At 50.6% G+C, this 129,927-nt stretch overlaps 3 protein-coding genes across 17 annotated transcripts; 1 reads left to right on the plus strand and 2 right to left on the minus strand.

Annotated features, from left to right (window-relative positions):
* Window positions 1-9,189: 9,189 nt before the first annotated feature.
* RABL2B (RAB, member of RAS oncogene family like 2B) lies at window positions 9,190-23,348 on the plus strand. Of its 11 annotated transcripts, none has more exons than XM_072742909.1 (11): window positions 9,214-9,301; window positions 9,410-9,522; window positions 10,851-11,013; window positions 16,088-16,221; window positions 16,529-16,726; window positions 17,243-17,322; window positions 18,017-18,096; window positions 21,201-21,312; window positions 21,654-21,751; window positions 22,095-22,178; window positions 22,372-23,348. In XM_072742909.1, exons 7-11 carry the CDS (start codon window positions 18,055-18,057, stop codon window positions 22,450-22,452), a joined length of 417 nt encoding a protein of 138 aa, XP_072599010.1. In that variant the 5' UTR covers window positions 9,214-9,301; window positions 9,410-9,522; window positions 10,851-11,013; window positions 16,088-16,221; window positions 16,529-16,726; window positions 17,243-17,322; window positions 18,017-18,054; the 3' UTR covers window positions 22,453-23,348. The 11 variants fall into 11 exon arrangements, with proteins under 11 accessions (XP_072599009.1, XP_025875534.1, XP_025875532.1 ...); XM_072742913.1 differs by having other exon boundaries at window positions 9,216-9,272; XM_072742911.1 differs by having other exon boundaries at window positions 9,219-9,294.
* A 39,328-nt stretch (window positions 23,349-62,676) lies between these two features.
* On the minus strand, window positions 62,677-67,959 carry ACR (acrosin). The gene is made up of 5 exons (XM_026019829.2): window positions 67,883-67,959; window positions 66,877-67,083; window positions 66,436-66,719; window positions 63,787-63,932; window positions 62,677-63,265 (listed from the first exon to the last, which is right to left on the minus strand). The coding sequence occupies exons 1-5, from the start codon at window positions 67,957-67,959 to the stop codon at window positions 62,729-62,731; spliced, it is 1,251 nt and encodes a 416-aa protein (XP_025875614.2). The 3' UTR covers window positions 62,677-62,728.
* Window positions 67,960-73,963: 6,004 nt separating this feature from the next.
* SHANK3 (SH3 and multiple ankyrin repeat domains 3) lies at window positions 73,964-120,814 on the minus strand. 5 transcript variants are annotated; one of them, XM_072742905.1, is made up of 23 exons: window positions 120,460-120,811; window positions 120,051-120,254; window positions 119,448-119,519; window positions 117,335-117,443; window positions 117,105-117,256; window positions 116,850-117,017; window positions 116,614-116,730; window positions 116,184-116,261; window positions 115,199-115,265; window positions 109,470-109,743; window positions 106,170-106,363; window positions 105,062-105,175; window positions 99,814-99,889; window positions 99,440-99,522; window positions 98,822-98,946; window positions 98,588-98,720; window positions 97,550-97,630; window positions 93,281-93,304; window positions 89,655-89,785; window positions 89,043-89,127; window positions 82,828-85,087; window positions 75,710-75,737; window positions 74,375-74,694 (listed from the first exon to the last, which is right to left on the minus strand). In XM_072742905.1, exons 1-23 carry the CDS (start codon window positions 120,751-120,753, stop codon window positions 74,674-74,676), a joined length of 4,890 nt encoding a protein of 1,629 aa, XP_072599006.1. In that variant the 5' UTR covers window positions 120,754-120,811; the 3' UTR covers window positions 74,375-74,673. The 5 variants fall into 5 exon arrangements, with proteins under 5 accessions (XP_072599002.1, XP_072599003.1, XP_072599005.1 ...); XM_072742901.1 differs by lacking the exon at window positions 75,710-75,737 and having other exon boundaries at window positions 73,964-74,694; window positions 120,460-120,814; XM_072742904.1 differs by lacking the exon at window positions 75,710-75,737 and having other exon boundaries at window positions 74,139-74,468.
* Window positions 120,815-129,927: the final 9,113 nt, after the last annotated feature.

Raw genomic sequence — 129,927 nt, forward strand, 5'->3', positions numbered from 1 at the left:
ATGGCTGAGTAATATTTAATGTCTTTAATATTTAATGTCTTTAATGTCTTTTTGTAGTCTGATTGCTGAGGCAAGGACTTCCAGTACTATGTTGAATAGCAGTGGTGAGAGTGGACATCCCTGTGTTGTTCCTGATCGTAGGGGAAAGGCTCCCAGTGCTTCCCCATTGAGAATGATATTTGCTGTGGGCTTTTCGTAGATGGCTTTTTAGATGTCAAGGAATGTTCCTTCTATCCCTACACTCTGAAGAGGTTTGATCAGGAATGGATTCTGTATTTTGTCAAATGCTTTCTCTGCATCTAATGAGAGGATCATATGGTTCTTGGTTTCTCTCTTGCTGATATGATGAATCACATGGATTGTTTTACGAGTGTTGAACCAGCCTTGTGTCCCGGGGATAAATCTTACTTGGTCATGGTGAATAATTTTCTTAATGTGTTGTTGGATCCTATTGGCTAGTATCTTGTTGAGAATTTTTGCATCCATGTTCATCAGGGATATTGGTCTGTAATTCTCCTTTTTGGTGGGGTCTTTGTCTGGTTTTGGAATTAAGGTGATGCTGGCCTCATAGAATTAATTTGGAAGTACTCCATCTCCTTCTATCTTTCCAAACAGCTTTAGTAGAATAGGTATGGTTTCTTCTTTAAACGTTTGATAGAATTCCCCGGGGAAGCCATCTGTCCCTGGACTTTTGTGTCTTGGGAGGTTTATGATGACTGCTTCAATTTCCTCCATGGTTATTGGCCTGTTCAGGTTTTCTATTTCTTCCTGCTCCAGTTTTGGTAGTTTGTGGCTTTCCAGGAATGCGTCCATTTCTTCTAGATTGCCTAATTTATTGGCGTACAGCTGTTCATAATATGTTTTTAAAATCGTTTGTATTTCCTTGGTGTTGGTAGTGATCTCTCCTTTCTCATTCATGATTTTATTAATTTGAGTTTTCTCTCTTCTTTTTAACAAGGCTGGAAAATGGTTTATCTATCTTATTAATTCTTTCATTGAACCAACTCCTGGTTTTGTTTATCTGTCCCACACTTTTTTTAGTCTCGATTTTGTTGAGTTCTGCTCGAATCTTTATTAACTCTCTTCTTCTGCTGGGTGTAGGATCTATTTGCTGTTTTTTCTCTAGCTCCTTCAGGTGTAAGATTAGCTTTTGTATTTGAGTTCTTTCCAGTTTTTGAATGGATGCTTGTATTGCGATGTATTTCCCCCTCAGGACTGCTTTTGCTGCATCCCAAAATTTTGAACGGTTGTATCTTCATTCTCATTAGTTTCCATGAATCTTTTTTAATTCTTCCTTAATTTCCTGGTTGACACTTTCATCTTTTAGCAGGATGATCCTTAACCTCCACGTGTTTGAAGTCCTTCCAAACTTCTTTTTGTGATTTAGTTCTAATTTCAAAGCATTATGGTCTGAGAATATGCATGGGATGATCCCAATCTTTTGGTATCGGTTCAGACCCGATTTGTTACCCAGTATGTGGTCTATTCTGGAGAAAGTTCCTTGTGCACTTGAGAAGAATGTGTATTCAGTTGAGCTTGGATGTAAAGTACTGTAGATATCTGTGAAATCCATCTGGTCCAGTGTATCATTTAAAGCTCTCGTTTCTTTGGAGATGTTGTGTTTAGAAGACCTACCGAGTGTAGAAAGCGCTAGATTGAAGTCACCAAGTATAAGTGTATTATTATCTAAGTATGTCTTAACTTTGGTTATTAATTGATTGATATATTTGGCAGCTCCTATATTCGGGGCATATATATAGAGGATTGTTAAGTCCTCTTGTTGGATAGATCCTTTAAGCATGAGATAGTGTCCCTCTTCATCTCTCACTACAGTCTTCGGGGTAAATTTCAGTTTATCTGATATGAGGATGGCTACCCCTGCTTTCTTTTGAGGACCATTTGAATGGTAAATGGTTCTCCAACCTTTTTCTTTCAGGCTGTAGGTGTCCTTCTGTCTAAAATGAGTCTCTTGTAGACAGCAAATAGATGGGTCCTGCTTTTTTATCCAGTCTGAAACCCTGCGCCTTTTGATGGGGTCATTAAGCCCCATTTCGTTCAGAGTTACTATAGAAAGATATGAGTTTAGTGTCATCATGATATCTATTCAGTCCTTGTTTTTGTGGATTGTTCCACTGGACTTCTTTTAAAAGGGAATTTTAAGAGTCCCGCTTAAAATTTCTTGCAGAGCTGGTTTGGAGGTCACATATTCTTTCAGTTCCTGCCTGTCTTGAAAGCTCTTTATCTCTCCTTCCATTTTGAATGAGAGCCTTTCTGGATAAAGTATTCTTGGTTCCATGTTTTTCTCATTTAGGACCCTGAATATATCCTGCCAGCCCTTTCTGGCCTGCCAGGTCTCTGGAGATGTCTGCTGTTACCCTAATACTCCTCCCCATAAAAGTGAGGGATTTCTTGTCTCTTGCTGCTTTAAGGATCTTCTCTTTATCTTTGGAATTTGCAAGCTTAACTATTAAATGTCGAGGTTTTGAATGGTTTTTATTGATTTTAGGGGGGGATCTCTCTATCTCCTGGATCTGAATGCCTGTTTCCCTTCCCAGATTAGGAAAGTTTTCAGCTATGATTTGTTCAAATTCGTATTCTCAACCTCTGTCCCTTTCAGCGCCCTCGGGTAGGTTTTTCTTCCTCGGGCCGTCGTTTATTTCCCTTAATCTGTCTTCATGGTCTTTTATTTGTCTGTCTCTTTTTTCCTGTTTCCCTCTTTGCCATCAACTTGTCTTCTATGTCACTCACTCGTTCTTCCACCTCGTTAAGCCTCGTCGTTAGGACTTCTAGTTGGTTTGCATCTCATTCAATTGATTTTTAATTTCTGCCTGATTGGATCTAAATTCTGCAGTCATGAAGTCTCTTGAGTCTTTTATGCTTTTTTCTAGAGCCACCAGTAGCTTTATAATAGTGCTTCTCAATTGGCTTTCTGACAGAGAATTGTAATCCAGATTTTGTAACTCTGTGGGAAAGAGAACTGTTTCTGATTGTTTCTTTTGAGGTGAGGTTTTCCTTCTAGTCATTTTGCTCAGTGCAGAGTGGCGAAAAATAAGTTGTATTGGGAAAAGGAGAAAAAGAGAGGAGAGAAAGAAGGAAAGAAAAGGGAATATAAAAAAGGAAGAATAAAAAAGAGAAGAAAAAGAGAAAGAAAAAGAAAGAAAGGGAAAAAGGGTGGGGCAAACAGAAATCAAAAAGCAAAAAATAAAAGTAAAAACATGGGGGAGTATCTTCTGATTCTGTATACTTAAAGTCTCTTGACTTCCCCTGGAACTTGTCCGTCCAGCTGGTCTTCTGTTGGAGGGGCCTGTTGTGCTGATTTTCAGGTGTTAGCACTTGGGCGGCTGCTCAGCCCACTGACTGGTGCAGGGCTCAGTGAGGGTTGTTCACCCTGTGAGGGCCCAAGGTGGAACTACCACAGTGGCGGCGGCCAGCTCTGGAGCCCTGGATTCAGCTCTCGCAGTAACTATGAAGCGCTCCGTCCGCAGGGGTCTGGATGCTCCGGGGTCGGACCGCTAATCTGCTCAGCTCAGGGCAGGAGCGTCCTTGCTGTCCTGGGCCCTCCTGGCCTCTGCCTGTCCCGGGGGAGATCAGATCCTGGGCTGTGCCCCCCCCCCACGCCCTGGGCTCCAGGGCCTGCGCTGTTAGATTCGCGCTCCCGGCCGCGCAGCCTCCTCTGCAGAGCTGCCACCCGAGCTCCTCCTAGCTGCTCCCGGGTCCAGCTGTGTGCGTGCTACAGCCCATTAGGGAGCTCAGCCGCGGGGTGTGGTGCGCTATCCCCAGGTCACAGGTGTGTGTTAGTGTCCCAGGGAGCCTGAGGGCATCCCCACCCTCCTGGGGTCCTGCTCTAACTCCCTGCAAGCACCTTTCCACCCCGGAAGATTGGTGAAGCAACTGCTTCTCTGGGACAGAGCTTTCTTGTCCTGGGGGCACTCGCACCTGCCTTAGCCCGGCTCCTCGCGGGGCCTCTCCGCATTAGATGCCTTTTGTTTCCTTATTTCTTTTTTCCCCCATCTTCTACCTTGATAGAAGCGTGAACTTTTCTCACTGTAGCATTCCAGCTGTTCTCTCTTTAATCTCAGGCCAAATTCATAGATTTTCAGGATGATTTGAAGGTTATCTAGGTAATTTGGTGGGGACAGGTGATTTGGGGACCCTTCTCTTCCCCAATCTTGCCCCTCTTCTGCAGATGGAGTTTTGAACATACTCACTAGAGATGTTTGTCAGAAGCTCGTGCAACACAAGTGGAAAAATGCAGGCTTGGAATGTGTGTCTCCAGGTGCAGTAGAGCAGTATTCATGGAACCTCCTCACTTAGAATGCTGCTACATTCTCACACCAATAAGTATGCACCTAGTTGAAAGATGGCTTAACCCCTAACACTAACTCTAACCCTAATCCTAAACCCTAACCCTAATCCTAACCCCTCACCCTAACCCCTCACCCTAACCCTAATCCTAACTCCTAACCCTAACCGTACCCCTTACCCTAACCTTAACTCTCACCCTAACACCAACCCTAACCCTAAACCTAACCCTAACCCAAACCCTAACCCTAACCATAAATCCTAACCCTAACTCTAACCCTAACCCCTAACCATAACACCTAACCCTAACTCTAACCCCTAAACCTAACCCTAACCCCTAATGGTAACCTAACCCCTAACCCTAACCCTATCCCTAACCACTAACCCTAGCTGTAACCCCTAACCCTAACCCTAACCCCTAGCCCTAACACTAACCCTAACACCTAACCCTAACCCTAACCCAAACCCTAACCCACCATAACCCTAACACTAACACTAACACTAACCCAACACTAACCCTAACCCTAAACCTAACCCTATCCCTAACCCTCACCCTTAACTCTTACCCTCACCCTAACCCTAACCTTAACCCCTAACCATAACCTTAACACCTAACCCTAACCGAAACACTAACACCTAACCCTAACCCCAGCCTTAACCAGCTAAGCCTAACCCTAACCCTAACCCTATCCCTAACCCTAGCCAAAACACTAACCCCTAACACTAACTAACCCTATCCCCTAATGCTAACCCTAACCCTAACACTAAACTTCAAACACTAACACTAACCCTAAATGTAATCCCTAACCCTAACCCTAAACCAAACCCTAACCCCTAACACTAAACCTAAATCTAACCGCTAACCCTAACACTAATGCCAAAACCTAACCATAACCTCTAACCCTAACCTTAAACCCTACCCTAACCCCTAAACGTAATCCTAAACTCTAATGCTAACCATAACACCTAACTCTAACCATAACCCTAATCCTAAAAACCTAACCCTAATCCTAACCATAACCCTCTAACCCTAACACTAACCCTCTAACACTAACCCTAACCCTCACACTAAACCCTAACCATAAACCACAAACTCTAACCCTAAACCCTAACCCTAACGCTACCGCAAACACCTAACCCTAAGCCTAACCCCTAACCCTAACCATAACACCTAACCCTAACACCTAACCCTAACCCCTAACACTAAGCCTAACAAATAACCCTAACAACAAACCCTAACCCTAACCCTAACCCCTAAACCCTAACCATTACGCTAACCCTAAACCTAACCCTAACACTAACCCCTTAACCCTAACCCTATCCCCATAACCCTAACCCACTAACACTAACAACCCTAACCCTAACCCTAACAACCCTAACCCTAACCCTAAACCTAAGAACCCTAGGCCTAACCCTAACCCTAACCCTAAACACCCTAACCCTAACAACCCTAACCCTAACGCCTAACCCTAAAACTAACCCTAATGCTAACCCTAAACCCTAACCCTAACCTTAACGCTCACCCCTAACCCTTACGCTAACACTAAACCCTACACCTAACCCTAACCCCTAAACCTAACCACCTAACACTAACCCTACCCCTAACTCCTAACCCTAACAACCCTAACCTTAACCCTAAACACCCTAACCCTAACAACCCTAACCCTAACAACCCAAACACTAACCTTTACCCTAACCCAAACCCCTAACCCCGAACCCTAACACTAAACCTCAAACACTAACCCTAACCCTAAACCTAATCCCTAACCCTAACCCAACCCTAAATCCTAACACTAACCCTAAATCTAACCCCTAACCCTAACCCTAACACCCAAACTCTAACCCTAAACCCTAACCCTAACCCTAACCCAAACAACTAACCCTAACCTTAACCACTAATCCTAAACCTAACACCTAACACTAACCCTACCACCTAACACTAACACCAACCCTACCACTAACTCCTAACCCTAACCCTAACTCTAACCCAACACTAACCCTAAACCCTAAACATAAACCTAACCCTAACCCTTAACTCTCACCCTAGCCCTCACCCATATCCTAACCCCTAACCCTAAACCTAACACCTAACCCTAACCGAAACCCTAACCCTAACAACTAACCCTAAACCCTAACCCTAAACCTAACACCTAACCCTAACACCCTACCCTAACCCTAACCCAAACCCTAACCCCTAACACTAACCCTAAATCTAACCCCTAACCCTAACACTAACCCTAAACTAACGCCAAACCATATCCGTAACCCCTAACCCTAACCCCTAACCTTAACCCTAACCCCTAAATGGAACCCTAAACTCTAACCCCTAACCCTAACCGTCACACCTAACCCTAACCATAACCCTAACACTAACCCTAACAAACCTAACCCTAACCCTAACCGTTTAAACCTAACACTAACCCTCTAACACTAGTCCTAACCCTAACTCTAAACACTAACCCTAACCCACAAACTCTAACCCTAAACCCTAACCATAACATTAACCCAAACACCTAACACTAAACCTAACCCCTAACCCTAACACCTAACCCTAACGCTAATACCTAACCCTAACCCTAACAACTAACCCTAACCCCTAACACTGACCCTAACACCTAACCCTAACACCTACCCCTAACCTTAACCCTAACACCTAACACTAACCCTAACAACTAACCTAACCCCTAACCCTAAACCTAACACCTAACCCTAACACTCTACCCTAATCCTAACCCTAACCCAAACACTAACCCCTAACACTAACCCTAAATCTAACCCCTAACCCTAACACTAACCCTAAACTAACACCGAACCATATCCGTAACCCCTAACCCTAACCCCTAACCTTAACCCTAACCCTAACCCCTAAATGTACCCCTAAACCCTAACACCTAACACTAACCCTAACAACTAACCCTAACCCCAAACCCAAACCCTAACTCCTAACCCTAACCCTAACAAACCTAACCCTAACCCAAACACTAACCCCCTTACCCTAACCACCTTGACCCTAATCCTAACCCTAACCCCTAACCCTAACACTAACCCTAACCCGGGACCCTAACCCCGAACCCTAACTCAAACCAGGTAAGCCTAACCCTAACCCTAACCCCTAAACTAAACCCTAACCCTAACTCCTAATCCTAACCCCTAACCCTAACCCCTAAACATAACCCCTAACCCTAACCCCTAACCCTAACCCCTAACCCTAACGCTAATCCCTATCCCTAACCCTAACCCCTAACCCCATCCCTAACCATAACACTAACACTAACCCTAATGCAAATTAAAAAACCAAACCCTAACCCTAACAACCTTAACCCTAACTCCTAACCCTAAACCTAACCCTAAACCCTAACCTTAAAACCTAACCCAAACCCTAAAACCCTAACCCTAACCCCAAAGCCTAACCCTCACCCCTAACCCTAACCCTCTAACCCTAACCATAACCCCTAACCGTAACCCTATCACTAACGCTAACCCAAACCCTAAACCTAACCCTAACACCTAACCCCTAACCCTAAGCCAAACCCGAACCCTAAACCCTAACCCTAATGCTAACCCCTAACCCTAAAACCTAACCCTAATCCCTAACCCTGACCCTAACCGTAACAACCCAAACCTAACCCTATCCCTAACCCTAACAACCCTAAGCCCAACCCTAAAAAATCTAACCCTAACCCTTATCCTACAACTTAACCCTAACCCTAACCACAATACCCCTAACCCTAACAACCCTACCCATAACCCTAACCGTAACCCCTAGCCCTAACCCTTAACCCCTTCCTTACCCTAACCCTAAAACCTAACCCTAACCCTCTAACCCTAACCCCTAACTCTAACCCTATCACTAACGCTAACCTCTAACCCTAACCCCTAACCCTAATCCTAACCCTAACCCCTAACCTTAACCCTAACCCTAACCCCTAACCCTAACTCCTAACCTTAACTCTCGAACCTAACCGTAACGCTACCCAACTAACCGCTTACCCTCACTGTAGAGCCGTAACCCTAGCCTTAACCCCAACCCTAACTCTAATCTAACCCCTAACCCTAAACCCTAACTCTAAACCCTAATCATAACCCCTAACCTCTATCCCAACCCTTGCCTTAACCCTAATCCCTACAATCCAACACTGAACACTAACCCATGTTTTAATCGTAACCCCTTAACCCTATAACCCTAACCCTAAACACTAGCCTAACGCCTCGTTACCCTCTATCCCTAAACCGAACCGCTAACCTTTAGTAGTATGTCTAATTTTTTTCCTTAACAATAACCCCTAACCGCTAACCCTAATCCTACCTCTAAACCTAACCTCTAACCCTTAACCCTCACTCTAACTCTAATCCCTACCCCCATTCCTTTCCTCCTATCTTAAACGTACCCCTAATATCTAATCCCTTCTCTAACCCCTAGTTCCTAAACCCTAACCCTAATTTTATTGCATAACCCTAGCCCCTAACCGCAGCTCCTAACCCTAGTTTATCATCCTAACTCTAACCCTATCCTTAACCTTTATTCCTAACCCCTACCCTAACACCTAACGTCTAATCCCACCCTGAGCCTCACCTTGCCCGACCCCCCGACCATGTCCGAACCTGCCCTCCGGGACACCGCGCACCTCTCGTTCTCTCCCGCACCCCGTGGCCCCCGCGTCCACCGCCCCTCCCCTTTGCTCCGGACTCCCCCGCCCTCGCGACCTCCCGCCCTCCGCGGACTCCCGCCCTCCGCTGACGCCCCGCGCTCCGCGGACTCCCCGCAGACCCACCCGCCCTCTGGCCGACACCGCCGACCCAACCCGGGTGGAGAGCAGGGTCACCTGCGGAGTTGCCCCCGGCACCGCGCTAGCCACCCGCGCCCCGAGGGGTCCTTCAGGCTTTGGTCGGGCAGCCTTCCTCCGGGTCCTTGCGCCGTTGCGTAGCAGCTGCGAGGACGCTGACCGAGCCGGAAGCGGCGGCCTGGCCGAGTGAGCCGCGGCTGCCTGCGGGGTCCGAGGTGGACGGGGACGGGGCGGGGGGGGGGGCGGGGACCTGGACGGGGATGGGCGGGGGAATGGCCACCCGGGCCAACCTGCGGCGTCCGGGTCTTCCCTTGTTTCCCCAGGCGGCCGACCCAGCGTTGGGATCCGCCGGCCCTGGGCCCGGGGCGGGAGAAGGACGGGCCGTGGAGTCCACGCTGCCGTGTGAGGGCGACGGCGGCCCAGCCTGACCGGCAAGGTTGGTTCCCTGATGTGCGGAGTGCCCCGGGAATGCTGGTTGAACGGCAGAGAGCTTGCGCAGCGGATGGCGCGGACGGCGGCCACCGTGGCAGGTCCCCGAGCTTGCAGTGATGGCTCTGGACCAGGCCTTGGGACAGATAAGCCCGCTCCGGGGAGGAGGCGGAAGGGGCAGCCCCTCACCGTGCTCCGCAAGCATCTGCCCCTCCCCGGGGCTCCTCCTGAGGCCGAGGGTAGCGGAGGCACAGCAGTGCTGCAGCCAGCGAGCAGTGGCTTGTGCTGGCAGTTTCCACGCCGGGCGGGCAACGGCCCATCACCGCTCTTTCCGCAGTAGCCTCTGCGCGCCTCGTGTCTCCTTTCCTCCGAAGCCAGCACAAGGTCTGCTCATGGCGAAAGCTCAGCAGCAGCCTGAAGGCGGCATTTCTCTGTGCCTGATTAGCTCAGAGTCTGGGCTATTGCACATTCTTACTATAGATTGAAAAGTTATACTTGGCAGTGAAGAGAGAGATCAGACCTAGAGATCTCAGCAGGTGTGGGCACCAGATGGCTGGTGGTGTCTTGTACAGACGAAGAATGTAAAGACTGATGTTTACGGTGGGCAGGAATTAAGTATTTTTTCATGTTATTTGCCTCTTGTAGCAGAATCAATTAGTCCAAATCTGGTAGGAATTGCCTAACTGAGCCTGCTGCCAAGGGAAGCAGTGTCAGTAAAGGTACAGATTTGGCATCATCGCTATTTAGGAGATACTGGAAACTAGTAGAGATTAAAATAACCCTAGAGAATACCCACATGGAGAGAGAAAGAGGCAGCCAGTGATGGCAGCAGGGAGGAAAGTCAAGGGGAGGTGGAGGTGTGAGGTAGGTGATCAGGAATGCATATAAGATGTCTTTGGCTGTGGAGTCTGTTCAGTGAGGGAAGCTCAGGCCTACAGAGTGCTGTATCTGTCTCACATTGATTGTGTGACATGGGGACTACTTCTTGTCTTAGAACTTCTTGTCCTGTTCTACCGGTGAGAAAGCTTGCCCATGTGCAGCTTGTAAAGTACTGTCTTTCCACGTGGTAATGGGAGGTGTGGCCCTGAACATAGCTGCTTTAAGGAGATGACACAGGGTAAACCACCCGAAGAGGATTTGAGTGGGGACAAGATTACAGCCCCACAGTCCAGCAAGTGGCTACCAGGCTGGTGGTGAATAGAGAAGGATGTAAGTGTGTCCTCAGGCCTTTCTTTCATCGGCTCCTTCTTTCTCCTGTCCAGGAAGAGGAAAAAATAGATTTGGTTGAGGAGATTTCTCAACTCTTTAACAACAGCCTCTTCTTGATTTTCCCAGACGGGGACAATACCCGACACGCACACAACTACCCCAGGCTCAGCAGGCAGGAGCCAATGGCCAGCGACAGAGCCAAACCCTGTGAGCTCGACCAAGAGAAATACGATGCTGATGACAACGTGAAGATCATCTGCCTAGGGGACAGCGCTGTGGGCAAGTCCAAGTATGTTGGGAGCTGAGGGAAGAAAGACTAGGCCCAGAGCAGGTTGGGGTGGCACAGAGGAGCATGGCTTCTATAGGGGGTGATAAGGGAGCCTTCTTGGCTGGAGCTCAGGTATATGGGGGGGAGGGGGAACCAAGGGGATCACAGCAGCAGCCATGTGTGTTGGGGGAGGGGGCAGCCAGTCACAAGGACTGAGTACATAGAGCTTTTCCCTGAGTCCTGGAAGCAGATATTGGCCCAGTTACCCTGGAGACTACTGAAGCAGTCCAGGATGAGGTGGTGAGAGCTGGGGGGTCTTGCATGTTCCATGTGGGCCGAGAGTCTGTGAGTGGGAATGGAGACTGGTGACTGATTGATTAGAGGTGGTGCAGATGCCCTCTCGGAGGAGCTCTCCAAGATGAAGCAGAGTGGAAGGAAATGAGGACTGACTGGTCAGCTGGGGCATAGTCTGACTCTTAACCAACTCCAGTGCCCATGTGCCCAGTCAGGGACTCCCCAGCTGAGGAGCTGAAGGCGGGCTCTGAGTGCTGGCGGATCCCACATGTCCCCTCTGACTTCTCAGCAGGAGGGTAGACCAGACATCCGCTCAAGTCCTGTGTCCTAGCTGCTCCAGATCCACCTTGTCTTCCAGCTTCTTTGTTCAATAATTACCCTTGGATTCCAGGGGCTTTGCTGGATTCTAAGCCATCCTCGGGAATTCACATTCTCTCCACCCCACTCCATACGCAAATGCTGCAGGTCTAGTTCAGCGTGTTAAAATTGCTTTGACCATCCTCTGCAACATGTCTGTACAATGAAATGAGGGTGAGTGTTGTCGTTTGAGGAGATTGCACAGTAAATAACACTGCCTGTTTCCCAGCAAACAGGGAGCAGGAACGGCAGGCAGGTGGAGAGCAAGCTGGCAGCTTCCTTAGCAGAGGGGAGCTTTGGAGAGCCTGGCTTGTGGTGAGGCTCACGGTGGCCTGCCTGCTCAGCAGCACTGCCCAACCCCAAGTTCTGGTGCTAGTTTCTTACCAGCCTCACTTAGGACAACAACGAAAAATGGCCTTTCCTGACCTGCTCCTTAAGAGAGGTTAGCTCCAGATATGGTTTGCACCCTGACTCAGCCACTTAAGCTCCTGGCCCCCTGTTGTGTGGGTGGGGTGGAAGGGTAGCAAGGGTTACTTCACAGTGTTTTCTAAGTGACACCAAGGTGTGTCTTCATTGGGTCCTAGTTTTATCTTCCTGTCAGCCACTAGTTTGACCTGATAAAGAAAATTAATAAATACAAATCTTTGTTCAAAAACAGAATGGTTAACTTTAGATGCATTGCCTTTTTTGGGTGATGGCTTTTAGGATGTCATTTTCCCCTTGATCACTGTCCTCTGTTGTGCAAAAGAGGGCAAAGATGCACACCGTGCTAGGGCCGTGTATGGCATAAGCACAAACTGGAGTTGAGTAGGAGAGATTAATAAGCGGGGGATACACAGCCTGCCTGGTCCCATGCCTCCTTATCCCCAAGGGCCAGGAGAAGATGTGCTGGATGCCTGGTGAAAGGGGCTCCCAGAGGGGGCTCTGGCACCTGTGACACTTCACATGCTTCTGAGACAAGAGGGTAGAGAGACCATCACTCTTTCACTGCCCACTCTGATGAGATGAGTCTCTTGGACTCTGCTTTCCTCCTCCACTTCATAAGCACATGACCTCCCAAGGCAGGGTCTAAGCATAGCTCTGTTTCAGGGCCTCTGAATCTCTGGCAGCAGTACTTTCATTGGGTGATGTTCCTACTTCCATCTGTTATTTCTTATTTTGTTTTAAGATTTTATTTATTTATTATTTATTCATGAGAGACAGAGAGGCAGAGACATAGGCAGAGAGAGAAGCAGGCTCCATGCAGGGAGTCCGATGTGGGACTTGATCCCGGGACTCCAGGATCACGCCCTGGGCCGAAGGCAGATGCTCAACCGCTGAGCCACCCAGGCGTCCCCCATCTGTTATTTCTTTATAATATGGATGCTGTTTCTTGTTCATTGTAAATAGAATCTATCACCCTTGTACGAGGGAAGCTACAGTTTAAACCAGAGAAGTATAAAATCATGGCTAGAATGTATTCAATTTATAGAGGGATAAGGAGTGGCCCTTAACAGTTGTAGTCTAAAGAGAATGTTTAGAGCAGCCCTGTTTGTGACAGTGACAGTTGAGCAAAAATTTGAAGAAGGCAAGGGAAGAAGCCATGCATGAGGAGGAGCATTTCAGCTAGAGGAACTGGCTAGTGGCTAGAACAGAGAGGGAGCAGCAGGAAGACAATGTGAGAGGAGAGAGCAAAAGGGAGGGTCGGGCTGGGGATCTGAGGAGGCTTTGAACTGAAAAAATGGGAAAACATGAGATGGTTCGAGCAGAGGAGTGACCAAGTCTGAATAATTTTTTAACTGGATGACTGACCAAGTTCAGAATAGGTGTTTCTCTCAATCATCAATAGATCAAGCAGGGAAAGAAAGTAGTAAGCAAACATTATGACAGCACATTTATCAAGGTTGACTATTCAGAGAGAGATAGATTATATTTAAGACTTTCTATAAAGATGACTAATTTTGTAGAGTACCTTTCCACTTACTGGCACTTGTTGGTGCTTATTGGCTATTGGAACTCCTCTTTTGTGAGATGGGTCTTTAAATCAGTTGCCTATTTTTACTGAATTATCTTTTTATGATTGACTTGTAGGAATATCTTCAGACGTTCTGAACCTTCTTCCAGTCTGTGGCTTTTCACTCCATTACTGGTGTATTTTGATGAACGGAAACATTTAATTTTAATAAATTAAATTGTTAAAAAATTAAAAATGTTGAGCTTTATTGAGATGTAATTGATATTTGAGATTGTTAAGGTGTATGCCATGATTTAACATACCTACATACATGCAAAATGATTGCCACAGTAAGATTTGTTAACACATCCATCACTTCACGTTGTTATCTTTTTTGTGTGTGGGTGTGTGACAAACACTGAAGATTTAATCTCTTAGCAGCTTTCAAGGACATGATGCAGTGTTGTTAACTGTAGTCAGTGTGCTGTGCATTAGGTCCTCAGAACTTATCCATCTTATAAGTTTGTAGCCTTTGACCAACACCTCCCATGTCTCTGTGCCATGGAATATTATTCAGCCTTTTAAAAAGAAGGAAATCTTGCCATTTGTGACAAGATGGATCTTGAGGGTATTATTTTAAGTGAAATGAGTCAGAAAAAGAGAAATACTGTATGATCTTACATATACATGGAATCTTTTAAAAAAAGAAGAAGAAGAAGAGAAAGGAGGAGGAGGAGGAAAGATGTAAGCTCATAGATACAACAGGTGGGTGGCTGCCAGAGGTGCCGGCAGGGTTGGGAGTAAAGGGGGTCAAAAGGAACAAACTTCCAGTTTAAATAAGTAAGTTGTAGGAATGTAATGTGTGACCTGGTGACTATAGTTAATAGCAATATTAACTGTCCTGTATATCTGAAAGTTGCTAAGAGAGTAATCTGGAAGTTCTCATCACAAGAAAAAAAAAATTCTATAGCTATGTTTGGTGATGGCTGTTAACTACGCTTATTTTGGTGATCATTTTTGGTGAATGATGTAAGATAGAGATCCAGTTTCATTCTTTTGTACATGGATTTCTATTTTTCTTAACACCATTTATTGAAGATATCATCCTTTCTCCATTGTGTATTCTCGGTTTATTTCTGGTCAAATATTTGACCATATTTGCTTGGGTTTATTTGTGGGCTCACTGTTCTGTTCCATTGGTCTAAGTATCTGATCTTATGGGATTATCATGAAGATTTGATCTTATATTCTAAAAGTTTTATAGTTTCAGCTCTTAAGTTTAGGTCTTTGATTCATTTTGAGTTAACTTTTGTATATGGTGTGAGGGAAGGGATCCACCTTCATTCTTTGGCGTGGGAATGTCCACTTTTCATAACATCATTTAAGAGACTCTTCCTTTCCCATTGAATGGTCTTTGGCACCCTTGTCAGAAATCATTTGACCATATGTGAGGGTTTCATTCTGAGCTCTCTATTCAATTCGTCTGTATGTCCATATTTATGCCAGTACCACACTGTTGAGTATTGTAGCTTTGTATGAAGTCTTGACCTCAGGGAAATGTGATTTCCTCAATTTTGTTACTCTCTCACAAGATTGTTCTGGCTACTTAGGATCCCTTGAAATTCCATATGAATTGAGATGCCTGGGTAGCTTAGCGATTGGGCCCCTGCCTTCCACCCAGGGCGTGATCCTGGAGTCCCTGGATTGAATCTCACGTTGGGCTCCCTGCATGGAGCCCGCTTCTCTGTCTGCCTGTGTCTCTGCCTCTCATAAATAAATAAACTCTTTTTTAAAAATCCCATATGAATTTTGAGATGTGTTATTTCTGCAAAAATGTCTTTGGGACTTGAATAAGGATTAGGTTGAGTCTGTGGACAGCTGTCTGGCTTGTGGAGGCTTTTCCCCCTGGATGATCATGGTGCTGCCTAAGGCTGGGTTTCCTCCCTGGCCTCCAGGAGCCCAATCCATAAAGGGGCTGGGGACTTTGCTTTGGGCAAGGTTATCTATCTAACAACAGTAAGCCTTCTAATCCATAAGGACTGATGTTTTTCCATTTATTTAGGTCTTGTTTGATTTCTTTCCACAGGGTTTTATAGTTCTAGTGTACAAGTATTATGTCTCATTGGTTAAATTTCCTTTCTATATTGCTCATTGCCAGTGTATAGAAATACAACTTATTTTTGTGTGTGGATTTTATATCTTCCAACTTTGCTGAATTTATTAGCTCTATTACTTTCTTTGTGGACTCTAGAGTTTTCTATAAAATTATCTATGAAGAAAAATAATTTTACTTCCATCTTTCGGATGCCTTTTATTTAATTTTCTTGCATATGTGCTGGTGTTAGGAAGAGGGTTGGAGGGCAGTTCCCAAAGGGAAATTCTGGCTGTGGAGTGACATAGGGGGTGGGTGCAGTTGGCCCTAGGTCGTTAGCCTGGACAGGTTGATGCTGTGGGGCAAGGAGGAGGGAGGTTGGAAGATGTACCTGACCACCTTACGCACTGTCCTTACAGACTTATGGAAAGGTTTCTCATGGATGGATTGTATCCTTCACGGGTTGTTCCTCGTTCCTGTGCCCTTTCTCCGTCGTGCCAGCTCAGCCTCACTGTTTACCCCTTTGCTCCAGTGGTCCAGGGAGGAGGGATAGGTGAGTGAATGCACAGTTTTCATGCATACTTGCTCCTTACCAGCTGGCAGCACGCATAACTGATGCTGTGTATTCGGAGCTTACTCATATTTGCATTTGCTTTATATCAGGAAGACAGTAGGTCGGCTACCAGCACTTGATCACATGCCTGGATTCAAACTCCTTCTTGGTAGCTCTGGCCTTGGGCAAGTCATTTAACCTCTCTGACCTCAAAACTTGGGCTAATATCTTAAAATTCTCTGGTATGAATGAACTTTGTAAATCAGGAGCTGCTCCCTCCCTCCCATGGATTGTCCACATTGTCTAGGTTTGGAGTGAGACACTCCCTGGCAACCAGGATGGATTTAAAAGGCTTCCCAGGTGAATCTACTGGGAACCATGGCAGAAGAGAGCCCTGGAGGGGCCCCACTCCCTGCTCTGGGCCCTGGCCCCCAGCCCCCCAAGGTGGAATCTGAGTGTATCTTGCTTCACCTCATACCAAGTGTTCTTTTGCCCTCGCCTGTCTGTATCCTCCCAGCTTGCTGATGAAACCACCCTGTGCTCTGCAGCTTCAGGAAGTCTCGTTCCCCAGGCTCTTTGTCAGGGTTTCACACAGGCAGTTCATAAACAGCCTGTCAGCTGTCTGGCTTGTGGAGGCTTTTCCCCCCAGATGATCATGGTGCTGCCTAAGGCTGGGTTTCCTCTCTGGCCTCCAGGAGCCCAATCCATAAAGGGGCTGGGGCACCCATGGTTGCATTTTCCAACAGCATGCTGTTTATGACGGCTTCTCTGTAAAGTTCCATTCCATGTTGTACCTGTTACTTAGAGGGCCAGGACACACCCCCAGCTTTTCCTGCCCCTTGCCTTTCCACAGAGTTTGTGCCAGTGATACTTAAAGCTGATCCTCTGCCTGCAACATTCATTCAATTTATAAAGAACTCCAGAAAGAAGAGGGCCAGTTTCATGACACCAGTGCCCTCCCCCACCAAGTACCTTCCATGCCTTCCTTTTTGTTCATCTCTATTCCTTAACGTGAATGCAGTCGGCCACAGCAGCTGTCCACATACGCCCTGACCCTGTACAAGCACACAGCCACGGTGGACGGCAAGACCATCCTTGTAGGTGAGCAGCACATGGCTGGGCCATGGACTTTCAAGGGGGAGGGGTGGGGAGGGTAGAGAAGTCTGTGGGAGAGAGTCAGGGAGGAAATGAAACCCCCGGCGGAGAGGAGGGTTGATAGGGAGGACCCTGAGAGCCCAGAGGCCAGGGAGGAGCGAGGAGGCACACAGGCCTCAGTTCCAGCTCTCTGACCTGGTATTCTAATATAGCCAGTGTAAAGAAATAACAACTATAGTCTGAGTATTATCTTCCACAAAAGGTTTTTACTTTGTATGACAGTACCACCTCCTGCTTGGCTAGGCCACGCATCCTACCTGGCTATGCCTATTTATCATCTGTGGTCCACACACGTGGGAAGTCAGCCTAGTTTCGACCTTGGAGGGCCTTGCATCTTGTGGGCAGGGGCGGGGAAACCTACCTTCTCCCTTTGGGACTTCCTGTCCGCACTCTTCCCTCCTCCTGGCCTGGCCATATGTTTCCCTCTTACCCACCCCCAGGCACACAGGCATACACAGACCTCCCATGACCCAGGTGCATTGTGTCCTGAAGACACATATATGTGAGCTGTATGGTCTTGTTCCTCCGTGTCTTCCCCCACATGTTGTGTTTCTGCACAGAGGTCAGCATAGAGAAAATCAGGGTGTCTGGGTCTCTCTGCCCTCCAGCCCCATCAGACAGAGTTGTGTTTATGTTGCAGACTTTTGGGACACAGCAGGCCAAGAGCGGTTCCAGAGCATGCACGCCTCCTACTACTACAAGGCCCATGCCTGCATCATGGTATGAAACCAGCTGGGCAATGATCAAAGGCTCTGGGCAAGCTTGATGGGTCACCCAGCAGTGCTGAGCCCTCACCGAGGCTGGGTACTGGGAGAGAGGGCATCAGGGCAGCCTGGGGTGGTTTCTCAGTGAGAACATGCCCAAGTGAGCTTCTCTTCAAGTGGAGCTGGATGAGGAACCCCCATCCAGGGGGTAAAGCACATCCAGGGCCTCAGCATCAGGCATGGCATCTAAGAGGTAAATATAGTCCTTCCCTGATGGAGCCACCTACCCAGATAGGCTCCCAAGGCCTCCTCGACTGTCACCTGATGCTGCTCCCAAACCAGCCCTTCTCCTCTGTGCCGTCTAGAACACAGTCTTTAGGGGTTCCCCATAGCTACAGGGTCAGAAGTGTCATAACAATACCCGAGGGAGAAGCAGAGAAGCACAGGAGAGCTGTGCAAGCCTATGTCCTGAGGGCCTCCTGCCCAGAGCCCTGGCTCCATTCACAGACTCCACTAATCCTTAACATAAAATCTCTTGAAATTTTCCAAATTGTAATATTGGTACCTATAAGAGGACAGAACGAGAAGCTGACTGGGTAGGGCACATGGCGGCAGTGCAGGGCAGTGCCTCATCTGGAGGCTCACTTAGGCAATGTCTCTGACCCTGGAGAACCAGGGAGAGCTGGCCATGTCTGTCTCAGTTCTGCACTGGCATTTGGAGCAATGAGCTTACCTCCATTCTCCCTCCAAGGCAGGAGGGAGTAACTTCTCCATTGGCTCCATTGGGACACTCTTCTGAGGGTCCAAATGACACCTGGGGGTGTCTGTCCTGCCAGCATTCCTACATGCCTGTATGTGCAGCTGTCTGCTGCATGGGACCTGGCAGGTAGAAAGTGCTCACCTTGTGGTGACCTTAGGGGATCTGATAGTCCCAGAGGGAGTTGGGACTGTCGTCACACTGTCCACTTTGAAACCCTACTGGGGATGCTCCTCATCCCAGCCAGCACTTCCTCAGCTCCCAAAACAAACAGAAGTAGCTCAGGAAATCAGACCTGCATGAAAGACCAGGTGACTGATGATGATCATAGGAGGCAGCCTGATGTGAAGCAGATTCCAGAAGATTCATTACAAGTGTGCTTTATAGGGAATTCAAGACAACATGGTCATTTGTTGAAATGGGGCCTGGGTGTACTGTGGAGGAGCCTCCTAGGTGGACCTCTTGCTGCCTCAGCCGTGACAGCTGCTAACCCAAACCCAGGGCAAGCCCCTGGTGCTGGGTGAGGTCCATTTGCTCCCATGAAGGACTGGGTGATTCAGAAGGAAGAGCAGCCACTCTAACAGGTTACAGGGCTGTCCACCATGATCCACTGTTGTGCTGGGCAGTTTGGGCCTGTGATGTGAGCCCATCCCAGAGGATGGCTTAGAAGCAGGAGGCTGGCTTTTAAGGAGCTCCCACCAGGGGTTTGAAGGACCCCATCCTTGCAGCAGTAATTCCAGGCATCTCAGGACTTCTGGCCTCCCCTGCCCTTAGAGCGAGTCTGTAGTGCTCATGCTTATGGCTAATATTTCAAAGCAGATAAAAACTATAAATCATAAAATGTTAATCAAGTTACAAGCTACAAGATAATAAAAGATAGTCTTTCCAACTCCGGCCACTGTAGTAGGAGGAGCTGCTACCATGTCCACCCTCCTGCAGTGGATGGTCGTGCAGAACTGCTCCAGCTTCCTGATCAAGAGGATGAAGCAGACGTCCAGCACTGAGCCTTAGTATCCTAAGGCTCGCAGCTGCTTCCCTTCAAGGGTCCAGTTCGCCTCAAGACAGCGGCGTGGAGCTGGCACCCGAAGACAAGGTGTAATGGTGCTTGGGAGGCGGAGATCCAGCCGGTGACAACTCGCCATCTCCTGCGTGCAGACCACTTTCTGTAGCACCGGGCAGATGTGCAAGAACAAGCATTGCCTAGATGTGTGCACCTTGGCCACTCGCAGGGCCAGCGCCATCCTGCGTAGCTAGGATCCCCTGCTGGGGAAGAGGAAGCCACCCGCCCAACTCCAAAGCAATAAAGATGTCAACCACCTCAAAATAAGAATAATAGATTAAAATTACTTTTAAAAGGTTTAAAATACAAAATGAACAACAGGTTAAACAAAAGTTTAAAATTAAAAGCACATTGATGGTGGATGCCTGGGTGGCTCAGTCAGTTGATTGCAGCTCAGGTCATGCTCTCAGTTGGTCAGATGGATCCCCACATCAGGCTGTTCTCAGTGTGGAGTCTGCAGGAGTTTCTCCCTCTCCCTGTCCCTTTGCTTGCAGTGTCTCTCAGATGAATAAGTAAAATCTTTAAAAAATAAAAAAAGGTACACCAATAGTAACTACATAGAAACTTTAGAGGCACTTGAAATTATAACAGCAATTTTTTAAAGATTGATTGGTTGATTGATTTTAGAGCATGTGCATGCGAGATAGGGGAAGGGCAGAGGGAGAGGAGGGAGACTCTCAGGCAGACTCTACACTGTGCATGGGGCCCGGTGCAAGGCTTGTCCTCACAACCTACAGATCGTGACCTGAGCCAAAACCAAGAGTTGGTTGCTCAACCAACTGACTAAGCCACCTCAGGGACCCACAAAGGAATTTTAAGACACAGTTTAAGCAATAATAGGCTAAGAAAAAAATTACAATTTGTAACAGACTATATTGATTAGTACTATGATACATCTTGATTAAAATAGGTACACAGGGGCACGTGGGTAGCTCAGTCTGTGAAGTGTCTGCCTTCAGCTCAGGTCATGATCCCAGGGCCCGGGATCGAGTCTCACATCAGATTCCCTGCTCTGTGAGGAGTCTGCTCCTCCCTCTGTCCCCTCCCCCCAATCATGCTCTCTCTTGCTCGCTCTCAAATAAATAAATTCCTTTAAAAAAAAAAAAAATAGGTACACAGGATTAGGTGGCAAGATAATAAAACAAGTAAACATTAAAAACCACTTTTGGGTCTGGAGGTTCTGGGGGCTTCCCTGAGAAAGGCAGCCCCCCAAAGCTGCCCAGCTGCTTGTGTGTGTGTCAGGTGTGGATGGTATGCAGACCCTGACACACCTAAGCTGTTTTCCTTCCTCTGTTCGTTGCAGGTGTTTGATGTGCAGAGGAAGGTAACCTACAAGAACCTGAGCACCTGGTATACGGAGCTTCGGGAGTTCAGGCCAGAGATCCCATGCATCCTGGTGGCCAATAAAATTGATGGTGGGGTCATCCCTGCATCTAGGTGTCCACAATCCATGGGGGACCCACCACCACATGTTTATTCCTCTATTCCTGGGACAGTAAACCTTCAGTGATCTGTCCTTCCCCCCAAATTACAGCCCTTATTTGCTTGCCATCAGTCTCTTTCCAGTAAAGATGCCAACTGAGCCAATCTTCCCTCTTCCCAAGACACAGTTCCCTGTTCCATGAACTCTTCCTAGGACATGTCCCCTGATTGTCCCTGTCTGTCCAACTTTCTGGAATTGTCTCTAGTGACCCACTCTGCAAAACCCTCTCCCTTTCCCTTGATGACAGGCCAGTGTCCTCCCTTCTCTCTACAGCAGATATAAAGATGACCCAAAAGAGCTTCAGTTTTGCCAGGAAGTTCTCCCTCCCCCTGTACTTTGTCTCAGCTGCTGATGGTACCAATGTTGTGAAGGTAATGGTGGACTGCAGAGCTTAGGGAAGGCCAAGTGGTCAAGGGATCAGGGAAGCTACTAAGAGGAGGGCTGGCTGCAGGGACAGTGGGGAGGACAGACGTTGCTGCACGGGCCGTGAGTGGGCAAGCCAGAGCCAGGGGTGATAGGAAAGGATCATTGTTCTGACAGTAGGGGAGGTGATGGGCCTGGGCTTGGTGAGAGAAAGTACATTGATTGGGAGAAGGTGAATTGAGGGGTGACCTTGCTGACTTTAGGGGTGGAGTGTTGTGTGGACACAGGACCAGAACAGGGCACAGGGACCCACAGCCGTGTCTTCTCCCCGCCACCTCACCCTATCCCCAGCTCTTCAATGACGCGATTCGATTAGCTGTGTCTTACAAACACAACTCCCGGGACTTCATGGACGAGGTTTTGCAGGAGCTTGAGGTAGGTCAGGCCGAAATGTTGGGTGGGCTAAAGAAGACAGCCTCTCTGCAGAGGGATGTGGAACGTAAGCCAGTAGAGCGGCTCCTGCTGGGCCTGGCAGGCGGCACATGCTCGTTGTGTCTGCGCCCCTGGAAGTGCCAGAGCCACACTGGGCAGATTCAGGGCCAGGCCTTACCCACAGCCTTGTCCACAGAACTTTGATTTGGAGCCGAAGGAGGAGGATGCACCAGACCAAGAGCAGCGTGGCAGCACGGAGAGCCCCTCCCCTTCCTGAGTCAGAGAAGGAAGCCTGTTTGCATGGACTTTGGGGAGGGGGGTATCCTTCAGAATACCCTCCACTCAGCCGCCCTCTAGCTATGAACGGAAGCATTGTTGCAGGCCATCCCCCTCACCGTCTCCCTCCCCCACTGCCCTGGCCGGTGATTCCTGTCCTTTCCACAGCTGTCCCTCCCCTGCGCCCAGGGATGGGGGGGGGGGGAGTCTGCAGCAGCAAGCACCCTCGACAGGTGTGAGAGATCCTGAGAGCAGCAAACCCTGAAGCAAAATTAGGGATCAGTAGCCTAAGCCTCCCCAGGCTGCACAGAGGCAGGGAAGAGCTTTGTGTGTCTCAAATAAAAGGAAATGGAGGTGTGTTTTCTCTCCCAGAACTGACCTCAGGGCTTATTCATTGCCTTTCCACCAAGGGAATGATTTCTAATCCCTGATGGCCCCTATTCCCACCCCTACAGATTTGTGGGGCATCCATTCTTTTTCCTCTTTAGTCTCCCAACCAACTTTTTTTAGAAATGGTTTTGATCCCCCAGCCTTTTCAGGAGCTCTTCTGGGCACCCGTGTCTCACTGGCCTACTGAGGCCCAGATCATAGGACAGGTTTGCTGGTACAGCCCAGGGAAACAGGTGACAAGTCCTGCCACCCTTGCCAGTACCACGGAGCTCACCCATCTAGATTGTAAGAAGAGCTTCCCTTTAAAGCTCCGACATCAGCAGATGATACTTTCCTGCCTTTTTTTTTTAGGACTGTGATGGGTACTGCCTCATGGGGCAGGGGTAAGGGCTGCCCTACTGCCTTTCCCACTTCCCTCCAACACGTGTTCACTAGTGTGTATGATCATCTTGTGCATCATCATTTCTGTTGTTTTCATTTTTATAGTAAAGTTTGAATTAACATAAACATTGCATGTTTGTGCATGTTTATGGTTCTGGATCTCACTGAGCAAAAAGCCACAAAAAAACTTGTAACCATCAGTTAGATGAATGAGGGAGGCAAGGGCAACTGGGTCAGCTCTGCTGTAATAGAAACCATTGCAATGGAATTTTGCTTTTTTTTTTTTTTTAAGATTTTATTTATTAGAAAGATAGCATAAGCAGGGGGAAAGGCAAAGGGAGAAATAGACTCTCCACTGAGCAGGGAGTCTGACATGGGGCTCAATCTCAGGACCCCAAGATCATGACCTGAGCTGAAGGCAGACGCTTAACACACTGAGCCACCTAGGTGCCCTGGAATTTAGCGTTTTAAAAAGAATGAGTAAAAAAAAAAAAAAAGAGTAAAAATAAATAAATAAATAAATAAAAATAAAAAGAATGAGTATTTGGAAAGAAAAAGAAACAAAAACAAACCTTATTTGCCTTTAAATTACTAATACTTAATAATTTCAATGAAAAAGATATAACTTGACCTGAGATTTTGAGGAATGTGTTACCCTGAGCTTTTAAAAACTATTGGGGGCGAGGGGGGGCAGGGGGGGCTGGCATCTGGGTGGCTCAGTTGGGGAAGTGTCTGCCTGCCTTCAGTTCAGGTCATGATCCCACGGTCCTGAGATGGGGTCCCTGCTCAGCAGGCAGCCTGCTTCTCCCTCTCCCTCTGCCCCTTCCCCCTGTTTGTGCTCTCTGACCTCTCTGTCAAATAAACAAAATCTTAAAAAAAAAAAAAAATCCAAAAAAAAAAGCCCTTTGGTGTTGTAGATGACTAATAAGTATTTTTTAACACAATGGCTTTATTGAGATATTCAAATACCATAAAATTCATAAAATTATGTTACCATCTTGCATCAAGTTCCCTAGAGTGGAGAGGGGAGCAGGAGAGGACAGGAGGCCAGCTTCTGTGTCCTCTGCCCCAGGGAAGCTGTAGAGGACAAACTGCCCCGCAGAGTTGTTCCCACTTGAAGGGGGGGGGGGGGGCTTTTTGTGGCAGTTAGCAAGTGTGGGAGGCGGAGGGCGAGGAGGGGATGGTGCCCAGCCTCCAAGGCAAAGTGGCTGCTGAGGTGGCAAGGCAATGCTCCGGGGGAAGGGCAGGTTTACCCATCAACTCCCAAAGCAGCCAGGAGTGCTCAGGCAGGGTGCCAGCGCCATCCACGGCCACCCACCCTCGCATGCTTAGAACCACCTGCTCCTTAAAGTTCATTCCATCCTGACTAAGACAGGGAACACCACCCCTGGATCTTTTTTTAAATATTTTATCGAGGTGAAACTTATATAACATAAAACTCACCCTCTTAAAGTAAACGACACAGCCCCATTTAGTACAATCACAATGCTGTGCAACTATCACTGCCGTCTAGTTCTAGAATATTTCCATCACTCAAAAGTAAAACCCCTTGCTCATCAAACAGTGTTCCCCTGTACCCTCTCCCTTCTGCCCCTGGCAAATTCTAATCTGCATTCTGTCTATGGATTTACGTATCCTGGATATTTCACATAAATGGAATCATATACTGTGACCTTTTATGTCTGGCTTCTCTTACTTAGCATAATGTTTTCAAGATTTATTCCAGTAAGAAATACTTCATTTCCTTTTAGGACTGAATAATGTTCCATTGTATGTATATCCCACAGTTTGTTTATCCATTCGTTCATTGATAGATGTTTGGACGGTTTCCACCTTTTAGCTACATGACTAGTGCTGCTGTAAACATGCTTATACGTGGACTTACAGGAGCACCAGAGTTCTGTTCTCTTGGATGCCTTGGTCCGCTCAGGCTGCTATCACAAATTACTACTGACTGGGTGCCTTACAACACATTTATTTCTCATGGTTCTGGAGCCCCGAAATTCTAAGATCAGGGTGCCAGCAAGATTGGTTTCATTCTGAAGCCTCTTTTCTTGCCTTGTCGACAGCTGCCATCTCACTGTGTGCACACGTGACCTCTTCTTGTTGTTCAGAGAGGGATCTCTTTCTCTTACCCTTAAAAGACCACACATCCTTTGTCCTCCAAATTGGGCCCCACCCCTATGTCCTCATTTAGTATTAATTACCTACCTAAATACCAACTCCAAATACATATTGAGGGTTAGGGCTTCCATATATGAATTCTGGGGGATCATAATTCAGACCATGGTATAGTATGTATCTAGGAGTGGAATTACAGGATCATATGGTAATTACATATTTAAACTTCTGAGGAACTTCTGATCTTTTCCAAAGTGGAACCATTTACAGTCCTACAAGCAATGCACAAAGGTTCCGATTTTGCCACACCCTTGCTAGCCCCTGTTACTTTCTATTTTTAAAGACAAATTTAATCCATTCTCGTAGTTGTGAAGTGGTACCTCATTATGGTTTCGATTTGCATTTCCCTAATGACATGGTGTTGAGCCCCTCTTCATATATTTCTTAATCATTTGTAAATTTTCTTTGGAGAAATATCTTCCAAGTACTCTGACTATTCTTGTTTGGTTTTCTTTTTTGTTGTTGAGCTCTAAGAGTTCTTTATATGTGTCCTGGATCTAAAGCCTCATCTAATTTATGATTTGCAACTACTTTCTCCCATCCTATAGATTATCCTTACACTTTGTGGATAATGTCTTTGGTGCACAAAAGCCTTTAATTTCTAAGAAATCTAGTTTATCTTTTATTGTTGTTACTCATGTTCTTGGTGTCATATCTAAGAATCCCTTGCCAAATCCAAGGTCATGAAGACTTAACCTTTATGTTCTCTTCTAAGAGTTTTATTGTTCCAGCTCTTATATTTAGATCATTGATCCATTTTGAATTAATTTTTGTATATGGAGACACCTGGGTGGCTCAGCAGTTGAGCACCTGCCTTTGGCTCAGAGCGTGATGCCACGGTCCTGGGATCGAGTCCCACATCTAGCTGCCTGCATGGAGCCTGCTTCTCCCTCTGCCTGTGTCTCTGCCTCTCTCTGTCTCTCATGAATAAATACATAATATCTAAAAATACTTTTTTTGTATATGGCATGACATAGGGATCCAGCTTCACACCTGTGCATGTGAATGTCCAGTTGTCCTGGCACCATTTGTTGCAAAGAATGTCCTTCTCTCCTTTAATGGTTTTGCCACCTTTGTCAAAAATCAGTTGGTCATAATTGTATGAGTTTATTTCCGGACTCTCAGTTCTATTCTGTTGGTCTAGATGTGAATCCTTATGCCAGGACCACACTGTTATAATTACTGTAGCTTCCTAGTACAGTTTTGAACTCAAGAAGTGAGAGTCCTTCAACTTCGTTCTTTTTAAAGATTATTTCCGGACCTCTGGGTGGCTTGGTAGTTGAGCCTCTGCCTTCGGCTGAGGGCGTGATCCCGAAGTTCCAGGATGAGTCCCACAAAGGTCTCCCTGCGGAGAGCCTGCTTCTCCCTCTGCCTATGTCTCTGCCTTCTGTGTCTCTCATGAATAAATAAAATCTTTTAAATAAATAAATATTGTTATGACATCTTTACAGTATTAAGTTTTCCAATCCATGAACATGAGAAGTCTCTCCATTTATTTGAGTCTTCAATTTGTTTCAGCAGTGTTTGTAGTTTTCATGTAATAATCTTTCACTTCTTGGTTAAATTAATTTCCAGGTATTCTGCAGATGTTATTTCCTTTTTTGATTGTTTATTGCTGGTTACAGAAACACAGCTCACTAATGTGTGTTGATGCTGTGCCCTGAAACTGTGTTGAATTATTAACTCTAGTAGTTTTCTGTGGATACTTATGCATTTTCTATAAATAGAATCATATGTGCATATTGGAAATGTTTTTACTTATTCCTTTCTGATTTGGTTGCTTTTTATTTCCTTTAATTGCCTAATTGCTCTAACTAGAACTTCCAGTACTATGTTGAATTAAAGTGGTGAAACCAGGCATCTTTGCCTCATTCCTGATCTTAGGGGGAAAGTTCAGTTTTTTACTGTGGAGTATGACATTGGCTGTGGGTTTTCCCCTATGGCCTTTATCAAGTTGTAGAAGTTCCCTTCTGTTCCTTATTTTCTGGGTTTCTTATGAAAGGTTGTTGGAATCTGGCAAATGCATTTCCTGCACCAACTGAGATGACCGTGTGGTTTGTCCACTTCATTCTATCAATGTGGTATGTTACACTGATTGAATTTTGTATATTGTACGACTCTTGTATTCCTGTGATAAACCCCGGGTGTTCATGGCATATAATCCTTTTAATACAAGGTTGAATATGCTAGTATTTCATTAAAGGTTTTTGGACCTATATTCATGAGGGATTTTAGGGATATTTGATGATACTTTACTTGTAAAGTAGCATTGATATCAAAATAATGCGTTATGAAATAACGAGTTATGAGTTCCCTCTTATAATGAGTTATGAAATGGTTGCTCTTCTCTTTTTTAGAATAGTTTGGGAAAGATGAGTGTTAATTCTTCTTTAAATGCTTGGTAGAATTCACCAGTGAAGACATCTAGTTCCAAATTTTTCTTTCATGATATGTTAGTTTGTTTTCCAAGCAGATGCAACCTTTGCTTTTTGTAAATCTCTTCAAATTTTCCATTTCTTCTTTCTATTTCTAATTGAACCAGTTTGGTAATTTGTGTTTTCTAAGAATTTTTTCATTTCATCTAGGTTATGTAGTTTGGGAAGCACATGTTGGTTTATTTTCTTACATTTCTTTTCAGTTCTGTATAATAGTAATGTTACTACTAATTTTTTATTTTTACTATTTTCACCTTTTTTTATAATAAATTCATTTTTATTGGTGTTCAATTTACCAACATACAGAATAACACCCAGGGCTCATCCCGTCAAGTGTCCCCCTCAGTGCCCGTCACCCATTCACCCCCCCCCCCCGCCCTCCTCCCCTTCCACCACCCCTAGTTCATTTCCCAGAGTTAGGAGTCTTTATGTTCTGTCTCCCTTTCTGATATTTCCCACACATTTCTTCTCCCTTCCCTTATATTCCCTTTCGCTATTATTTATATTCCCCAAATGAATGAGAACATACACTGTCCTTCTCCAATTGACTTATTTCACTCAGCATAATACCCTCCAGTTCCATCCACGTTGAAGCAAATGGTGGGTATTTGTCATTTCAATGGCTGAGTAATATTCCATTATATAGATAAACCACATCTTCTTTATCCATTCATCTTTCGATGGACACCGAGGCTTCTTCCACAGTTTGGCTATTGTGGACATTGCTGCTAGAAACATCGGGGTGCAGGTGTCCCGGTGTTTCATTGCATCTGAATCTTTGGGGTGAATCCCCAACAGTGCAATAGCTGGGTCGTAGGGCAGATCTATTTTTAACTCTTTGAGGAACCTCCACACAGTTTTCCAGAGTGGCTGCACCAGTTCACATTCCCACCAACAGTGCAAGAGGGCTCCCTTTTTTCCACATCCTCTCCAACATTTGTGGTTTCCTGCCTTGTTAATTTTCCCCATTCTCACTGGTGTGAGGTGGTATCTCATTGTGGTTTGGATTTGTATTTCCCTGATGACAAGCAATACAGAGCATTTTCTCATGTGCATGTTGGCCATGTCCATGTCTTCCTCTGTGAGATTTCTGTTCATGTCTTTTGCCCGTTTCATGATTGGATTGTTTGTTTCTTTGGTGTTGAGTTTAATTAATAAGTTCTTTATAGATCTTGGAAACTAGCCGTTTATCTGATACGTCATTTGCAAATATCTTCTCCCATTCTGTAGGTTGTCTTTTAGTTTTGTTGACTGTATCCTTCGCTGTGCAAAAGCTTATCTTGATGAAGTCCCAATAGTTCATTTTTGCTTTTGTTTCTTTTGCCTTCGTGGATGTATCTTGCAAGAAGTTACTGTGGCCAAGTTCAAAAAGGGTGTTGCCTGTGTTCTTTTCTAGGATTTTGATGGAATCTTGTCTCACATTTATATCTTTCATCCATTTTGAGTTTATCTTTGTGTATGGTGCAGGAGAGTGGTCCAGTTTCATTATTCTGCATGTTGATGTCCAATTTTCCCAGCACCATTTATTGAAGAGACTGTCCTTCTTCCATTGGATAGTCTTTCCTCCTTTATGGAATATTAGTTGACCATAAAGTTCAGGGTCCACTTCTGGATTCTCTATTCTGTTCCATTGATCTATGTGTCTGTTTTTGTGCCAGTACCCCACTGTCTTGATGACCACAGCTTTGTAGTACAACCTGAAATCTGGCATTGTGATGCCCCCAGCTATGGTTTTCTTTTGTAAAATTCCCCTGGCTATTCGGGGTCTTTTCTGATTCCACACAAATCTTAAAATAATTTGTTCTAACTCTCTGAAGAAAGTCCATGGTATTTTGATAGGGATTGCATTAAATGTGTAAATTGCCCTGGGTAACATTGACATTTTCACAATATTAATTCTTCCAATCCATGAGCATGGAATATTTTTCCATCTCTTTGTGTCTTCCTCAATTTCTTTCAGAAGTGTTCTCTAGTTTTTAGGGTATAGATCCTTTACCTCTTTGGTTAGGCTTATTCCTAGGTATCTTATGCTTTTGGGTGCAGTTGTAAATGGGATTGACTCCTTAATTTCTCTTTCTTCAGTCTCATTGTTAGTGTATAGAAATGCCACTGATTTCTGGGCATTGATTTTGTATCCTCCCATGCTACCAAATTGCTGTATGAGTTCTAGCAATCTTGGGGATATTTTCACCTTTGTTTTCTCTTTATCATTATAGCTAAAAGTTTGTCATTTTTGTTGATCTATTCAAAGAACCAACTTTTGGTTTAATTACTCTATTGTTTTTCTTTTTTCTGTTTCATTTATCTCTAATATTTATTTCCTGTCTTCTACTAGCTTTTGTTCAGTTTGCTCTTCTTTTTCCACTTGCTTGCAGTGTAAACTTAGGTTACTAATTTGAGATCTTTCTTCTTTTTAAACATACACATTTATTGCTATAAATTTCCCTCTGAGCACCGCTTTTGTTGCACACCATAAATCTTTTTATATTGTTTTCACTTTCACTTGTCTCTATTTTCTGTACTCCCTTGTGATTACTTCTGTGTGATCCATTAAGCTTGTTTAAGAGCATTTCTTTATTTTCCACATATTTGTGAATTTTCCAGTTTTATTTTGTTACTGATTCTACTTCACCCTTTGTGATCAGAGAAGATATTATATATGATTTCAGTCTTTTAAAATGTATTGAAAGTTGTTTGTGCCCTAAAACATGGTCTGTCCTAAGAAATGTTTCATATGTATTTGAGAAGAATCTGTATTCTGCTGCTGTTGGGTAGAGTGTGCTATGCCTGCCTGTTGCAGGTAGGTCATTGATTAACAGTGTTGTTGAAGTTCTGTATGTCCTTGTGGACCTTCTGTCTAGACGTTCCCCATCCACTACTGATAGTGGAGTGCTGATGCCTCCAAATAGTACTGTGGCACCATTTGTGTTTCCCTTCAATATGTTAATGTTTGCCTAAAAGATTTGGGGGTCTGTTGTTTGGTGCATATGTGCATATATGCTTTTTAGAGTATCTCTGTTTGTATTTTATCCTTTATGATTATAATTATCTTCTTGATGAATTGACTCTTTTTTCAATATCTAATGCCCTTCTTTGCCTCTTCCAACAGTTTGGACCTATGGTCCATTCTGTCCGGTGTGGGTATGGCCACACCACGTTTCTACTGGTTACCATCTGTATGGACGGTCTTTTCCACCTTCTCACCTTAAACCTATTTGGGTCTTTGGGCTAAAGTGAAGCTTCTGGAGGCAGCATAGGGCTGGATCTTGGCTTTTTAAACATCCTGCCAAGCTCTGCCTCTAACTGGAGAGATCCAATCATTTATATTAGAAATAGTTTCTAAGGTAAATGAGAAGGAAGAACTCACTTCAGTCATTTCCTAAGTGTTTTCTATTTGTCTCAAACTTCTTTTCACTGAATCAAGATTGATTTCCAACCTTGAAAACATTTGGACTAATCAAAATGGTGCTGCTATAATTTCCTATCATTCTTTAGTACGTCACATAGAGATGCTTAGATGTGGACACTGGACCCTACGGCCCTTTGTAAGAGTTCCGGAGCCCTCAGCTACCCTAACAAAGCAGAAATTGACAACACAAGCAGCACCGACATGCAGGTGTCTGATGAGGACTTCAGCAGCAGGCTGTGCACACAAACCAAATGCAAATTTGTGTTTATACTTTCTGTGTTTACTTTCCGTCTTTGCTTCATAAAGCCGCTGATATAATTGAGGCATCTTTCGAGTATGAGATTTCTAAATATTGTAATAAAAAACAAATGGAAAAGCCACAAACTACTTTGTCGCAAATTCCTACACCAAAAATGGAAACACAAGCCAGGTGCTTTTATCCGAGTCCCCACACCTCAATATCAGTTTTAGATATTTTCCAATACACTTTGTAGATATCTTTTTGCAATCAGCTCATTAATTTATGCAAATTAGGGAAACTGATTTCTAATGCCATCACCTTTAAAGGTATCTTCTATATTTCTGCCCCTCCGCCAAGACACCCACCAGATCTGTATGATCTGGTGATCATACAGAACAATGAATGATGCAACCAACTGTTTAGGAGCCCAAAGCAGTCTGTAATCTTACCTTCCTAAATATGCAATGATCTCAAATTTCTGCCTGGATAAACAAAAAGACTCAAGTGATCAGGGATTCCTGGGTGGCACAGTGGTTTGGCGCCTGCCTTTGGCCCAGGGCGCGATCCTGGAGACCCAGGATGGAATCCCACCTTGGGCTCCCGGTGCATGGAGCCTGCTTCTCCCTCTGCCTATGTCTCTGCCTCTCTCTCTCTCTCTCTCTCTCTCTCTCTGTGACTATCATAAATAAATTTTAAAAATTAAAAAAATAAAAAGACTCAAGTGATCAAAAATCACATAGTTGAGGAAAAACGTATCAGTATGAAGATTATTTAACTATGACTTTATTATGTCTTTCTTTCAAGCTACAAGCTCTCTTTAAGTTATCATAAAATTACAGTGCAAACACATCTATAACAGCTTAGACTTGCTTGGGAACACGACATTACATTAAAATAACCGAAATATGTCATAATTTAATTGGCTCTTAAATAGTTTTCCCAGGGGGGAAACAAGCATTCTGTGTTCTTTGAGAAACTAGATATATGAGTGAACTGCTATGTATTCATTTAAGGCTTGAAGGAACCTGAAGACAACAATTTTTTTCTAATAATGCAATACTGACATGTATGATTGTCATTGTTAATACAGTGAAAGGATGAAATGGTATAAACAGATTCAATCTCTCATAAGTATAGTTGCAAAATATTCTAAATGGAAAAAAGACTGACACTGATAGTCATTTAAAGGAAAGAAGAACCTTAAAAAAGAACAAAAGAAACGCTGAAGGACAAGAATATGTACCAAGGAGTGAGAAATGTTTTTTTTTTAAGATTTATTTATTTATTTATTCATGATAGAGATAGAGAAGCACAGACACAGGAGGAGGGAGAAGCAGGCTCCATGCTGGGAGCCCGATGCGGGACTTGATCCTGGATCTTCAGGATCGTGCCCTGGGCCAAAGGCAGGCGCCAAACTGCTGAGCCACCCACGGATCCCAAGGAGTGAGAAATGTTAACACAAAAACGAGACACAAAGAACAAAAACAGTCTTTTTACTTTTTCTTAAATAACGGACAAAACATAGAAGAAGGAGGAAACCTAGATTATTTAGAATTGAGGTAGATGTATACCAACATGGAACGTGGTCCAGTGATTTGATCTCATGAAGGAAATGAATCAAATTACATGTTACATGTCTTTATGCCAATAATAAAACATTAATTCAAGATATACAATGTATAGAGTCTGGATTTTTCCCCTTAGGTTTATAATAAATTTGAAACCTCTATTCAGTGAGTTTGATTTTCTAAGCCTTCTCTGTTTAGCAGCACATACTATTCGAGTGCATCCATTCTGGATTTTGCCATGAGAACTACAGTTCTCAACTCAAAATCTTGCCTTTTTACCTAGATTTATGTACGTTTTATTTCCATCATATGACAGTTTTAAGACCTTTTTACTGATATATTTCAGAAATCTTTGAAAGTGTTTTTAATTAACATATAACATTTAAAATATCGTTTTTTCAGGATGACTCCTTTTAGTACTAATACATGATGGGTTTAACTTAATTAAAGCATAATATGGTAACTACATTATACCATTTAAACCAAACCACAGTTTTAGGAATATAACCAAAATGATGTTGCATAGTTATGAGCAGTAAATGAATACATCAGATAGATGACTTCTCACCAGTGGCCAGTCATTACTTTGCTTTGAGTTTCAAAGGTTCTAGTAAATCTACTTGTGTCTTAGCTTACTCAAGATCACCTTGAATTGCTGAAATAAGTCAGTCTAAGAATCAAAGTTCTTTTCTGATCTGAAGCAAAGGGGGATGCGTTGAAAACATCCCCAGGGAAGTCTTCTTTGATTTTTAGGGGCTTTTCCTATTCTTACAGTCTGGGCACCATGCTCTGCACACCACCAACTATGGGCCTTTCCACTTCCAACACTGGCCCAATGGATGCATAAACTGCAGGATTACTACCTGTTTAGGAAAGTTAACTGTGCAGATGCCTAGCAACTTGGAGCAACTTGCCTGACCCTCATCCAGAACAGCCTGGCTCCACTAGTAGAATGTGGCAGGGGGCAGCACCTATGACAAACCTGTCATATTTTTCTGTCCCTCTTTTTCTCCATTCCTGCATTCTTTTGTATTTGATTTCTTGTAGTATTTTTTTCAGTTTTTAAATTAAAATATAAGTAGCAGAGTTTACCATTTAAACCATTTATAAGTGTACAATTAATTCAGTGGCATTAAGAACATTCACAGTGTTTTATAACTACCACCACTATCAATTCAAGAACTTTCTTATAACCCCAAACAGAAACTCCAACTATTTAAGCAATAGCTCCCCATTCTGCCCTCCCCTGAGCCTTTTCTTTATGAATTTCTTTTTCTAGACACCTCATATAAGTGGAATCATACAATATTTGTCCTTTTAAAGATTTTATTTATTCATGAGAGACAGAGAGAGAGAGAGAGGCAAAGACGCAGGCAGAGGGAGTAACAGGCTCCACGCAGGGAACCCGACACGCTACTCGATCCCGGGACTCCAGGATCACACCCTGGACTGAAGGCGTCGCTAAACCACTGAGCCACCCAGGCTGCCCAATATTTGTCCTTTCGTATCTGGTCTATTTCACTTAAAATGTTTTCAAAGATAATTCATATGGTACCATATCAGAATTCCATTCCGTTTCATGGCTGAATAGTATTCCATTGTATGTATATGCAACATATTCCTTATTGATTCATCTGTTGATGGACACCTGGGTTGATTCCACTTTTTGGCTACTGTGAATAGTGCCGCTATGAACACTAGTGTCCAACTATCTGTTTGGGTCCCTGTTTTCAAGTCTTCTGGGCATATAAGAGTGATATTTCTAGGTAATATAATTTTTAGAAAGATTTTATTTATTCATGAGAGACACACAGAAAAAGGGAGAGACATAGGCAGAGGGTGAAGCAGACTCCCCATTGAGGAGCCTGATGAGGGACTCGATCCTAGGACCTCGGGATCACGACCTGAGCTGAAGGCAGATGCTCAACCACTGAGCCAGACAGGTGTCCCTAATATGATAATTCTGTTTTATTTTTTTAAGGAACTGACAAACTGTTTCCAGAGGGAATGCACTATTTTACATTCCTACCAACTAAAGGATGTAGGATTTCTTTTTAGGGGAAAAAGAATATTTTAAAATTGACTGTGGTGATGGTTGCAGAACTCTATGAATATACTGAAAGCCATTGAATTATATAGGTAAACTGTATGGTATGTGAATTATTTTATCAGTATCACTGTTAAAATGTATATGAAGGAACACCTGATAGATCTACAAGATGTAGACAAATTTACAATAATATTCAGAGATTTCAATAACCCTTTCCAATGATTTATAGAACAAATGTACAGAAAATCAGTAAGAATACACAAAATGTGAACAAAATGTGACTATCAACTATCCTGAACTAATTGACATTTATAGAATATTCCACCAAAAACAGAAGAACATACATCTTTTTCAGGTACACCCAGAACACTTATGAAGATAGACTATATCTTTGGCCATAAAACAAGTCTCAGAAAGTTTAAAATGAATCAAGCTATTCAAAATATGTACTCTGACCATCATATGGAATTAAATATAAATCAATAACAGAAATATTCCTATTTGGTAATTAAATGACGTGCTTCTAAATAATCATGCATCAAATATGAAATCAAAGGGGAAATTAGAAAGTATTTTGAACTAACTAAAATATCAAACATATCAAACAACATATCAAAATATGGGATGTCACTAAAGCAATACTTAGGGAGAAATTTATACTGTTGAATACCCATATTAGAAGACAAGGAAGATTTCCAATCAGTGACCTCCACTTCTGCTTTAAGAAACTAGAAAAAGAATGAACTAAACACAAAGTAGAAGAAAAGAAATAACATAGATCAGAGAAAGAAAAAACAATGAAGTAGAAAACAGGAAGACAAAGTAATGAAAGCAAAGGCTGGTTCTTTAAAATCAGTACAGCTGACTTAAGTCAGACTAACCAAGAGGGAAAAAGGAGAGAGGATTAAAATTACCAATATCAGGAATTAGAAAGATGACATCAGTACAAATTCAGCAGAAAGGTAGTCATTAGAAGGATAATAAAGGAATAACTGTGAATAATCTTTTGCCTATAAATTTGAATAGCTAGATGAAAGGGATGAATTCTTTGAAAGATAAAACCTACCAAAGCTCATTCAAGAAGACAAATGGCCTGAATTGCCTACTAAATACCTATTAAAGAAATTGAATTCCCAATTCCATGCCTTTCCACAAAGTGAACTCCAGGTCCAGATAGCTTCACTGGCAAATTCTACCATGCAAGGAAGAAATAATATGAATTTTACACAAACTCTTCCAAAAAGCTGAAGAATGGAACACACGTCCCACCTTATTTTATGTAGCTAGCATTGCTCTAATAGTGAGATTAACACAAAGATATTGCATGAAAAGGAAACTATATACCAGTATTCTTCATGAACATAAATGCACAGGGTTTTTTTCCTTGATTATAGCAAATAAAATCCAACAGTATATAAAAAGGATAATACACTATAACCATAGTGGAGTTTATTCCCAGAGTGCAATGTCCATTAAACATTCAAAAAATTATTCAGTATAAGCAAGAAGTGAAGGATACAATGAACCCGGTGGTACGGGACTTGAGTTGGAAACAACAGTATGAACTGTTTAATATATGTGCAAATGGATAAATCCAGAAACAATCGCAGGTATGCATGTATAGTTGGGTTAAGGTACATGCCTACATTACATAGTTGTCTTACCTAGCTTAGTGGGCCTAAAAGCAATGACATCTCAGTAGCAAGAAGCATACCTTGTGTCTAAATCTTGGTTTCCAAATAACATTCTCCAATTAAAGGAACTAGGTCATATTAGAGAAATGACTGATACCATGATTGAATCCAGGAAAATACAAGATAAGCCTGGAGCATCTTGTAACACCAGAAATTAAGGATATATTCAAAAAATAAAATGATGGAGTCACATGAAATGGACACAGTAGCCATGTGAAAGGACTCCCAATGGCCAAAGCTAGAACAGTGTGACCAGCAAAATAAATAATACAGTATTGGATTATAATCCAAAGTATAAAATACATATAAGTGAGTCTATACAATGAAAATAAATAGGGGGAAAGACACAAATATTCTCTGTAGAAGAACTCTTTTAAGATTTATGTATTTATTTTAGAGACAGTGAGAGAGTACGAGTGGGAGGAGAGAGGGAAAAGGAGAGAATCTCAAGCAAACTGCACCAAGCACAGAGCCTGATGCAGAGAGCTCTGTCCCATGACCTTAAGATCACAACCTGAGCCAAACCAAGAGTCGGATGCCCAAACAACTGCACCACCCAGGCATGGGTGGCACCACCCATGAATTATTTAGAATTCATCCCAGAAGAATTTTAAATAATATATGTAGATACTACACGTTGCAGGAGCCAACACTGTATCAACACCACCCCTAATGGTGGGCTAAACAGAGCAACTCAATTTCAAAGAATAAAGCGTGCAAGGGGAACGGTAAAGAAACCTGGAAAACACTACCCTGCCCAATGGACCAAGGTTAAAGTCACCACTGATGTCATCACGGACTCCTCCCATAAAAGTGATGAGAAGGGTACTTCATCTCTATGGGATTCATTCAAAAACTCATAATCCCAATAATCACGAGAAAACCATAAGACAATTCAAATTGAGGGGTATTCTAGAAAATATCTAACCAGTATTCCTCAATAGTGTTAAGGCCATATAAAAGCAAAGCAACACTGAGTAACTGCCACGGATCACAGGAGACGAATGAGACCCGATCCATAGAAGCAATATGTATGTGCCCTAATTTGGACCTTGGAATAGGAAAATACCAGTAATGGAAAAACTGGAAAACTCTGAATAAAGTCTGGAGTTTGGCTAATAGTCTTTTTTTTTTTCTTTTTATGATAGAGAGAGAGAGAGAGGCAGAGACACAGGCAGAGGGAGAAGCAGGCTCCATGCACCGGGAGCCCGACGTGGGATTCGATCCTGGGTCTCCAAGATCGCGCCCTGGGCCAAAGGCAGGCGCCAAACCGCTGCACCACCCAGGGATCCCTGGCTAATAGTCTTGTACAAGTGTTCATTTCTTAATTTTGACATACATACCATGGTAATGTAAGATGCTAACAGCAGAACCTGAAACTGGGTGAAGGGCGTACTGCTTCGCAAATTTTCTGTAAATCTAAAATAATTCTGAAATGAAAGGTTATTTTAAAAAAAAGGGGGGGAGTAGGGGGGCTGGGGAGGAGAGGCCAAGATGGCAGAGGAGTAAGAGATCTTAGTTTCGTCTAGTCCTAGGAATTCAGCTAGATAGATATCAAATCATTCTGAACACCTGTGAACTCACCTGGAGATTTAAAAGAATTGCTACAACTCTACAAATAGAAAAGCAACGGGTTTCTGCAAGGTGGGGGGTGCGGAGAAGAGAATCCCAGACGATTAGGGGAAATGGAACTGGGGGGGGGGGGGAGCCTCCGACCGCGGCACCAGAAGGCCCAGAGCAGTGGAGCACAAAATCTGAACTTTTCCAAGTCTGCTCCAGGGAGGGATGTCCCTGCCTGAAAGGTGCTCAGTCGGCCAAGGGGGTGAAACCCTGGGCGGGAGACAGCGTGGTGTCGGGACCACCACAGCCACAGGAGGCCGGGGCGCGAGGGCAGCCGAGTCCGGGCAGTGGACCAGGAAGCTGGCTGCGATCCGCGCGCCTGGGCGGGCTCCGGGCTGGGGGCGGCCAGGAAGCACCAAGCACGGGTGGCACCACAGGCGACTCTCTCCGAGCAGGGGCCCAGGGGGCAGCAGGACAACGGCAAGACCCGTCACCTCCCTCCGAGGAGTGGCCTGGGTTCACACCACAACAGTCTGAGGGGTTTGGAGACTCAAAACGGGGCCGCGTGCCCGACACCGAGATGCTCGGGCCCAGGCTGGGTGAGCAGAGCGCGGACAGGGACCACCAGGGAGACCGATGTTCCCCGACGGCGCGGTCAGGAGCGGAGCCTTGGCCTGCCGGCTCTGGGGCTGGAGGTTGGAGGCCATCCCCTTTCACTCTCATCCTCTAGAGCTGCGTGGAAAGCCTTCAGGAAACAGAAGCCCGGTAGAGCAACCCCGAGCTGACTTAGCCTGGCCCCCTGGCAAGGGTGGTGCCATCCTGCCCCCCCTCCCGACACTTCAGAATACACGCCACAGCCCGTCCCCCAGAACACCAGCAAGAACACCCAGCCAAGCCCAAGGTTACAGGTCACGAAGAGCTGCAAACCTCCAGAGCTAGGGGAATAGTGTACACAATTCACGGGTTTTACCCCACTGTTCTTTAATCTTACAATTTTAATGTTTTTGTCTTTCCTTTTGTATCCAATTTCTTATTTTATCAACTCTTTTAAAAATATTTTTTTATTTTCATTTTTACAGTTACATACACTGTATTTAATTTTATTTTTGTGTATATATGTTGTTCCTTCTTTACAATTTTCGGATGCAGTTTCTTATAACAAGTAGACCAAAATACACCCAGAATCTAGTGCATATGGTATTTTGTTGCTCTTCTTCTTTTCTTGGGAGGGGGGGTGTTAAAATCTTTTTAAATTTTCATCTTTACAGTTACATACATTGTATTTAGTTTTATTTTTGTGTATATATGGTTTTTTTTCTTTACAAATTTGGGATGTAGTTTCTCATAACAAACCAACCAAAATACAATCAGGATATAGTGTATAGTCACCTGCCTGCTTATATTCGTTCTTTCTTTTGTCTTTTTTTTTAAGATTTTATTTATTTATTCATGAGAGACACAGAAGGAGAGAGAGGCAGAGACACAGGCAGAGGGAGAAGCAGGCTCCGTGCAGGGAGCTGAGCCTGAGGTGGGACCCGATCCCTGGTCTCCAGGATCACACCCCGGGCTGACCGTGGCGCTAAACCGCTGAGCTACCAGGGCTCCCCCTCTTTTGTCTTTTAATTTTCAATCTTACAGTTACATTCTATCCTTTCATTATGTTTAATTTTTTGGTACATATGTAAGTTTTTCTTTCGTTACAATTTTGGAAACTAGTTTTCTAACAAATGGACCAAAATGCACACAGGATCCGGTGTATTGCTCTATTCTATTCACTTGTCTGATTATATTCTCTTTTCCTTTTTTATTTTTACAGCTTCAGGTCTTTTTAAATTTGTTTTGTGTGTATTTCTCTGGGGTTTTATTGCCATTTTAGTATTCCGTTTTATTGTTCATCTATTCTTCTCTAGACAGAATGACAAGATGGTAAAAATTCACCTTAAAAAGAGGACAAGGAAGGGAGAGGAAATGTGTGGGAAATATCAGAAAGGGAGACAGAACATAAAGACTCCTAACTCTGGGAAATGAACTAGGGGTGGTGGAGGGGGAGGAGGGGGAGGGGTGGGGGTGAATGGGTGACGGGCACTGAGGGGGACACTTAACGGGATGAGCACTGGGTGTTATTCTGTATGTTGGTAAATTGAACACCAATAAAAAAGTAATTTATTTAAAAAAATAAAAATAAAATAAATAAAAATAAAAATAAAAATAAAATAAAGAGAACAAAAGGCAGTACTGTTTCCAGGGATTCAATCCATGTGGATATAAGTAAGACGTCAGAATTAGAGTTCAGAATAATGATTATAAAGATACTAGCTAGGCTTGAAAAAAAGCACAGAAGACATTAGAGAATCCCTGTCTGGAGAAATAAAAGAACTAATATCTAATCAAGTTGAAATTTAAAAAGACTATTAATGAGATGCAATAAAAAGTGGAGGATCCAACTGCTAGGATAAATGAGGCAGAAGAGAGAATCAGTGATATGGAAGAAAAAATAATGGAGAATAAGGAAGCTTGAGAAAAGACAGATAACTACTGGATCACAAGGGGAGAATTCAAGAGATGTGATATCATAAAGCAAAACAATATTAGAATAATTAGGATCCCAGAAGAAGAGGAAAGGGGGTGGGGAGAAAGTATTCTAGAGCAAATTATAGCTGAGGACTTCCCTAATCTGGGGAAGGAAATAGGCATCCAAGTCCAGGAGGCACAGAAAACCCGCCTCAAAATCTATAAAAATAGGTCAAGTCCCCAACTACAATAGTGCCACTTGCAAATCTCAGAGACAAAGAGAAAATCCTAAAAGCAGCTCAAGACAAGAGGTCCAGAATCTACAAGGGTAGAAACATTAGATTGGCAGCAGACCTCTCCACAGAGACCTGGCAGGCCAGAAAGGACTGGCATGATATATTCACAGTGCTAAATGAGAAAAATATGCAGCCAAGAATACTTTATTCAGCTAGGACATCAGTCAAAACAAGAGAGATAAGAAGATTCCAAGACAAACAGAAACTAAAAGAAGTTGTGATCACCAAACCAGCTCTACAAGAAATATTACAAGGGATCCTTTGAGTGAAGAGAGCCCAAAAGTAACATAGACCAGAAAGGAACAGAGACGATCTACAGACACAGTGACTTAATAGGTAATAAAATGGCACTAAATTTGTATCTTTCAGTAACTACTCTGAATGTAAATTGGCTAAATGTTCCAATCAAAAGACACAGCGTATCAGATTGGATAAAAAACAAGACCCATGGATATGCTGTCTGCAAGAGATTCATTTTAGACTCCAAGACACCTCCAGATTGAAAATCAGGGGGTGAAAACCATTTCTCATGTTAATGGACATCAAAAGAGAGCTGGGGTGGTAACCCTATATTAGACAAATTAGATTTCAAACTAAATACTGTAGGAAGTGATGAGGAAGGACGTTACATCATAATTAAACAGTCTATCCAACAAGAAGATCTAACAATTGTAAATAGTTATGCTCCTAACGTGAGAGCAGCCAATTTTATCAGCCAATTAATAACAAAATTAAAGAAACACATTGATAATAATACAATAACACTAGGGGACTTTAATACCCCACTCACTGCAATGGACAGATCATCTAAGCAGAAGATCAGTGAGGAAACAAAGGCTTTGAATGACATACTGGACCAGTTGGACCTCACAGTTATATTCAGAACATTCCATCCTAAAGCAGCAGAATAGGCATTCTTCTCAAGTGCACATGGAATATTCTCCAGAATAGATCACACACCGGGTCACAAATCAGGTTTCAATCAATACCAAAAGACTGTGATCATTCCCTGCCCCTTTTTTGACAACAATGCTTTGAAACTGGAACTCAATCACAAGAGGAAATTTGGAAAGAACTCAAATACATGGAGGCTAAAAAGCATCCTAGTAAAGAATGAATGGGTCAACCAGGAAATTAAAGAACAATTTTAAAAATTCATAGAAACAAATGAAAATGAAAACACAACTTTTCAAAACCTTTGGGATGCAGTAAAGAGGATCCTAAGAGGGAAGTAGATAGCAACAGAAGCCTTTCTCAAGAAACATCTCAAATACACAACCTAACCTTACACCTAAAGGAGCTGGAGAAAGAACAGTAAATAAAGCCTAAACCCAGCAGGAAAAGAGAAATAATAAAGATTAGAGCAGAAATCAATGAAAGAGAAACCAAAAGAACAATAGAAGAGATCAACAAAACTAAGAGCCGGTTATTTGAAAGAATTAATAAGTTCGATAAACCCCTGGCCAGACATCAAAAAAGATAAAGGGCCCAAATAAATAAAATCATGAATGAAAGAGGAGAAATCGCAACCAGCACCAAAGAAATACAAACAATTTTAAGAACATATTATGAGCAACTATATGCCAACAAACCAGGCAATCTGGAACAAATGGATGCGTTCCTAGAGATGTATAAACTACCAAGACTGAAACAGGAAGGCATAGAAAACCTGAACAGACCCATAACCAGCAAGGAAACTGAAGCTGTAATCAAAAATCTCCCAACAAAGAGTCCAAGGCCAGATGGCTTCCCAGGGGAATTCTACTGAACATTTAAAGAAGAACTAATACCTATTCTTCTGAAGCTGTTTCAAGAAATAGAAATGGAAGGAAAACTTCCAAACTCTTTCTATGAGGCCAGTATTACCTTGATCCTCAAACCAAACAAAAGAATTATAGACCAATATCCCTGATAAACAGGGATGCCAAAATTCTCATCCAAACACTAGCCAATAGGATCCAACAGTACATTAAAGGGATTATTCACCACCATCAAGTGGGAGTTATTGCTGGGCTGCAAGGAGTGGTTCAATATCCACAAATCAATCCATGTGATACACTACACTAATAAAAGAAAGGACAAGAACCATATGATATGATCCTTTCAATAAATGCAGAAAAAGCATTTGACAAAGTACAGCATCCTTTCTTGATTAAAACTCTTCACAGTGTAGGGATAGAGGAAACATACCTCAACATCATAAAAACCATATATGAGAAGCCCACAGTAAATTTCATTCTCAATGGAGAAAACCTGAGAGCTTTTCTCCTATCGTTCGGAATATGACAGGGATGTCCAGTCTCACTGTTGTTCAACACAGTACTAGAAATCCTAGTCTCAGCAATCAGACAACAAAAAGAAATAAAAGGCATCCGAATCAACAAAGAAGAACTCAAACCTCCACTCTTCCCAGATGACATGATATCCTATATGGAAAACCCAAACACCCCACCACAAAATTGCTAGAATTCATACAGGAACTCAGCAAAGTGGCAGGATATAAAATCAATGCACAGAAATCAGCTGCACTTCTATACACTAACAATGAGACAGAAGAAAGAGAAATTAAGGAGTCAGTCCCATTTACAACTGCACCCAAAACCATAAGCTACCTAGGAATAAACCTAAACAAAGAGGCAAAGGATCTACACCCAGAAAACTATAGGACAATAATTTTTAAAAATTGAGGAAGACACAAAGAAATAGAAAACATTCCATGCTGATGGATTGGAAGACCAAATATTGTTAAAATGCTTTTGCTACCTAGAGAAATCTATACGTTCAATGCAATCCCTATCAAAACACCATCAACTTTTTTAACAGAGTTGGAACAAATTTGTATGGAAGCAGAAAAGACCCCAGATAAACAAAGGAATGTTGAAAAAGAAAACCAAAACTGATGGCATCACAATTCTGAGCTTTTTTTGTTTGTTTTGTTTTGTTTTTAATTCTGAGATTTAAGCTCTATTACAAAGCTGTAATCATCAAGACAACACAGTACTGGCACAAAAACAGACACGCAGATCCATGAAACAGAATAGAGAACCCAGAAATGGACCCTCAACTCCATGGTCAACTAATCTTTGACAAATCAGGAAAGAATATCCAATGGAAAAAAGACAATCTCTTCAACAAACAGTGTGGAGAAAATTGGACACCCACATGCAGAAAAATGAAACTGGACCATTTCCTCACACCATACACAAAAATAGACACAACATGGATGAAAGACCTAAATGTGAGACAGGAATCCATCTAAATCCTGGAGAGGAACACAGGCAGAAACCTCCGTGACCTCAGCCACTGCAACTTCTTGCTTAACACGTCCCCAAAAGCAAGGGAAACAATGGCAAAAATGAACTACTGGGACTTCTTCAAGATAAAAAGCTTTTGCACAGCAAAGAGTCAACAAGACCAAAAGGTAACCTACAGAATGGTAGGAGATATTTGTTTGTTTGGTTTTTTGTTTTGTTTTGTTTTGGTAGAAGATATTTGCAAATGACATATCAGATAGAGTTAGTATCCAAAATCTATAAAGAACCTTTCAAACAAAAGAAATAAAGAAACAAAAGGCATCCAGGGGGGAGGGGCCCCAACGAGGAGCCGGGCTAAGGCCGGGGCGAGTGTCCCCAGGACAGGAGAGCTCCATCCCGGAGAAGCAGGAGCTTCACCAACCTTCCCGGGCAGAAAGGAGCCCGCAGGGAGTTAGAGCAGGACCCCAGGAGGGCGGGGATGCCCTCAGGCTCCCTGGGACACTAACAGACACCTGTGCACCCAGGAGAGTGCGCCCAGCTCCCTAAAAGACTGCAGTGCGCACGGCTGGACCCGGAGCAGCTCGGAGGGGCTCGGGGGGCGGCTCCGCGGAGGGGGCTGCGGGGCGGGAGCACAAATCCAACAGCGCAGGCCCCGGAGCACAGGGCGCCGGGACACAGCCCAGGATCCGGCCTCCCCCGGGACAGGCAGAGGCCAGGAGGGCCCAGGACAGCAAGGACACTCCTGCCCCGAGCTGAGCAGATCAGCGGCCCCGCCCAGGAGCCTCCAGACCCCTGCTGACGGAGAGCTCTGTAGCTCCTGTGGGAGCTGAATCCAGGGCTCCAGAGCTGGCCACCGCCACTGGGGTTGTTCCTCCTGAGGCCACACGGGGTAAACAACCCCCACTGAGCCCTGCACCAGGCAGGGGGCAGAGCAGCTCCCCCAAGTGCTAACACCTGAAAATCAGCACAACAGGCCCCTCCCCCAGAAGACCAGAAGGACAGACAAGTTCCAGGGGAAGTCAAGGGACTTAAAGTATACAGAATCAGAAGATATACTCCCCCGTGATTTTTTTTTTCTTTTTGAATTCCGTTTGCTTCCCCCACCCTTTTTTTTCCCTTTCTTTCTTTTTCTTTCCCTTTTTCTTCTCTTTTTCTCTTTTTTTCTTCCTTTTGTCTTTTTTCTTTTTCTCTTTTCTTTCCTTCTTACTCTCTCTTTTTCTCCTTTTCCCAGTACAACTTGTTTTTGGCCACTCTGCAGCGAGAAAAATGACTAGAAGGAAAACTTCACCTCAAAAGAAAGAATCAGAAACAGTCCTCTCACCCACAGAGTTACAAAATATGGATTACAATTCAATGTCAGAAAGCCAATTCAGAAGCACTATTATACAGCTACTGCTGGCTCTAGAAAAAAGTATAAAGAACTCAGGAGACTTCATGACTGCAGAATTTAGATCCAATCAGGCAGAAATTAAAAATCAATTGAATGAGATGTAATCCAAAGGAGAAGTCCTAACGACGAGGGTTAACGAGGTTGAAAAATGAGTGACATAGAAGACAAGTTGATGGAAAAGAGGGAAACTGAGGAAAAAAGAGACAGACAATTAAAAGACCATGAGGATAGATGAAGGGAAATAAACGACAACCTGAGGAAGAAAAACCTACGTTTAATTGGGGTTCCCGAGGGCGTTGAAAGGGACAGAGGGCCAGAATATGTATTTGAACAAATCATAGCTGAAAACTTTCCTAATCTGGGACAGGAAACAGGCATTCAGATCCAGGATATAGAGAAATCCCCCCTAAAATCAATAAAAACCGTTCAACACATCGACATCTAATAGTTAAGCTTGCAAATTCCAAAATAAAGAGAAGACCCTTAAAGCAGCAAGAGACAAGAAATCCCTGACATTTATGGGGAGGAGTATTAGGGTAACAGCAGACCTCTCCACAGAGACCTGGCAGGCCAGAAAGGGCTGGCAGGATATATTCAGGGTCCTAAATAAGAAGAACATGCAACCAAGAATACTTTATCCAGCAAGGCTCTCATTCAAAATGGAAGGAGAGATAAAGAGCTTTCAAGACAGGCAGAAACTGAAAGAATATGTGACCTCCAAACCAGCTCTGCAAGAAATTTTAAGGGGGACTCTTAAAATTCCCCTTTAAGAAGAACTTCAGTGGAACAATCCACAAAAACAAGGACTGAATAGATATAATGATGACACTAAACTCATATCTTTCAATAGTAACTCTGAATGTGAACAGGCTTAATGACCCCATCAAAAGGCGCAGGGTTTCAGACTGGATAAAAAAGCAGGACCCATCTATTTGCTGTCTACAAGAGACTCATTTTAGACAGAAGGACACCTACAGCCTGAAAATAAAAGATGGTAGAACCATTTACCATTCAAATAGTCCTCAAAAGAAAGCAGGGGTAGCCATCCTCATATCAGATAAATTAAAATTTACCCCAAAGACTGTAGTGAGAGATGAAGAGGGACACTATCTCATACTTAAAGGATCTATCCAACAAGAGGACTTAACAATCCTCAATATATATGCGCCAAATGTGGGACCTGCCAAATATTTAAACCAATTAATAACCAAAGTGAAGAAATACTTAGATAATAATACACTTATACTTGGTGACTTCAATGTAGCTCTTTCTATACTCGATAGATCTTCTAAGCACAACATCTCCAAAGAAACGCGAGCTTTAAATGATACACTGGACCAGATGGATTTCACAGATATCTACAGAACTTTACATCCAAACTCAACTGAATACACATTCTTCTCAAGTGCACATGGAACTTTATCCAGAATAGACCACATACTGGGTCACAAATCGGGTCTGAACCGATACCAAAAGATTGGGATCGTCCCCTGCATATTCTCAGACCATAATGCCTTGAAATTAGAACTAAATCACAACAAGAAGTTTGGAAGGACCTCAAACACGTGGAGGTTAAGGGCCATCCTGCTAAAAGATGAAAGTGTCAACCAGGAAATTAAGGAAGAATTAAAAAGATTCATGGAAACTAATGACAATGAAGATACAACCGTTCAAAATCTTTGGGATGCAGCAAAAGTCCTGAAGGGAAAATACATCGCAATACAAGCATCCATTCAAAAACTGGAAAGAACTCAAATACAAAAGCTAACCTTACACATAAAGGAGCTAGAGAAAAAACAGCAGATAGATCCTACACCCAGCAGAAGAGGAGAGTTAATTAAGATTCGAGCAGAACTCAACGAAATTGAGACCAGAAGAACTGTGGAACAGATCAACAGACCAGGAGTTGGTTCTTTGAAAGAATTAATAAGATAGATAAACCATTAGCCAGCCTTATTAAAAAGAAGAGAGAGAAGACTCAAATTAATAAAATCATGAATGAGAAAGGAGAAGAAGAAAGTTTAAAGAAGAAACCATACCTATTCTACTAAAGCTGTTTGGAAAGATAGAAAGAGATGGAGTACTTCCAAATTTGTTCGATGAGGCCAGCATCACCTTAATTCCAAAACCAGACAAAGACCCCACCAAAAAGGAGAATTACAGACCAATATCCCTGATGAACATGGATGCAAAAATTCTCAACAAGGCATCCCTGGGTGGCGCAGCAGTTTGGCGCCTGCATTTGGCCCAGGGCGCGATCCTGGAGACCCGGGATCGAATCCCACATCGGGCTCCCAGTGCATGGGGCCTGCTTCTCCCTCTGCCTGTGTCTCTGCCTCTCTCTCTCTCTCTCTGTGACTATCATAAATAAATTAAAAAATTAAAAAAATATATGTTAAAAAAAATTCTCAACAAGATATTAGCCAATCGGATCCAAGAGTACATTAAGAAAATTATTCACCCATGACCAAAGAGGATTTATCCCCAGGACACAAGGCTAGTTCAACACTCGTAAAACAATCAATGTGATTCATCATATCAGCAAGAGAAAAACAAAGAACCATAGGATCCTCTCATTAGATGCAGAGAAAGCATTTGACAAAATACAGCATCCATTCCTGATAAAAACTCTTCAGAGTGTAGGGATAGAGGAAACATTCCTCGACATCTTAAAAGCCATCTATGAAAAGCCCACAGCAAATACCATTCTCAATGTGGAAGCACTGGGAGCCTTTCCCCTAGATCAGGAACAAGACAGCGATGTCCACTCTCACCACTGCTATTCAACATAGTGCTGGAAGTCCTAGCCTTACAATCAGACAACAAAAAGACATTAAAGGCATTCCAATTGGCAAAGAAGAAGTCAAACTCTCCCTCTTCGCCGATGACATGATACTCTACATAGAAAACCCAAAAGCCTCCACCCCAAGATTGCTAGAATTCATACAGCAATTTGGCAGTGTGGCAGGATACAAAATCAATGCCCAGAAGTCATTGGCATTTCTATACACTAACAATGAGAATGAAGAAAGAGAAATTAGGGAGTCAATCCCATTTACAACTGCACCCAAAAGCATAAGATACCTAGGAATAAGCCTAACCAAAGAGGTAAAGGATCTATACCCTAAAAACTAGAGAACACTTCTGAAAGAAATTGAGGAAGACACAAAGAGATGGAAAAATATTCCATGCTCATGGATTGGAAGAATTAATATTGTGAAAATGTCAATGTTACCCAGGGCAATTTACACGGTTAATGCAATCCCTATCAAAATACCATGGACTTTCTTCAGAGAGTTAGAACAAATTATTTTAAGATTTGTGTGGAATCAAAAAAGACCCCAAATAGCCAAGGGAATTTTCAAAAAGAAAACCATATCTGGGGACATCACAGTGCCAGTATTCAGGTTGTACTACAAAGCTATGGTCATCAAGACAGTGTGGTACTGGCACAAAAACAGACATATAGATCAATGGAACAGAATAGAGAACCCAGAAGTAGACCCTGAACTTTATGGTCAACTAATATTCGATGAAAGAGGAAAGACTATCCACTGGAAGAAAGACAGTCTCTTCAATAAATGGTGCTGGGAAAATTGGACATCCACATGCAGAAGGATGAAACTATACTACTCTCTTTCCCCATACACAAAGATAAACTCAAAATGGATGAGAGATCTAAATGTGAGACAAGATTCCATCAAAATCCTAGAGGAGAACACAGGCAACACCCTTTTTGAACTTGGCCACAGTAACTTCTTGCAAGATACATCCATGAAGGCAAAAGAAACAAAAGCAAAAATGAACTATTGGGACTTCATCAAGATAAGAAGCTTTTGCACAGCGAAGGATACAGTCAACAAAACTAAAAGACAACCTACAGAATGGGAGAAGATATTTGCAAATGACGTATCAGATAAACGGCTAGTTTCCAAGATCTATAAAGAACTTATTAAACTCAACACCAAAGAAACAAACAATCCAATCATGAAACGGGCAAAAGACATGAACAGAAATCTCACAGAGGAAGACATAGACATGGCCAACATGCACATGAGAAAATGCTCCGCATCACTTGCCATCAGGGAAATACAAATCAAAACCACAATGAGATACCACCTCACACCAGTGAGAATGGGGAAAATTAACAAGGCAGGAAGCCACAAATGTTGGAGAGGATGTGGAGAAAAGGGAGCCCTCTTGCACTGTTGGTGGGAATGTGAAATGGTGCAGCCACTCTGGAAAAATGTGTGGAGGTTCCTCAAAGAGTTAAAAATAGATCTGCCCTATTACCCAGCAATTGCACTCTGGGGATTTACCCCAAAGATTCAGATGCAATGAAATGCCAGGACACCTGCACCCCGATGTTTCCAGCAGCAATGTCCACAATAGCCAAACTGTGGAAGGAGCCTCGGTGTCCATCGAAAGATGAATGGATAAAGAAGATGTGGTTTATGTATAGAATGGAATATTCCTCAGCCATTAGAAACGACAAATACCCACCATTTGCTTCAATGTGGATGGAACTGGAGTGTATTATGCTGAGTGCAGTAAGTCAATCGGAGAAGGACAAACAGTGTATGTTCTCATTCATTTGGGGAATATAAATAATAGTGAAAAGGAATATAAGGGAAGGGAGAAGAAATGTGTGGGAAATATCAGAAAGGGAGACAGTAAAGGCTCCTAACTCTGGGAAATGAACTAGGGGTGGTGGAAGGGGAGAAGGGTGGGGGGTGGGGGCGAATGGGTGATGGGCACTGAGGGGGACACTTGACGGGATGAGCCCTGGGTGTTATTCTGTATGTTGCTAAATTGAACACCAGTAAAAAATCAATTTATTAAAAAAACAATCCTAGAGGAGAACACAGGCAACACCCTTTTTGAACTCAGCCACAGTAACTTCTTGCAAGATACATCGAGTAAGGCAAAAGAAACAAAAGCAAAAATGAACTATTGGGACTTCATCAAGATAAGAAGCTTTTGCACAGCAAAGGATACAGTCAACAAAACTAAAAGACAACCTACAGAATGGGAGAAGATATTTGCAAATGACATATCAGATAAAGGGCTAGTTTCCAAAATCTATAAAGAACTTATTAAACTCAACACCAAAGAAACAAATAATCCAATCATGTACTGGGCAAAAGACATGAAGAGCAATCTCACAGAGGAAGACATAGACATGGCCAACATGCACATGAGAAAGTGCTCTGCATCACTTGCCATCAGGGAAATACAAATCAAAACCACAATGAGATACCACCTCACACCAGTGAGAATGGGGAACATTAACAAGGCTGGAAACAACAAATGTTGGAGAGGATGCGGAGAAAAGGGGTGTTATTCTTTATGTTGGTAAATTGAACACCTATAAAAAATAAATTTATTATTTAAAGAAAAGAACCTTTCAAACTCAACACTCAAAGAACAAATAATCCAACCAAGAAATGGACAGAAGACATGAATAGACATTTCTCCAAAGAAGATAAACATTTGTCCAACAGGCACATGAAAAAATGGTCCACATCACTCAGCACAAGGGAAATACAAATCAAAACCACAATGAGATACCACCTCACACCTGTCAGAATGGCTAAAATTAACAAGTCAGGAAACAGCAGATGTTGGCGAGGATGCAGAGAAAGGGGAACCCTCTTATACTGTTGGTAGGAATGAAAGCTGGTGCAGCCACTCTGGAAAACAGTATGGAGGTTGCTCAAAAAGTTGAATAGAGACCTACCCTATGACCCAGCAATTGCTCTACTGGGTATTTACACCACAGATGCAAATGTAGTGATCATAAGGGACATCTGCACCCCAATGTTTATAGCAGCAATGTCCACAATAGCCAGACTATGGAAAGAACCAAGATGTCCATCAACAGATAAATGGATCCAGAAGATGTGGTCTATATATACAAAGGAATACTATTCAGCCATCAAAAAAATGAAACCTTGCCATTTGTAATGAGGTGGATGGAGCTAAAGGATATTATGCTGAGCTCAATAAGTCAGAGAAAGACTGTTATTACATGATCTCACTCATATGTGGAATTTAGGAAACAAAACAGAGCATCATAGGGGAAGAGAGGAAAAAATAAAACAAGACAAAATCAGAGAGGGAGACAAATCAAAAGAGACTCTTAATCATAGGAAATGAACAGGGCCACTGGAGAGGAGGCAGGTAGGGGAACAGGGCAACCGGGTGATGGACATTAAGGAGGGCACATGATATAATGAGCACTGGGTGTTTATAAGACTTATGCATCACTGACCTCTACCTCTCAAACCAATAATACATTATATGTTAATCAATTTGAATAAATAAAAATTAATTAATTAATTTAAAAGGAATTCAGTATAGTTCGCCAGATTAACAAAGTAAAACAGGAAAACTATATGACCATCTCAATAGATGCAGAAAAGATTTCTGACAAAATCCAACATTCATTCTTGACATTGAAAAGCTAAATAAAAATTCTTAACAAAGTAGGTGTAGAAGGGAACAGCCTCAACCTAATGAAGGATATCTGTGAAGGGTATCATACTTAACAGTTAACTCCTCTATTGACATCATACTTAATGATAAAAGACTTAATTATATGCCCTTCAGATCAGAAACAAGACAAGGATTCCACTCCCAACTCTTGTAGTCAACATTGTTCTGAAGGTTCTGGCTGGTGCAATAAGGCAGGAGGGAAGGGAGGAAGGGAAGGAGGGAGGAAGAAGGGAGGCAGGCATCCATATTGAACAAAATATATAAAATATATATATAAAAGCAGATGACTTGCTTTTCTATGTAGAAACCCAAGGGAATCTACAAAAAGGTTGCTAGAGATGATAAACAGACGCATGAAAAGATGCTCAACATCACTAATGACCAGGAAAATGCAAATAAAAACCATAATGAGATAGCACCTCACACCTGTCCAAATGGCTACAATCAGAAAGACAATAAAGGGCAAGTTTTGGCGAGAATGTGGAGAAAAGGAAACACTTGTGCGCTGTTGGTGAGAATGTAAATTGGTATATTGCGGAAAGCAGTACAAACTTTCTTCCCAAAAAATTAGAAATAACATCCAATAATCCAATAATTCAATAATTCCACTGCTGGATATTTACCTGAACAAAACAAAAAGATATATGCACCCCTATGTTTATTGCAGCGTTATTTACAATAGCCAAGATATGGAAGCGCCACAAGTATCCACTAACCAATGAATGGATAAGAAAGATGTGGAGTAGGGACATGGAATGTTATTCTACATAAACAGTGATGAGATATTGCCATTTGCGATGACATAGATGGACCTAGAGGGTGTTATGCTAAGTGAAATAAGTCAGAGAAAGACAAATGCCGTATGATGTCACTGGCAGGTGGAATCTACAAAATAAAACAAAAGGCAGAAACAGACCCATAAATACAGAGAACAAACTGATGGCTGCCCGAGGGGTGGGGGTGGGAGGGGATGTGCAAAATGAAGGAAGAGGAGTGGAAGATCCAGGCTTCCAGTAATGGGATAAATCATGGGGATGAGAGGTCGAATGCAGGGAATATAGTCAGTGGTATTGTAATAGCACCGGATGGTGACACTTGTGATGAGCACAGCATAACATGTAGACTCGTCGAATCACTATGTCGTACACTTAAACCTAATGTGACATTGTGTGTGTCAACTATACTTCAATAAATAGGGTCTGCTAAAGGGGCGCCTGGGTGGCTCAGTCAGTGCAGTGTCCAACTGTTGATCTCAGCTTAGATCTTCATCTCAGGGTCATGAGTCCAAGCTCACATGCCAGCATGGAGCCTACTTTAAAAAAAGGGGGGGGGGGATTTTTTTAAATTTTTAAAAAGTAAAAAATAAAAAAATAAAAAAAGCGGTGGGCAGCCCCGGTGGCTCAGCAGTTTACCGCCGTCTTCAGCCCGGGTTGTGATCCTGGAGACCCGGGATTGAGTCCCGCATTGGGCTCCCTGCGTGGAGCCTGCTTCTCTCTCTGCCTGTGTCTCTGCCTCTCTCTCTCTCTCTCTCTCTCTGTCTCTTATGAATAAATAAATAAAATCTTAAAAAAAAGACTACTAGATTTAATAAGTCCGTTCACCAAGGCTTCAGGATGCATAATTAATACACAGAAAATAATTATATTTCTAAATACTAGCAATGAACAATTGAAAGTTGAAATTAAATATCATTTACACAAAAAAACATATCATTTACAATCCTATCAAAATATGAAATACTTAGTAATTTTGACAAAAGTCTTGCACACTCAGACTAAAACATTGCCAAGAGAAATTAAAGAACTCTTAAATATAAACATTATTGGAAAGATACACCATGTTAATGCTTCAAAGGACTCAATATTGTTGAGATGTCATGTCTCCTCAAATAAATCCATAGATGCAGGGCTCCTGGCATAGAGCACGTGACTCTTGATCTCAGGGTAGTAAGTAAGCATGTTGATTACTTAAGACTTTTTTAAAATTTATCTATATTGAGGTACCCGGGTGTTCAGTGGTTGAGCATCTGCCTTTGGCTCAGGTCTGATCCTGGGGTCCTGGGATCAAGACAGGAAGCCTGCTTCTCCTCCTGCCTATGTCTCCGCCTCTCTCTCTGTGTGTCTCTCATGAATAAATAAATAAAAATCCTTTTTTAAAAATCTAAATTTTATCTATAGATTTGACATAATCACAATAAAAACTCCAGCAGGATTTGTTTTATAAATCAATAAAGTGATTCTAAAATTCACATGGAAATGCTACCAGACAGCTTTGAAAAGAATTTGGAAGACGTAGACCACCTACTTTCAAGATTTCTTGTAAACCATAGGTAGTAAGATGCTGTGGTAGCACCGTCAGGGTAAACCTGTTCAAGGGAACAAAAGAGAGCTCAAAAGTAGAACCATACATATGTGAGCAACCTATTTTCGTCAGAGATATGAAGGCAATTCAGTAGAGGAAGAAAACTCTTTGCAACATACGACCCTGGAGCTACTGGATATTCACATACAGAAAATGAACTTCACTCCATAGTTTAAATACCCTTAACAAAAATTAACTGAGAATGGACCATAGACCTAAATGTAAAACCTAAAACTAAAACTTCTAGAAAGTATAAAATCTTTGAGGTCTTGGTTTAAGCAAAAATTTCTTAGATACACCAAAAGAACAATCAATGAAAAAACACATTAACTGTACTTATTCAAAATTTAAAACTTCCATTCTTAAAAAGACACTACTTAGAGATTTTTTTTTTTAAAGCCTTGGAGACTGGGAGAAAATATTTACTAGAATGTATGATACAGGACTTACGTTCAGCATATAAAAAGAACACTCAAAACTCTAAGGACCACAGTAAAAATTTTTTAAAAAGCAAAGATTTGAACAAACCACCAGAGAAGATATGTCAATGGCAGTGGGCACATGAAAACAGTGATGCTCCACGGCACTGGCCATGGGGGCGATGCGCTGACACCACCCGATTTCCAGGAATTGGGGGCGAGCGCACAGCAGCTTCCCCCACGCACTTGGCCCTGTTCATATCTTCCATTCTCTCTTCCTGGATTGTATCCTTTTAACTAAACCACCAAACAATCCCCAAACAAAATAGCAAATTGTCTATGGTTAAATGCCCAAATCCTGAAGAAGGAGCTTCAGTGCTGGAACTTTCTGTGAGACTGGCAGAGATGGTAATGCCCAGATACCGCCTGCTGCAGATCCCGGGGCAGTGGCAGGACTTCAGGAAAGTTCTCCATCAGCAGCTCTGATTAGGGGATGGGTGTTCGATCGCAGAAAGAAAAAGAAACCGAGAAATGCTGATGGGAAGAATGTATACATGTCAGCCACCTCAGCCCCTTCACAAACTGTGGAGCCAACTGCATTTAGAGTCGGGATTTAGGGACGCCCGGGGACTCCGCTGGTTGAGCTTCTGCCTAGAGCTCAGGTCCTGATCCCAGGGCCCCAATGGAGCATCGTCTGGGGAACCCGCTTCTCCCCCAGCTTCTGCCTCCCCCACCCCCCAGCTGCTCTCTGGCTCGCTCTCACTCTCTCTCTCACTCTCCCTGCGAAATACATAAAATCTTTAAAGTTTTTTCATTTTCAAGAAACATTAGAATTTAAAGGGGTTGGGTGTAGGATAAAAGGCGTCCTGTTGCAACAGTGATGACGGCGACCCGATACAGGGAGAGCGACTAGGAGAGAGTGAGCCCTAAGAGTTCTTACCCCAAGAAAAACATGTTTCTCCTTTCTTTTATTTTATTTTTATTGTATCCATATGAGAAGATGGATGTTAGCTGAACCTACTGTGGCAATCATTTCATAACGGATGTAAATCAAACCATCCTGCCACATGCCTTAAGCTTAACAGCAAAGTATGTCAGTTATTTCTTAGTAATACTTGATAAACAGGGGAACCTGGGTGGCTCAGCCCATTAAGCGTCTGACTTTGGCTCAGGTTCTGTCTCCCATCCTGGGTTCAAGCCCAGGTTGAGATCTGCCTCAGAGGGGAGCCTGCTTGTCCCTCTCCCTCTGTTTCTGCCTCCCCCCAACCCTGTCATGCTCTTTCTGTCTCTTTCTCAAATAAATAAAATCTTTAAGAAAAAAAAAAAAAAAAACTAGGGGATGCCTGGGTAGCTCAGCTTTGGCTCAGGCCGTGATCCCGGAGTCCCAGGATCGCATCCCACATCGGGCTTCCTGCATGGAGCCTGCTTCTCCCTCTATGTCTCTACCCCCTCTCTCTCTGTCTCCCATGAATAAATAAAATCTGTAAAAAAGAAATTTTTCCAACTACATAGGTGCTTTCTCTCTACATCAAATGGGTTTGCTGATTTAAGAAAAAAATCTGAGAAAGAAGCTCTGAACAGATTCAAAAGTCTAACTTCCATTTTATTTTTTTAAAGATTTTATTTATTTATTCATGAGAGACAAAGAGAGAGGCAGAGACATAGGCAGAGGGAGAAGCAGACTCCTCGTAGGGAGCCCGATGTGGGACTTGATCCCGGGACCCAGGAATCACAACCTGCGCTGAAGGCAGATGCTCAACCTCTGAGTCACCCAGGCGTTTAAAAGTCTACCTTTTAAATTAGAGAATAAAAAAAAAAAACTAAAAAAAATAATAATAATAAATAAATAAATAAATAAATAAATAAATTAGAGAATAAGTAGATTTATTCCTTTAGCAGATGAAGTAATGCTAACTTTACTAAGAAACAAAATCAGATTGCAGGTATTAATGACTCACTAACCCTAAGGACCAATTTATTCTAACATTTTGCTGGCCTCTCTAGAATTTGTGATCACATGAGATCTATTTATCATCTTTAGTGTGGAAAACGTTTTGGAAGGTCACTTCTGGTGGATTCTGTGGTCTTCTGAACAAGACTTAACAGAGAAGTGCTGCTTAATCTTCTCAAAGGGCATCCTGTCCTGTTTAGCTCACAGAGTACCAAGGCATTTGTGGCATAGTTAGGAGGTAACGATCACAGGCCTTGGATATGATCACACTAAACAAATTACCTAGAGGAGATAGCACTGGTATTAGAGAATTTATTTCCTTAAAAAAGAACAGCATAAGGTTTGAACTGATTGGAATGCCCATTAAGTCTTGGTTTAGGGGCCCTGGGTGGCTCAGTGGTTGAGCATCTGCCTTCATTTGCCTCAGGGTGTGACCCCGGGGTCCTGGGATCTAGTCCCACATCGGGCTCCCCGCAGGGAGCCTGCTTCTCCCTCTGCCTGTGTCTCTGCCTCTCTCTGTGTGTCTCTCATGAATAAATAAAATCTTTTTTAAAAAATCTTGATTTGTTCCAGCTGTCAGGTAACATTTGGTTGAATTCGTAGACTCCAAATATAATTTTCAAATTAATGTATTTCCACTATTATTAATTTGTTCCTTACTTAGAGATGGATCTTGCACAATTTTGTACTATTACTCCCTTAGAGTAATAGCTAAACGCCGAGCACCACTTTTCTGAATAAGTTTGTTTTCAAAGGCTTGGCACTAAAGAAGAAACGTGTAGAATTTTTTGTTTTATTCGATGTTAGAAATGCGGATTGTAATTTTGGAAGTGGCCTATATTCTACGAACAGGTCTGAACAATGTGGTGTATATGAAAAATATGTACATTTGGCATGAGTAGATAGTGTTTGAGTGACTGAAGAACAAAGTGGAGTAAAATGATAGGACAGCCCGTTCATCATCACTAAAGCCACGTCACAATGACCATCCGATATTAGTAATGCCATTCTATATGGAGAGGACAGTTTGGCTGCTTTAAAATAATGCGACACTTAAGTCATTTTAATCAAGGTGGAAAGTTACTGAAGTTTGGATTCTTATCTCAGAAACTTAAAACCCCAAAATTTACAAATTTCATAAATATTCCTGACATATATAGCTTGAAGAATCATTTGACCCTAGCCATACTCCCAAATCTATCTCAGCATGATATTTAGCATGATTTTGGCATGGTGACGCACATTTGCCCCCCAAGGGCAATGTGATTCAGTGAATAGAATTCAGTGATTGCTCAAGCCAACCAGGAGAGATACCAGTGCTGGCCGGTAGGTCCCACCCCTGGGCTCTGCATTGTTTCTCTTCTTCTTTATGAAACTATCACAGAAATGAATGAATTCTCATTGATCATGCAGAACAAAACTAAGATTTTCTAGAGCTTTGAGAAGGAAGGATTCGTGGGGCAGGATCAAAGCATACATTGGAAATACACGAATCATATAAAGGTCAATATGGTGGCACAGGATCCTTCCTGTGAAGGGCAAACCTTTCATCACCCTAAAAGTGAGAGATAAACTGAATGTAGGCAAATTGTTGACTTGTGTTCATGGTGGGGGAGAGGGCGGTAGTATCTTTTTTAAAAGTAATCTCTACAACACAACATGGGGCTTGAACTCAGGACACCGAGATCAAGAGTCACACACTCTACTGAGCCAGCCATACACCATGAGGATGTTGTTTTAAATATAAAAGTGTTGCTATTTAGGAGTACTAACTTCAGCAGAGATGCTCTGGGAGTTTGGGTACTTTGGAATATCTTTATATGGGATAGACCTAGCTTAATGGAGAAATTGTCCTAAGACTGTTGCTATCGGTATGTCTTTCAGATGTTTCCCACTGATGTTTGCAATGCTTGAAAAAATCCAAAATGTTTGGATGAATTTTATGCTTTTTTCTCTCTACCTCCTCCTTTCCCTAGGTGCCCTCCCACATTTTGCTGTTACTGCCCTATTATCTCACTGATAAATCTCAACTATATTCATTTAGAATTCTTTGAATTTATTTATAAACTACATTTGTAGGGGAAAAAACTCACATTCCTACACACCTATAAGAATGGCTAAAATTTGGGGCACCTGGGTGGCTCAGTGTGTTGAGCCTCTGCCTTCAGCTCAGGTCATGATCCCAGGGTCCTCAGATGGAGCCCCGCATTGGGCTCTCTGCTCAGCGAGGAGTCTGCTTCTCCCTCTCCCTCTGCCCCTGCTTATGCTCTCTCTCTCTCTCTCTCTCTCTCTCTCTAATAAATAAATAAGTAAAATCTTTTAAAAATTAAAAAGACTGAGCACACCAAGTGTTGGCAAGGAGCTAGAAGAACTGGAGCTCTCAGAAAATGCTGATGTAGAGTGTTGAAACCACATTTTGACAGTTTTAAAAAGTGCTCACCATGCACCCACCATATGACCCTGCATATAGGTGCTCAGCCAGGAGATATGAAAGCATATGCTCCTACAAAGACTTGTGTTCAGATGCTCGTAGCTGCTTTACTTGTAATGGCCTCAAACTGTAAACAACTGGAAGTCCATCACCTGCTGGAGAGAAACAGCTTGTGGTGCAGACAAGACTGTGGAATGCTCAGCGGTGACAAGGCATAGACCACCAGAACTCGTGGGCACATGGGTAAATCTCAAAATGATAATGCTGAATGAAAGAAGCTGTATGATTGCATTTATTACAAGTTTTTTTTTAATGCCAATGAATACAGTGAGAGACACAGATCAGAGGTTGCTGGGGCCGGGGAGGGAAGGAGGCTGGAGGGATTACAGAGTGCCACAAGGAGGCCTTCGGAGTGATGTGCGGGTGCACAATAGTGCTTGTGGTGCTGGTTTCCTGGGTGCATTCATTTGTCAGAACTCACAGCTGCCAAATAACCCAGCCATTCCACTACCTGAGTAATCACCCAGGAGAAGTGCCCAGAACCAACTATAGTCACCAAAAGCAGGTCACTGATGATTCTTTACCAAGAATATAGTTCCTGCAGAAAACCCCCATTGGACTCATTTCCCTTTCTGGATCACTGTTTTACACATTAAGGATGAGCTACCTCCATTTTTCCACTTCCATTTAAAATGTACTAAAATTATATTCATTAGGATCAGTTTTTTCCTTGCAAATATAAGACTTCATATACTGATCAAATTCACAATTAGAACTTGTGCCTACACACATGCTCAGGAATCAGGTTTTACCATGTGTACAGGTTTAGCCACTGTCAAATCACTTTGTTACTGTTCCTAACAGTAAAATTCATTATGAATTCTATTTTTTAAAAGAATATTTATCATTTGCCTAAACCAGCCCACAAGGAAATAGTGAGCAGATCCCTCAGTTTCCTAGATGCCCTTTGGTGCTGGCTCACTGCACAGCCTGTCTACCTCCCCCTGCCCTTCCTGTCTTGTGTGTTCCAGAAGCTGTAAGCCATTTTCAGGGTTAGAATATCCACAGGGACATAAAGGCAGATCAGAGAGACTCACTTCACTTGTCAATGACTTCATTCGTAATTTTAAAAGTGAAAATTAGAACATCTACTAGTTTTGCAAAGAGCAGTGAATTTGGCTTATACATGGGAATAGGCATCCTGAGAGAGGGCTAAAGCAGGTGGCTAGAGGGTCCCACCCAGGAGGGAAATGTGACACTATATCTCATAAGTACCCCTGCTGTACAACATGACTTAGAGAAGGTGAGTCCCTATGTGCCAACATTAAAATATCTCTAATTTGCTAAGTAAAAAAGGAAGTCAGAGTAGTATGAACAGTGAGTAACTAAGAAAGGGATTAGATTATATATAAATACATTTGTGAGCATGGAAAGTTTCCAGAAAATACACAGGAAACCATCACTTGGATTCTGCAGGCTCCATCCATGGCCTCCCATCAGTGTTCCCTGAGCACAAGCCCTGTCTCTCCAACAAGGAGGCCCACGTGCCAGAAACAGATGAGAGGCCCAACAAGGAGAGAAGGGAAAAACTAAGGACAAGGATTGGAGCATGTGAAAGGAGAGAGAGTTGCCAGGAGAATCTGTTCCAGATCCTGGGATGCTCTGAAGAGGAGGGATGACCCGCAGGTGGAAAGAAACCACTGGTCCTAAAGCTCCACCCACCCTTACTCTGTGGCCTGAGCACACCTTGTACCACCATTCCCACCTGTGAAGCTCAGGGCTCAAGACTTCCCCGGAAGTGTGAGGGCAGATCCTGAGTTTCTGCTCTTTGGACCATGTGGCCTACAGCTTGGTTTCTATCTCGCTCTGTGACTGACACGGAGTTTTGTTCAGTGTTTAGAGGATAACTAGTGTCTGACACCAGGGTACAAAGCTTATATACCCAGTAGGGAGATGAAGAAACTGGCTTTAGAAGAGAAAGACCAAAGCCAAAAAAAGAATAATGGACCTGCCAACTCTAATCTTAGCAATGCCAGCTCTTAGCCAAGGCAGATAAAATTTGTTTTGTTTTGTTTTTTTAATTGAATCCAGTGTTGCTACACTACAGAGCTATGGGCCACCCAGATCAGTTTGCAAGCCCTCCTAGGTGGCCTAAGCATTTCAGGGGTCAGAAGTGCACAGATGGTGTACACCAGGGCACCCCTGTATAAGTATAAGGTTACCCAGCATCTCATCACCAATTGGATCTAAATTACAGCCCACATCTATAAGCGTTTACAGCAAGTCATGCTCTGCTCTGAATCCTGCACATCTGTCCTAATTTCATTGTCACACAACCCTCTGGCCATATTCCCAAGGCCGAATAGCTGATGAGGGGCAAAGCAGAGGGTTTGTTTGAACCCTGACAGACTGATGAATCCCAAAAACGGAGACTCGTGGCTGCTTCACCAGCCACAGCAGGAAAAGGACAGGCTCCTTGGTCTTTCTCACCCAGAGTTCTTCCTCATGCTCCTGCACCTTCTGCCACCTGTCTTTGCAACCAGAACAAAGGACCACCTTGCACTTGAAACACATGGAAACAGTGAGCAGGTAACTGCTCAGCCAGGAGTGGGGGCAGGGGGCGGGGGTCTTCTTTCTGGAGCCTGCCATCTTTAATCCTCAAGTGGCTAAGATTTGATCCATGCCCTGAGCCCATCGAGACCTCTTTCCCAGGAAGTTACAAATGGACATGAGCAATTCTGGTTGGGGGCAGATTCCTGCCTGGGGTCAGCCATGTGGACTGATCATCGGATGGCCATGCTACAAAACTTCACACTGGGGTCATTCTTTGAGTGGACTCAGATCCACACCCTCCCCTTCTGCGTCAGCTCACCTCACAGGTGCTTCCAGGGCCCACCCCCACTGATTTAATATGCAGAGACTCCGAGTGTACAGACCATACCCAGCCTGCTGCCCCAGATGACCTTGTTCCAACTTTAAAAATCAAAATTTAGGAAACCACAATTGCCATTGACATACAAGCAATTCCACCTCATTGGAGGGTGACAGAGGAAGGACACATTTGCTGGGGGAGGGTTTGGATTCAATTGGGCAGGGCAGGTAGGAAGAAGTCCAGAAAACATCTCTTCATGGATATATATATATACATATATATTTATATTTATATTTATATTTGTATTTATATTTATATTTATTTATTCCATCTTTGTTTTCTTGGGAGTGAGGGGCTCACTGGGTCTGTTGGGAGTGAGGTTGGATCAGGAGGCAGCGGTCAGTTCTGGGAGATCTGTGGTCTCCATTTCATAATACCCCTTTGCGCTAGAAAAGGTCTTCCCCTTCAAGATCTCTATGAGTTGCTGTAGTCGCTTGGCAAAAGAAAGTACTTGGAGAGGTTTAGGGATAGATGGGGGTGCAGGTGGGGGTGGGGGTGGGGGTGGGGGTGGAGGTGGAGGTGCAGCTGGGGGTTTGGGTCGAGGTCGAGGTTGAGATGGCAGACTGGCAGGAGGCGGTCGAGGAGGGCGTTGGAAGTACCAAGGAGGGTGAGCAGGAGACTGGGCAGAGGGGGGTCTAGCCGGGGGTGCTTGAGTACTAGGATGGGGAGGGGTGGCCAGTTGAGCCATGTGCAAGGCATTAGAACCAATCTTGGAAGCAATCCAGTTCAGATAGGGCCAGGTGGCCGTGTAGACTCCGGGGCGCTTAGCTCGGGCACAGCCTACCCCCCAGCTTGTGATTCCCACGACCACATAGGTGTTTGCCACGTTGTCTCTGCACATGAGAGGCCCGCCGCTGTCCCCCTGCCCAGAAGGACACAGAAGTCACTCTCTGTCCGAGCCACTTTTCCCCTGTCCAGAAGGGCCATAGGGTCTGGAAGGACAGTTTCTGTAGTCACATGGCTTCCTGCTGCCATGAACACAAGTAGTAGTGGTAAACTTTGAGTTGGTATCAACAGCTTCAGTTGGGATGTGAGAAGGGAATGGACTGTCATGGGTCTCCTCGCAGTGAGGGGGGACGACAAGTCGACCCATGGGCCCAGGTGCGTGGCTCATGCATCCACAGGCATGTACGTACAAGTGGATGTGAAATTTTTGTATTCTGGTGAGGAGAGGTGAGCATCTCTTCAAGGGTGGTGTTTGGGTGCTATGGTCTCTGTGTTATGACGGGATAAAGGCTCTCACCATGGTGATTAGTCCTTTGTAGGGGCAGCAGATGTCACCTCCCATCCTCATTCTACAAGATGGGACCAGGGAAAGGGTCACTGAGGCAGGGCCCTGGAGGCAGTGGTGTTCAGGGAGGAGGGCGCCCAAAGGGAAATTACCTGGCAGGTGTCGATCTTGCCTTCAGGGTAGCCTGCACACACATTGGTTGAACGAATGCGCCCGTTGTACCACTGGGTGGAGTTACATAAGTCAAGGTCGATGAGGTTCACGCGTGCCTCCTGCAGTGTAGGTGCGATCCTGTAGGCTACAGCCAGGCAGCTCAGTGGTCAGCGGTCACAGAAGGCACGTTCTGGGAAAGCCCTGCCTCCTCCCTCCACGGAACCCCTGTCATCCTGAAACACTCTAATTAAACCTAAAATCCATGGAAGTCAATGCCCCTGGCCTCTCCTCATATGCTTCTGAAGGATGTGGGGCGGGGGTGGAGGAACGTGCTGGGGCAGTGCACGGAGGACGCACAGATGCAGCCATGTGTCAATGTGAAGGGATGTGTGTCGATGCCAGATGACTATTCACAGTTACGGCCAGGATGTGTCACCGGTTTACACCCCACAGTGACCTCCTGTGTTGAGCCCCATGACTCTCTTTTCCCACAATCAGGAGCTTGGAGCACCACTCATCCAAACATCCTGGTAGGGATGTAGTGTGGCTTGGATTCTGGATTCGGACCAAGGGTCTCCTGTCTACACTCAAATCGAGGATACACGTTTCATTCCCCCATAGTACGGCTGTAAGTCACCCTCCCTGCTTTTTATCCCCTCTCAGGACCCCTCTGCTCAGCAGCGGACAGGATCCTCTGGAGCGGGGTGAGTGAGTCCCTCCCTGTGTGCCTCCCATCTGCTCTGGGATCCTAGAAAGGGAGGAAGTACAGGATTGCCTCCACACAGACCTGTCAGGGGCTTGGGTGGCTGGAATGACCTGAAGCCAAGTCAGACCTTCCTTTACAGCCCCGGACGTTCCATCACGACCTATGGGTTAAGAAAGGGCCAGCGCAGGCTCTGCCTCCATCAGCCAACCCTTCACCTGGCTCGGACAGAGCCCCGGAAAGGGCACGGCTCTCCCCTCTTCATCTAGCGGCTCCCTCAGACAGAGGGGCCCCAGCACAGCAGCACCCACAGCCCAGCCGCAGCCTGGCGGGCGGCCCCTGACATCCCTGCATCTGCATGGGGAGGTGGCAGACCAGACTTGCAACGTAGAGATGTGGGGCAAGCAGGAAACCAGGACCCATCTGGGCGGCCTTGACTGTGTCTCCAGTCCCTTCAGCTCAGCTTTCCGTACCCCTCAAAGCAGTTAGTTTTGTACTTGCACTGCCCGAGACAGGGGTGACATTGAAATTGCTGCCAAAACAAGCCTGGTCACTCGAGGTGACCTTTTAGATCTATGTTAAGAGCCAGAGGACCTGAAGGAGAACAGGGTTTTCTCAATCCCAACCCATTGGCTCTAAATGACGGATGCTATAACATCTACAAGAACTGGAAATTCTGTAGGAAAGGAGGAGGACCACCCCAGAAGCGCTCTCCGAGCCCCGAAGCACATGGGCTCGAGGAGGAGGTAGAGTGAGGAAATGGATAAGGAATGTCACAGAAGATCTGAGACTTGGCCTTAGCGGTGGAGGATGTGTTCACTAAAACCTGGCAGACATCCCATTAAGTTGAGGAGGATTCTAGAACAAAAAAGGACTTGCTTGGTGTCCAGGATGTCACTGGGAGCCTACAATCCTTTTGAGTGACAGGATAGCAAAGGTGATGGTAGCGGTGGAAGTGTAGATGGGAGCCCTGAGATCAGCCCCCGAGGGACTGCAAGAACCCCGAAACACTGTGCACATGTTTGGGTGGGTGGGCAGAGCAGGGTGGGCTGGGGTGGGACAAGAAGAATGCTCTAGAGGCCACAGCAGAGCCATGGACACTGACAGCCAGCCAGAGGGTACACCCCGGGCCAGGGAGGGAAGGGCCAGCAGAGGCCAGTGAAAACAAGGGTGCCCGGGGGGAGGGGGGAGCCCTTCCCTGAGGGACGGGCAGAGAGGAGGAAGAGTCACAGGACACATCCTAACTCTACCAGGGTTTTGTCACCAGAAAAGACTAAGTTTTGACCCCAAATGACTTGAATCAGGAGCCCCCAGTTTTCCATTAGCAAAGGACAGAAGCACTTCCAGGGTCTCCTCACACCCCCAAGCTGACGGGAGAAGAAGCCCACGTGGCCACCTGCGGAAGGCTGAGAGGCCTACCCCACCTGCCCTGTTGCTGCCCACTGCTGACCTGCCAGAAACGCCACCCCCAACGCCCACTATGGAGGAAAGTAGGAGGGCAGATTCTGTAGGTGTGAGCTCCGAGGGTGCCCAGGCCGGGCGGGCTGGGCTCCTGGCTCTCACGGCCTCCCACTCGGCCTCGCACTCGGCCTCCCATGTGGCGGGATGGCCCGGGAGGAGCTGGCCAAGCACCGTTTCAGGCTACGATCCCCCGTTTAGGCAGCGTAGCAGCGGGGCTCCCGGCCCCAGGTACAGACACAGCCCAGACCCCATTCCCGAAGCGCCAGGTCCTCCTGTGCCTGAGCTCGGCCCTCCCTCCAGCGACCCACAGGTCCGCGGTCGCGAGGCCCTGGTTAGGGGACGCAGCTGCCAGTGTGTCCCCTACAACAGGGCCCAGTGTTGGGACCCTACTGCCCGCACTCCGCTGGGCCTCACATCTCGACCCCACTGCGGAGACCACGGAGGGGTGCCCCGCAGCGCCCCGTGAGCGCCCCCCAGCACTCACCTTTCTCCTTTAAGAACCCCCAGCCAGCCACCCAGCAGCCCTGGGGCACCCTAGGTGGGCCCGCCCTGAACTGGGGCAGGCAGCCGGGGCCGATGAACTGCCCGCACGGAACAGGCGGCGTGATCTTCATGAGCGCGATGTCGTTGTACTCCAGACTGGGGACGTAGCTCTCGTGGATGATGATTTTCTCCACATATCTTTCCTGCTGGGGCGGCTTCGCGGGCTTATCATTCCCATACACGATCTCCCTTGCGCCAAAAACCAGTCTCCAGTCGTACACTTTCCTACGGGAGGAGGCCGGGCAGGCGGCGCTCAGCCAGGGGCGCCGAGGCCAGCGGCCGGGACCCCAGCCCCGCCAAGGCCCACCCCAAGGCCCCACGCGGCACCCTGCACGCCCACCCTCCAGGGCCCCCGGACCCCTGCACGCCCTCGCACACCTACTTTTTGGAGACGAAGCAGTGAGCGGCAGTGAGCAGCCAGTGGGAGTTCAGCAAGGTGCCTCCGCACGCGTGGTACCTCCGGTTGTTGTGGGAGGTGAAGACCTGGAGGCTGACCATCCAGGGCCAGGCCCCGATCAGCGTGTCCTGCCCTCCGATGATGCGGCTGGCCCCCTGCGCACTGTGCCTGAACCGCAGCCCACAGGGGCCACTGAGGAGAGACGGCCCGGTCAGAGCGCACGGGGGGCATGGGGGGGGGGGGGGGCAGGGGGGGAGCCAGGCCAGAGGCTGCGGCTCCGGGAACGGCCCAGGAGCTTGGGGTCATGGGGCTGGTGGATGTGGCCCCAGGTGGGGAAAGAGGGACCGTGAGAAGCAGGGGGCACGGGGGGGGCGGGCACGGGGGGCACAGGGGGGCTAGACAGGTGTGATGGCGGGGGACTCAGGGAACAGCCCCAGGGCTCCCCCGCTGTGCACGGTGAGCTTGGAGGGTGGCAGGAGGGGACCTGCCAAGGTAGGTCCAGTAGCCCCAGTTGTGGGGAGCACTGGGGGCCCAGGGGTGGAAGCTCCAGGAGCTGGGGGGAGGCCACGATAGTTTCGGGGGTATCTTGGGGGCTGCTGGAGCCTAAGGTGGAGAGGGGATCCTTCAGGAATGCCATGACAACACCCTGGAGCCTTGGGGGTCAGCCGTAGGTAGGGGCACCTCGGGGTCTGTGGGAACAAAGAGGCTCCTAAAAATTAGGACTTGATGCTTGAGGCAGTGGGGTCAGTCTCTGGGTGAGGAGAGGGCCCCAGTGTCTGTGCTGCGGGAGGCATCGGAGCCCGGGGTCAGGCCTGGGGGAAACTGGGAGCAGGGTGCCCTGAGGTGGGTTACGGGTCATACCCGGGGAAAGCCAGGTGAGTCCCAAGGGCCAAGCTTGGCTTCCTCCCACGCCCTGGACAGAGGGAGTCTGGGTGGGCCTTGCTGCTCAGAACACACTCTCCCCACCCCCTGAGGAGCCCCGGACACTTACTCACACGTGGCGTTATCTTTGGCAACCACAGACACCACCAAGACCAGCAGAACGGCAGTTGGCAGCATCTCCACCATACTCCTGCCCCAGCCTGGCCTGGAAGCCGAGTGACCTCATAAAGCTCTGCGGCCTCCTGACCAATCAGCAGGGCCACCTCCCACCTCCTCCCCCCACCCCCAGTCTCAGGCCAGGCAGGACTTTTTAGCTAACCGGTTCACACTCAAACAAGTTTCCAGCTTTTGGTACAGGCTTCCCCTACCCCTGGGGTGATGGGGGCTCATGTCCAGCCCCTTCCCTCCATCCCAAGGCCAGGATCTTCATTCCCCTGGACCCTTCTAAGGTCCCATATCGTCTGAGGTTCTAATCCAGGGCAGGTTCAGGGTCTGTCCCTTAGGCACGCTGTACCCACAGTTCCTGCTCCACAGCCTGGATTGAGGGGCAGCTATGTCCTGTGTCAAGATGGTGCAGCATGTGGCAGCTACAGGGCATCAGGCTCGTCAGGTTAATCGATCCTTATCCATGTATGGAGCAAATTGTCTTTCCCTCTCACAAGTACATGTTGTCAGCACACTTCTCGAAGAGGCACTTTGAATGTCTCTAATTTAGGACCACGAGGCCAACCTTTCTACTCACTGCTGAGTATCACAAGATCTGGTGTTTCCTGAGTGCCTCCAGGTCTCCTCTCCGGGACAGACGTGCAGCAACGTGTGTTTCTTATACTTGAGTGTTAGGAACTCCCATCACAGTTGCCTAAGTACCCTGAGGTTTCACTTCTATCAGGAGGCAGCACCCCACCTACAGGAGGATGACAAACGCTCACCTCACACACCTGCATGTTATGAAGTTGCAACTCCTGCAAGAGTGAGGACATCACGTCTCCACCACATGGAGGGCGATCTCCCCTCCTCTCCCTGAGTGTAAGCACTGCACCAAGCCATAGGAGTGTGAATAGCTTGTCCTCTCCCCCACCTGCGTGTCAGGACCCCTCATAGCTTCTTTCTGAGTGTTAAGATGTCAGATTGTCAGATGACCTTTATTCTTCTACCTCTCTTCTGACTGAATGTCTTTTTTCTTTTTTAAGATTTTATTCATTTATTCATGAGAGACACAGAGAGAGAGAGAGAGAGAGAGGCAGAGACACAGACAGAGGGAGAAGCAGGCTCCATGCAGGGAGCCCGACACAGGACTCCATCCTGGGTCTCCAGGGTCAGGCCCTGGGCCGAAGGTGGCACTAAACCGCTGAGCCACCCGGGGATCCCATCTGACTGTCTTAGTGCTCATCTCACGTAACTTTCGGGAGGTCACATCCCCCCCAGATGAATATCCAATAGGTCTTGCATATCTGCACCTGAGTCTCAGGAGCTATCGACTCCTATTCCTGCACATGAGGATGTGTTTGCTCCCATCTCCAGGCCGAAGGCCTCATCTCTACCACCTGAGTGTCACTTTGGGGTGTCTTCTCTACCCAAGAACCCAGAGTCTTCTGCCCCCTACCTGAAGGCCAGGAGGTGCATCTCACCTAGTGCGCTGCGATTTCATCAGCCATACTGAGAAGCCAGGAAGCCTCCCTCCCCACCTAAAAGTATGAGCTTTTCGCATCTCTACCTGAATATCACACGGTCTCCTTTACTGGCTAAGTGTCTGACTGTGGTTTCCGTCTCACTGCTGGGGGTCTTGGGGTCGCATCTCCCCTACCCGATGGTAATGAAATCTCCTATCTCCCATTCAAGTATAACCGGGTCTTCTGTGCTCTCCCTGAGTGTCAGGAGATCTGGTCTCTCATGTCTTCTGCTAGATCTGGAGCCTTCATCTCTTCTCTCTTCATGACCGAGGGGTCTCCTCTCCCCTATTTGAGTGTGACAAGGTCTTATGGTCCCTACCTGCAGATCAGGTGTTTCCATCTCTTCCACTTAATTGTCGGACCTCTCATCTCCTCTACACGACTATCCCCAAATCTACTGTCCTTGCGGGTCAGAAGACCTGGCCTCTCTTATTACAGGGTGTGGGAGTGCTGACTGGCTGCCTGCTAAGGTAACCAAAAAGGCTTTGGAATCACACTTCAAGAAACGACAACAGGAATTCAAGATGGAACCATTAGAGTTTTGATTGTGTAAGAAAACACCTATTCAGGAGTTTTTACAGGATTCTGATGGGCACAAAATTGATATGGTATTTAGGTCCATGAGAATCATTTAGCAGAATGATGTAAACATTTATTTTGATGCCAATATGTACAATTTTCCAGAAATCACAACCTTGGCAAGTATTTAAACATGATGAAGATGTTAGTCATAAACTTCAAGATGAAAAGTAGTACCCTGGTTTTTCAAAACACTTAGAGTCACTCATAACAAAGTTGAAGACCCAAGGTCTAGATTCTAGAAGACAACTACTGTGTGACTTCACAGAGTAACACTCACTTCTGATTCTAGAAGAGGCCGCCAGTCACAGCACCTGCCCCATGGCCACAGGAATGGCTGGAGGGATAGGCGCGTGGCCCACCCAGGTTAATTTTGTCATTAACCCTAATGGAGGAAGCAAAAATCTGAAATGAGTGACGTCATTTGGCTTCTACACTGTTCCAAAGCACAGGGGAGAGAGGAGGGTACCAGACAGGACCCTGGGGCCAGAGGACGCGGTCCCAACGGCTACCGGGGGCTTGACTCTTGCCAAGCTAGGGCTCCCAGCTCCCCAGATGATGGGTTCCCCAGCCCCAGCCCCTTCCACCTCCCTCCCTCCCTGCCCTCCTGCATTCCCACTCTCATATCCTCGGGCTTACCCCAGCCTGCTTCCTGCTCCTTGCCTCCGAGCCCCTACCCTGCCCCCACAACGTGATCCCGCATCCCGATCCCTAGCCCCCTCAGACTCCCCAGGGACGCCCTCTGCAGAGCGGACACCAAGGTGTCCACAGGTCCTCGGGCAGGGGTGCCTGGGCTGAGGGAGGCGAGTGCGCTGCAGCCAGGAAGAGTGCCGGTGAGTTGCCTAGGGGCCCCCAAAGGACATCCTGAGGCCATGAGGAGACCTTGGCCCCACAGCGTCTGGGGCTGCAGCTCCCCCAGCACTGAACCTGTGGGGTCCTCTGCTGTGTCTTCTCACAGGTGGTGAAGATTCTGACTCGCCTCCCCCAAACCTCTTGGGGTGGCAGTGCCATTTCCACGGAAGGTTTGCTGCCTCTTCTTTCCTTCTATGGAAAACTGACCCAGGCCCAGAGAGACCCAGAGCTCCGTGTGCAGCTCCGAGGACCCCAGCCCCTCCCCCACAGAGGCGCAGGCCCAGGGCGAGTCAGGGTCCCACCCCCATCCCTACACTTTGACACCCCCCCTGGCACGTTCTCTCTGACTTCCTTCACGGCCTCTTCTATACGATGACTACAGCTTCTAACTTAAAAGTGAAAATTAAAAATTTGAAAAAGTGGAAAATTTGAAATTGTGGGGCTTTCTAGATACACTGCCAGCCCCTCAAGATCCAAGCTCTGCAGGGCCTTCTCCAGTCCCTACCAGCCCATCCAGACCCACACATGCTGCCTCAAAGCACCTCCACCGGCCCGCACCTGCAGTCGGAGTCGGCTTCCCTTGCCACCTGCTTCGCTCCCTCTGGGATCTTCACGCCTCCCTGGTGGCATCTCCTGCTGGCCCCGCCATGACCCGGTGATAACCCCGGTCCAAGTCCACATTTATCACCGTCGTGTCTGCGCCCCACCTTGACCCGGTGGGGCTTGGCTCTGCAGGCACTGCCCTCCCAAGGCCTCGCCATGGGCCTGCTCTGTGGGACAACATCCAGCACTCGCCGCACTGTGAACCCTTCTCCCACTCACCAAGGGGACCCTGCCCTTCCTGTGGACAGACCACCCCCACCGGGTGCCACAGCAGGCTGGCCATCTCCTTGGCTGCTCGCGTGACTGGGAGCTCAGAGCACGAGGCGAAGTCTGACCAAGGGCTGCAGCCACGGGGGCAGGACAGCTGGGGCAGACGGGAGGGGCTCCAGGGGCAGGAGCTACAGAATTCCGAAACAAAGGGCCTGGGGGAGGGGGGGCAGGCGTCACAACTGGACTTCTAGCTCAGGAGGGCTATGCAGCCAGCTGATGAACAGAGAAGCTTGCAGCTCAGGAAGCACAGGTTGAGGTCCAGAGCACTCGGGCAGAGCTGCAAGCCTGGCACGTGGACGTGGATGTCAAGGAGACGGGTTGAGGGCCAGGGCCCCGAGTCAGCAGGTACTCATGTCAAGGCTGAGGAGGTCTGTGTCACCCTGTGCAAGGATCAGCAGTCTGTGTTCCGAGTATCTCCTCAAACAGGCAACTGAGAAGGTTTCATTTCTTATAAATTTATTACATAATAATATTATAATAATTATTATCAATAATAATAATATAAGAAACATAGATCTCTGTGGGGTATATCACAACGTCAGGGTCAGGAGGCCTCAGGACTGGAGCAGGGGTGAAATCCCCTGGATGGAACTCCATACAAAAGGAGGGGCGGAGCACAACTGACCCTGTAAAGTTAAAAACCCAAATTGAACGGAACCAAAAACCCACAGGTGAGTGTGAGACCGAGTGTGTATGTGGCAGTCTGTTACAGTGACTGCTGCTGTGTGTGTGACCTGGTCTGTCGGTGAAGGGGTTACTGGGTGTGACTCTGCCCAGGGAGTGGGGCCGGCGGGCCAGGGCGGGGCAGGCGGGCACAGACCGGCGTGCCAGGCCCCTGGGCTGGGAAAACTTCAGTTTTCTGGTTTTTTTTTTTTTTTATTAAAAAAAGCTAGAAATATAAACAGAAACTTGTGAGTGACGTGGATGGAGCTTAGTCCAGACTCCAAACCCTAGGTTTAAAAACGTCCCAGGGCCCCCCACCCCACAGGTCATTGCTGAGTGTGAGGAGTCACAGTAAGGGGGGCTGGGGTGTCCTCTGGGGTCTTTGCCTCTCCCCAGGGCTTGTGGTGGCCTGACTCTAGGGGTCCTCTATGAGCCCCCCAGAAGGCCAAAGCAGGGGGGGCACTGCCTCCAAGGGCCCTTGGGAGCCTGTCCCAGCAGCAGAGCTTCACCAAGGAGGCCCGCTTAGGCTAGAGGAGGCTCTGCAAGGACAGGCTGGGCAAACAGCAGGTCCTAGGGTGCCTCTTTCTTTGGAAGTGGAGATGGGGTGCTTTCACGGGCACACACCCATGCACGCACCCTGTGCACACCGCTGAAGCCCCCACACAGAGTGGCCTCTGGGGACCACACTCCACTCAGGCACACACAGGGCCCCGATGCACTCAGCTGCACCCAGAGTTTCACACACTCGCACATGTGCGCACACACACAGGGCAGGAACGGGAGACTTTGGGGTCTGAGGCAGGGAGGCTTCTCTGCTGTGGTTGCCCGACAGTACGGGGAGGAGGCCAGGCCCCTCCCGGGAAGGGGCCCCCGTGAGGGACTCGGCTGGGGGTGGCCGCGGGGGCTCTGGCCTCCCCAGGGCAACGGTCTCCCAGGCCACCTGACCTAGCTAGTGCCCAGCAGGACTTGCGGCCTGCCGCCCCTCCTCTGCGCAGCACCTGAAGGGTCGGTGGGGCACACTAGAGCTCAGCGAGGGGAGAGGGCCCAGCCGGGCCTGGCGGGCTACTAGGACCCTGGCCAACCCCAGACCAGCTGGAGCGTCCCCCGCCCCATGTGGGGTGGCAGTGGCAGTGAGGGGCCAGAGATGGAAGACTGGGCAGCAGCAGCGCAACCGGTGGGGGGCTGTCGGGGAGGGGAAGGGAAGCTATTAAGGACAGAGATATTTGTTCCTTTTCTCGTTCCAAATATAGAGTGGATTAAAATATGCAAAACAGGGGGGCTCCTAGGCCCCCAACCGAGAACCCCAAGTCTCCCCCCTCCCCCCGAGTCACCAAGGTGTGTCCTGACCTCGCATGCTGGACTGGGTCCCCCCCCCCCCGTGGGAGAGCAGCCGCCAGGCGCTGTGCGGAGGTGGTCAGGCCGGAGCACCCACCCCGGCCCTCTCCCGCCCCAGCCGCCGGCCCCTCGCCCTTCCTGACCGTGTGCTGGGTGGGACTCGCCGGCCGGGGAGGGCACTAAGCAATGTACAGGGCAAGTCTCCGAGCAACAGCAAACAGGACGATTCATGCAACATTCCTGGCCCGGGCGCCGTGGGGGGGGCGGGCCGAGCCCGCGGCCCGGGGGCGGGGGCGGGGGCGGGAGGGGGCCCTGCCCGCAGGGCGCGGCCGGGGCGCGGGGCGGGGTGGGGGGGCGTCAGCTGCCGTCCAGCTGCCTGAGCGCGCGCTCGATGTTCATGCGGTGGCCCACGCGCGTGACGCCCAGCTCCACGAAGTCGTCCTTGGTGAGCGCCGGCAGGTGCGCGCCCTCGATTTCGTGGTCCTCGAAGCGGTCGCGGTGCTCGCCCAGGTGGATGCTCTCCAGCCAGTCGCCCACGTCGAACTTGCTCCAGAGCTGCAGCGGCTTCTGCTGGAAGGGCCGGCGCGGGCCGGGCGCCCCGGGGCCGGGGCCGGGCGCGGGCGAGGGCAGCGGCGACGGCGAGGGCGAGCGGCTGCGCGCGCTCACGCTGCGCACCACGAAGCGCACCTCCTTGGGCTCGTGCGGGATGGAGAGGCTGGACGACTTGAGGATGGTGGGGGGCGTGAGGCCGAAGGGCCGCCCCGCGCCCCCCGCGCCCGCCCCCAGCCCCTCCACCCGCTCCAGCGACGCGGGCTTCACCGGGCTCGGGGCGCGCCTTGCCACGGGGTAGCGGCCGCCGGGCCGCACCGGGAACGAGGCCCCGCCGCCCGGGCCCCCGGGGCTGCGCTGCGCTGAGATGGTGCTCAGCTCACCGAGGCTGCTGAAGAGCCTGCGGAGGGAGAGGGGGTCAAGGCCAGGTGAGGGGGCAGGTGGGGCGGAGGGGGCGCAGCCTTGGGGCCACAGGAAGGCAGTGGGCTCCCAGGGCTCCGGCGAGGGTCGAGGGATGGGCGAGGGGCGCCGCTGCGTTGGGCCCCCAGGGTCAGGCCAGGGCCCTGCACGGGGAGAGGGGGCCCCGGGCTCAACGGAGGGTGCTGTGAAGACTAAACCCAGTGGCGTGGCCCCCTTCAGGCCAGGGGGCCCCCAAAAGCTGCCCACCGGAGGAAATGTGGCCTCTGCCGCCAAAGGGCTGCTGCCCCAACCCTGACCCTCGGCCCTGGCTCTAGGCGCTGCGGTGCACCCAGGCCCTGGGCGGGGAGCCTCTGACAGCACCCCCCCCACCACTCCTACGCACAGCTCTGCTCTCCTGAGGAAACCCAGAGAAGCCTGGGCGGGCTTCAGGGATGGCTGAGTCATGACAAAAGCTGGTGGCTGCACAGACTGACCAAGTCCATGAGTCAGAGACAGACAGCAGGCAGCATTCGTGCCCACGCAGAGCAGCGGCACGTGCAGGCCAGGTACGAGGCAGCGCCACACCCGTGGCACGGCCTCCCCGCACAGGGCAGCAGGCTCAGCAGCAGCACCCACACGCGGCACAGACATGCAGCAGCGGGGCAGGAATGGCGGTGGCCTGCTCGCTACAGACGCAGCAGCAAAGATGTGCGCGCACAGACACACACACACACACAAATGGTACCTCGCTGCCCAACATCACCTGACAGGACCCCAGACCTGCAGCCCTCTCTCTCCAGCACGGCCATGCTGGGAGGCCCACCTGGGAGGACCTCCGGAGAAAGCCCACCCCCTTATCCCACCCCCTCCTCTCCGTTCCTAGCCCCGGTGATGCCCAGGGGAAGCTTCAGGGGGCTGTTGGTGGGAAGTCCCACGAAGCCAAGCAGAGCAGCAACCAGGGTGGCCGGGCGCAGCGCATGGACAGCGAGAGGCATGGGATGAGCATGCTCACTTACACAGCCGGCGCTCAGGACCACCGCGCAGCTAGACAGAGCAGCCACATGCAGATGGGCGGGAGAGAGCAATGAGAAAGAGTGTTAGCAGCCCAGGCCCAACAGCAGGCACGTGGCCCCACTGGAGCTACGGTGTGGCAGCCAAGGACACATCTCCCTGGCCAGACACCTGTGGGGGGAGGAACTCGCTGCAGTGGGAGGGAGCACACCTGGGGCTGCAGCCCCAACCCCGGCCCATTTGGGTGGGCTCCTGGTCTGCCTGTGGGGCTTTTCTGGTTTGAGAAGCCAGGCAAGAGTAGTGCCCATCCACCGGCTTTTCTTGGGACGCTGTGTGGCAGGTGCTCAGCAGCCCCTTGGCACTTGGGGACACTCTCTGAGGTCTGAGCAGCCTCTCTCCAGTGGCCAGCCCACCTCCCCTCCGCCGCCCCTGCCTAAGTTGGGCTAAGCACACTCCTCTGGGTACCCCCGCCCACCTCTGTGCGACCCTGGCCGGGGCAATCCCACAGCGCACGGGGCACCCTCGGCATCCTCTTGATGTGGCTTCATCTTTCCATGTCCCACCTGTGCAAGTGCAACCTCTCCCACTCAACCTGCGCTCTGGTTCCCAGCTTCCCCCACCTTCCACTGGTTCCTCTCCTCAGCCTCTGCCCCTGCTGCCTCTCCCAATGGCTCAGGCCCACAGCGGAGCCTCTTGAGGAGACTAGATCAAGCCTCCCCCTCACCTGCCCCCAGGGGACACCTGAGGTGGGCTCAGGAATGGGCACCAACCAGAAGACCCCTCTCTGTTCCCACCACACCTGGCCTCCCTGGCACCACCTGGGCTTTGGGGCAAGGCAGGGCAGCAGTGAAGGGAGAGGAGGAGGCCACCCAAGGGGATGTTGCAGGGAGGTGGTGGGTGCCCAGGGGGTTGACTGTGGGGGAGGGGGAGGCAGCGCTGCATAAGATGCTGAGAGGACGGTGGCCAGGAGAGGCCCCCTACGGCCCCCACACAGCGACCCCAGCCTGAGGACCTGCATCTCAAGAGGGAACCCTCCCCAGCCTACCCCAGAGGTTACATTTCAGTGGACCCATGTGGGCGTGCCTAGAGGCTCAGGTGTGACCGAAGCATACTGACAAGTTGGCAGGACCACAGCCAAGCTGCGAAGGCAGAGAGAACAGGATGGGTGCTCTGAGCCCAGAGCAGGGTCTGGCCTCCAGAATCTTTCTGGCCGATGCTGGAGCCTCCTCGTCTGGCAGAGAGGTAAGCTGGCTCTAGTAGCACCGAGGAAGAGCCCCCTGAGGAGATGGGTGCTGGGTGCAAGGAGATGGGCCCCTGCCCGAGGATACGGCTGGTGCCAGGGGTGCCATGAGGGCCTGAAGTGCCATGTTCCACTTGGCTGGGAGTGGAGAGAGAGAGCCTGTCTTAAGGATGCCCAGGGATGCTGGACAGGCCAGGAGGCCTAGAAGAGCCTAAGGAAGTCTGTGCTCCCGAGGCCACAGGACACAGCAGGGAGTGGCTGAGGGTTCCCCACGGCCCAGGTGCCTGCTCCTCCTCTTCTTCCTCTTGCGGGGACAGGGAACTATCACATCGCTCCCTGAGCAGGAATCCCAGCAGTATCCACGGCCAAGTTTCCGCGTTCCTCTGCACACCCATCACTGTCCATCGCCTCTCTCGGCTGTCTGACCACCTCCCGGCCAGGACCCAACCATGGTGTGATCACGTCCCAGCACCTGCTGGCCTCCCAGAGGGGGCTTCTGGGCTATCCACCCTCTAACCAACGGTACCTCACCCCTGAATGCCGGCAGCATCTCCTCCGGATGGCTCAGCGAGGCTTCATGCCCCGGACGTCTCCTCCACCAACATCTGACTGTGGTACTGCCTCACTACCTCGTTAACTATTCAGCCACTGAGGCCTGGCCTGGTCCCCACCCCCCACACACCCATGCAGTTACCAAGGCAGTAGCAGAACCCCTTGCTGACCCCTTCCCCTACCCCTTCCTTCCCAGCTGGGTTTCATGGGTTCTCCTTTCAGTTCCCACTTTCTCCTGGGCCGTATGGTCCACTCCCATCCCTTGGCTATCGTGAGGTGTGCAAAAATGCTACGTGTAAAGCCCAGTTAAGCTCCCCTGAGCTCCAGACCTCTACAGAGGCTGCCAGACATCCTCCCCACACCGGGGACCTGGGAGCCACCATCAGCTCCTTCTTTTCACCTGGAGGGCTCCTAGCATTAACCCAGATCCTCATCCTCATTCCCCCAGCCACCTCAAGGTCCAGACATTTCATGCTCACTCAGGCCCTCTCTCCTCATTAGCTAACTGTCCTCTTTGACTCCTAGGACCTAGCACAAAGCCAGGAGCACAAGTTACATTGGGAAAAAATGTCATCACACAAAAATAACTTGATGTGTCTCTCCCAGGCTTGGCTGCCTATTGGCCCATTGGTACCAACAGAAAAGACAAAGCCCAAGCTCTGGTCCTTGCCTCTGCCTCAGGCCTTCCGCCACAGCACTCCTGCAGGGCAGGTCTAGGCCCGGGAGCTTCTGCAGTCTGGGAGCCCCAGTCGGGGAAAGAACCCTCAACAGCAGCACAGAACTAGATACAGACCCGTAAGCTTCAAAGCACACTCTGTGGCCGCGGCGTCTCCAGCCTCTTGCCTTCCCACTGCCCACATCCGCTCACAGCTCCAACCTCAGCACATCGCCTCATCTGTGAGCCCTTCCTGCTCTCCCAGCAGAGTTCGGGGCTCCCAAAGCACGCGACCCAGTTTCATGCAACATTGCACTGGCCATCACACAACAGGTGTCAGCCCAGGTCCCGGAGGAAGCCCAGCTGCCCTTGAAACACCTGCAGTCACACAGGGTTGCATCCAAATCCCTGCCAAACATGTCAGCAGAGCAGGGTCCCTACCCCATCAGAGGGGCGTGTGTCTCCTGCAAGACACTAAGCGGTGACCTACTACGGACGGGTGTGAGGCCATGGCACAGAGCACCTCAGAGGGGTGGGGTGTGTAGGACAGACACCCCCTTCACTTTGTATTTCCAAAGCCATTTCTCCATGAACGTCTTCTGTAAAACCCGATGTGAGGGTCAGACAGCTGTAAAACTGAGAGCCACAGCAAAACTCTGTCCCTGCGGGGCTCAGACCACACGCAGGATTCCAATCCAACTGTGGAGCATGGAAGACAAATGGAGCTGAGTGCAGACGTGGCCCTCAAAGACCTCGGTGGGGCTCTGAGAAGACGGCTGTTCTGTCTACACCAGAGCTAGACCCGAAGCTGGAAGTGCAGAGTGGGTGCATAGTCTGCAACCAATGGTCCAGAAAGCCAGAGATCCTAGCCCTTCCACCCAGAAAGATGGCCCCAGGACAGATAAGCTGATCACTTCAAGTTACTTCAGATCTGTGGCATACAGGGCAGCTTAGGTTGCCCGAGAAGGTCTTAGGCTACGGGGCATCTTGTGGCTACGGGGCATCAGGGCAGTCAGCGGGGAGGTAGGTGAGCAGGAAGGGGCACTGCCCCTCCCCCGTGACGTCCGTTGGGTGAGGAAAGGGACAGGTCCGGGAGGTGAAACCCAGGGAACCCAGGCACCAGGGGACGAGGCTCGGAGGTGTGGCCCTCCAGGGGCCTCTGCCAGGACCGATCCTGGGAAGGAAGCAGCCCCACCCAGACGTCGGGACTTCCCACACCAGGAGCATTTCTCCACGACATGGTATCATGGGCAGCCCGTCGCTGAGAGAGATGTGCAGCCCACAGCCAGCGGCGGGGCAGGAGCCGCCCCGCAGCCACACGAAGGCCGACTCAGTGTGTCGCTGCGTCCCCTGCTCTGCCCCTGCCTGCAGCCAGAAGTGGAGGGGGGGCACTCCAGAGGGCCGTGGTTTCACCCAGGTCTGAGGGCAAGAGGGGGAACACCGCAGAGACAGGACACGTGACTGGGAGCAGGAGGGCATGTGGAGGGCAGGGGGATGAGGAGGCTACACTGACGAGGTCGAACTGCGTGGATGAGTGATTGCAGAATATCAAGGACACGCCGTGTGTCCTTCACACAACTGACACATACAGGTGGCAGTGTAACGAATGAACAGGTGCGCATGTCTGCGGGATGGGTTACTGCACAGAAACCAGTGTCTGTCACCAGAAGGGGCTTAACGACAGAGGCTGTGGGGGTCAGCTGGACGCCACCACTTACTGGCTCCAGGAGACCTCTTTAGAACCTTAGTGTCATTGTCTGGAAAATGGAAATTATACTACAGCCCATCTAACAGAAGGGTTATAGAGGTGAAATAATAGAATCTGATGTTTTCTAGTGCAGTATCTGGCACTCTTTTTTAAACAATTTTATTTCTTTATTTTAGAGAGAGAGAGAGTGGGGGAAGGGCAGAGGGAGAGGGAGAAGCAAACACCCCACTGAGCACGGAGCCCGACGTGGGGCTCGATCTCAGGACCCTGAGATCATGACGTGAGGCAAGTCAAGAGTTGGACACCCAACCTACTGCGCCATGCCAGCGCCCCCAGAACCACAAAGGGCCTGGCCGAGTGTGCACCAAGTGAGAAACCACCATGCGGGAGCCCTGAGCTCAGAGCTTCAAAGTGATGCTGTATCACCCTCATGTCACAGGGGAGAGACTGCCGTTCACAGGAGTCAAGGGGCTTGTCCAAGACTACAGAGCTCAGATGCAACAGCTGAAAGTTGAAATCCAGCACCCTCTGACCCTAAGCTGATGCCAGGGAATGAAGCTGCTGGAGATGGCAAGGGCCACGTCACAGGGGACCTCTGTTGTTTCAGGTTACCTGGCTTCTGGGACCCTGCTACCAGGACCTGATTGTCCTCTTGAGAACCACACTCCCTCACTCTCAGCACCGCATGCCCTGGCTTCTAGGAGAGAGACAATTCGGGCCTGGCCAGCGGCAGCCTTACGTCCCGCTGACCCCAGTGATTCATTCAGAGGAAAGCAGGGGACCCACATGAAGCCAGAGCTGCAGTCTGGCAAGAACCGGGGAAGGAGGCTCACTTTCCAAAGGACCTATGGAATAGATGGGACGGAAGGTTTGCAACTGCCCTTCCCCATCCCGTGTCCAAAAAAGAAAACAAACAGCGTCCTGGTGCAACCCAGAGCCATGGAACAAGAGATCGTTTCCCTGACAGAGGAGAGATGCTGAGGCTGCCCAGCCGCCCCATGGGAGCCAACAGGCAAATGACCAGACCCGGGCTCACCTGAGCCTGATCACCTGATCATGGGGTTTGACAACCAGTAAATCGGAGTCCTGCATCTGCCCTTCGGTGGTATGTGTCCTAAGCCACCTCCCTAGATTTCAAATCACAAAAGACAGCTTGTGTTTAGCTCAGTTCTTTCATGTATTCAGCAAATGTTTATTGAGGGCCTGCATGGCACCAGGCACTGTGCTGCCCACTTTAAATGGCTTTAATTTTCATTGGGACCAAGGGACACAGGGGAATGGACAGGCTGGCAAGGGAGGAGAGGCAGAGATGAAGACGGGGACTGGTCGAGGGTGGATCGGGGACCCCCTCACCCTCAGGGGTCAGGTCCTGCAGAGGCCCAGGATCCAGGCTACTCGTCCCATATGGACACCCTTGGCCACTGTCAGGACACTTTCAGGGCACTTTCAACATCACCCTGCTGGAAAGAGGGCTTTCTATTTAGCTGGGAGTTGGAAGAGCGGAAAGGGGGAGAGGGCCCCAGACCAAGCCCCTGAGATGACTAGAGCTGAAGGACAACATTCCTGGACCACTTAGGAGAGGCACCATGGGGATCCCTGGGTGGCGCAGTGGTTTAGCACCTGCCTTTGGCCCAGGGCGCGACCCTGGAGACCCGGGATCGAGTCCCACATCGGGCTCCCGGTGCATGGAGCCTGCTTCTCCCTCTGCCTATGTCTCTGCCTCTCTCTCTCTGTGACTATCATACATAAATAAATAAAAATTAAAAAAAAAAAAAAAAGGAGAGGCACCATGAGCTTCCCAAGCCCCAACTTATCATTTGAATCCTTAACTGGAAGAAGGTAAATGAGACAAACCCTTGTGAGTAAGCCCCAAATCCCTCACTGCTCTGTGAACGCTGCCTTCCAAGGCCTTCTTCCAACGCCATGGGAAAGGGCCCTGGAGGCTGGTATTCAGGGAGCAAGAAGGAGGAGCCAGGCAGTAGCACCCCACCCATGCCTCACAAAGCCAGAAGAGGGAGGAGGGCCAAGGGCTGGCCGGGAGGACCAGCTGTGCCTTAGACCAGCACCGGGGGCAGGAACCAGCTCTCCCAGCAGTGTCCATGGAGCCCACAGGCCCAAGGGGGATCCCCTTCAGGAACAGAGCCTTGGGAAGGGGGGTCCTCAAGGAGATACCCGAGGGATCAGCCCAGGGGCTCTGGCAGCATTATGGGAGCAGCACCCCAGCCCCTTGCTCAGCCCCTCCCCTTTCAAGTCCCCACCCCGGGTAGGAAGTGGGAAGAGAAGACAGAAGGACAGGGAAGGTACAGAGAAAGCAAGAGGGCAGATGGAGGGTGCGGAGGTGGTGTGACTTCCACCAAAGAGTGACTTCTGAATGTGCTGTGAAAATCGTACACCCGAATCTGTGCTTAAGGGACACTGAGGCAGAACAGAGAGACAGGAAACAGGAAGCTGGTGGGGGAACCCCAAAGGAAAAGGAGTCAGCACACTCTAAGCCTCGAAAGGAAGCAAGGCAGGAGGCAGATACAGGAATGGGGGCACCAGCCACGTGGCCACCGGGGGTGGGGGCAGCGGGTGGGAACTCCAGAATGGACCACAGAAGGACCCTGACTAGTAGAGGCAGCTTCAGTCAGGAGCAAAAGAATAGGAGCCCACGTGAACCTGAGGCGGGGAGTCTCCGGGAGGGCCGGGGATGTGCTCGGGCCCTGCCTGGGTCTGTCCCTCAAGGGTACCCAGCTCCCACTCCCAGCACCAACAGGGATGGAGAGAACAGCAGCCCTGATATTTCAGATCCCTGACAAAGCAAGGGCGAGTCAAGGACAGAAGTGAACAGGGAGGAGTGCCAAAGATGGGTAGGGGATGGGACAGAAGGGACCACGGAGGGGAATGGAGGAGGCCGTGAGGCACGGAGGGAAGAACACAGAGGGGCCATGGACATGGGACAGGACCCTCCCCACACTGCCCTGCTCACCGAGCTGCCGCGATGGGCGACTTCTTGGCAGGGTCCAGCAGGCCGCCCAGGCCACCGACCGGCTCTTCCCCCAAGGAACGTGTGTCTTTGTTCAGCTGCTGCAGGCGGGAGCTGAGCTCACTGATCACAGTTGGTTTGTCATCTTCGGGCCCAGGGAGCCCCCGGCTCTCCACGGGGTCCCCCCACAGCTTGGACCTTCTCTGGAAGAGGTAGCGAGGGCGAGCAGGTCCGGCAGCAGAGGCCAACCCAGCAGAGGCGGCGTGGTGCTGCTGGGCCATGAGCTCGCTGTCCGAGGACTGCTTCAGCAGCGGGTCCCTGAAGGTCACCGGCCCCTTCCCCAGCGGGGACTTGAGCTTGGGCTTGGGAGGCACTGGTGGCTTCTCGAGTAGAAAAGTGTGTCCATCGGCGAAGGAGGTGTGAGTGTCAGTGAGTTCCCCACTCTCTGAGCTCAGCGTGGACATGCTGGACACCGTGGAGATCGTGCTTGTGGTCTCCAGGTGGGGGTCGCTGGAGCTGCGCGTGTCGGCCTCCTCCACCCCTGAGTCAGCTGCAGACTCAGGCGCAGGCGGGGGCTCGCTGCTCGGCTTCCCTGAGGCCGGGCCTGGCACCGTGGTGGGCGAGGGACCTGGACCAGGAAGGGGGGTGGCCAGCAGGACCCCGTTGGCAAACTCTTCAGGAGGCGGCACCAGCCCAATGCGGGCCAGCTCCTCCCTGGTCTCCTCATCACTGGAGGACAGCTGGGCGGGCGGCAAGTTCACGGCAAACACCAGCTCTGGCTCCTCCTCCGAGCTGCCCTGGCCCGGCCCGGGGTCTGTCGGCGGGGCGCTGCCAGGAGGCTGCGCCCGGGGGCTAGCCAGGGGCTCTGCCGCCACTGCCGACTGTGGAGGGGCGGGGGCCAGCTCCGGGGTGCTCGGCCGCTCCTCTTCAGCCCCCAGCCCGCTGGGCTCCTGCCCGTTGCTGGTGGCATGCACGACGATGAGACCAGCCGGCCGCTGCAGAGACGTGTCCAGGACGCTGAGGATCATGGACTTCTTGTCCTCCGGCGACTTCCGCTCCTCCCGGGGTGCTTTCTCCGGCTCCCTGCGAGCAGGCACAGGGACCCAGGCTGGACTTCTTGGGGAGAAGGCTGGGGAGGCCAGGGCCCCTCGCTCGGAGTCGCGGGCCTGCACATCCACAAATAGAGGCCCGGGACGGTCAGCGTCGGGGCTGTGCACAGGCGTGGGGGACCGGGAGGGCGCCTGGGAGGCCAGAGCCCGCTCCCGCGCGGCCAGGGCCAGGGCCAGGGGCGAGCTGGGGTCCAGGGGCTTGCCGGTAAGCGGGTGGATGAAGGTGGAGCCTGAAGGCCCAAGGCTCGGGCCGCTCACCAATGGCTTCAGAGCAGAGACGGGGGAGGGCAGGAGCAGGTCGCGGCCGGTGGTGGGGGTGGCGCCGGCGCCCAGAAGGCGCTCGTCGATGGAGCGGGAGGGCTGCAGGGAGGGCAGCTCAGCGCTCGGGGGGCTGCCCTCGATGGCTCCCACCGATAGGAACACGGTGGAGCGGCGCCGCTCCTCCAGCCGCCGGTCCTTGGCGGGCCCCGGGCCGCCGAAAGCCAGGCCGGGGCTGTCAGCGGGGCCGTAGTCGAGCCCGCCAGGCCGAGGGCCACGGTGCGTCGGGGAGGGCTCGCGAGCAAAGCTGCCACCACCCGGCCCGGGGCTGCCGACGGCCAGGGCCGCGCGCTCCTGGGCGTCCTCCACCTGAAGCTGCTTCACCAGGGGGCTCTTGCGGCGCTGGGGCTTGGAGGGTGCGAAGATGCTGGCGCTGAAGGCGCCCAGGTTGGCGTACGGACTGTCGGGGCCTGGCGGCCGGGGCCTCCGCTTAGGCCGCTCAGGCGGGGTGACGGCCGGCGGTGGCCGCGGGACGTCGCCCACCTCGGGCGCCGAGTCCTGCAGGATGATCATGGAGCGCGCGCGCTTCTGCCGCTCAGGGTAGGGCAGCGGCCCCAGGGGCGCCCCGGCCTCGTACAGGCCCGTGGCCCCTGCGCCCAGGCGCGCCTCCAGGCCGGGCTTAAAGCTGGAGCGCACAGTGTCATAGGCGCGGCCCGGGGGCGGCGGAGGCGAGAAGGCGGGGGGCGGCCCCGAGTCAAAGTAGTAGGGGGCTGGTGGGGGGGGCGGCGCAGTCTGGGGGGGTGGCGGGATGCCTCGGCCCTCACGCATGGAATCTTGCATGGACGTGCTCCTCGGGAAGCGCCCCTCCAGGAGGGACGCCAGCTTTTCATCCTCCCCTGCAGACAGAGGGGATCCAGTGAGACCCGCGGCCCATCCTGCAGACGGAGCGGAGCGTCCCAGGCAGCAATAGCCGCGAAGACACCCCCTGAGAACCTGGCGGGAAGCTCTAACCAGACTGGGACAACGGGGTCCCGCAGGGTGCGGAGACTGGGATTGGAAAGCAAAAGGGGACACGGGGAGCCCAGAATAGGGAATCTGAGCAGAGCCCCCCAGTCCGGGCTCCTCCCTAGATACCCAGGCTCTGCACCCCGGGGGCCCCTGCTGGCTTGGGAGGGTTCTTGGGAAGACCTGGGGAGAAGTATTAATTAGTTCAGATGTAAGGCAGAGGAGGGCTCCACCAACAACCGAGAGGACGGAAACTCCGACAGCCCAGCTTAGGGCCAAGAGCTGCCCAAGCCCCACTGCACTGAGGGCCCAAAGAAGGACCCCCCAGTCATGAAGACAGAACTGCAAAGAAGAGGTAAGTGGCTGGTGCAGGGCTTCCATCCAAGACCGAGCAGGGCCACATCACAACAGTGGAACCAGCAGGTGTGCCCCAGTGGCAACCAGAGAGGGCAGGAAGGGAGGCAGTCAGAAATTAGGGGGACGCTCTCCCAGAGTGGGAGTGATGCACTGGCTGTGCTCAAAGGGACAGCGGGACTGTGGCCAGCTGAACCATGCATCTGGCAGAAAGAGAGCTGGTTCCCAGGGGAGGAGGTGCTTTGTGAAAAGACAAGCCCTGAGAGGCTCCATCCCAAAAACCCAAGTGGACTGACTGGGAGACACTGCTTGTCACTGCCGTAAGCTTAGTGGCTGGGTGTGGAGGAAGGAGGAAGAACTAAAATGGACTTGTAGACTAAGCACCTAATACATGTTTCAGTCCCACTGCCTCTGGGCCAAGCCCCGGGCCCCTCTGAAACTCAATTTTCTCATGAGCAAGACAGACTTAAAACATGACGCACTCTGCCTGCCTCAGTGTGCAAGAGTTAGGGCCTGTGCAAGAGCAGGGCTGGGATGCTCAGGGCTCGCGCTGTCCTGCTGCCTGGCTAGAACCTGGCAAGTCCTCCCTAGTGGCCCTGTGGACACAATGTGGATACCTGTGCAGTCGGTGTGTGCGGTTAGGCTGCAGTGTTAGCACCATCTGAGGAGAGTGGATGGATGGCCCCAGTGCTGACATACACACGGGTCTCCGGTAAAGGGCCTTGGGAATCTACACCTGGCTTCACCCTGTGCTTGGTCACATTTTTACGGACTCACTACAATACAGATTGCCTATTCCCAGCCACCCCTCCTTTAGCCACCAAGGCGGTCTGCTCAGGCCCCTCATCCTGCATGACAGCTCCTGCACCCCCGGCACAGCAAAGGGGGGGCTCTCAAGTAAACGCTGAAGCTTGAGCTCTAGCATTAGCAGTAACCATCTGACACTCCTTGACCTTTTGGCATGTCCATTTCCTAATCTCAGGAGAAATGCTGGCCCCCATTGTGGGACTGCCAGAGCTGGAGCCATTTAAAGCCTACAGCACAGAGCTGTGCACCTAGAAGCATCCCAGGAAGGTGGCTGAAGTCATGAGCATCGCTATCATGTATAGGTCTGCTTTCCAAAGACCCCCACCACTGGACACAGACCTTGTGCTGGGTTCATTCATTCGGGGTCTCCTCCCTACTGCATTTACTGGGCAGCAAAGAGTCACCTACTGAGCACCCACAACCCTGTGTGTGAGACAGAAAAGAACCCCACAAAAGCTGGTGCTCCTAAAAGATGCAGATTTGGCATGCCAAATTATAACCTAGGGTGAAGACAAGTCACTTGCCCGGGATGAAATGGGGAATGTGTTGTGATACCAGCCAAGGTGGGGTAGGGCCCTCTGCCCAACGAATAGTAGCAAGCACTTCTCCAGTATCAGCCGCTGTTGCCTGGACTCAGCCTGAGTGCAGCCCACTGGGTGAGCTCAGGGTAGCCCTGAAGGCAGGCACTAGACAGTTCTCAAGTTTCTAGATCGGGACCCTGAGGTTTCAAGGACTGAATCATGTGCCCAGGGCCACAAGAGGTGAGAACCTTGGCCAACATGCATGTTGGTGACGAGCAGCAGGCCAGGCCAAGGGAACCAAAGATGAACCCGTCTCACTCAATCATGGACTGAGCACAGGAGGGTCTGGAGGAATCAAGAGGCTCTCACACCCTGCAGGACAGCACTGAGCTGCACCGGGGCCGTGCTAAGAGAGGCCCTCTGGGCAGAGCGAGGCCAAGTGCAGAACAGCAAATTCTGGTACACCCAGGTAAGAGGGAAACAGAGACAAATGTCCCCAGATGAAGTAGGTTAGGGCTAGGGCAGGTGCCCAGGCCCCCAAGGCAATGAAGAGCCCACTGGGGGTCAACCAGAGGGCTGTGGGTGGTATCTTCTCTACAGAAAGCCCCCTTTGGCCAGATCTGGACAGCCGGGTGGCCTCGGGTCTTACCAGAAGACAGGGGAGGCAGCTGTGTGACCTTGGGGAAGTCATTTTACCTCTTTACCTGCTTCCTCATCTGTAATATCACCTCAACAGGGTCATTGAAGTATTAAATGAACCAGTGTCCATAAAACACAATGTGACAGTGTTAAATAGGTGTTTACTATGATGGTGAACAGATGATGGATGTGGCGCGGTGGACAAGGTAGATAGATGGACAAGTGGACTGGTCACTGAATGGATGGACAGGTGGGCAGGGGAGGGGAATTAGATGCCTAGAGTGACAAGCACTGGGTGGGGCTTGTGAGATGACCCCATCTGGGATCAAGAGAGATGGCTAAGTGTGGGGTGTGACAGTAGCTGTGGGGCATGAGGTCCCAAGGAGACAGGTGCAGAAGGCAAAAAGGCTAAGGACACAGCCTTGAGAAGGACCTACATTTGGTTTGGGGGGGAGGGGCATTAAAGACTGAATAGGTAAAGCCTAAGAACTGAGGGAAGGACCAAGAAATGTCCTAAAGCCTTGGGAAGGTGACTGTCATGGAGGAAGAGACAAACATATCAAATGCTAGTTGAGGTAAGAGAGGTCATGTGTCCACCGGAAGGAGTGCCCTGAGAACCCCCGGGTGAGAGCACGGTCAGTTTTAGGTATGGATAGAGCTAGCCTGCCCCGGGCTGAGGAGCAGGGGAGGGACAGGTGGCAGCAGGTATAGGCGCCTTCTGGGAAGAAGAGAGATATGGAGAAGTATGGAGAAGTACGGGGGGCAGGGGGGGCGGCCAGGCAGGTTCAAGGGAAGGGGAAGTCTAGGAGGCACCCAGGGTAGGAGTAGAGGACACAGGGAGAGGGATGCTGGTGTCCACGGAAGGTACAGGAAGGTGGCACGCTGGACGGGGAGCGAAGGAGCTTAGCTGGATGGGGAGAGGTGAATGGGGGGGGGGCAGGGGGCACACGCTAGATGGGGAGAGGTGGATGGGGGGGCAGGAGGCACATGCTGGATGGGGAGAGGTCGACGGGTAAAGGTGGACAGGAGGTGAGGTGGGGGGTACAGTGGATGGGGCAGGGCGGGGGGCACATGCTAGACTGGGAGCAGTAGACGGGGGTGCAGGGGGCTCACGTCAGACGGGGAGAGGTGGATGGGGGGTAGGGGGCACATGCTGGACGGGGAGAGGTGGATGGGGGGGCAGGGGGCTCACACCAGATGGGGAGAGGTGGGTGGGGAGCAGGGGGCACACGCTGGACAGGGAGAGGTGGACGGGGGGGCAGGGGCACATGCTGGACGGGGAGAGGTGAATGGGGGGCAGGGGTCTCTTGCTGGACAGGGGGACAGTGGATGGAGAAAGGAAGCGTCAAGGTCTCTTCCGCACAGTGTCTCTGGACTGGGGGAAGGACTGACCCACATATGTTCACAAAGAAGGAGATTCCTGGGCTGTGACCTGGGAGAGCAGTTCTCAGGGCAAAACTGGAAACCCCAGTAGAGGGTTGGGAGACAGGGTCGTCGAGTCCCACATCCACCGTTCCCACCGTACCTACAGACTTGGTCCGTGGAATCCCCTTCCGCAGGGAGCCGGGCAGCTTCTCTGGGCCTGGGAGGCCCTGGCGCTCAAACAGAGACTGTGGGAGTTGGTGGGTTATACAGAGGTTCTGGGGCACCGGGGCCCCCAGGTCTCCACCCAGCCCCAGCCATGCTCCTGAGCCTGGGACCAAACATACACCACCCCAGGGGCACTGGCACCGACGGAGCCCTGAGCCAGGACTGCGAGCAGGCCCTACCCACAGGGAGCGTGGAGCACTGGGTAGGGTGGCTGCGGATGTGGCTGGGGGAGTGGCCACAAGAGGTGCCCCCACAGGGCTGGGGGGTTCTAGGTGGTGCAGGGTGTGGCTGTGCAGGGGCTCCTGAAACCCACAGTGTGAGGAGAGCTCAGTGGGATGTTAAACTGGGGCCATTGTGGGGGCTTGATGCCCTGCGTGCAAGGGAAGCCACGGGGCCCTTCACCCCCAGCCCTGGAGAGCAGGGGCCAAGTGATGGACTCCCACCCCAGAAAAATGCACAGCCAGCCTGCAGGGGCCATGGAGCTCGGACCCCCAAGCTCCCCCCACCCCCTGCCTCCCCGGGCCCCAAAGCTGCTGGGGCGACTTACGCTGATCTCGGCAGGGGTGATCCTCCGACTGGTGGGCCGCTGTTTGACAGTGGCGGCTCTTGAGTCAGCGTCCGCGATGTCTGGCCTCAGGGTCGGCTCCGTGGCAGCGGCCAGGATCTCATCCAGCTTCTCTGCACAGCCGAGGGAGGCACCACTCAGCCACGTGGATGCCAAACCTGCCCCATACCCGTGTGGCCCCACTGCTGCGTCCTCCCCCCGGGGCCCGGCACCCTGCACCCCCTCCTCCGGACCCGAGCCTGGGGAGCCTGGGAGCCAAGCAGCACGCATCCCCTCTGAGTCCCACCCCAGCTGGGCCGCCGCGGGCTCAGGGGCGTCCAGGTCACCACTGCACTCCAGGACACGCCTGACTGGCCACGAGGGAGAGGACTGGGGGGTGGGGGAGGGGGACAGCATGCTTGGAGCCCAGAGGCTTCCTGAACTTGTTTCCCTTCGCCCCGTCCTGTCCTCAGCACCTGGCGTCTCTCGTGTGTCTGTGGCTCTGCTGCACCACAAGCTAAGCCGTTCCTGGAGGACAAGGCCCAGGACAAGGCCCAGGACAAGGCCCAGGACAAGGCCCAGGACAAGGGCCGGGACAAGGCCCGGGACAAGGGCCAGGACAAGGGCCAGGACAGGCCCAGGACAAACCCCGGACAAGGCCCAATGTACAGCAGGTGCCCACCGAAGACAGAACAAGCCCGGAACGGATGGATGGGATACTGCTGAAGACATAAGTCACAGTCCCGGGTGAGGGACCTAAAAAGACGACTCCCATTGAGACCAGGAGGCCCAAAAAACTTCATCCACAGAGAAGCAGCCCTGCGATGGGTGGGAAGTGGGAGGAGAGGACGATGCTGGCGGGGGAGGGGTGGGGGGTGGGGAGTGGGGGGCTGGAGGGACTCCCGGCAGTCCTGCGAGGCAAACGAGGCCAGAGCCGGGCAAAGGCACCAGGAGGCCTTACGCAGCCTTCTTCCCAAATCCATCATAAAGAAAAGCTCTGTTTGCTTGTTTTTTTTATTAACGCTGTTAAATGTTTTTTAAAGTGGGGCTTTTGATTATCCATGTGACTTGAAAATTTTGTTAAGCACGTGTGTGAGAACCAGCAGTTCTGCGGGCACGAGGGTCGTGCATCGGGTGCAGCTTGTGCAGCGGCGGTGGGGCCAGCTCCCGAGCTTCGGCGGCCCCACGGCACCCCACTCATCCCTGAGCCTCTGCCAACCCCAGAGGCCTGTGTCGGGGCCAGCCTGGCCTGTCACCAGGGCCCTGTCACCTCGCCGACACCTCCCCGGCTCCGCCTGGCTCTCCCTCTGCAGCCCACCCAGCAACTGCCAGGGGAAAGAAGTCAGCCCCTCCAGCCACCAGCACCCAGCCCAGGCCAGACCCGTTCGGCGTACGGAGTCTGTCCTGACTTAACTTCCCTGTGACTCAGTTTCCTTATCTGATGAAGCAGTTGTGAAAACGGCAGCTGCTTCAGCGATGGCTGTAAGAACGGGCCCACACGCAAGAAGTGCTCCAGTTCCGCCTGGCTCGGCATCAGCACCGAAGACACACTACACCTCAACTCCTGCAGAGCTCGCGGGCTCCCAGGAGAGCCCATCCTCTCCCCTGCGTGTCCCAAGCACCCAGCCTGGGCCCCAAAGAACACGGGAGTTCAACAAATCCACCTGCAGACCAGCTCGCAGGCCCCGTGGGTGGCTCCCAGCGCCGCGGGGAGGGCTCGTGAGAGGGCCGTCCTCTTGTCTGGGTGATGAAGCAGGCAACTTCCCTTTGGAAGATGAAATCACCATCACTACCCTTCGTTCAGTCCCTGGTGACTTCCAGTTAGAAGAGCTTCCCATGACCCTTCATCCCTTAAAACCATACAAAGAAGATGCTGATACTGCCCTTGTTTTACCCAAGAAATGAAGCTCTGAGAGAGAAAGTGCTCCAGACCACAGATCCAGTAAGAAATCAGACTTCACAACCGTGTTATCCAGGAACTGCAGACATAAAGACATGAGTGGAGAGGAAACATTTCCGTGGGGCACGTGGGGTGTAGAAGCTGCATCTCTAGGCCCACGTGAAACCAAGCAGTGTGCACATGAAGTCAGCAGAGCAAGTACCACTGGACATGGAGAACAGTGCTGGGCCCCGACAAGAATGCTTTCCAAAAGGGAAAGAAGCAAGAATTCTGCAAACTACGACCTGGTGAGCTTGACAACAATCCCCACCATTATTAGAAAATACCTCTTTTTTTTTTTTTTTTTTTTTTAATTCATGAGAGACGCAGAGAGAGAGGCAGAGACACAGGTAGAAGGAGAGGCAGGCCCCATGCAGGAAGCCCAGTGCAGGACTCGGTCCCGGGACCTTGGAGTCACGCTCAACCACTGAGCCACCCAGGTGCCCCTAGAAAATAAATTCTTAGATAAATTATCTTACACACTTAAAAAAGAAAATAAGATCCATTAGGAAGCAGGTCTGGGGCACTGGGAAGGGACACTCCTGTCAGCCTCACATACACTGGGTGTAAGGATCCCGCATGAGGTGGGGACACAGATGCTGAAGCCACCGGAGCCCGAGCAGGAATGAGGGGCCACAGGAGTGATGCACTATCATGTCACTTCCCTTACACTTCCATTACAACTGAAAGAAGTGCACAGGCCACAGCATAGCACCCTGGGAGCCCCGCTAATGAGCTAAGGACACAACCAAACTGTTCCAGAAATAGCTTGTGTGTCTGTCTCACAGGGCGAAGGAAAGCGTCCCTAGAGGGTACCTAGCTTTAATACCTGGAGAGCACTTCACCTGGCACTGGGGGAGGGGCAACAGGAGAGCTCTGAGGGTCAGGTTGCAGGCCATGCTGGAGAGTCAGGGCCCAGACACGGGGCACCAGTGTGTCCCTGGCACGGCGAAGTGAGGAGCAGACACCAGGCACACAGACACGTGCCTGAGACCACAAAGCCACCTCAGGCTTCCATCTGGCTCTGACTCCTATTCAGCCGAAGAAGAGTCTCCTGTCCACTCGAGACATGGAGGAGGCTGGCAAAGGCCAGATCCTGAGACCTCACCAGATGCAGGACCTCAGACTCTGCCCCTACATGGAGGCTGGACACATATAGGAAGGAGCCTGGAAGGACACAGGGAACTGCTAGAGGGGCAGGGGGCGGTGAGGTCAGCAGCCCAGGCTATGTTGGGCAGAGGGCCTCCAAGCTCCCCTTCCCATGCTACAGGGCCCAGACCCCTGCTCAGAAGGCACTGTCAGCAGCCCTGGACTTGACCCCACAATGAGTCGGCACAGAAATGGGATCCACGCATCAGGCACAGGAGCCCCCAGAAAACAGCAAGAAAGCATAGGCCCGAGCTGAGCAGACCCCCAGCTGGGCCTGCTAAACCCTTACCCCACCCAGCTCCAGGAAGTGGCACTGCTCTGCCTCCCCAGGCTGCCTCTGGGGCCCTCACATCCCCACAGAGCCACACCCCTGGGAACTCCCCCTCCCTCCCTCCCCAGCTCCCTCCGCTGTACCCACACCAGATCCCCAGGGACAAGGCCAACAGGGAGGCACAGCCCCAGCTTCTAGGCCCCCCTGACTTGAACGGAAACTTCCCTGTACAGGGATCAGGTAAAGTTGGGGACCCAGCAGATGACTCACCCCCTTTCCTTCTCCGAATGGAGGCTTGCAATCAAGAAACAAAGCAAAGGGGTAAGAGGCAGGCTTCGTCCCTCAGCATCCGGGCCCCTTCCCACTCCCACTTCCCATATTACCCTCACATACATTCGCAGCCCTCCCAACAGCCAGGACCTCCCAGGTTCCCTGCGACACCCGGCCTACACCCCCCATCAGACCCTAAGGGGCAGCTATGCCCAAATGCCGAGTTGGTATGTGGCTTGAAACTCAAGGCAGAAACCACCACGAGCAGGCACATATGCTTGTGCACGTGCACATATGAGCACGTGCACACACATTCATGCACTTCCACTCACACGCATGCATGGATGTGCTCATGCACACACAGACATGCACGCACGTGTGCAGATGGCCACATACACTTGGTTCCATCAACTGTTCAGAAAAAAGGCAACCCCTCTCCGCCAAACACCCAAGTTCAGGGGCCACTGACAGTTTCAGTGATCACCCCTGAGTGTTCTGTGCAGTGCGTTTCCAGCAAGGGGCAGGCCCATGTGTTTGCCAGACCACAGCCAATCAAGAACCACACGCGGGTATGGCACCTGCCCTGGCATTCTCATCGCAAGAGAAAAAGTGACCCAAAAGTTCCAGACTTCTCCAGAAAGCAGATGGACAGGAGGGGCTCAGACCCTCCGAGGCCCTCCCTGCCCAGAGTCTCCACTGTGTCTGCAGCCCCAGCATATTACTGGTTCAAGCAGATGAACATGTGGTGACCACAGGAGTCCCCCTCATGCCGAAGGGCACGGAGAGTGTCCCACCTTTCCTCCTCCTCCTGCCACCCCACTTACAAGGAGAGCTTCTACCCCAACCTGTTCCTCTCGTTCCCATTTCTGCCAGCCACCCCAGGCCCTCATTTTCTGGGCATCGCCTCTGCCCACACCATCTCCCACCAGGATGCTCTTTACCTCTTCTCGAAGACCTCCTGCAGGACCTGACTTCTCCCCAACACCCACCGAGCAGCAAGAAGCCACTTGGGCATGAGCTCCCACCTTTGCCACCTGCTTTTTCTGTGGCCTCACACTTCCTTTCTTTTCAGATGTTCAGGTCATCCTCTCAATAGACCACAGCACCCTAACAGCTTCTATCACTTCTCAACAGTGCAATGGAGAGCTGGCATGTTTATGCTGGTAATGAACCAACAGGTCTTATTTCCGTCTTATAAAAGCACAAGTGCTGGATCATGGGGTGATCCCTCGGGTACCTGGGGAAACCCTGATGCTGGCCTGGCTTCCTCAAACCTAGAGAAAGTCAGCCAGTGGTCTGGCTTCCCAGAACAGCTCTCCTCCAGGGGCAGCAATGGCGTCTCCTTCTCTGAAGGGAGCTACATAGAGAGTCTGGGTCCAGCTTCAATAAAAGCTATGACCCCTCACTCAGCATTATGGGTGGTGGCTCTGTGCTAAGCTGTCCCTTTGTCCTCCCCCAGACTCTGCTTGGGTAAAACCTGGTGGAAACAATGCTGACGTGAGGCAGCAAGAGCGAGCCCCTCTGGAAGACAAGGGTGTGTAGACTAATCCTGCCACCCAGCAGCAGAAGTGCCCCAGACCAGTGCAGAGAGGAAGGAGGCTCTTCTTCTACTCACTGGTTTCTTCACACAGAAGCACCCCACAGAGCAGAAGGCCACTCTTCTGTTTCCACGGGGCTCAGTCCCCTGGTCCCTAGATGCCCATGCACCTCTTCAAGCAGAACTTGGAGGGTCCCTTCTGAACATGTAGCTGAACATGGCTACGTGACATGACATGACAACCTCTGGAAGGAGACTCCCAGGACCCACCCACTACAGCCTTGGTCTGGTGTCTAGCCAGACCCAGCCACCCACTGGTACTGGTTTACTGATCAGTTTGGAGCCTCCATCAGTGTGATGGATCAGTTCCCCATGGCTAGTCTTGGACCCTTGTGACCCTGAGGCCAAAGGTCTACTGGCCTCTCTGCCTCACTCTTCAATGAGCACGTTTAGCTGGGTATAGAATTCTAGGTGGAAAGGCTTTTTTGATTCAAGACTTATAGGTTATTTTTCCATCGTCTTCTAGCATCTACTATTGCTGATGAGAAGTCTGCTGCCATTCTAGCCATTGATCCTTTCTGAGTTATCCAGCTGCTTTGGTAGGTAAAAATTTTCTTTTGTCTGTGGGGTCATGAGGTTTTACTATGACAGATCTAGATGTAGATTTGTTTTTTTTTTTGTTTTGTTTTGTTTTGTTTTGTTTTGTTTTTTTAAGATTTGTTTTTATTGCCTTGCTTGGAACCTCTTCAAAATAGAATTTCATGTCCTTGTTCAATTTCAGAAAATTCTTAGCCATTTACTCTACAAATATTGCCTCTTCCCCAATCAGTTTATTCTTTCCCTCTGGAATTCTCGTTAGACCCGGATATTCTCACTTGTCCTCCATTATCTCTTCTCTGCTTTTGATAGTTTGCATCTCCCTACTTTCTGTGCTGCATTTTGGGTAATTTCCTCAGAATGATCTTCTAATTCACGGCTTCTTTCTTCAATTGAATCTAGTATACTGCTTATCTCAGTCATGGATTTTTTTTTTCATCTCAGGGACTATACTTTTTGTTTCAATAACAGTCCTTTTAAAATCTGCTTATTCTTTTTTTTTTTTTTGTACTGTCCTGTCCTTTATGAGTTGTTAGTTTCCTTAAACATTGCATTTTTTAAGATTTTATTTATTTATTCATGAGAAACACAGAGAGAGAGGCAGAGACATAGGCAGATGGAGGAGAAGCAGGTTCCATGCAAGGAGCCTGATGTAGGACTTGATCCCAGGACTCCAGGATCACACTCTGAGCTGAAGGCAGACGCTCAACCACTGAGCCACCCAGGCATCCCAAACATTGTATTTAAACACCTTATTTTGTGTCTTTCTTTTTCTTCTATGATTTCCATTTCTTTTGATGCTAATGCCCGTCCCTGGGCTCAGTTCCAGTTTTCCCACTCCTCATGGGTTCACGGCTACGTGTCTTGGTTTTGCAGAAGCTTCAGAGACCCGACCACTGCCCTTAGGGTCTATACACTGTCCCAAGCCTTTTTGGACACTAACTTCCTCTCACTTTAACTAATTTCTCTCTTCATTCTTGAGACCTGGGAAATTCCTCTTCCTTTGTTTTGAGTTAGCTATCTATTTTTGAGTTTTACTCTATTCAGAATATTTATGGGGAAGAAAAGTATGACCCTGTCAGCCCGGTCTATCTTGGTGGCTGCCCTCCTCCTCCTACACTGCAGTCAAGAGTACCTGCTTGGAATGGGGTGGCGGGGAGGGGGAAGGTGGCTCAACCTGTGGCCAGGACAGGGTCAAGGATCACTCTATTAATAAGGTCAGCAGTAATTCTGGGGGACAGGTAAGTGTTCTTTCCATGGCTGGGGAAGAACAAAGCCTGAACCCAGGATTGAGGGTCAGTCTAGAACCAGGATCGGGGCCATTCCTGTGGCCAGGACTATGTCAGAACTCAGCTCAGGACCAGAGGCAGCATTGCTTCTAAGGCTAGAGCCACAGTAAAGTCTGGGACTAGAACTGGGTTTGAATTACAGGAAGATAGAGCATGCCAACAGTCATGTATATTAAGACATACCCATCGTTAACTGCCACATATGTCAGGACACAGTCATATTTATCTGGACATGCCTATGATGAAGCTACTAACGGTAACATATATCAAGACATGCCCACAGTGAGGCTATTGGGGGTCATCCCAGAATCATGCCCACAACATGCCCCGTCAAAGCCCTGACACACTCTTATTTGTCTCTTGAAGCTCACGGGGGCCTGTCCCATCATCACACTAGTGATGGTCACACAGCCCTATAAGGTCAGCAGCTCATTGTAACCCCTCCTTAGCTGACGAGTGAACAGGGGCTAAGGAGGCAAAAATAAGCACAAAGATCACACAGCTAGTGCCCGCAGAGCTGTGACAGGGCCCAGGAGCCCTGCTCCTTCCTCACTCTGATGCAGTGAAGGAGTAAAGTCAAACTGAAGGTGTGCAGAGCCAGAGGCAGCAGGTGCACATGCACACAAACATACTGGTAGGCCAGGTCCTGCTTCCTGCCCATCTCCAGCCCTCATGCCATCTGCAAGCCGTTCCCCTCCTCACCACTCCAGCACCCACCCATTTACCTTTGACCTGTCCATATGTCTGTCCTTCCTCCCTTCTGTCTCTGCCTAGCTATGGCCCCAGCTGACACTACCTGGCCTCCCACCCTGGGCTGTCTGCCCACTGTCCACCCCTGCTGCTCACCAAGTTCCTCAAGTTCTGCCGTCATGGACTTGGAACGCAGAGTCAACGTGGTGCTGGGGGCCCTCTTGGGGGGCGGTGGGGCTGCAAAGAAGAGGGAGGCCTTGGACCTCCTGTCCAGCAGCAGGCAGCGCGGCGTGGCTAGGTGCAGGTGCCACTTGCGCTCCACCGCCTGGATCTCCTCGTACTCCCGTGAGGATGAGTCGCACTGCGCCAGGATCTTGTTCAGGTTGCGGCTAGATGCAAACTTCTTCATGGCGCTGGGAGCTCAGGGGGTGCCAAGGGCCCGGCGGGGCCAGGGTGGCTGGCTGGGGCCTCAGGAGGCAAGTGGTCAAGGGCCCAAGTGGGGGTCACAGTGCCGGCCAGCTCACGCCTGAGTACCCACCCAGCAGGCTCTGAGGGCTGAGCCAGGGGGCACCAGAGCCATGAGGTGGGGGCTGGGAGGGGTCTCCCGGCAGGCAGGGCCTCTGCTGCTCCGGGGTTCTCCCCAGGCCCTGGAGGCCACTGCCCCTTGGGGACTGGGCTGTGGGCAGCCGAGCTGGGACCGGGGCCGGGCAGCCCAGGCTGGCAGGGCCTCCCGGGCCCAGGCTGTGCCGCGACGTCGCGGGGAGAAGACGCTTTTCCTCTTCCCTCAGGTGCCGCCTCCCCCTTCCCTCCGACAATAAGCGGCGGCAGCGTCAACCTCACAGTTGCTATGGCAACCCCGGCCTCCAGGCAGCTGCTGGCAGTGTCGGGAAGGAGGGCTCTTCCTCGCCAGGGGCTGGGGGGACGCCGGGAAGGAGGGGGTGGGGGTCTGAGGAGGGGCAAGTGGGGTCAGGGGTCAGAGGCTGGGGGCCGGGGCTGGTGTTCTGGCGGTCTGACATGGGGGTCAGGAAGGCACCCAGGCCCTGAAGGCAGACACTCTACCTAGGTTGAGGCGTCTGACGTCAACAGTCTAGGGTCAGGGGGTGGGGAGAGGAACGTGGGCCTGGGGTCAAAGGTCTAAAGTCAGGCGTCAGAGGGGACAGTCTGAGCACAGAGGTCTGAAGCCTGGCCCCTCACCTCTGCGCCGAGCCCCATCCTCTTCGGGCTTCCTTGTCACAGACACAACCTTCATGACGAGGCGGTTCCCGCCCTGGCGGATCAGAGCCACCACCTGCTTGTGGCCAACCTTCACCACGTTCACCCCGTTCACCTGGGACAGACAGGCGCGTGGTGGGGATGTGCCAGGTGTGTCCACCTCGGGGCTCGGAGGTCAGCGCCCCACCTGACTGCACAGGTCAGGATGAGCCTCACCTCGATGAGGAAGTCTCCTGTGCGCAGCCCGGCCCTCCAGGCCACACCCTCCACATCCACCGACTCAAGATACTGGAGCGCAGGGAAGGCGGGCGTGGGCGTGAATTCCTCGATGGGGGTCTCTGCTGCAGGGCAGGGGTGCGGGGAGGGCGTTAGGGACCATGGCCCAGCTGGGAGCAGCTGCCACACAGGAACCTCCCACAGGTGGTTCGCCATGCTCAACAAAGGTTCCCTGAGGCAGGGCATCCTGGGAGCAGGGGGCCGCGGGCAGGGCTGCCCAGGGTACAGATCCTCCCCTGGCCCCGTGACAAAGGCCTCCCCCTCCACTACACATGCTCCAGTAGAGGTCTTGGAGACCGCCAGGGCCAAGGGACTATGGCCTTGTACGGAGACATTCCAGACCAAGAATACAGTCAGAGCAGAGGGGCAAGGCGGGGTGGGGCGGCAAGGCAAGGGGGCAGGGGCCAAACCCGCGGGGACAGAGGGAGTGGGGCAGGGGTGAGGCTGGAAGGAGAGCAGAGAGGAGGAGCAGAGACCAGAAATACCCGGGCAATGTGCAGCCCTGCTGGCCTGACACTCCAGCCCTACACACTCATGCTGCCACCTATCCTTCATTACCTTTGGCTCCCCGGAGCACAAAACCAAAGCCTTCATGGTCCCGTTTCTGTAGGACGGCCACCTTGTCATCAATGACATAATCACTGGTGGAGGAAAGCAGGGAGGGGTGAGGAGAGCCCTGCCAGAGAGCACAGCAGGCCAGGCCAACCCTGGGTGTGCCCTAAACAGGACCCCACAGGCACAGCCCACCCCGCCAGCTGCCCTTGGACCACACAGGAAGGCAGAAGATAGCAGTGGGCTGGGTAGCACCTCCCGTCCTCTGACCTTCTCATCCCCAGGCCTCCTCAACCAGCGTACATCCTCCCTCCATGTCTGACATCCCATCCGCATGCATGCCTGCCCTTGCCCACCTGCCCACCCGCCTCCACCTGTACCTGTGTGAGGTGAGGCTGTCATAGGAGCCCACTGTGTAGTGGCGGAAAAGGCGCTTCGTCCGGTCCTCCCGGGTTTCTGAGGGGAGTTTCAGGAGCTGATGGAGGGCCACATCCTCCACCTGACCTGAACTGCCCCTCAACCATGCGGGTCACCAGCCTCGGCCCCCCACACACACACACACATACACACATCCCTGGCCTGGTATTGATGTGGGGGACCCAAAGGTCCGAAGGTAAGAAGGCTGAGAGGACCATGCTGGAAACCCTGGCCTCTTGGGGTCAGGGTCTGTGATGAGGAGGGGCTTCGGCTCAGGCGCCTCCTGAGTGGCTGCACACAGCAGATGGGGCCAGGCCAGGGCCATCTTCAGAGAGTGTCAGCAAACCCCAAGGCTGAGCAAAGAAGGTGCATCACACACGTGTGTGACCTGCAGTCATGGGTAAGTGCTGTGTTCACGTAGGCGTGTGTGTATGCAACCGCAGTCACACGCAAGTGCCATGCTGTAGACAAACACACTGGCATAGAAGTCACTCTGGCCTCACTGAAACTCTCTCAAGAGCCCACTGATGCTCAGCCTGCCAGGGTCCCTTCCTCCAGAGCCAACCTCTGAGTGGGCAGGAGATCCAGGTGTAGGGCCAGGTCCCCTTCCCCTACGTCACTGCATCCCACAGAGCCTTGTCCCGTCTGTATTCTTGATCTCAAAGTCCTACACAGCGGTCACAGGGCTGGGCAGCTGTCCATCTTCTGTCCTACCCATAGCCTCACCGAATTCCCGCAAACTTGCAGTTTCCAGTCCACACCTGTAGCCACAATCCCCTGTGCCAGACTTTCTTCTCCAGCATCCTAGCCCTCACTCCTGCCCCTCCTGGCTTCCAGCTCTCCAGAACCCTGGAAGGCCCCCAAGATGGCTTGACCACCACCTCCTATTTCATCCATAGCTCTTTTCCCATTCCCTATCATTCTAGCATTTCTCAAGATTCATTCATTCATTCAACGAGTATTTACTGAGCGCCTACTGTGTACCCAGCACTGTTCGTCTTAGGCTCTGAGAATACAGCAAAGAACAGAACAAAGCCTCCACCCCGTGGTGTTTACCATCTATCTGAAGAGGGAGAACAGGAAGACAGGAAACAGGTACATGCGTAACATGGCAAATGCTGGCAAATGTTGGGAGAGAAGCAAGCAGGACAGGGGTCTGGAGAAGGTCTACAGTTCTAGGATGGTCACAAGAAGGCTCATCAGGAAGGGACAGGTGAGGAGGGGCACGGCACGGCAGGGAGCAGTCTGAGGACTCTGTAGACAAGGGCTTCCCGGCAGCAGGGGCCCACTGGGCAAAGCCCACATGGCAGGACTGGCTTGGGATGTTCAAGGGACAGAAAGCAGCCTATGCAGCTGGAGCAGAGGAAGAGAGAGACAGAAGAAATGAGATCAGAGAAGGAACCTACAATCGACTGTGAGCTCCTCGTAGATAAGAACCGTCTCATTTATTTCTGTGACCCCAGCACCCAGTACAGCACCTGGCATAGAACAGGCCCTCTAAATGTTAACTGAAAGGATAGACAGGTGGACAACTGGCTGAGTAGATGGATAGATGGATGGATGGACGGACAGATGGGCGGATGGAACAAGAGACAGGTAAAACAGATCAGATCAGAGGAGAGATATAGAAGTGGACAGAGGGAAAGAAAACAGGTTAGGAGGCTACAGATGGATCAAAGGGTAGTGGATGGGTAAATGGGTGGATAGGTGGGCTGGTGCATTGGCAGAGACAGGATGGCTGTGTTGGTGGTTTGATTAACATATTGATCAATAGATGGATAGATGGTTGGGTAGGTGGATGGACAGAAAGAGAGGCTGGCTGGGTGGGTTGACAGAAGAGTAGACAGATGGCAGGAAAGGTGAGTAAGTCAAGGGACAAGAGTAGATGGAGCCATGGCTGGATGGAAAAAAGAAAGAATTCCTACCCATATCACAAGATGCTGGTATCAGGAAAAGTACTGTCCCTGCTTCCAGGACCCTGCCGCTAGTCTGACTGACTCTCAGTAAGTCAACAGATCCCTTTGAGCCTCTCTTCGTAGAACAGGAAACTTCTCCTTGGAGGGTCCTCTAGGTTCTGACGGCCTGTGATTTATCACCCTAACCCTCCCAACAGCTCATCCGCTCCCTTCTCTCCTCTTCCCACACACTGCCTGTCATGCACCTGCACCCGCCATCCTGCTGCTCCCAAGACCAGAGCAGGCCAGGCCCCGTCCCTGCCGGCGCGGCAGGGCGGGGGGTGGGGGCCTTCGGACCCCTTCTTGCTTCTGTCACGCCCTTCTCCATACTGACCCAACTTCACGATGTTCATAGCGCCCGCCTGCAGAAGGACCTCCTCAGACTCCACAGTTCATCAGCCTCCGGTTTTTAGATTTTGCCAAACAAATTATATTTATTACATAACACAAATTCACTTTCCAGTTTTATTAATCAGACACATAAAAGCCAACTGAAGTGAAAACACACAGTAGACCCTCCAAGTACTGGAAAATACAGGGAAGGAGGGGGAGGAGAATTGGGGGAGGGAGGGAGGGAGGGAGGGTGGACGAGTAGGAGCGGGGGAGAGGGAGGATCTGGCCAGGGCTTTCCAGGCATCTTACAGGCCCTTCTGTGCGCACAGGGCTCCCCTCACTTCTCAGCTCTCTGCCCTCCTGCTCCCGACAGATGCCAGAGAGGTGCACCCTGATGACCCTGGGAACCAGCCTGGCCCACACATGCTGGCACAGAGGCCCCTTTTTTGGCTTCTAAGTCCTTCTCTGTCCCCACTCCAGTCTCAGAAACAGATCTTCCTTTGGATCTGGGCCTGTTGGAAGCAAGTTCCCATTCCGGGGCTGCCCTCCGGCCTCTGGCAGAACCCAGTCCCTGGGTCCCAGGTCAGGGACTATCTGCCCAGAACAGCTGGTGGCTGGGTCTTTGGCTGAGGACAGAGATTATTCCTACCCCTTTGCAGCAGGCAGCCCCCTCGGGCCTCTCCCCCTCTGTCCACCTGCCCCTTCCAGGTGCCTCCTGACGCTCTTTCAGGGGACAGACCCCAGAGCCACCCTGGTCTGGCAGCCCTGCAACTGCCCCGAGGCCTACAGCTCCTTCCCCAGGCTGTTCCTCGCACTCTCCCATCTCCGGAGCTTCAGCCCACCCCAGCCCTCTCCAACTCCTTCTCTGCCCTGCCCGGGCCTTCACCCCAATCCTAAATGCCCCGCACAATCCAAAAGGCAGACGTCTCCCACAGCACTGCCAGAAGCTGCAAAGCTCCTCCACCTGGTCGCACAGCCACCTGACCAGCCTCACGCTCCCTGCAGCAGCCCCGCAACCCCTCCGTGCACACACGACTTTCACTCACCCAGAGCCCCCAAGGTGTGGTGACCATGGCACGGACCCTGCAGGCCACTGCCCACAGCACACACGGGACTCTGCCCTCCTAGAGAGGAACCACCGCCCCCATCTCCCCCACCTCCTAGACCTGCCGGGACGAGGCAGTGAATTCTCATACGTAAAAGCGCTTAGAACTATGCCAGACACCCTGACGCAGCTAGGAGCATGCTAGATGCCAGCACGTGTGGATCTAGAACACCAGGCCACGTTCCAGCAAACAGGCTCTGCCCCCCATCCCCATCAGCTGACCACCCCACGGACTCCCAGCTGTCCTATGTCCTACAGGGCTGCTCTCCGACTCCTTCGGGCCAACCCCGGGGGCTCCTCCGGGCCCCCAGCGGTCGCAGGAACACAGCGACGTGGCTGCTGCAACTGCACACCTGCTCGTCTCCACGCAGAGCCAGCCTCTGCGACCCCGCTCCCAGCGCAGGGCCCAGCACACACCAAACATGTAATCAACGTTTACTGCTGTTCTCCGCTGCCAGCTTCCTTCCCAGCTTCAGACTCCGCTTCTGGGTCTGCACAGTTGTCAAACCAGATACTTTGCTGTCCTCCCATAGGGGGCACAGGACCCAGTCCCTACCCGCGCATGGGGGGCACAGGACCCAGAGGCCCCTTCTGCCCCACTTTCCTCCGTGAACTTGGCACCGGGACCCAAACCTCGGAAAGCACTCCCCAGCTGTACACACTGGCCCACGTACTCTCCACGGGCAGACAGCAGGGGGTGGGTGTCCCTTCCAAGGTCCCAGCCACCAGGAGGGCTGACAGGGCAAGACAGGAAATGGTTGAGAAAGGGAGCAAAGGCTCCTGATCAGGAACAGGTCAGCAGCCGCACCTCTGCCTCCCTGGGCCTCTGCCCTGCTCCACATAGGGCCGAGGTCCAGGCCACACAGGGGCTGGCTCCACTTGGGAAACCCTCAAGCCAGGGCCCGAGCCCTCCAGGTGCAGAGGGAGGCACGCGCACACACACACACACACACACACCCCCGATCTAGACATGCTGCTGGTAACCACCACTGGCCACCACTCAGGAGGGGGCTCCCTTGGGACACCAGTTCTCCACGGCAGAAATAACACTCATGGGTCGGGGGACCTCCTCCCATCACAAGGGTACACCCGTGACAGACACACAGCAAGCCCTGTCCTGGGGTCCTGTGAAAGGAGCAGCCACCTCAGATCCCGACACCTGGAGGGGTCCTTTCTGGAGGCCCAGGCTAGTCAGCAAGGACTGAGCAAAGCTGCTCCCCAGCCTTGGCCCTCACATCCTCCCTCCAGGCTGAGGCTGCAGCATCCCCCACCTGCTGCCCTCAGACCATGCTGGCCCCAAGGCACCCACGACAGCCCCTCTGGGCCCAACTGGCCTCATTTCCTCTTGGCTAGTCCAGGCCTCCCTGCGCTGCCCACTTGGACAATCTGTCCACTTTGGAAAGACGCCTCTTTTCTCATACTGACCTCTTTACCGTCTGCCAGCCACACGGGAATCTCGCACTCCAAACACCCAGTATTTCTGTAAGGACTATGTACTGGGGGGGGGGGGGGGGGTTATGGTCACTGGGAGTCCCCCGTGGGATCACAGAGGCGTAATCACGATGTGCGCCCTACGGACAGGCTGCACGTGTCTTTACGGCTGTGAAGCGCCAGCATGTGCCCCTAGGTCCGAACAGGGTGTGTGTGTGCTGTGTGTCTGTCGTAGACACAAGTTTGTGTCCACTTTGGATGTGTGTTTGAGTTTACGGTACTCTTTTCTCTGTGAATATCCACGGATTCGGCTCCACACGAGACCACAGGGGAGCTGGAAGGGGCGGTGCCCCTCGGTTGCTGCTTAGGGGACATGGGGTCACTCACCATGCCGTGTGTCATACTGCCTCATCTGCACCTCCTCCACGCAGTCAGCCGGGAACCAGCCCGTGCGGCCTTTCACGGTCCCCTCCCAGAAACCGCCCTCCCCAATGCTGAGCACTGGAGGAACAGAAGCCAGAGAGCCGTCAGGGCAGAGCAGGACCTCCCGAAGCCCACCCCAGCCACCACCACCCCAGGCGCAGGCTCTGCCCACCGCCCCCCTGCTTGACCCTTTCTCTCCTCCTCTCCCCTTCCCTCCCTTCAGCCTCCCGGTTGTTTCCCTGGGAAGATTTTGGGATCCACACAGGAGATAGGAATGAACAGATGGACACAGCATAGGATAGGCATGTGGGGGACAGAGAGACACACAGATGGACACACTCGAGGGGGGACAACAGGCAGAGGCAAGGGCCACAGTCCTGCTCCTGCCCCCCCAGCGAAGCCCTCTCCCCCCAGCTCTTGAGCCAACACCCACCCTTGCTCTGTTGCCCACCCCAGGGGTCACCGCCAGAGGCTCAGGGTCATTGTGCTGTGGCCAAGGGGTTAGGCCACACAATGGACCAAAGGGGGGCCTGGCCCCTCAACTGTCTCCTCAGACTCCCATGGGCGTGAGGCCCCTGTGAGGATAGGACCCCAGAAATGACAGGGGCCCCCAGAAGGAGAGGAGCTTGTCATGGCACAGGATCCCCCCAGAACACTGGAAGCGTCAGTGACAGAAACCTCCCCGACACGCAGCCACCCACGTAACGGTCCCAGGTGTCCCCTACAGTGGGACAGGCCCCCCGCCCCATCTCGAGGATTTCCAACGAGGAAGTCCCAGAAGTGACCCCGGACACCCGTCATGGGAGGAAGGTCCCCGATGGCACGGGGTCCTCCCATGACAGCGACCTCCATCGTGACACAGAAACACCCCAGAATGCGAGGAGCCTGGGTGGTGACAACAGGGAACCCAGGGCGACAGGGGATGCGGAGGGACCCGGGGCAGGCCCGCGCCCTGACACGGAGCCCTTCGCGGCGACCCAGGGAGTCCCCCGGGGCAGGTGCGTCCCGCGAGCGCCGCGGCTCCGAGTTCGAGTCCCGCCCCGCCCGCCCCGCCCGCGCCCGGGCCCCTCACCCTTGACGGCCTCGCCGCGGTGCAGCGGGATCTCGCCCTCGCCCTGCGGGCTGTGCGCCTTCACGGCGATGAACTTGCGGCCGGGGACCGCGCTGTAAAGTTTCCGCTTCGGGCCCCGCGGCGGCGGCGCGGGGGGCGCGGGGGGCGCGGGGCCGGGGCCGGGGGGCGCGCCGGGGCCGCCGGGCCCGCTCGGGCTGTAGACGAACACGTAGGTGACGGACGCGATGCCGGGGGGCAGCGGGCACGCGAAGCCGGCGCCCGGGGCCTCCATGGCGCATGGCCCGGCCCCGCCGCCGGCCTCACCGCAGCCGCCGCCGCAGCGCCCGCCGCCCGCCGCCCGCCGCCGCCCGCCCGCCCGCCGGGGGCCCGGCCCGGGGCCGCTCCATGGGCCGCGCCGCCGCGCCCGGCCCGCTCCCGCCAGCGCTCGAGCCGCGCCCGCTCAGGGCTCGGGGGCCGCGGGGCTGCGCTCCCGGGCGCGCCGGGCTCGCTCCATGCCGCGGCCGCCCCCCGCCCCGCGCCCCGCCTCCTCCGCGGCCGGCTCCTCCCTCTGCGGGCGGCGGCGCCGGCCTCCTCCGCGCCTCCCCGGCCACGGCGCGGCGGCCCCGGGGGGGGGAGGGGGGGGGACGGCGGCGGCCCCGGGGGCGGGCCGGGGGGCGGGGGCCGGAGGGCGGGGGACCGGGGGAACGGGGGGAGACCGGGGGGCGGGGGGACGGGGAGAGGGCGGGGCTCCCCGGGGGGGAGGGGGACGGGGGACCGGGGGGCGGGGCGGACGGGACGGGGGGGGGGGGGGGAGGAGGGGCGGGGGGCGAGGGGGAGCGGGAGGCTCCCCGGGGGGAGGGGGACGGGGAGGCGGAGGGACCGGGGGGCGGGGCCTGGGGGACCCGGGGGCGGGGGGACGGGGGGGGCTCCCCGGGGGGGCGGGAGAAGCAGGGCCGGGGAGGGGCTCGCCGGGGGGGCGGGGGGGCTGGGGGGGCAGGGCGGGGAGGGCTCCCGGGGGGCAGGGCGGGGGGGCGTGGGGAGGCTCCCCAGGGGGCGGGGGCAGGGACCAGGGGCGCTCCCCGCTCAGGCCTCGGCCCTCCCCCACCCCCACACCTGCTCCCGGGGCTCCAGGCCCACCACCTTCCCCGTGCCAACCCCGGGGCTCCAGGTCCCGCACCCTGCGCTGCTCCGCCCGCCGCCCCTCGTACCCAGGCAGCCGGGGGGCGCACCCTCAGGCAGCCGCCAGGCTCTGGGGGGGGGGAGGAGGGCACCTTCCACCCCTCGCCCCCCCCCCCCCCCCCCCCGTAACTCATGGTGCTCCCCTACCTTTCACTTGCTCTACTCCTACCCATCCGTCCAGGTACCAAGTTACAGGTCCCTGGGCCAAGACCCCGCATCGATGCCCGGGGCACTGGGCCCCACAAGGCGGGCAGCGAGGGGCTCCACACCAGGCCCCGCCCACAGGGGGCGCTGGAGTGACGGGGTGGGGGGGGAGACGCGGCCTCCCCCCACATACCCTCACCACCACCACCTTCCACCAGCCGACCTCTCCCCGGAGGTCTCCCTCCAGGGTGCCCCACACTTCCCCAGCCCCCTCCTGGCCACTCAGCTGGAGCCCCCTTCCCTGAACCACTGCCCACCTAACTGCTGCTTAGTTCTGGGCCCCAGCGGTCAGTGCTGTTCTGACGCTGCTAGGACTCCCTGCCATTAGCTCCTACCGTGTCTGGCACTCTAGGCACCTAGTAAATGTAGAAAAATAGTAATATCCTGCCGTCCCACACAGACCAGGTCTCAGTTGTGTGTGTGCCGAAAGGATAAATGAGTACATAAAAAATAAATGAAAACAATGGCATCTACACGTTTTCATTTCTGACACTGAAACATCCCCAAGTTTGTACTTTTAGCCCCTGTGCCGTCCTAGCCTTAAGAAATCCATGGGACGTGCAAAAGCTCTGGGGGAGAACTGAGATGATTTGGAGCAGGACAGACAGCCTTGGAGTCTGGGCAGAGACACGGAGAGAGGAGACATCACAGATCACAGCTGCACAAGCAGGGACAAAGGCAGAGGAAGAAATTGCTTTTATAAGTTCCTGCTGCACCCAAGCCTTCTGCTCAACACTCAGGCTTAGAAAATCTGGGAACCAGGTCTACCGGGGCCCAGTTACTCTGCTTCCTAGCTCCGTGACCTTAGACAAGTCCCTTACCCCATCTGAACATTGGGACCCTCATCCGTAAAATGGTGTTAATGGAACACAGTCTCATATGTGGCCAAAGTTAAGTGAAATGATCCACACATGATGCTGAGCCCAGCTGTCATCTTGAAAACAAAATGCTGTTTATGTAACTCATTCAACAACGTCTCCTGAGCACCTTCTATGTGACTGGCTCTGGGGAAGCTGTAGGAAGATAGTTCCTGCCATCAAAGGTCCAGGAGGAGAGGTGCCTTACCCAGCATTGTCTGGACTGTGTTGTGGGCCAGGGGGTCGCAGTAGGGACCCCTCACCTGCTCAGGTTCCAGAAGGCTTCCCAAAGGAAACAACTGTGTGGTATTGCCCTACCTTACTGATGAGAAGCCCTGACACAGAGTGGCTAGCCAACCTGTCCAAGGCCACACAGCAGATGCCAGCTCTGCACTGGACCCCAGCCATCTACCTGCAGAGCCCACCCTCCCACTCCCCACTGTCCAGCCCTCCGAGGCCAGTGGTGGGCCTTGGCTTTAGCCAAGGCTTCTTCCTCTAAGTTCTGGGGATGCCAAGTCCCTCCAATGACTCCGGTTCTCAGGGTCCCAGTGCTAATGGTAAGGGGGTAAAGAGAGAGCCAGAGAGTCTTGTTATACAGGGCTGGAGGAGCTGTGGAAAGCCAGAGACTGCCCCCCTTGGAGACAGGGCTAGGGGTCACTAGAGGCTTCAAGCCCTCATAGAGATGAAGCTCCATTCCCTAACCCTAGCCACACACCACCCAGCCCACCTCATCTCAGCCTTTCCTCTCCTCCTAGCAATGCAGGCACCTCCATAAAGCACAGCACTGGCCAAATCCTCTCCTCCAACGTCCTCCCTGAGCTCCCCTCAGGGCAAGTCCAGCTCCCACCCGATCGGCACGGGGGAGCCTGCCCCAGCCAACAGGACCTCACCTTCTTTCCCTTCCCATCCAGGGAGGCCTGTCAGGGCGGCCTGGGAGCCCCCCACCCCAAGCTTCAGCCCATCATTGTGGAGGTGCCAGGCACCACTAGGTCTCTCCCTGCTTCTTCATGCTGGCTCCTCTGCTTGGGTGCCCCCACCCCACCCACCCAGACCCTGCCAGGGCCTCCCAGAGCCCTCCTACCTGATCTTGCTCTGGCTGCCCCTGCCTGCTGTGGGGCCACCGATGTCATTTTCTTGGTCACCATCCCGATCCCGGTCTTTCTCCTCCTGCAGCCGCTGGAGCAGCAGCTGATGGGGAAGGCTTCGCAGCGAAGGTCCAGGAGAAGCTGCCGGTTGCACCTCACCCTTCAGGTTGATGTCACTGGCTGAGCGCTGCAGGGGCCGAGGGGAGGCCAGGCCACTGGGGCCAGCCAGCCGCCGCCGCTTTGCATAACTGGGGGTTTCCCTGAATGGTACTGGGGTGGGAATGGGGGGGTACAGATGAGACTCTGGGCAGCCAGATAAGGCTCTTACTCTCAACTTACTCTGGTTTGCTTTCCAGATTTTAAAACTAAAATCCTATATCCCAGGAACTGCCTCAGTCCTGGGTTAGCTTATGACTGAAGCTACCACTGGGGGTCACATCCCAAACTGCCTCTAACATAAGCTTCAGGGGCAGAAGGCTGCTCCTCCTGTCAGGCAAATGAGATCTTGGGCATGCTCAGATCTGCTCTTGGAACTGCCCATTTCACAGGCTTCGGCAGAGACAGAACAGGCCACATGCGACAAATCTCACCAGGCTACTGCTGTACTGGACCATCTATAGTTGACTATAACGAGGGAAACCGTAAAAGATGTTCTAGATCACGGTTTGGCAAACTTCTGTAAAGAATCAGATAGTAACTATTTCAGACTTTGCAAGCTATATAGCCTCTGTCCTAAGGATTCAACGCTGCTGCTGTAGCACAGAAACAGCCACAGACAATATATAAGCAAATGGGTGTGGCTGAGTTCCAATAAAACTTTATTTAAAAAGCAGATGGTGATTAAAAAACATGATCCAACTATATATGCTATTTACAAAAGAATCACTTTGGATCCAAAGCCACAAGCAGGTTTAAAATAAAAGAATAAAGGAAGATATTTCATGTAAATAGTAACCAGGAGAGCTAAGTAGCTATATTTATATCAGACAAAACAGACTTAAAAAGTGTTAAAAGAGACACAGGACATTGTATGTTGATAAAAGTGTTAATTCATCAAATATATTAACAATTATTAACATATATACACCAAACAACAGAGCATCAAAATATGTGAAATAAACATTAACACATTTGGAGAAATAGACAGTTCTATAATAGTATTTAAGACTTCAACACCCTACTTTCAATAATGGGTAGAACATCGAGAGGGACAATCAGTAAGGACATAGAAAACTTGAACCAATTAGACCTAACAGATATGTATATAGAACACTACAGAAAACAAGAGCAGGATATACATTATTCTCAAGTGCACATACAACATTTTCTAGGAATAGACTATATGTTAGGCCACAAAAACAAGTCTCAATAAATTTTTAAATGACTGAAATCACACAAAGTATCTTTTCCAATCACAATGGGATGAAACTAGAACTCAAGAACAATAACAACAACAAAAACTTAAAAAATTCACAAATACGTGACAATTAAACAACACACTCTTAAACAACCAGTGTGCCAAAACAAATCAGAAGGAAGTTAGAAAACACCCTGAGAAAATAAAAACAAAAACATGCCAAAACTTAAGGGATGCAGCAAAAGCAGTGCCAATAAGGAGATTCATAGCTATAAACAATCTGTAGCAAAAATAAATAAATAAATAAAATTCTCAAATCAATAACATAAGTGCTCCTCTTAAGGAATTAGAAAAAGGGAAGCAAACCAAACCAAAAGCTAGCAGAAGGAAGGAAATAAGGATAGACAAAGATAAATGAAACAGCAAAATATAGAATCAACAAAAACAAAAGTTGTTCTTTGAAAATATCCACAGAACTGACAAACCTATAGCTAGACTCACTTAGAAAGAGGGACACTAACTAAAATCAGAAGTGAAACTGTGGCATTGCTACCAATCTTATAGAATTAAAAAGGATTAAAAGAGATTAGTGCAAACAACTGTATGCCAACAAATGAGATACATTAGATGAGATGAACAAAGTTCTAGAAAAACAAAGATTATGAAAAGTGACTCAAGAAGAAATAGAAAATCTAAACAGACCTGTAACAAGCAAAGAGAAGGATCAGTAATCACAAATCTCCCAACAAAGACAAGTCCAGCACCAGACAGCTTCACTGGTGAATTCTACCAAAACACTTAAGAATTAAAACCCATCCTTCTCAAATTCTTCCAAAAACTAGAAGAGGGAAGAATACTTCCTAACTCATTCTATGACCAATTGAAAAATAAGCAAAGGACTTTGACATTTCGCCAAAGAAAATATACAAATGGCCAATAAACACATGAAAAGATGCTCAATATCATTAGCCATTAGGGAAAGGCAAACCAAAACCACAATGAGATACTACTTCACACTGACTAGAATGGCCATAGTAAAAAAATTAAAAAGGAAATATAAACCAAACTGATGATTACAAGTGTTAGCAAAGATTTGAAGACTTTGAAATTCTCATACGTTGCGGGTAGGAACGTAAAATAGTGAAAAACAATTTGGCAGTTTCTCAAAAAGTTAAATATAGAATTATCATATGGCCCAACAATTCCCCTCCTAAGTTTACACCCCAAATAACTGAAAACAGGTATTCAAACAAATACATTTCACACATGTTCATAGCAGCAATATTCATAATAGCTGAAAGGTAGAAACAACCCAAGTGTCCTCTTAAAGCACATGTGGAAAAACAAAATTTTATACATACAAACAATGGAATATTATTCAGCCATACAAAAGAGCAAAGTAGTGATACGTCCTACAACGTACGTAGACGAAGCTTGAAAACAAGCTGAGTGAAAGAAGCCAGACACCAAGAGTCACACAGTGTATGATTCTATTTATGTGAAATACCTAGAACAGGTGAATCTATAGAGAGAAAGTATGTTAAGGGTTGACAGAGACTAAAGGGGAAGAGAATGTGGAGTAATTACTTCGTGTATGCAGGGCTTCCTTTTGGGGGGATGAAAATATTTGAAATTCAATAAATGTGGATGTATAACACCGTGAATGTATTAAATACCACTGAATTATTCAGCTTAAAGTAATTAATTTTATGTTACGTGAGTTTAACTCTAAATGAAACATAAATCCTTAATTTTAAAGCCTCCATTAAAAAAAAAAAAAAAAGCAGATCGTTGGCTGAATTGGGCCCGCAAGGCCTCACACGCCAAGCCCTAGACTCCTGTTAGCAAAGCGTGAGCCAAGGACCATCAGCCTCACCTCGGAGCTGAAACTCATTGGAAATGCAGATTCTCAGGCTCCACCCAGAGCCACTGAGTCAGAATTTACATTAACAAGGTCCCTGGGTCCAGTGTGAGGAGACTTTCCCTCGGGCACGATGGGACAGCACGTCCATGGGAACCTGCTACTTGAAAGCACGTGCGGGAGAGATAGCGACGGCGACTGGGGGCCCTGGGTCAGCCCAAGGCAACAGAGGTGAAGAAGCAGAGGTAGCTGCTCCTAGGCCAGGGTCCCTGCCTCAGGCCTATCAGTCTAGAGAGGGCTGCCAACAGGCTTCCAGGGGTCCTGTCCCTGGAAGGCAAGACCCCCCACGAGGGCCCCCTTCCTGGGGATGGATGGGCAGAGACTCCCTCCGGCTCTTCTGTGTGCAGACCCACCCAGGTCCCCCAGCTGGGAGGACAGACAGGGCAACTTGTGACTGTCATCAAGGGAGTGTCCTTGGAGTGAAGGCGTGCAGAGGGAGTAGGGGTGACAAGGACAGGTGCAAAGACAGCCTCTGCCCTAAACCCCCTTTATAAAAATGGACTAATGCTAATCACTCCTTGAGGGCTTACTGAGAGTAAACGAGAGAGATAACAAGGCTTATAGCAGCAAAGACTCAAGAGTATATTACCTGTGGCCCAGGGACATGTGGCCATGTCACCCGAGTGTATGCACGACAACCCAAGCAGGTTAGGGCACGTGGCCCACAAAGCCAATGCCCACACAAGGTCGCCCGCTCTGTACCTCAGCTCAGCAACGACATGCCTAACTCCAACCTGGCAAGCACACCCTTAGCCAGACAGTAAGCTGTAGAACTGGTGACCCGAGGAGCCTAGCATCTCTGTCCACATCAAGCAGCTGGAGCCTTCCTCTCTCTTGGCCGGGACCAGACACCCCCCCTCCCACCAACCAGTTGGACCAAGGTCACCTGCCAGAGTCAAGACACATAGTCAAATCCCACATGAGATCAGAGAAAAGAAAGATGTACAAATAACCATAAAGAACCATATTTTACTTAAGAGAAACTGAGGCACAGAGGTCCTGAGCAGCTTTCCCATGGTCGAACAATCATAAGATGAGGGGATCCCACATGTCCACAAACCAGGGTTCTCTCCCAGGCTAACAACCACCTCCAAAACACTCACCAGCCCCAACCAGACCATACCCGAGCTCTCACTCTTGTCTTTTGTCCCTAAATCAAACCTCAAATCTTACCATGGTTCTCTCCCAAGCAGAACTTGGACCCAAATCCTATGCCCAGTCATTAGCTCAGTCGTCCACTCAGCATGTACCTACTGGGACTAGCTGTGCTGGAGCTGCTGCAGCTGTGGAGCATCTGCGTGCCCCCCGCCCTTGGAGACTCGATCCATTATCAGGGTCCCCTGGCCTTCCTGGGACATGAGAGACTCATAACTAAGCCTCCCTGGAGGAAGTCTGTTCTGGAGAGACTCTGCAGAGGAAGAGTCCTAAAACATGAACTTGACCTTAATCTTAGCCCTAGTCCAAAATCCAACGCCAGCCCTGACCCTAACCTCACAACAGACCAGTCCTAGTCCTTTGCTACCCACTGTCACTTTTTTTTTTTTTTTTTTCAATGAGGACACTGCAACCCTGGCAGAAACGGGAGCCAGGAGTCTGTGCTCCAGAGAGAACCATGGGCAGAAAAACGTAGTCCACCCAGGACAGAGGGAGCTAAGAAGGGAGCCCCTCCTCGGCCAACTAGCTAGAGAGGTCGCCTTAGCTCCACCCACTTCACACGGGAGAGAGAAGGCCGGGTTCCCAGGACAGGTCCCGCATCCACCACTGCTGTAGCAGTGGGTGGCGGCCTCCTTGAGGCTCCAGTGGGATGGCTGTGCCCATCTTCCTGCCCGCCCTAGGGTCAAGACCGAGTGGCATCTCCTGGTTTTCCTCTGGGACCACAAGTCAGGCACACACTGGGCTCCCCCCAGTGCACTGGTTCAGGACTCGGTGCCCTGAAGGTCGCTCTTTCCTTTTCCATTTGTACACCCACCACTGTGTTTTGTTTACGTGAGCTTATCCTACTGAAGCACGCCACAGGCCACGCAAAGTGGCTCTTGCTCCAGACAGGAGCGACACACTGAGGGTCAGTGGCTGAGATCCACTGCTCCATGTGCCCCGCTGACCTTTCAGATGACCTAACAGGAATGAGCCTTGACCCTGACTTCAACCCCACTCTCAACCTAAGTCGATCCCGAAATTCAACAATGGCCCCAACCCACAGCCCTGCCCTAACCACACCTTAAGCCCTCACTCAGACCCTCTGTTCACACCACAGGGGCCTCTCCCTCAGCACACGCCCCCTACCATCAGGACCACTGATGGACCGCTGACCAAGGCACAGCTGCAAGGGAGAGGCTCAGGGTGTGGAGGCTCCCTGGCACCCTCCCCACAGCCCCCCATACCTGCTGGGGCCCTGACAACCCCCACAGATCCACATCCAACAGGGCCCTGGGTTGGCCAGAACTCACCAACATCTGAGTCTTTATGGGTCTTGATGACCTCTGCGAGCTCAAAGTTCCCTGCGATGATGGCCACCTGAGGGGGAGGGGAAGAAGTGGGGTTCAGGGGTGCCAAACCTTCCCCCCTCGGCCCCTATGCATCCTGACGGGGCTCCTGTGTGGGGTCTCCCTTGCTTGGGTGCCCCAGGCTTAGACCCTGGCCTCATTCTGCCCGGGACTAACCGGCTTCCTGGGACATGAGACTTTCAGAGCTAAAACCAGGACAGTCCAGGCCTACGGTCGCCCCACTGGTTCTCCTAACAGCCGCTCCACACGCACCATCACTCCTACCTCAGCCATGGCCCACCGCTGCCTCACCCCCGTCACCTCCCTTCTCTTCCCTTGGTCCTGCATCTAGTCACCCAACTGGCCCTTCCAGACTCACCCAAACCCACCGGGATCTTCTACTGCCGCATCTGCCCCCCTGACCGGACAGCCACAGAGGACCTACCTGTTCTCCTCTCATCTCAGAGGAGACGGCCCTCATTTCCACTGAGAACAGAACCCCAGCTCCCTCTGTGGTCTAAAAGTCCCCAGAATGTGGTCTTTATTCCCCCATCCCCAAACTCCAGGCATACAGTGACTCTTGGCATGGTCACACCATCACCATGAACCAAAGCCAGCTAGGAAGCATCACCTGAAGTAAGTCAGGAACTGGAACCAATCCTCTCACCCCTGGGTTGGCCTCTGTACCCCAACCCGTCTCTGGCAGGTCAAGCCCACACTGGTTGTCCCCTGACAGAGTCCTATGACCCTCCTCTCTCCCTGGAAGGAAGACAAGGGAACCATCCGCAGTGAGCCCTCCCTCCATGAGCAGGGCGCTGCACTGGCCCCCCCTCCTCTATCTGGGCCAACCCTGGGGGGAGATCCCTTCTTGCCTTACAGGGAAGAACCAAGGTCCAGAAAGACAGACCCCCAGGGGTCAGCCTCACCCTCCTGTCAACCACTCTTATACCTGGAAGGCTGTCTGGCTGTTGTAATTGCGGACGTCCTTGTTAGCTCCGCGGAAAAGCAGGACGCGAGCACAGCTCTCCTGCGGAGACAGTTGGAGTGGGGGTCACAGCTGGGCAGCTGGAAGGGTGCGGTGAGGACACAACGGCACGCGCACACACTATGACACACGCATCCACACTCACGTGTCCAGCGTACATATGCGCAACACAGGGGCACACGCAGATGAGCTCTACACAACACATGCGGGTCCCTCCTGGCCCAGAGAGCCCAAATGTGCATGATTTACACCTGGGTGTTTGGAACACACGTGGAACACGTGCGCTCAGGGAACAGAGGTGCACGCATCGGCCTAGAAGGCCACAGCCAACAGCAGGACACAGAACAGGCACTTGTGACGTAGCACACATGCGTGCGGACACATATAGTCACACCTGGTTATAAAGGGCACAGATGTGCAGGGCCGTGTTCCCTGAGGCGTTCTGAGCCCCCATGTCAGCTCCGTAGAACAGCAGATGCTCCAGGTGCTGCACATGCCCAAAGCGGCACGCCTGTGGGGTGAGGGAGGCGCTCCTGGGTCCCCGAACGCCGTCCAGGACTCCCCACCCCTGGCTGACAGGGCCCAGGCAGAGGCGAGGCCCCCAGCCCGCACCCCATGCTCCCGGCGCACCTGGTGGATCTCCTGCCAGCCGTTCTCATCCGTGGTCCCCAGCTGAGCGTGGTCGTGCAGCAGCAGCTCACAGCACAGGGCATCCCCACCCCCCAGGGCGCTGTGGTACAAGGGCGTCAGGCCGCGGCTGTCCTTGTAGTCAGGAGAGGCACCCAGGTCCAGCAGGGTCTGAGGGCAAGGAGCCTCGGCGTCCACGGGGGTCCAGCCTCCGCCCTGCCCCCGCGCCTCCCAGGCGGGCACCGCACCCACACTGACCGTCAAGGCTGCCGCGTTGCGCCGGCGGGTGGCACAGTGCACGGCTGTCAGCCCGTCGCGAGTGCGGAAGTCCAGGTGGGCACCGCCGTTCCTCAGCACCTTCAGCAGGTCCGTGGCGTTGTCCAGCTGGGCCGCAAGGCTCAGAGGACACTCTGGGTTCGGGAGACAGATGAAGGTTAAGGTCCCAACCACCACTCCAGGGCCATGCCCCTTCCCGCTCTGCTTCTCACCTCCTGAGTCAGGATCGTGGAAATTGGGGTCCAGCCCCTTGTCCAGTAGGCGGGCCACCTTGTCCGTGCTGTGCAGCTGGACGTAATCCATGAACTTCTTCAGGTTTGCCTGGAACACCCAGCCATCCAGGTCAGCCGAGCACCACGGCTCCGATCGTCTAAGTGTCACCCACCTTCCACCAAAAGCCTCAGGCCACCTGTCACCCTACAGAGGCATCGACTATCCCACCTCCTCACACCCGTCACTCTGCATCATGACCTGGTCGCCCCCTCATATCACCTTAAGTCCTGGACTCCCACAGGGCTAACCTCAGCTCAGCGGGCCCACGGGCTGCCTGAAGTACTTGCCCGGATCCCCGGCCCATCCAGCCCCTCATCAAGGCCAGGTTGCCCTGATCACGCCCCCACGCAAGGGCTTCCTACCCCAGCCTCAGCCACTGCTCTGGCTCCCCTCCTCGGCCAACCTGCCCAAACCGGAAGAGCCCGAGGCACCCAGGCAGGAGCCGCACCCCCGCCACAGCCCACGTCCTCATCACCCCAGGGACCCTACCCAAGGTGGTCCATTCCCTCTTCCTCACGAGATCACCCCAAGGCAGACCCCCGAGGCCCCTCCCGTGACAGGACTTTGCCTGCCTCTCACTCAATGACCTAGTCGTGCGTTCATTCACTGAGCAAAGCCTCACTGAGGCTGGTGCTACAGATGCTGCACGCCCGAGGCAAGGTGCCCTGGCTTCTAAAAACACTCAGATTGTATCAGAAATAGGAGGGCACCATGGGAACCGCTCCACAGAGGTGGCCCCCGAAGGCGGGTCTGGACAGTCAAACAGGAGGAAGGGTGCTCATGACAGGGGAGAGACCTTAGCCAGACCCCAAGTGGATGGTGTGATGCTGGGGGCTGGTTAGCGTCCAGGAGGCAGAAACACGGGGCTAGGGTAAGGAGTTCAACATGATCGAAAAACAAGTGGACCCACTGGAGGTCACTAGTCAGCAGTGTCATCAGGGTCCTGTGAGGTGCTCAGGACGGTTTTAGAGAAGAGGTAACCACTTTGGGAGGAACCCAGAGTGACAGGGTCACACGGGGGCAAGAGGAGAGAGAAGGCACCGTCTCAGCCCAGCCCCAGTCATGGCCTTGATCCCCACGTGCCCCACCTCGCATGGAGTTTCCAGGGTCACAGAGGGGGTCACTGGGGCCCAGAGGTGACAGTGCTCAGATCCTTCTCCTGGAGAAGGAGACACGCTCCAGAGATTGTCAATGACATGTCTAGCAAGCAGATGTCCACTGGTCACTAGAGCCCGAGGTGGGACCAGAGGAACTCTGACTGTGGGTAGCGGCTGTGGCACCCACACTGCCTCTCCTACACTCCAAGAAGGCAGTGAGGCAGCCCCCAAAGAACATTTGGGGCCAGGCCCAGCTAGCAATGGTACTCAGTAGGTGTGCCTAGGCACAGGGCCCCAGAGTCAGGCACATCTGGATTCAGTTCCAGTTTCACTGGCTGCGCACCTGGGAGCAAGTCACATAACTTCTCTGGGACTCAGTACCTCCATTTGGAAAATGGAACAATAAAAGTCCCTCCCAGGAGAAAACTAACTAGATGCCTAAGTATGAGTGCCCAGTTGGCTGACCGCTAAGGGCTAGGCTCCTTGTTCTCCCCATGCTGTCCCAGCTCCCCCAAATGACAACATCAGGTGCTTACTCACTTCCATTCCACCCGGGATCTCCCCAAGACACCACGCCCTATCATACCCACCCTCCCCCCCCACCCCCCCAAGCCAGAGGTGGTGAGCCAGAATCTAGGCTGACTGGAACCAGTCAGCAGACCACGGCCACAACGAGGACGGTGCTAGAGTCTGCACCCAGCCCTCCAGCTGCCCCAACACCTGCTCTGGGCCCGTGACACGAGAGAGAACAGATGAAGCCAAGCTGGCGGGACTGTAGTCAGCCCCAAGCCGCAGTGGGGTACTGCGAGCAGAGGGAGGGCTCTTAGAAATTTTTCAAGGGCATTTTTGATATCAAAATCCAGTGAAGTGTGGGCTTAAGGGAACACCGCCCACGGGGGCCAGGTGGGGCCAGGTGGCAACCTCCGGGGTCCCTCCTCTGCGGCTTCCTCCTTACCTTTGTGTGAAGCTTTGCAAACTGCTTATCATCGATGAGGTTCTGCGCGTACACTCGCCTCTTGTATCGAAACTGCTCAGGTAAAGAGAAGGCAGAGAAAGGGCGCACCCTGGGCTGAGCGAGTGCACGACAACCCCAACCAAGCCCTGCTTAGCGGGCCTCACACTGCCTAGGCTGCGCTCACACGGGACGTCGGCCTGCTGTTCTGGAACCTGCAGCTCCCTTTCTCGGTCGTCCCCATCCCCAGGATTCCCTGGAAAAAGCTGCTCCTCTTCCAAGGCCCGATTGCAGGCTTCCCTCCCAGACTTGCCCTGAGCGGAACCCGGTGTCCCTGCACCGCGGGGGGCCAGGCCGACTCTGGGCTCGGCCACCGTCATGCTTGGGGGGGGCTCAGCGCCCTCGCCGCCGCCACCCGGACTACGAGCTGCGTCCCCACGCCCGACAGTGCGCCCCGCATCCTTTCCGCTATGAATGGGTGAGCGGGCGAGAGTCGGGGTGCCGGCGGGGGAGGGGGCGACGCGCGTTCAGGCGAGGCGCTGGGTGCGCTGGGGCGCGGCACGGCCCCTGGGGTCCCCGCACCCGCGCCCCGGGCCCCGCGCTCACCTCCAGGTAGGGCAGGGGCGTGTCCAGGTTGGGCGGGTAGTCCTGCAGGAGCCGCTCCTCGTCCAGGAACTTGCCGGCACGGCCCCGCGAGGGCGGCTGGAAGAGCCCGTAGTTGAGCGCGTCCTGGAGGCTGTGGCTGAGGGCGCACAGCACGCGCTGCTTGGCGGCCCACACGGGCGCGGCCGGGTCCAGACGCAGGCACTTCTGCGGCGGAGCGGGCCCGTGAGCGCGCCCCCCGGGACCCCCGGACCCCCGGACCCCCGGGACCCCGGACCCCCGAACCCGCCCAGGGGCGGCGCTTCCCCGGCCCCGCCCCCGCCCGGCCGCTGGGGAGGGTCTCGGCCGGGGCGGCGGGGGAGGGGCGCGGGTCCCGGGGCGCGGGGGTCCCGGCGCGGGGCGTGGGGCTCACCGTCTGCTGCAGGTCCGGGATGCCGACGCGCACGACCACCGCGCTGGCCCCGGGGCCGTCCATCCCCGCGCCGGCACCCGGGCCGGAGCCCGGGCGGCTCGCGGCCGGGAGCGGGGCGCGCTGGGGCTCCGCGCGGCGCCCCGGCCCCCCCTGCCCCCCCGCCGGAGCCCCGTCGGCCGCGCCGCGCGGGAGGGGGCCGGGGGGGGCCGGGGCCGGGGCGGGCGCGGGGGGCAGCTGAGCCGAGGGCTGCGCAGGGGCGGCGGCGGCGGCGGCGGCGGCGCGGCTCAGCTGCATCGGCCCCGGCTCAGCGCGGCGCCTGCCTTCCCCGGGGGCGGGGGCGGCGGGGGGAGGGGGCCGCGCCGGGAGGGAAGCGGGGGCGGCCGGGGGGCTGCGCCGGCGGCGGGGGGCGCGCGCGGGGCGGCCGGGGTCCCGGGGCGGGGGGGGCCGCGCTGGCGGGGGGGCCGGGGGCCTGGGCCGCCCCGCAGGGCGGGGGCCCCGGGGGCCGCGCGGGGGGCGCGGGGAGCCCTAGGCCTCGGCGCGGGGGGAGTGGCCGCGCGCGAGCATCCGAGGACCACGGAGCAGGGGTGCGCGCGGCGGGGGTCCCGGGGCTGCGGTGGGGTCCGCGTCGGGCGCGAGGGCCGCAGAGTGGGCGGGGAGGGGAGAGAAAAACAGGAGAATTAATTTCCGGAGGTGGCAGCTTCTCCCCCATTCTACCCACCTCCCCACCGCACTCAGGGCCGGGCCGGGGGGGTGGGGGCGGGAGGTGACGGTGACCAGCCCTACCGGGTCCCGGGGCGGCGCGGAGACCCCGGGTCACGGAGGCCCAGGGCCCCCCCCCGACTTCACCCCCAGACCACCCTGCACGGAGCTCCGCGCGGCCCCGGGCTCCCCCAGCCGACTTCGGGGACTTCGCCCTGGACTCCAAGCCCCCCCCTTCCAGGCCTCCTGCTCTGCCTAGACCCAGGCCCTGTCGCCCCCTCCCCGTCACCTTAGCGACGACAGGATGGGGGCACGACCTAGGAGGACTGGCTTAGGGGAGGGGGCGCTACTAGTCTCCACCTGCAACGGGGAAGTGAATTTTAGTTTTACACGTTGTCGTGGCAACGCGGGAGGGGGTGATGAGTGGGCGGAGAACAGGGGAGCACAGTAAAGAAACTAGCTCAGGCACCGCCGCCCCGCGGAGCCCGCCACCGCCCCCCAGCCCTGGTAAGCCTCACAGGACTACCCGGGGCTGCGAGACCTGGGCCCCCAAGACTTGAGAGCAAAGAGCCACAGTGGAATGCGGTAATAGCCCTGGACTCCTGCAGAACTCCCCAACATGCGTGAAGCGCCCCAGAACACCAGGCCCTGACCCCCTAGCCAGCAGCTCACCTTCTCACTGGACACACCTGACCACGTTCACAGAGCAACCAAGCGTGGGCACACGCTCAGGTCCCTGGTAGAAACAGTCCCTGGGCCCCCCAGCCTCACCCAACCTCCTCCAAGAACAGCCTCGGATCCCCCGAGGCTCCCAGGAATAAACCTAAATGAACCCCCTACACAGAGAGAACCTCCCTAATCCTCCCCATGACAACCTGGAAACACCCTAACCCCCCACGAAAAGTACTTGGCTCCCCCTCCAAGAACAGATCCCCCCTCCCAGAGCCACCTTGACCACTACCTGCCCACCACCAAGCCCCTTCCCCGCCAATACCCACCCCTCTGCCCCCAGAGCAAGGCCCTCTTCCCAGGGCCCGGCCCTAAGCCCTGAAGGAGCCCCTGGCTCTCTCCTCTTCCATCCGCTACTCCTTTAGGAAAAAAATCTCTACTTCCCAGGACTCTACTGACCCCACAGAGCCGAGTCTCCAGCGCAGTCTGTGGGTCTGGTCCTGCTTTCTCCTCAAGCCTGGGTGGACCCTCCCTGGCCGGAAGCATGGCCCCAGGATGCCCAGACCTCCCACCCCCTTGTCCAGACTCTTCCCAAGGCCAGTGGGCTGGCCAGAGTGGGGGAGCTGAGGGTCCCCTGGGGACTGAGGCAGGATGGGAGGGATGGGGAAAGGGGGGAGCAGGAAGGAGCCTGTCAGAAGCCACTTTATCTGCAGGAAGCACCTTGGGAAGCACGAGGGTTGGCTTTCCTGCGGCCCAGCCCCAGAGAGAGGAAACAGTGCTCCTAGCCCCTCTCCTGTCTCCCCTATCTTCCTGTCCCTAGCGCCCACAGAGCCAGCAGGCCCACGGTTCCTGCCCCCCCCAGCCCCCACCTGCCTTTACTCCCAGCCTCTGATCCTACTGTGGCTGGCTGCTAGGCTTCCAACATGCTCACCAGAGCCCTTGGTTCATGGTGGAAGAAGGAAGGAGGCTGCCCATCTCCTCAACACCCATCCGGGCAGCTCAGAGCTCTGCACCAGTCCTGCCAACCTGCCCACCCATCCTGGACCTCAGGGGAGCCTGGTCAGCCTTCCAGGCCTCCCCCTACCAACCTACTGCCCTGGGTGAGTCCCACTCCGGCCCTGCACTGCAGCCTTAAAACCTTTGGGGAGAAAAATATCATATTTTGTTGATGGGCAGTCAACCGATTGTGGTCCCCAGGCTCCGCGGGGCTGGCACTGCCCAGGGAGGTACCAGGGCCTCACTCAGTTCCGAACTGGTTCCACAAAGTGCCTGGCACAGGGGACGGGCACATAATGAGTGAATTCCCAGCCTGCACATTCCCCAGCTCCACCACCACCCCAGCAAACAGCAAAAATAACAGAACCCAGAAGCACTTTACCCACATTACGTCCTTCCATCCCCGCAGCACGGTGGGTTTACAGAGGACCGAGCCGAAGGATAGTGGGTGTCTTTGCCCTTTATTTTGTTGAGAATAAATGAACTCGGCCCCTCACCACCACCCCCTATAAATCCCGAGCAGCCCCCTGGTCCAGCAGACTCCAGCTCCCAGGCAGGGCCCCCCTTTGCCTGCCAGCACCCACCTCCCTCTGCCAGACCCAGGGCCCTCTGCTTCCCACTCCTTCCATCCAGGCCAAGATTCCAGAAGGATCTTTCTCACCATCCCTGCTTCTTTCCCACATTCTCCCACCACACATATTCAGACGCATACGGGCCTCATAGGTCCTTGGGGATTTCATGTGGGCAAAGCACCCCCAAGAGTGCCTGGCACATCCCACAACCACGCAGCTACCCGCAGGCTGCAGCCCCCATGGAGGCCCTGGCCTCGCCACAGCCTCCCCTCACCCCAGCCCACACTGTGCCCCCTCCCTCCTCAGTTTCCCAAACCTCCATCATCTGATGCACCTTCAAGGTCCAGCATCCGAGGCCCACACCCTCCTGGCCCTTGTGGCGGGCTCCTCTCCTGGCAAAGTTTTTTGCCACCTTTCACTCCCTTTTATTGCCCCTCCCTCCCTGACATTCCTGGGGCCCACTTCCTCCCCCTCATCCCAACCCTGCCCCCCTGAGGGCTTCTCCTGGCTGTCCCACCGCCCAGGTTTCCTTGACACCTCGGTTGGGCCCATATTCTCAGCCCTCCACTGGCCTGGCAGCCCTTCTCCACGGGCTGCTATGTCCACCTAACCCCCTCCCGCAGCACCTACTCTCACCTACTCCACACTTGACGTGCCGATTATTGTCCAGTGTCCGTCTTACCCCACAAGAACAAGGCTCCCCAGGGGTCCCTGACAGTCTGCGGCCCAGGGGCCACCGCTCCACGTGTCGCCGAGTGGATGAACCAAATCTGCACCCTGCTGGCTCTTCTCACTCCATTTCCCTCCAGATGAGATCCCCACCCAGACTCCAGAGCAGATGTGGAAGGTGGGGATCCTTGGGCGTCCAGTTGACTGGAAAACTGTCTGGGCCTGGTGTATCTTTTGTGGTTAGAGTTTTTATTGCTTCTACTTATTTGATACCTATCAATATATTTAGGTTCCATGTCATCCTGAGTCTGATTCGTCAAGTTTCACTTTTCAGGGAATAAAACCACTTGTAAAGAATCAACTTTTAATTTTGCTAATCATCTGTATTTTCTATTTTGTTTTATTCTGTTCTATCTCTACTTCTTTATTGTGTTATGATTCTTTTTGTAATTTCTTGAGTTGGATATTTAATCCAATTTTTAGTCTTTCTCTTTTCTGACAGTAAGTGTTTAAAGCTATACCTTTCCAAGTGCCACTTTAGTTATGTCCCTGAAATCTTGATAAGTAGGATTTTTAATTTTACATTGTTCTGATTTTCTAATATCAAATTTTTTTGGCTTGGGAATTGCTGAAAGTATGCTTATTTACATGTTCCAATGTATACTAGGTTTGTTTTGGAGGGAGGACTAACCATTAGTTACTGATTTCTTATTTTATTGCATTACGGTCAGAGGAGGTAGTCTGCATAAATACTGATCTTTTGGGATTCTGTGAAGACTTTCTTTGTAGCATGTACATGGCCTATTTCTGTGAAAGTTTTCCATCTGTTCTATAGGAATTGTTCGGAGATAGATAGATAGATAGATAGATAGATAGATAGATAGATAGATATGATCTCCATTGTATCAAGCTTGTTAACTATATTATTCAAATATTCTATGCCTTTTCTAATTTTGCATCTACTCGATTTATAAATTACCAGAAGAGGTGGGTTAAACCCCACTACTGTGATACTGGTTTTAGCAATCTCTCCATGAAATTTGCTAGTTTGGGTTTTATATGTTTTGAGACTTGGTTTTGAAGTGCTAAGAAGTGTAGGATTATTATAGCTTCCTGATAAATTATTCCTTTTGTCATTTAACAGTACCCCCTCTTTATCCCTAATAATGCCTTTTGCCTTAATTTTGGTTTTTCTAGTAAGTAATCTACTACAGCTCTTTTTCTGAGTATGGACATCATTTGTCTTTTTCCATTCTTTTCCTTATATCTTAGGTATGCTTCTGATATATAGTCCATGTAGCTAAAGTCTTTTTTGTGTAAATCAATCTTACAGTTTTCAACCTCTAACGGTGTGTTTATTGTGATTGATGAGATGTTTTAATGGATTTTTATTATCTTCTTTTGTCTTTTTTTTTAAGATTTTATTTATTTATTCATGAGAGACACAGGGGTGGGGCAGAGACACAGGCAGAGGGAGAAGCAGGCTCCATGCAGGAAGCTCGATGTGGGACTCGATCCAAGGATCCCACGATCATGACCTGAGCTGAAGGCAGAAGCTCAACCACCGACTACCCAGGAGTCCCTGTCTTTTTACTCTGTGCCTCTTTTTGCCTCCCTTTCTGTCCTCTCCTGGATGGATCAAGTCATTTATTCCCCTTTCCCTCAACTCCATTGGCTTGGAAGCTATGTGCTCTCCATCACTTTCATAAATACACTTAATTTTCAACATACATAATTAGCAAGTTCTGGGCAGCCCAGGTGGCTCAGTGGTTTAGGGCCGCCTTCAGCCCAAGGCCTGATCCTGGAGACCTGGGATCAAGTCCCACGTGGGGCTCCTCTCCCTCTGCCTGTGTCTCTGCCTCTCTCTCTCTCTCTCTCTCTCTCTGTGTGTGTGTGTGTGTGTGTGTCTCTCATGAATAAATAAATAAAATATTTAAAAAAAAACAAGTTCTAAAGTCAGCTATGTAGAGAGAGTCTCTCGTGCTCCCTCCTATGTAACAATAAGAACTTAGAATACTTTCACCTCTCATCCTTCAGGTTCTTGATCCTGTGACTTTTGCTCCAAATCAGTCATTCTCATTGTTATTCTGTCGAGCAGTGGGTGCATGTTAGATTGGATCGTACCTTAGCCTATTTCTTCACTCGCTCTTCCTTCAAGGGTGAGGTCCATTCTTCCTGAAAGCACATACTTCAGATATTTTTAATGAATGTCCAGTAGTGAAAAATTCTTTGAGTCTCTGAAATGTCTTATTTTGCTCTCTTTCCTAAGTGATAATTTAGCAATGTAGACTTCTAAATTTGACAATTATTTTCCTCTCAGTACTTTTTTTTTCCCTCTCTGTGTGCTCTATTCTGGGTAACTTCCCAATTCTGACTTCCACCTCACTAATATTCTCTTTGACTATGTTTAATCTGCTGTTAATTCTGCCCATATTTTTTTTCCATAGAGCTTTCAATTTCAATGACCATAGATTTTATTTCTAGAAGCTCAGTTTGGTACATTATCAAATCTGCTTGCTCTTTATATTGGCTTTTATCTTTTTTTATTTAATGCAATTTTAAAACTTCTTCTCTTGTCTTTAATCATTTCAAATATATTTATTTTAAAATTTCTAGTCAGTAGTTCTACTATATGACCTTTTCAGTGGTGTAATCTTGCTCTCTGTGGGGTCTACCAACTTTCACTCATGGCAGATTATTTCTGTGAGAATCTTATTATTTGGAGTTATGAACTCAGTTGGGCCTGTATTTATGTGGTGATCCTAAGCAGCCTAAATGTGTCCCTTCAGAGAAGCACCACTATCCTATCATGACTTGTATGTTAGTTTCTTGGTTTGGTAGTCCAGGGACTACAAAGAATAATAAAACTCAAGCTCTAAAACTGATGGGAGCAAGCAAGGTTTACAGCCTCACTTTTCTACATTAACCACCACAAAGCTTTGTAAAAATTGCTTAAATAAAAAAGAATGGTAAAAATTATGAAAATAAATTAGTTACTAAGGTATTTGAGAGCTACATGTCATTCACTGAGCAAGCCACTATTACTGCTCTCATGTAACAGATGAGGAAACAAAAGCCATCAAGAAAAAGTAACTCAGGGATGTCTGGGTGGCTCAACGGTTGAGCGTCTGCTTTCTGCTCAGGGCATGATCCCAGAGCCCCGGGATCGAGTCCCACGCCAGGCTCCCTTCAAAGAACCTGCTTCTCCCTCTGCCTGTGTCTCTGCCTCTCTCTCTCTCTCTCTCTGTCTCTCATGAATAAATAAATAAAATCTTTTAAAAAAGAAAAGAAAAAAGAAAAAGTAACTCACTGTGTCTAAAGTCGTGCATGATTAGACAGTAGAGAATCTAGGACTTGAACCATGGCAGCGGGCATGTGACCCAAGTAGGGCAAGTGACAATCCTGCCTTGGGATTTTACCTCTTATAACTGTTTCTCCACTCTTGGGATACATAAGAGATGTGAACTCAATAGCTACTGGTAACCAAGATTCCAGCCTTGAGAAGAGAGCGACTCTGAGGGAGGTATAGATATGAGAGACGGGGAAGGTTCTAAAAGGGTAAGTCCCTAAACACTCCCTGAAATCTGAAAAGATTTCAGTTTCTCTTGAATTTGGCCTCAAGAGCCAATAAATTTCCCTTCTGGGTTCAGAGTCCACACAATGGACAGGTTGGAGGGCTGTCCTTGGAGCAGATGTCTGGATTAAAATCCCAGCTCAGCCTCCAAATACCCCCATGGCCTAGAAAAGCTTCTTAGCTTCCCTCTGGCTTTCCTGTGTCTCCAGAGCACCATTCTGCACCCTGGTAAGTTGAGGACAATGGTAAGTATTATTTCAGTTGCTGAGTATGAAGCAACTTACCTTCAGGGCTCATGGGTTGGCTCCTGGCCTTCTGGGCTATTGTGTGGGCTAAAGGAGGTAAGTGGGCATGAAGTGCTACCATACGCCTGGTACACAATAAACACTAATTTTAATTAACATTATAAAGCAGAGGATCCTTGGGTGGCTCAGCGGTTTGGCACCTGCCTTCGTCCCAGGGCGTGATCCCGGGAGTCCCGCGTCAGGCTCCCTGCGTGGAGCCTGCTTCTCCCTCTGCCTATGTTTCTGCCTCTCATTCTCTGTGTGTCTCTCATGAATAAATAAATAAAATCTTTAAAAAACATCATAAAGCTAGTTCAGATTTGGTTTCTGTCATCTCAACCTGAGTGGCTTCTACTGAACATTCTTCATATGTAGTGGCAAAAGTTGGAGTGATGTGAAGGGATGACTGATTTTTGTTGTATATTCTTAGAAAGAGCATTAGTAAATATTATTTTAACAATGTAACTAAAAGTCAGAAATATCTGCCTAATGAATTTCACATTTAGGATTCCAATTACCTTTTCTTTCAAGACTGTGAGGTTTGTTTGTTTGTTTTTTAAGATTTTATTTATTTATTCATGAGAAACACAGAGAGAGAGAGAGAGGCAGAGACACAGGCAGAGGGAGAAGCAGGTCCATGCAGGGAGCCCAACGTGGGACTCGATCCCGGGTTTCCAGGATCAGGCCCTGGGCTGAAGGCAGCGCTAAACAGCTGAGCCTCCCGGGCTACCCCTGGAATAGCAATTTAAAGGAAACTCTAGAAGACATGATGCAGATGGGATCAGAAGATGGAAAAGCCAACAGAAGCTGAATCGTTGACTACATAGCCCCAAAGACACGAAGGCTGCTGGGGAAGAAAGCTGTCTCAGCACAGTGGGGCCCTGCTGGAGTGGGGTGGGGATCACGGAGTCTAGCTGCAGGTACAGAACTGTTCCCTAAGTGTAGTGGAAGGGACTGGAGGGACCTCTGGGCCACAGAAGTGGACTGTCACTTCAGGGAAGGCTTAGCTTTAAAAAAAAAAAAAAAGAGTGATTCCTAGCTTATCTTGCTCAACTTTCCCAGTGACCAGGTAGCCCTGGCCTACTTTCTGCTGGACTACTCTTCCACCTCCTCATCCCTGCCCTCCTAGGGATAAACTTCACACAGTTCACTCTTTCTGTTCTATATGAGACTCCATTTTACGAAGATACCACACTTCGGGGCACCTGGATAGCTCAGTTGGTTGAGCGTCCAACTCTTGATTTCAGTTCAGATCGTGATCTCAGGGTGGTGAGTTTGAGCTCTGCATCAGGCTCTGTGCTGAGGGTGGAGCATGCTTGGAATTCTCTCTCTCTCTCTCCCTCTCCCTCCGCCCCTCCGCCACATTCTCTCTCCTTCTCTCTCTCTCTCAAAATAAATTATTAAAAAAGAAAATACCACATTTTGCATATCAATTCATCTGTTAAAATATATATTTGGGTTGTTTCTTGTTTGGGATAATTATGAAAAAAACTGCTATGAACATTTGTGTACAACTTCTTGTGTGGACTTTTGCTTTCGTTTCTCTTGGGTAAATACTTAGAATGGCTGTATCTTATGGTAGATGTATGCTAACTTTTTAAGAAATTGGCAAGCACTTTTCCAGAATGGTAGTATCCTTTTAAATTCCAAATTTTACCATTTCCTCCACATCCTTGCCAACACCTGGCATTGATTTTTTTTCTTTTAATTCTAGCCATTTTAATGAATGTGTAGAGGTATCTATCTCCTTGTGTGTTTAAATGAGCATTTTCCGGGCAGCCCAGGTGGCTCAGCGGTTTAGCGCCACCTTCATCCCAGGGCATGATCCTGGAGACCCAGAATCGAGTCCCATGTCGGGCTCCCTGCATGGAGCCTGCTTCTCCCTCTGCCTGTGTCTCTGCCTCTCTCTCTTCTCTGTGTGTCTCTCATGAATAAATAAATAAATTCTTTAAAAAATTAAAAAAATGAGCATTTTCCTGGGGTATCTGGGTGGCTCAGCAGTTGA

This window comes from Vulpes vulpes, chromosome 16, assembly GCF_048418805.1.
Source record: "Vulpes vulpes isolate BD-2025 chromosome 16, VulVul3, whole genome shotgun sequence".
Classification (NCBI taxonomy): domain Eukaryota; kingdom Metazoa; phylum Chordata; class Mammalia; order Carnivora; family Canidae; genus Vulpes; species Vulpes vulpes.

Coding starts and splice junctions, on each gene's coding strand:
- RABL2B (XM_026019749.2), top strand. CDS start 10,907: ATGGCCAGCGACAGAGCCAAACCCTGTGAGCTCGACCAAGAGAAATAC. Junction 11,014..16,087: donor AGCGCTGTGGGCAAGTCCAA/GTATGTTGGGAG, acceptor CTGTCCTTACAG/ACTTATGGAAAGGTTTCTCA. Junction 21,313..21,653: donor GGTGGCCAATAAAATTGATG/GTGGGGTCATCC, acceptor TTCTCTCTACAG/CAGATATAAAGATGACCCAA.
- ACR (XM_026019829.2), bottom strand. CDS start 67,959: ATGGTGGAGATGCTGCCAACTGCCGTTCTGCTGGTCTTGGTGGTGTCT. Junction 67,084..67,882: donor AAAGATAACGCCACGTGTGA/GTAAGTGTCCGG, acceptor GTCTCTCCTCAG/TGGCCCCTGTGGGCTGCGGT. Junction 63,933..66,435: donor GGGGTTCTTAAAGGAGAAAG/GTGAGTGCTGGG, acceptor GCCTGGCTGTAG/CCTACAGGATCGCACCTACA.
- SHANK3 (XM_072742901.1), bottom strand. CDS start 120,753: ATGCAGCTGAGCCGCGCCGCCGCCGCCGCCGCCGCCGCCCCTGCGCAG. Junction 116,731..116,849: donor GCTGGCAGGAGATCCACCAG/GTGCGCCGGGAG, acceptor CTCACCCCACAG/GCGTGCCGCTTTGGGCATGT. Junction 99,890..105,061: donor GCAGTATGACACACGGCATG/GTGAGTGACCCC, acceptor AACTCCCCTCAG/AAACCCGGGAGGACCGGACG.